General features: G+C 42.5%; 2 protein-coding genes across 2 annotated transcripts; both read left to right on the top strand.

Annotated features, from left to right (window-relative positions):
- The first annotated feature begins 51199 nt into the window (after positions 1 to 51199).
- On the top strand, positions 51200 to 97261 carry LOC119649971. Its single transcript, XM_038052407.1, has 7 exons — positions 51200 to 51803; positions 77190 to 77346; positions 85189 to 85354; positions 95391 to 95524; positions 95587 to 96114; positions 96597 to 96772; positions 96827 to 97261. Exons 1-7 carry the CDS (start codon positions 51631 to 51633, stop codon positions 97050 to 97052), a joined length of 1560 nt encoding a protein of 519 aa, XP_037908335.1. The 5' UTR covers positions 51200 to 51630; the 3' UTR covers positions 97053 to 97261.
- LOC119649972 (probable small nuclear ribonucleoprotein E) lies at positions 85527 to 86115 on the top strand. Its single transcript, XM_038052409.1, has one exon. The coding sequence runs from the start codon at positions 85653 to 85655 to the stop codon at positions 85938 to 85940; it is 288 nt and encodes a 95-aa protein (XP_037908337.1). The 5' UTR covers positions 85527 to 85652; the 3' UTR covers positions 85941 to 86115.
- Positions 97262 to 144179: the final 46918 nt, after the last annotated feature.

Raw genomic sequence — 144179 nt, 5'->3', positions numbered from 1 at the left:
CGTACGGCGAGGGCGGTCACTTGCGGGTCCGATGGGCCTGCCGCGTCTTTATTGTCAAAAGACATTTTTCTTACAGAGAAGTACGAGATTGAGATGTAAACGCGGTGAGTTTATACTGAAACGCGTTGAACTTTACACCGACACGGCAGGCCGCACCCACAAATGCACGCACGAAACGAGAAAAAAAAAAAAAAAAAAAAATGATGAGGGAAGCGGACGCTCTCCAGCGCAGACCGAAAACACCACCAATGAAAATGGTGAACTCGCGATGCTAAACACCTCTTCGCCGTCTCTTGCAGCGATTTCAATCTTTTATTACTATTTTTTTTTAAAACTTCTAATGTATTGAACAATAATAAATTACAATAATGCTTCGCTGCTGCGGCCTCTTTGGTGAAGACGGCGTTGATGTGAAGGCGGCGGCGGTGGTGGCGGCTTCTGCTGCAGCGATGGTGGCGGGGTCTTCGGTGTCTGCCTGATAGCGGTGATGCTGGTGTCGGTCAGCTGCGCTGATCTTGACGGCGAGGGCTGCAGTGACGGCGGCGGCTTCGACCTCTGCGGCGATGGTGGAGACGATTCCGGCGGCGGAAGTGGCTGCGGCAATGATGGTGGCTGGGGCTGCGTTGATGGCGTCTGTAGCGACAGCGGTGGCAGCTGCTGCGTCTGTGGCAGCACCGGTGACAGCTGCTGCGTCTGTGATGGCAGCGGTGGTGATTGCGGCGACTGTGGACGGCAGCGGTGGCGGCGACGGGGACAGCCGTTTGCTGCTGTTGTTGATCGTTGTGACAATGATGACTAGTCCGGTGCGTGAAAGGTGTTGTGCAGGAGGGCGTGCGTACGGGAAGTCGCGTGAAAATCTACTTCTGGAGAGGGTCCGACGTGTGTCGCGCAGTACACTGTGTAGAGAAGGTTTTCTCGCGTTTTTTCTTGCCTCTGCTCCGACTCGGGATGTGGAGATGCGACACGTTTTCGTGATGTTTACAACGGCACTCCACACTCAACTGTAGATGCGAACGCGTGAAAATCACTTGCCGTACGGTCTACTGATGTTTTTGATAGATTTCTCGGTGTTTGGAAGTTCTATTTCTGCCGTGTTGCTCGGACGAATTTTGTCGTCAATAGAGCTTCACCAATGGCGGCGATGTCGGATAATTTGTCGTTTTTTAAATAACGGGGTCACCAATTAAGTATTTAACATTACTTATATTTATTATAATATTTAAGTTAACATTTATTATTAAATTAGTTATACATGTTATTTGACCTAAACTTAGTCGGCGGACTCAACTTCCGTTTTCCTATTTTTAATTCAAAGGACTTCAGTATTTATTCATATATTCGAACTTAATTTTACAAATCAAAGACATTTACGAAAAACATAATTACTGCATTAGATTAATTTTTTTGTGTGTCTACTACGTTTTAGACAACAACTCATGGCACACTTTTTTGCGATCTTCCACTCCCGTGGCGTGCTACGCAAAGTGGATAGATCCGCGCCATCTATTCGCTCGCACTCGCAACATTCGAAATAAATTTCGAATGCTGCGAATCCTGCCGCGCCACAAGTCCTTGCTTCTCGTAATGCCATTTTACTCCTTTTTTCCACCACTCTTTCTGACTAGGTACTGTTTCCATAATATTTGCATTGAATTGTGCCCCACTATTTCAGCCTTAAATAATCATGTTATTCCTTTCAAACGCTTTAAGCACTTGTAATCCGCTTTTGAAACCATATCTCTTAACTGTTTAACACTCTTCTTCCTCTTCCTCTTCTTCATATGTAGGTGCACAAAACTCCCACCACGCTATCAAGCTGTAATTTGATGCCAGACACCTTTCTTCATGTTCACCAAGCGCCCAGAAATCCTCCACCCTCTTATGTCTACGCAAGTACTCATATTCAGATATTTTATGAAAATTGAAAAACGAAGTGCATTTACAAAAATACTGGGAAAATCGGAGTTGCAGTCGTGAAATGTAACTTGAATTTTGCGTGTTAGATGCTCTTTAAGACGTATTGATTCTGCGACATCATCATCATTCCCGTAATATGGAAGGACATTCACACGTATTACTTAGGAATTTTTGCCACACACAGGATGCGAATGAGTACATATATGTATATATGAGTGCATGAAATCTGGAACACTTTGCATCACGGAGAAGAAGTGAATAGGAATGCTCAGAAGGATGCTGATACAGGAAGCAGCTCCATTAGGATGATTAAACGAAAGTAACGCAAATATTGAAGCCGTCTCAGAGTACTGTGTGCACCAGAACCAAAGTGGAAATTCACTGGAAATTGAGAGACCCTTTGTGGAGATCACACAGGTACTAGGAAGTGCGTGACCATATGTGTGAATGTGGTAATATTTCAGGCCTATTTTGTCGTTTGGGGGGGGGGGGGGGGGGGGGGGGCGGGTGGAGCTGGTAATGAAAATCCTTATTAAGGGATTTTAGACTCTCAAATCCTAACTTTGAAATATCTAGTTAGAGTTTATAGACAGAGTATTCCTTCCTTTTCGTTATAGTTAGCTGAAAGCTATAAGGAACATTCGATTCTTATTCCAACATTATTACGCTAAACACACCGAAAATATGTTCTCAAAGATAACAAAAAATTGAAAACCGCAAACTCGGCGCTTCAGGTATCAAAGGTTTTGTTTGTTTCTTCATCATCCTCAACGGCGCAACAACCGGTATCCGGTCTAGGCCTGCCTTAATAAGCAACTCCAGACATCCCCGTTTTGCGCCGAGGTCCACCAATTCGATATCTCAAAAAGCTCTCTGGCGTCCTCACCTACGCCATCGCTCCATCTTAGGCAGGGTCTGCCTCGTCTTCTTTTCTACCACAGATATTGCCCTTATAGACTTTCCGGGTGGGATCATCCTCATCCATACGGATTAAGTGACCCGCCCACCGTAACCTATTGAGCCGGATTTTATCCTCAACCGGACGGTCATGGCATCGCTCATAGATTTCTCCGTTATGTTGGCTACCGAATCCTCTATCCTCATGTAGGGGGCCAAAAATTCTTCAGAGGATTCTTCTCTCGAACGCGGCCAAGAGTTCGCAATTCTTCTTGCTACGAACCCAAGTTTCCGAGTAGTACATGAGGACTGGCAAGATCATAGTCTTGTACAGTAAGAGCTTTGACCCTATGGTGAGACGTTTCGAGCGGAACAGTTTTTGTAAGCTGAAATAGGCTCTGTTGGCTGACAACAACTGCGCGCGGATTTCATCATCGTTGCTGTTATCGGTTGTGATTATCGACCCTAGAGAGGAGGAATTATCAACGATCTCAAAGTTGTATTCTCCTATCCTTATTCTTCCCGTTTGACCAGTGCGGTTTGATGTTGTTGGTTGGTTGGTTTTCGGTGCTGACGTTGCCTCCATATATTTTGTCTTGCCTTCATTTATGTGCAGCCCAAGATCTCGTGCCAATCGTTGCCTGCTCGATCTGGATGAAGGTAAGGTAGTTTGTACGTCTCGGGTGGTTCTTCCCATAATGTCGATATCGTCAGCATAGGCCACTAGTTGGGTGGACTTAAAGAGGATCATACCTCTTGCAGTTACCACAGCATCACGGATCACTTTCTCGAGGGCCAGGTTAAAGAGGAAAATATAATATGTAATGTACTATTATTCACTTTATTTAAACAGATATCGGTATGGAGAGCATTCTGACCATCCATGAAGCAAATTATCCTTTTAGGACCCCCTAACTCTTCCCTTCTGGTTATATTGACGTTATCAACTCCGATGCCTCAAAAACAGAACAGTGTCTTGAAGCCGGAGTCTACCTCTCGAATAAAGACTAGAAGTCGGCCTTTCCCCTGGGATAATATGAAATGGTCTTTCAAGCTGAAGTGTATGCGATCCTAAGGGTGGGAACCTGGGTGAAAGACGAGCGGGTGAAGGGCGAACGCATGGCGATCTGTAAGGATAATCAAGCTGCATTGAGTGCGTGAAGCAATTCCTCGATCACTTCAAAAATCGTTTAGAAATGTCGAAACCATTTAAACTCTGTTTCTAGATTCCATATGGTGGAGCTACTCTGGGTACCCGGTCATTGTAGTGTAGAGGGAAATGAAATCTCGGTCGCTTTAACAAAAGAAGATTCAATTTCTCCCTGGCCGGATCGGAATCAGTAATGGGAGGGTCAGGAGCATTGGTTAATGCTGCTATAAAAAAACGGGGAACAAGCTTCGCTTTATCCTGTCGAAAAGAAGGAAGACTTGCTGAAATATTGTGGGCATTCTGACTGAGTAGGAATTCTCAACAATGATACGTGTCCATCCTGGGGGAAGCAGCATTCATGGAACATTTTTTATGTGAGTGCCCCGGACACATCAGACATCAGATTTTCCAAATCCAATAACGGAAATCCTGGCATACATAAACGAGTCTAGGATATTCCGGTAGATGGGGGAACCGAGCAAAATGAGCCGCTAGGGTCTGAGTGCCTCTACCTGAAACACATACACATGCAAGGATAAACGAATGCCTTTTCCGGATTCATGAGATCTCTCACATGGAGGTCCTCAAAAACAGACTTTCGCGACTAAACCGTTTCAAGCAGTTCTAGAGTTGTGACAGGTGGTGAGCGAGCCGTGAATGGAAAGTATTTTGTGAGAGGTTAAACTCCGACCGTGTCCTGAAAGTATCTTAACTCCAATTTGGTTTTCTGTTATATCTATACTTGGGTTAGCATTGGGTGTCGTCTCCAAGTTCTGTGACATTCTCAAACAAGGAAATAGGTTTATTTAATAATTTTAATTTACCGTAAGTGAATTCAGGTTACCTAGCAAAATTTTGACATTTTTTCGGTGTGGCAATTACCACGACGAAAAAATTATATCAATATGTTAAAAAATCCGCATTTTCTCCTTGCGTATGACTTTGTTAATACTTAATTCCCTCCCCTAATTCACAACTAGAAAAGGAAAACGGGAAGGGTTACTTTATAATAACAAGCATGTAATTACTAGGGACGATTAAATCCTCTTAAAACACTTACGGCAATAAATCTCGAATATCTCCAAACACCAATGAGCACGACATGTATAATGTTGGAATTACAGGTAGACGAGGTGTGATCAAGTGAAGCAATTAAATAGATACCAGCAGTGCGGGAATATTGATTTCTTGTGCTAATTTAGTATTCGAGTAAATTCTAGTACAAGAACTAAATTTGGCTCAGGCGTGGATGAAGAAATGGGAGAAGTATTACGAGATAGACTTTTTATGGGGACCTCGAATGCTACGGAAGTGCCTCGTTTGGATACAATTTACCATGTTGAGCGTGGATAAAAGGGACCACAGAGTAGCTAGACATTTATACCTCACTTCATTCAGAAGTGCTGAACTTCCCTAACTTTTCGAAAGTATAAAAATAGCAAAAAGCATCTGATCTCCATCAAGTAAAAGTCCATCGGAAAGTTCCTCCCCCGTCTCATGTAAAATGTTGTCAAATTAAATTCAATTTTCGCATGAAATTTCCTCCGTTCATGTCGTCTATGCAGTAATTAGATAAAATTCTCTCAAACTGTTTGTTAGCAACGCTCCATCACTAAGTGTTTGTGCAGAACTGAGCAAAAAAACTGCCGAATTTCAGAGGAATGGTAAACTCATTATGAGAATGTAATTTATAAAAGGACAGTGACAAAAATTTCACGTCAGGAATGCTTCAAGTTTGATGTGCAGCTGATGATAACTGACAGTGAATGCTTCTCGCGAAATTAGATTAAATTGTTATGATATTATCGAATGGATGCTATCAAATTGCTATACGTCAAGATAAATTTCGGAGGTATTGCGATCAAAATGCTTGAGGGGAGGGAGCACTGAAGGGAAGTTTTGGTTGCAATTCGGTACTTGAGAATATGAGATCCACTCGTGTAGTTCGTATACGACAAATATAATTATCTTTAAGCGCCTCATTCTGGATTATTTGTTCAAAGACATGGCCAACTACTTACTATCTCTTCAGCCAGAGCTACGCGTTTGTCTATAAACAACCATGACATTATCCTGGAAGCGAAAACCCCCTATATCTATCTTCCAACCATACATTCCCCTGGATGCACCCATTCAATTGCTTTAAGTGTTCATTAGCTGAATAAAGATACAACGCTTCGTCCTACTCCCGAGGCTCTAACTGAGAGACAATTATGGGATGAAACCAAAGGACGTAAAAGTCAAACGGCAAATATGATATGTTGGGAAAGATCAAAGACGCCTGAAATGAACTTCTCAACCCTTCGCTTGCTATATTGCTGTAAACATGGTGGAATATGCCGGTATTCTGGGTATTCGCTGAAACGTATACGTCATACTGCACGCGGGAGACTAGCGCATCCCGATCCTACGTTCCTTACTGATTGGATATTGCTCACGCTCTAAGCCTTCTTTCCTGCATATCATACAGTGAAGTGTATTTCGCTCAGCACAGCGTAAAGGGTCGCCATTTTCGCTGTGTATAAGATCCGCTTTTCACTTGAAATGAAATTCTGTATATGATGACAAATTGTTGAAATAACATAGGTAAGAGCTTGGCTTTGTCAACGTGAAATATAACTGATTTTATGAATGGAAGGAAAAAACAGACACATGGAGACTAACTGATGAGCCTACTGAGTTCCATCTTTTCCTTCGTTTCCTTCCTTGTGTGCTTTTTAAATTCTCGATATAGCAGGGAAGTTCGCTTCACATGCATCAGCGTCGTTCTACTTTCAAAAAGGACATACGTAATTCTTTGTGCGGATATGTATGTATATAAGTGCATCCTTCGGCCTACGATAGACTGAAAAGAAGCGACTTGAATAAATGAATAGGATTTGTCTGGACTTGATAGCTTCCTTTCCTATCCACATATGTACCTCTCAAATCCATATGCAGTCATAGAAGGGAATAAAGACATACAACATCGCTACGTAAAGTGGATAAGGGATAATATGAAGGATTATACAATATATATTCATAATTGAAGTGGTTAATACTTGGACTTGAAGATATGAATAATAAGTTGGAATTCTCAACAAAAAGAATCTTGCAGTGGACAATTCAACTGGTAGTGTCTATACTTGTATGCATATTGCTCGACATTGAAGTGACTGGACAGTGTGGCTGGCCACTCTTAATAAATATTCTTGAATTCCGAAGGGATGCAAGTGTATATGTAGGGAGGACATAAATGAAACGACGGAGTTCAGCAAGAAATCCTCTTCTAGAAATTTGAGCCCATAGGAATCGAGAATTTTTTGTTTGATTTACCTTTTTTTTTGTTTTTCTCAGTGGCTTTAAAATAAATAGTAAATATTCTTATACTACAGTAAGGTGTCATCATCACCAACGGTGCAACAACTGGTATCCGGTCTAGGCCTGCCTTAATATGGAACGCCAGACATCCCGGTTTTGCGCCGAGGTCCACCAGCTCGATATCCCTAAAAGCTGTCTGGCGTCCTGACCTACGCCATTGCTCCACTTTAGGCAGGGTTTGTCTCGTCTTCTTTTTCTACCATAGATATTGCCCATATAGACTTTACGGGCTAGATCATCCTCATCCATATGGATTAAGTGACCCGCCCACCGTAACCTATTGAGCCGGAGATTATCCACAACCGGAAAGTCATGGTATCGCTCATAGATTTCATCGTTATCTAGGCTACGGAATCGTCCATCCTCATGCAGGGGGCCAAAAATTCTTCGGAGGATTCTTCTCTCGAACGCGGTCAAGAGTTCGCAATTTTTCTTAATAAAAAGCCAAGTTTCCGAGGAATACATGAGGACTGGCAAGATCATAGTCTTGTACAGTAAGAGCTTTGACCCTATGGTGAGACGTTTCGAGCGGAACAGTCTTTGTAAGCTGAAATAGGCTCTGTTGGCTGACAACAACCGTGCGCGGATTTCATCATCGTAGCTGTTATCGATTATGAATTTCGACCCTAGATAGGAGAAATCATCAACGTTCTCAAAGTTGTATTCTCCTATCTTTATTCTCCCCGTTTGACCAGTGCGGTTCAATGTTGTTGATTGGTTGGGTTTTGGTGCTGACGTTGCCACCATGTACTTTGTCTTGCCTTCATTGATATGTAGCCCAAGATCTCGCGCCGCCTGCTCGATCTGGATGAAGGCAGTTTGTACGTCTCGCGTGGTTCTTCCCATGATGTCGATATCGTCAGCATAGGCCATTAGTTGGGTGGACTTAAAGAGGATCGTACCTCTTGCATTTACCTCAGCATCACGGATCACTTTCTCGAGCGCCAGGTTAAAGACGACGCATGATAGGGCATCTCCTTGTCGTAGACCGTTATTGATTTCGAATGGTCTTGAGGGTGATCCTGCTGCTTTTATCGGGCCTCGCATATTTGTCGGTGTCAGCCTAGTCAGTCGTATAATTCTCTCATGGCCGTGTACATTTTTACCCCGGCTATGCTATCATAGGCGGCTTTAAAGTCGATGATTAGATGGTGCATCTGTCGTCCATATTCCAACAGTTTTTCCATCGCTTGCCATAAAGAGAAAATCTGATCTGTTACTGATTTGCCTTATCGATGGTACTCAACAACGTGATACCTCTATAATTACTGCACTGTGTGATATCACTCTTTTTATGTATGAGACAGATAATGCCTCATTGCCAATCGTCAGGCATTGATTCGCTGTCCCATACCTCGAGCATCAGTTCATGAACCACTTGATGTAACTGGTCACCTCCATATTTAACCAATTCGGCTGTAATTCCATTGGCTCCTGGCGACTTATGTTTTTTAAGCAGATGAATTGCACGGACTCCCCTCAGTAAACCAAAAATAAAATCAGGGAAAGAGATGAATAGAGTATTGTTGGAGTTACAATGCATACAATGCATACAATGTTGCTACAAACATGATGATCGGATTGAGTCACAAGCCTCGGCGAAGTGCGTCCACCTCAGTCGACGCGGGAGAAATGGGAAAGGGTTCTTGACGCATGGATGACATCACGAAGTAAGCAAGTTAGTCCGAACAAAACGAGCAGAACCAATCGTGTCTGCACGCTAAATGTTGGTACCCTGATTGGAAAGATGGAGGAACTCGCAAGAGTCCTTCGGAAAAAGCGCATAGATATCTGCGCTCTGCCATAAATCCAATGGTCTGGTGCCAACAGCTACACCATTGAACGCAAACGCGGTAAAAATAGCTATAAACTTCACTGGCATTGCCGTCTCAGAGGGTTTCCGTGATGCCATAAAAGAAGTCAAACGATTTGATGATCGGTTGATGAAACTCACCAATATATCAGCTGATCACACTATTCAATTTTCACCGCATACTCCCCACGGACAAGTCGACCTGATGCCGAGAAAGGTGCCTTCTGGCAACTTCTTGATGTCACGTGCCTGCTTACGACTATATTATCATTGCCTTAATGGTCATGTAGGTGAAAAGGCAGGCGGTAACAGGTGCCTTGGAGGAAAGGGGTTCGGAGCGCGCAATGAGGGTGGCGAGCGTATAATCGATTTTGCGGACACCCATGACCTTGTACTTATGAATACAGGGTTCATCAAACGATTGTCTCATCTTCCTACATTTTATAGTGGTAGCAGTAAAACGCAAATTGACTGTATTCTCATAAGACGCCAACATTTTACCACCGTCACTGATTGCAAAGTCGTTCCTTATGAGACCATCGCACCTCAACATCGGCCGTTGATTGCCGTCCTACAAATTAAGCCACCGATAAAACAGCGTGAGGAACGCACTGGCCGGCTGGGTATTAAATGGTGGCGATTTGATGAGAAGAAAGAAGAAACTATTGCCGACCATTACGAATGTGGAAGAATCATGGAACCAGATGAAAGACACGATCTACAAAGCGGCCTCTGCAACCCTCAGGGTCACCAAGCCAAGTAAGCGGTACATCAACCGAGATACTTGGCTTTGGAATCAGGATGTTGAAATGAAGGTCCGTGAAAAGAAACGCTTCTTCCACAAATTTTTCGACGATAAAACGCCTGCTAATTGGCAAATTTATAAGAATGCCAACCGGGAAGCAAAAAATCGCGGTGCTCCTCAGTTCGGTAGAGATTTAGGTAATTCTTGCATCCACTAGTATGAATGCTAAGCCATGCACTTGGTATAGACTGGTACCGTTGTTGCTTGTCTCAGCGGGGCTCTGATTGTGGTCACAAATTCAATCCGTGTCTGAAGAGGACCATAGGATTAAGTCTCCACGACAGGTACCTACGTTAAACACCAATGGGCTTACCTCCTAGCGCGACTGGTGCTCAGAGGTGGCGGTGAGGAAGACGGGGCGGCAACCCCTGTCGGCCAAACCAAAACCAAGTGGCCGAGGAGAACCTCCATAGTGGTGGCACCGGTAGACGCTGTATTCACTTTGGTTTACCGGCCGTGATGCAGTAGGCGAATGCTCCAAAGGCCTAATTAGGGCGATCAGACCCGAGTCTGCACGGGGACTCATCTGAAGTGGCAAATTGGTCACGAAACCTTACCAGGGGTATACTGGTACCATAGGAACCGGGATAGGCCCTGGACTCTCATACTTCGGGTGAACTCCCGTTGTATGTGAGTACGGCTCGGTTATTTGCGGTAGACCCCCTAGTGGGAGTTTCATGGGGGTTGTGGTTATGCTCAAGCGAGAAGAAACCTTCGGGCCTCGGCGTGGTGTTGCGTTTCAACACGGGTGCTGTACTCCTTAGTTCGGTAGGGATTTAGGTATGTCTTGCATCCACCAGTATGAATGCTAAGCCATGCACTTGGTATAAACTGATACCGTTGTTGCTTGTCTCAGCGGGGCTCTGACTGTGGTCACAAAATCAATTCGTGTCTTAAGAAAACCGTGGGATGAAGTCGCAAGACAGGTGCTTACGTAAAACCCTCAAGGACTTAACTGTCAGCGTAACTGAAGTTGAGGAGGCAATAAAACGAATGAAATCGGGGAAAGCCACAGGACCTGACGACATCGTATCTGAGCTCTGGAAAGCTAAAACCTGGGACCCAACTCTATGGCTCAGTGAATTCTTCAATCGAGTTATTCAGCAAGGAAAAACACCATCTGACTGGCAAGAAAGTACCACTGTTCCAATATGGAAAAAGAAAGGTAGCCCAGCAGAATGTTCAAATTATCGTCCGATCCGGTTACTTTCCCATACCATGAAGATTTTTGAACGCATTCTTGACAACCGTATTCGCGAAATCGTTGAAATAATCGTGAATCAAGCCAGATTTGTCAAGAACTGCGGAACTGCTGACGCAATACACGCTGTGCGGTTACTCATGGAGAAACACCGTGAGAAGCATCGCCCTCTTTATATTGCCTTTCTGGATCTAGAGAAAGCGTTTGACCGTGTACCACACGAACCCATCTCGTATGTTTTATGACAACACTTCGTGCCAGAAGAACTCGTGCGCTGGGTTCAATTGTTCTACCACGATCCGAGAAGTAAAGTTCGAAGTATGGCGGGTGTATCAAAACCGCTTCGTGTCTCTGTTGATGTTCATCAAGGAAGCGCCCTCTCACCACTCCTCTTTGTTTTTGTTATGGACAACGTTATTCGGGATATCATCGGATAGCAAAAATAATCTCGAGAAACTTGTCCAAAAATGGAATGATCGCCTCATGCAACACGGTCTCAGATTGAATCTAAACAAAACTGAATTTCTGACGACCGATCCCCATGAAACAGGCACAATCACTGTCAGCGGCAGTGATCTGCCCAGAACTGAGCGATTCAAATAACTCGGGTCAATACTATCAGCCAATGGAGAAGTGCGTTGCGAAATTGCTTCATGCACCAACGCAACCTGGATGAAGTGGCGTTCCACAACTGGTGTTCTTTGTGATCGACGTATCAATAAACGTCTCAAATCTAAAATTTACTGCAATATCGTTTGTCCTGTCGCGCTCTATGATTCTGAGTTTCAGCCGACTATAAAAGACAATGAACAGCGTCTTGCGGTAATGGAGACGAAGATGGAATAGTTGAACTAGTGGCGTGACGCGGTTTGATCACATCCGAAATGAAGATATGGTGCACCGATCGTGGTAAAATTGCGAGAGAGGCGTCTTCGATGGTATGGTCACACAATTCGTGCTAACGATAATTCTCTTGCCAAGATTGGTCTGAACATCGAAGTCGATGGTAAACGACCAAAAGGCAGGCCGAAACAACGGTGGCTTGATATGCTAGATGGGGATTTAAAAGCCTTGAGATTGCACCCAAATCAGGTTTTCGATAGAGCTAAATCTCGAAACCGATTACGACAAGCCGACCCCGCTTGTAAACGAAACAAAGGCTAAAGAAAAAGAAGAAGATTGAAACCCAGTCCCCAACGGAGCCGATGCAGGCCCCTTGTCTCAGTACTCCTGACCCCGGACTCCAATCAGTGTCACTTGCCCATGGGTAAGCATCTATCCTGGGACAGTGAACCCCCTCCCGCCAGACCACCTTCGAGCAAATCGCCTTCGGGCAAACCGCCTCGGGGCAAACCGCTTCTGACCAAACCGCCTTTGGACAAATCACAACCCACGAGTTACTCCAATGTTGAGGAGAAAGGAGCTTGCGGGGCACCTGCAGCTATGGGCAAACCAAAGCGGCAGCGGTCTTCGCAGGTTCTTAACTGTGCGACTCAGAAGGCAGAAGAGGGCTCAGCTTTACCTTCATTTGCAGCCAGGGCTCTCAAGGTCGATGGATAGGTCCTGTATGATGGCACCAATCCATCCAGTGTATACCATAAATTAATCAATGTTTGTGTACGTGGTGTTTCTATCGCGAAGTTGTAACATCGTTCTCGTCGCTAGTAGTGATTATTTTATGCAGCATATATCGATATTTCGAGAAAGACTTGTTCCCTTCTTCAGTGCACGGGGGTATATACTATAAAATGTTACCGCTAAACTTTGCCGACGAAAACGTGAACGAATGGCCTTAGCAGTACTATTTCTCCGTTAACGATATGTGTGGGGGGAGGGGGACGGCCGACGTCTCTGACCTGCCATCGTTTAAAAAGTGCTTCCTCTGGTTTCCAGAGAAGTGCATGATGATGCTGAGGTTTTGGAGCAACCCCAGCGCCTCTACCTGGATACTGCTAAGGAGTAAAATATTAGAGAGTCGTTAGGCTGGGAACTTTCCTTACTATTGGCATTCCCAAAGCGGTTATTAAGAAGATTCGGGAACAAATGGGCCGACGACTCTACTACGGGGTAGAAACCATTGAAGGGAACGTGCAAACCTCGGCATCTTTATCTGAAGCATAGATGAGGTGTACTAATTCTCATTATATATATAGTATCCTCTATGACGCAGAAGAGGTTTCCAGTGGAACATTCATCAGATCTATCCAATATTCCCAATATTCCAAAAGTAAATGCATAGGGGTAATAGCAGGATGTAGTGTCACCCCCACCATATATACTGTTGATGTTCAAACATCAATGCAAGAGGATCGACACTTTTAGAGTATTCGGTAAGAACCGATTTGCAGATCCTCAATTTAGGTAATGAACCCACTTTCTTCTTCGAGAGGTGAGACGTCATCGACATCATCGTAGCATTCCCTGATATCGACTATTGTCGGAGAGTGAAGGGTATCAAACGATATCGCACTCTTCTAGCACAAGTGCATTTATTTCGTAATGAACATAGATCCAATTCCACCTACTCCATTTAGGAATCCGCCAAAGACAGATTGTGCGAGGTATAAAATAGAACAACTAGCATGAGGGAAGCTTTTGAAAAAAGCTGTTCACTCAAGATGCCAAAGAAGGGTAAGACACCATGATGGATCTTGTATGTGGCAAAACAGCAGAGAACTATAAGGGTGCTTCTCAATCGTGCTCTGAAGTCGGATTCAGACACTGGCTGGAATCGGTACAAAGAGGCACAGAAAGCTCTAAAGGAGAACATAAGATCGGCTAAACAATCATCATAGAGACGCTTTTACGAAGAAACTAACTATCTTGAGGCAACCTGAAAGCGGAAGGGAATCCTTTTCAGAGAAGCTAGGTTATCGTTTACAGAGCCAAAATTACACTGAAAGCAATAATGAAATCGCAAAACATTTGCTTGAAGTGCACCTCCCAGGCAGGATCCAAAATCTCATCTTCGGGTCGACGCGCGCATACAGCCCTCAACTGATAGACTTTAATCTGATGTGCAAAGTTGTATCACCGGAACTCATTCCATAGGGATGTCCAAAAAAGAATACGCCTTAAGCGCATTCGTGGGCATCACAGGTGCCTTCCATTGTGCTTCATTCGCGGCAATTTGTGACGCGGCAAGACAGCATGGAATCAATCCGCTGTCAATCAGTTGGACTCTTCACATGGTGGAGCAGAAATATCCATAAAGTCTATTCAGGCAGGATGTTTTAGGCGCTGCCTACAGAGAGGGGTTCTCTCCTCTCTTATGGCTCCCGGTAATAGCTCTTGAAGGACAAAAAGGTCTTCAGGCAAGCGTTTGCGGACAAATCTAGTCGTAATAGTTATCGGCAAGTTTGCGAACACAGTATCCGGCCGCTCTGCTGTAATACACTGTTGGTACCCCCGCAATGGAGTCACGGTGAACGCTTGGAGGACTGGACTAGTTATGTTTACTTGGAACGTCAGGGGCAGCTATATACTACCCACCTGTGCAGAGGCGGATATTCAGCTAGTGCAAACAGTCAAGTGTTCAGGAGAACATCTAGACTCGAAGCGAACGTGAAAGCACCATATTCAGGAACAATATCAGAAATCCTACAAATTTCTCTGGTGCTGTAAGGCTACGATACAACAACGAATTCATTGGATATATACATCCATAGTAAAACCCATTTTAATGTATTGTCTGGTAACCAAGACTGAACTTTACTCACAGCAGGAAGCTGCTAACGTAGATTCAGAGCCTCAGTTTCCTAAGTATTACTGGAGCAATGAGTACTACGCCGATTGCAGCACTCGAAAGTATCCTAAATCCATCCCTCATATATTTGAAATGGAAAGCAGCCAAAGACGCATATAGACTCAACACCATTTGAGCCTGAAAAAGCGGAGAATCTGGACGCTCCTGCCTCTGGAGAATATTCTCAGATTCACAAAAAACTGTGACGCCGTAGACGGAGAGCCATTGACTAGACAATTTACGGGGATAGTGCTTTGGAAATTACCAGGTTAGGTTGATAGCAGAAACTCAATGAAAGTTGTGTTTATATATTTGATTTGCTTATTTAAATCCAATATCGATCCTGCTTCTCATTATGGTGCTCATAAAGTGTGAGAGCTGCGAGTAGACTGTCTCTTCTAACCCTCTAACAAGGCTTAGATGGAAATATTCACTGCAGGTTAAACTACCAACCTGGGAAGCTAGAGGCATCTGCCAAAACTGTTAAAAATTTCGTGTGGAGAGGGGTGAAATTTCCATACATATCCTAGGACATTGTACGTTTATGGATTGATGGATAATCGACTGTTACCTTCAGAAGGGCAGAATAGTTCTTTATGGTGCAGTGATGGTGATCTTTGTTCCCGCCTCTCCCTTAACTTCAAATAGGGTAGATCTGTGGCTTATTTACAACATCCCAATGCCTTCATATTACCTTGAAGTTCATTCTGAATTAATTCATTCTGCATTGCATGTTATCTACCAACAAATAGACAATACAGAGTACACTGAAGAATAGTGTTCCTTGCCAATGCAGTCTAGTCAAACGTATTAACTACATTTCTCTTTGGGAATGATTATTCAAATAACACTTCTGATTTTCCTTATTTATACGAGTTTCATCTCCATTTTCTGAACAAATGTGTGAATGAGAATATGATTACATTTATACTGAAATTAATTAAAACTTCAGCACTTTCCAGAATTTGATTAAATCCTCTATCGTTTCTTTCAGGAGCGTACTTCCCACGGCATAATGAGAGACAATTCCCTACCTTTCTATTGCCGGCAACATCTTCCCCCACTCCTTCCTATTCACACTCATTCAAATTTCAGACGTTCCCTAGCAAAGCAGAGGGTGGGGTATGTCTTTGTCGTATAATTTTCACTTCAGAGTTTAAATTAAGTTACGGATACTCGGCATATTTCGTCAGGATTCAAATCTGCGCTCCATTGCAGGAATAGAATAATTTATCTCTTCCAAATTGTACATTACTTCTTCTGCCTTGCCATGGGTACCGAAAATGTGAATTGAGTCTGAACTGGTTCTAATTCACAACAAATTCATATTAAACCAACCTCACTACCAACCACATTTCACGAAGGAGTGAATGTGGAACCGCGATCGATAAACTCTAGCCCATTCATCTCGATATGACATCCTGAAAACTAAAATAATGTTAAAGGGTAACGCAAATGTATTCCGAATGGTTGATATTACAGATATTTGCAAATGCGTAGACCCATCCCTCTTGGATTCGCATTTTCAACGATTTTATTTTTTGTGAAAGCATTTTCTAGTTTAAATGCAAATGTATTCCGGCATTAGAGGTTGGCGTCAAGTGACATGGAATGAAATGTAGTACGATACATGAGTGACATGTCCTTTGTAGCGTATGATACGGTCGACCCTCATCGGTCCATCTAATTGAAGGGTTTCATACGCCTCCTGCCTGTTAGCGTGAGGAGGGTGGGTAGTTGGACACATGCTTCCGACTAGTGGTGAACCTTCAGCAGTTGTGGTCCCATGTTTCCCTTGAATATGAAGCACATCTCGAATAAATCAACCCTATGCTCTGTCTTATGTATTTCGTGCCTGTTTGACATGCCGAATTTCTAATTTAGCCAAAATCGACAAAAATACTCTTTTCCAATTCTAAGTGGTTACTGGAAAGTTTCAATCGTATTTACTATTATTAAGGGGGCATGATATAAAAGAAGAACAAAGTACGAATCTCTTAAAGTCCTCTGAATCACCGAAGAAGCTATAGGCGGGTCGCCATTGACAGTAAAATAAAAGAAAATACATATATCCTCGGGGAAGACACACTACCCTTAAACCATCCGAAAGAATGCAACACTTATTTGATTCTGTTCAACTAACAATTGCACGCTGAGACTGCCAGCATCACAGCGGGAACATCCCTCTCTGAAAGATTAGGGTTCAAATCAAATATTCACGGAAGGATATTCGAATGACTGATGCTATTTCGATTCTAAATAAGAATTCGAAACGCATCTTGTTGCTTGTGGGGGGCAAATGATTTGATGTCCTGGATGCTCCTGGATAGTTGCTCGCTCAATCGATGCATTATTTATTTCTCGGGCGGTGCGATTCGTGTCGCGTTAGCTCAATTTGTGGAAAAATGGCAAGGACCTCCATGTCCTATCAAGTAATTGACGAAAGTGGATGCAAGTTCGGAACTAAATGAAACGTTCGAGCATATTTACTTTAAGGATTGTGACGCTGACGGTAAGTGGTGGCGATGGCATGAAATGGCTGTCGTCCAAATTTATTAGATTTCCATTGCCTTCTGCCTAATTAAAGCAATTGATTGACGATTGTGAAGGGATAGCAATTAGATTTCTGAAAATTTGGCAAGAGTGGATGCCGATATTCTATTACTTGGACATTGTTGTTAGGCAGTTTTTAAGGTTTTGTGTGAAACAAAACCTTATTAGAATCGATTCGATGTCTGTCTTTTTTTTTTTTTTTTTTGAGGAGGTGTAAATCTTCAAAAGACACTGGTCTGGACACACCAGCGTGTGGGATTTTTACCCACTAAAACCACCCCCGACTCCCTCCCTGCCCCGCGGAACCACCATAAAGTATTACATCACGGGGCGGAGTCAGCTCACTCTAGCTTAATCCCCTTTCTTCTATACGCGGCGCACGTGACCGCGTTTTTCTCCTTTCCTCTGCCTTTCGCAATTTATCTTGAATTGATGCGATCATGGAGTTGACCGCTTCCCAATTCTCTTGATGTGCTAGCATTTTCGGCATCAGATTTTCTGGTACCAGCACCTCTCCTAGAGTCTCCTCTAGGTTCCTCCTTTCTTCCACAAATCTCGGACAGTGGAAGAATACATGCTCTGGGTCCTCTGGGACTCCATCGCAATTTGGACAGTCGGGTGAGGTCTTCAATTTAAACCTGTGAAGGTATTGGAGATATCCTCCATGTCCCGTGAGAAACTGGGTGAGACTATAATTAACCTCACCGTGTCGTCTCTCCAACCACTCCTTGATGGCAGGAATGAGCCTGTGAGTCCACCGACCCTTTCCCGAGCGTTCCCACCGCTCTTGCCATCTATTTATGGATGTCTCCCTCTCAGCCTTCTTCGTCTGCAATAAGGGAGAGGTTGGCTTCGCATGGTATATATTCGCCATCTCATCTGCCAAGATGTCAATGGGCATCATTCCAGAGATGACGAATGCTGCATCATCTGAGACAGTCCTGAAGGCAAAGCATACCCTCAGAGCTGTCCTCCTGTAGACTGCATTCAGTTTGCTAGTGTTAATTGACATCCGCAACGCCTCGCTCCAAACTGGGGTCGCATAGAGCATGATTGAGGTCACCACCCTGGCTATAAGCAACCTAGAGGTATTCCGTGGCCCTCCCACGTTCGGCATCATCCTGGCCAGGGCCATACTGGCAGTAGATGATTTATCACAAACATACTGTACGTGTTGCTTATAGCTGAGCTTCCTGTCTATCACCACCCCCAAGTATTTGATGGCCGGCTTGGAAGTGATGATATGATTCCCGACTCTAACACAGGCGTAATTTCTCTTCCGGCGCTTCGTGATGAGGACCGCTTCCGTTTTTTCCTCCGCAAGCGTCAGACCAGAGCTCTCCAACCAGCATTTGACAGCACTGATTGCCTCGCTTGAGTATAACTCAGCATCTTCGAGATGCTTTGAGACAACAACCAGTGCAATGTCGTCAGCGTAACCCACCACTGTGGCTTCCTCCGGAAGGGGAAGATTAAGAACATCGTTGTACATGATGTTCCACAGTAGTAGGCCCAATACGGAGCCCTGCAGGACACCCGCGGAAACGACGTACTCCTGCGGTCCGTCATCAGTGTCGTACCAGAGCCTCCTTTCAGTTAAATAACTATCGACAATTGTGGCGAGGTAGGCGAGAATACCAACCTTCGCTAGGGATTTCCGGATTAGATTCCAATTGGCCGAATTGAATGCATTTTTCACGTCCAGGGTTACTACCACGCAATATTTGCTGGTACTACCCTTTCCGTGGATTGCATCTTCGGCCAAGCCAGTAACCAATTTGATGGCATCAATGGTTGATCTGGCTTTACGGAATCCATACTGCCGATCTGAAAGGCCGCCTTGGCTCTCAACTACTGGGAGTAATCTATTATAGATTACCCGCTCTAGCATTTTCCCCACCGTGTCCAAAAGACATATGGGTCGGTATGAGGATGGTTCACCTGGTGGTTTACCAGGCTTAGGCAGAAGCACCAACGGGGGAATGCGCACCTCCTAGGCATGGACGCGTCACATGCTTTGGCGATGCATTGAGCCAGATGGACAGCTCTTTCCGTAGAGGCGCCTGCTATATCAGGTTGATCCAACCACACCTCTAAGAAGCTCTGCTCATCCAAAGATTTTGCGGACCAGCCTGAAATCTTTTTCGGTTTCGGGCATGATAGCTCTTTGCCCTGAGGTTCGACACATGTCTCAAAGAAAACTGCCTGGTGATCGCTGTGGGTGTAGCGTTCGCTGACGCACCAGGACATACCACGCGCCAGCGAAGGGCTGACAAAGATCAGGTCTACAACCGAGCCTGATCTCCCTTTCTGGAAGGTGTTTACAGCACCTTCGTTAGCCAAAACTATGTCCATCTACGCAAAAGCTTCTAATAAACTGCGCCCCCTAGCATTTGATTCCCTACTACCCCACTCTAGGGCCCAAGCATTGAAATCACCAGCAATCACCTTTGGACTTCGTCCCTTCGCGTCGAGAACAAGATTATCAAGCATTTGCTCGAATTCAGACAGTGTCAAACTTGGCGGGGCGTAGCAGCTGTATACATATACACCACTTATTTTCGCCCACACGAAGCCACTGCCTGCCTGACTTGCAGTACATTGTATGGCCTGTCGACCGCAAGCCCATATCGCCGCTCCACCAGTCGAATCTTTGACCCATATGCCACCATGACGGTGTCTATACGGTTCGCTTATGATGGCGATTTCCATCTCAGATTCGAACGTGGCCTGCTCAAGTAAATCCTGAGCGACCCTGCAATGATTCAGGTTTATTTGAATAAACCTCATTTTCTCATTGCAGTGAGCGCCTTCCTAAATTCTGGACATTTACCACTCCCGGCAATATGCCGGTTATCCTGTCCCTCTTTTACTTCGCACAATAGGCACTTGGGGTCCCTATTGCACTCTCTGCAATATGGCCTTTCTCCCCACACCTTCTGCATCGATCGGATCGATCAATGCTGCTGGTGCATGCATTCGCGAAGTGTCCAAACATGAGGCATTTAAAGCACCTCTTCAGTGAGTGAAATTTGTTCCCTTAGACGGCAGACAACCCATCCAATCCGAACCCTTCCGGCAGCCAATAACATCTGCGCTGCCTCCGCTGGTACTCGTATTGTGGCTGTTTGAGTACCACCATAGGCTTTTCGTAAGCCCACAATAGACTCCACGGTGAGTTCATTCAACTTGAATTGCTCCTTCAGAGCAATACAAATTTCTTCTTTCGATGTTACTTCATCGAGATCCTTACATTGAAGGTAGATCTCATGTTTTTGGGCACGCACTGCGGCATTCTCCCCAAGTGAGTTTTTCACTTGAGTGCGAAAGTCATCAGTTTTGCCCACGCTGGATCTTTTCAGCTCGAACATGAGATCTCCTTTCTGGGTTCTTCGGATTCGGTTTACATTTCCGCTCAGATCTTTTAGGCCGGGATCCGCTTTGACCTTTTTGAGTATCTCCGCGTAGGACAGATTGCCCTTACTGGAGATAACAATTACATCTGGACGAGTTCGCACTTTTGCCTTTCGTTCCGCTTTTTTATTGGTAACTTTAGTCCATCCATCGTTTTCGCTGGTCTTAGGCTTCGCAACGCTGGTCGAGTTTCCTAGATTCGCTGTAGGGTTTCCTCCTTCTGACCTGTTGGTGTTGGTTTTCCGGATGTCCTGTCCGCCTTTTTTTCTCTTAGGCGCCTGCTGATTACTTAAAAGATCCCCCTCTTTTTCACGTACTCGCTTATTTCGCTGGGATTCGATGGTAGAACGGTTAGGCGTCACTTGGGTCGCTTGTGATACTTTTGGCACAGCGGGGTTCGGCGTGTTGTTATTATTCTTCTCCTCCATCTGTGATCTATTATAGAGGACTCTAATAGCCCTCACCATATTCTTTATGGCTTGGTGCACGTTGTGCTTGTCCTTGATAAACTCGGACAACTCAACTATTTTTGCCCCAAGCTGGGTGAAGGGTAATTCCTCCGGATCGGGACTCTGCTCCCTATAAGTCCCGGCAGGGTTACTCCTTTTACATGGTCCTTCACTTTTGGCCTGTACTTTATCCTTCATCGTCTTTGGCATTGGTGGAGATCTCAAAGTTGATGAGCTTCTTTTGAATGGATCTCTTCCTTGTTCCTGGAGCACCTCCTGCTGTCGAGCATCTTGAACATGTGCGGTGGGCGTTGTCACGGTTTTTGTTGTCCAAAAAGCTGCTTTTAGTTCATCTTTGTTTGGTCTTGTTATTGGTGTTCTCGGTAAAGTCGTACTTCGCTTGAATACTTCCTTCTCCAGATCCAAATCACTTGTAGCATTATATGCCAAGGTGGCCAAGTTGTCCACCACCGAGGCGCTGCGGTCGAGGGATATCGACGACCGGGAGCCCGCTTGCTCACTCCCAAAAGCCGCCGGTACTGGGGTTCCGAGCCCCTGCACCGTAAGTTTCCTCCTTCTCTCGTCTTCCATGGTGGTTTTATGTTCTGGGTATCCTTCCCATAGCCATTTTGGTCCGCGCACCAGAGATGAGCAAACACTAGCCCATGCACAGTCAAAAAAGAAAAGTGCATGAACACATATTTACACATCAATAGGTATGCCCCTATCCGCCAGCTGGGGTCGCGCCTGATGGGAGATCTGGCCACTCCTCACAGGATTCGATGTCTGTCTGTCCGTCTGTCTGTCTGTCTGTCTGTCTGTCTGTCACAGCCGATTTATTCGGAAACGGCTGAACCGATTGTCACGAAAATTAGTAGGAGTATGTGATCTGCCGTTCCCTTTACATACAGTAACTGACGCCATTTTGCGTTAAGTTTAAGGGGGGCTCCCCATACATGTAAAAGGAGGGTGCAAAATTTTTTTTCATAAAATGTGGCCATGTGGGGTATCAAATGAAAGGTCTCAATTAGTACTTTTTGAAACTGGTTCAATATTTGATATTGGATGAAACATAGGGGAGTGAGGGCTCAAAATATGACCCCCGAAAAGTGTAACAGGTCTCGTTCTCAGAACCTATCCAACCGAAAAATCTGAAAAAAATCTCAGCAGTGCATCCCTACGAAATCTAGGCCTCAAAATATATCTGGTTCCGATATCTGCATAAATAAAGTTAATAATAGTATATTTCCACATTTTAGAAATTTACCCAGCACCCCCCTTATGTTCATCCCAGAAGCACAAAATTTGGCATGCACATAATGCATAATAATGCACACTTTGGTCAAGTTTGAAGAAAATCCTACTATTATTAACAAAGTTATAGAGGGTAAAACTTTACAATTTTTTGTGAATTTCGTGCACTCTACAACCTGCACGACGTCATCATCACATATCAATTCGTCCATACCACAACGAAGTAAGTTCGTATAAATTGGGTGGAAAAGAATTATTTTGTTTTAGTTCTTTAATCATTTGTATATAAATATCAATTATTCCAACGAGACATGTGTGTACGTAGGTATATAGTATATGCGTGCTAATGAACTTTGCGGGTAGAGCCTAATTTAGAGAGATATAAGAAGTAAATCGGAAATATGGGTACAATCAATTTATATACGTGCCTATATGTGTACAGTATTCGAAAATAGGCAGTTTGTTTGTTTAGGGTGAGCGTAATATATACGGCTGTAATATGTACGTATGTCTCGTAGTTTTGTAGCTGTATAGGGGTAGAAAAATGTGCGTTGAAATTTCTTAGATAAGATGAACACAAAACCTTTATACCCGAAGCACGAGCTTCCGGTATTCCGACTTGTTTATACTTTCGTCGATTAAAGGCAAGTTTTCACTTGCTGAACTTGACCACGTAAAAGGTCCTTCATGTATGGGTAAATGATGAACTTATTAACATGACGAAAAGATCTTGATCTGGTTGAGATGGCCGCCGCAAATGGCCGGATGCAGCAAGTACCCTTAGAGCGACCCCTCGTTGTCACCTCTCTTTAATGGCATAGGCCATATGTTGAAGTCTCACGCGATAGCAATCGGTGGTCAGAAACCTACTTCTAACACTATCAATTCACTATCTATCGCCGTAAGGGCGAAAACTTAGGAGAAGTGGTTGCCCGTGAAGAACGTCAACGCACCCTTAACGAGTGGTAACTTTCTTGGCAAAATGAGCCAAGGGGCAAGTGGACTGCGCGGCTCATCGACAAATTAGACCCGTCGTTGAACAGGAAGCACGGTGAGATTGATTACTTCCTTACCCAACTTCTAAGTTTTGATGGAGGTTTTCAGTCTTACCTGCACAGGGTTGGGAAGGCGCGATCTCCTGATTGTGTGTTCTGCAATAGAGTGGCGGATGACGCTAAACACACCTTTTTCTCTTGCGAGAGGTGGGACGGCCTCCGCCAGCAGCTTTATGCAGACGCAGGGGAGCTCTCTCCAGACAACATTGTCAGAGAGATGCTGAAGAGCGCTGGCAGCTGGAATCATATTGCGCATTATGTTCGGGCTCTTCTTACTACGAAGAAGATTGAACTCGACCGGCAGAGGGATCGGACGGTAAGGGGTTCGCTGAACTAACAACTCCCTTCTTCCCCTCCCCTCCCGTTGGTGAAAGGAATTCCCCGACTTGATGGCTCCCAAAGCCGGGAGAGCGGGGGCTAGCCCGAAGTAATGTGTCAAACGGTTCCAGGCTAGTTCTCTGATGACAGGGAGGTGTTTAGTTGGTAGTCCGCCAGGGTGATGTGACGGGAGTCCAACACTCTGTGCGTAAACGCCTTCACCTACCCTACTCCCAAAAGAAAAACACTAATTCACGGAACAGTCGCTGATATTCCACGCTTGTTCCACTTTGCGGGGCATAAGAACTATAAGCATGAACACCGTTGATTTGAGCTCTTACAAGTCCATTACCAATTGTGGTGATTATTTCTTCGTATGGGGCCTGACGTTCAAATTTACAGATTCAAAAGATCGCACGGTTTATCTGGATAACCCTCATATACACTTTGCCTTTGGTTCCCTGTACTTTCTGCCGTGTATCCTTATCATCTAAAACAGCACCTTCGCATAATATGCATGCAGGGTGTCTCTCACAACTACGTCTTTTTCCCCACCCTGCTACATCAGTCAAATCTATCGTGCTTGCTCGTGCAAGATCCGGCAATATGATCTCACTCCAGATATCTAAAATAGGATATATTTTCTCCCAAATCAAACAAACAACTCGCCCGATCGAGACTTTGCCAGCTCCCAGCAACTTGTTTGCTCAAACAGCTTGCAAGCTGATGATTGTCATTTGAGTTCCATCCAATGGTTTCGGAAGGTTTTATTGCATCGACACTCTCGTCTGGAATTTGGAATTGCCGCGCCAATTCTCTCCATTTGTTTTCTTCCGTTGTACTAAAATGTTATTTCGTAGGTTAATTGCTTCACTTTAACCTCTTCACCAAAGGATCTAACAACTAACTTCTGGTAGTTGAGGGTTCTTTTGTCCTGTGTCTTTCAAAGCTCTTCGGGTAGGTCTCCCTTCCGCGTTCTTCTGATTGTTTTCACATTGTCTTCGCTTAGCGTCGGATCTTGCTTGAGAGAAAAGTCACCTTTGCAAATGACAACAATCGCATCTGGACGGAGATTACTTCGTTTCACCCTTTTCTTTGGTTTCACAGTTATCAATACAGTTGCTCCCATCTTCTGACATTTCATTTATGAACCCAATTTGAAATCCAAACATTGCCCTCTTCCGTTGCTGGCTCCTTGGAGTTTCTGCTTCTTTTATTGTTGGAAGCTTTACGCGAGTATCACCTATTCCTTCTCCGCTCCCCTTTCCGCCCTCTACAGCTTTCTTTTGGTAGCATTAGGTATTTGCGCAGCGAAGTGACCATAGGATTTTTAACAGTCATGAATTCGGCAAACATTCGGTTGTCGAAGCTAATTCGCTAAGGCGTTCTCGCATATGTTTTTAAGATTTCGGACAACTATCTTAATATAGCAGTGAACGTTGTGCTTCGGTCCAATGAATCCTCCGTAGAGCATATTGAGGGTACTACCCATCTCCTTCAGGCTTTCCACAGTGAGTACTCTTGCTGACACTGGATCAATTCTCTTGTCGTTGGCATACATCATATCTATGCCCGGTATAGCCTTTTGCACTTTCGACACCTGGTGGTCCGACAGCCACCAGGGAGTTACATGGAAAGCATAACATCTTACTACTTTGCCTAAAGATATCCAGGTTGGTTACCCCCTATCAGTACCTTCGTAAATAACCCCTCTGTTTTTTAATTTTAACGGTATTTCATTGCTTTCCTCCTTATATTTGTTCGGGTATTTGCTCCAAATTCAGGCACAGGCTTATGTTCATGGACCACAAGCATGTCAATCGCCGCGTGCCGCCTCAACTATGTAAACTGCGGTGCGGGATTGCAAAAAAGTGGCGTGTTGTATTCGAAAACCCACAGGAAACTTTATACCCAAGACACGCAGCTTCTGGTATCCTGACTTGTTTAGTTTATGTTTTCTTCTATTTCTTCCTTCGTTTTTCTTCTTCTTTTTAGAAATTATTTATTTTTATTTTTCTTGGTCCGTTTATTTAAATTAAATTATAGTTGAATTGAATTGCTGCCGAATTTTTTGATTTGAGGATTTCCTCTTCCCCTTCTCCTCGCTAACCCCGGAAAAATCATAATACGTAAGAAGCCGCCTCCAATATAATGGCCTGAGGTCATGTCAGGGCGGGAACTTTTAGGCGGCCTGGTCTGACTATGCTTCAGGTTAAAATTGCATAATTTGGCAAGTCCTCATGCGACCTCCTTGCGGTGGCCGCTGGAAATAGCCTTCAGATGGCCAAGGAGCGTGTAGGGCGGGGCTGGGAGTACACTCATCCAACTGGCAAGAATCTGCTTGCCTACCCCAATTATCAAAAAAGAAAAAAATAACGACGAGAGAAGAAGTAGTGGCGGTGCCTGGCGCTTCATCGGAGGAAGAGCTGCTGGCATCTAGCCAGGAGACAGTAACCGTCAAGAGTAGTACAATCGGTTCCAGCCATAGTCCCGCTATGATGAAACGAACCGCGGGGACCTCCCGGAGCGAGCCGGCTAACGGACAGCCGGGAATCCACTGCCATCAAGCTGGGTGTAGCGAATACCAGACATATAGCACTCCTAACTCAAAAGCCTCGACGTCGGGGGATCCCTCAAAAATAAAGGCCGATAAGAAACTGGCTAAAAAGCGAAAGTCCACTAGTGTCCTGTTCAAGAGCCAGTACCAGAAGCCTATGCATATTCCCAGCAAAATTGCTAAGAATAAGGCTGCTGCTGTCGACCAGCGGAATGAAAAAGACCTCGCTAAATACTAGGCAATTATTGAGGAATATAACAACAAACACCTGACAGACGAGCAGAAGGTGAATCCCACCACTCTAAAACGCAATCAATCTCAAGACGAGGTCGTACAAGAATACAACCGGAGCAAAGTGGGCAAGAGCTCAGATGCTAAGGAACCTCTGGACAAAGGTAAGCAGCAAAGGTCAGCCGATGAGCCACGAACTGCAAAACCCTTCAGCGGCGTGGCCAGTAGCCACTTACCTGCGGCGCTGATGGATGGCAATTCCGCAAGCGGCAAACTAGCGCCGGAGTGCGGACCAGTGTTGAGGCCAGGCGATCGGAGATGATCACTGAACAACTGCTGGACGCTAAAGGCGAACATACGAGATCCATCCCCTGCCTTGATTTCTCCCAGGTGGTTCGTGTGTTCCACATTATAACTTGCAAGGACCAATTCTCCACCAGCTTTCTCGATTCGTGCGTCGCTGACATCAGTGGCGTATAGCTCAAAGTCATCCTCCAAGACGAGGTACCCAGGATACCGGTCGCTCGCCACTGGTTGTCAAAAATCCGAATGAAAGGACAAGTTCGTCCAGCCTCTGCGCCTTCAAAACTGCAGGTTTTCGATGGACGACTGGGTAATTATCAAAGAGACAAACAGCCAACCTTTTCTGCTCCGTACAGGAGGAGAGAGTGCCTGGAGGCACTGGAAAAGGTGCGCCAACGAGCTGATAGAGGAGATGACGACCGACGGTCCGACGGGGACTGACCAACCCTCTACGAAAGCAGATCATGCCGAGGGTAATGCAGATAAATCTGCAACACTAGAAATCCGCCTCGACTAATCTTATTGTCGTTCATCTAGCGGGAAACATCGACATCGCACTAATACAGGAGCCTTCGGTCGGAGGCAACCGAATCAGCAAAAGGCTCCAAAGCAAATATTACAATTTATTCTACAGCACAGGAAACGCTGATCAGGACAGACCAGGACAGAGCATGTATCCTCGCGAAGAAGAGTTTGCACGCTTTCCTGTGTCCGGACCTGAGTTCCAGCAACGTAGTCATGGTCAAACAGGAGCAGTTAGAGGCAGAGAACGTATATATTTTCTCGGCTCATGTGGCAGAATAACTACAACATTTGACGAGCAACATAGCAACAAAGAAGGCAAACCTGTTGATGGGCTGCGACGCCAATGCAAGACATACTCTTTGGGGCAGCTCGGAAATCAACGAGAGAGGTGAGTCTTTGATTTTATTATTAATACAAATATGCTGGTGTGTAACAGGGACAGTACACCAACCTTCCATTTCCCCAGCTCGGAGCACTGTGGCGGTTAGGAGGAGGTCCTTGATATCACACTACTTACCGTGCTTAGATTTCATCACAGAGGTCTCCAAACCGTTCAGAGACCCCAGGAGGATCGACTAGAGGAAGTTCGGTAGAGTAAACAAAAATAAACTCTCCTGTGCGCAAATCGACAAGATTGAAACGATAGACGAACTGAAGTCAAAGGTATAAATACTGGCAGCCATATAAGGACTGCTTGAAGAAGTACAAAGCAGCCATCAGGACCGCCGAGAGGCAGTCTTGGTTCGATTATTGTCAGAACATCGAAAACACCAGCGAATCCGCAAGGCTCAGTAAGATTCTGTCCAAGGAACATAAAAACTTATTCTTACTTAAAAATCGAAAGGCTCCTGGATTGAATCTTCAGGTGAAACTTTGGAGCTACTGGTTCAGACGTACCTTTCCGCGAGCGAGCGAATTGTGAATCGCAGCCTTGTTTGGAGGGTTTGCAACCACCCCAGCCGTGCATTACTATCAAATCGGTAATTAGCGAAGATAAGATCGGCTGGGCTATAAGCAGCTTCTTCATATATAAATCTCCGGACCCAGATGGCATAATGGCAGTCATGCTACAGAAGAAGCAGGAAAGGGTTATGCCGTGGCTTAAAAATACTTACCATAGTAGTTTTCATACCGAAAGCGGGCAGGCACGGCCATAAGTCTATGAAGGAATTTTGACCAACCAGTCTCACCTCCTTCGTGTTGAATACCCTAGAGCGCATTTTAGGACGATTATGGAAGGAACGACTTCTGTAAGTCCAAGCCTGCCTAGCTCAAAAGCAAATCCACAGAAATCGCTTTCCACGAGGTAATTGGCACGGTTGAGCGGTCACTGCAGTATAAGCAGTACACCCTAGCTGCTTTCTTGGATATAGTGGGATCACTTCAGAACGTTAGTATCAAAGCCATCAAGGAAGTCTTAATCAGTATTGGATTGGAGGAATATGCTACGCATTGGATTATATCCATGCTAAGAACCAGTGAAATTCAGTCGGATTTAGGAGTCAACCACTTAACCTGAGCTGTGAATTGAGACACGCCCCAGAGTGGCGCCATCTCTCCAGTGCTCTACGAATATTACACAGCAGAGGGGTGCAAGTAGTGACGTATTCCCACGACTTAATGATATTAGTGTCAAGGATGTTTCCGTCCATTATGGGCGACATTATGGAAGGAGCGTTGAGAAAGGTGTGCCTGTGGGCTGCAAGATGTGGACTCCCCATAAACCCAACCAAAACGGAAGTGATGCTATTCACCACCAAGACAAGGGTACCTGAATTCTACCTACCGCAGCATGTATAGCCTTTTATGGCTGCAAGAGAACCTCTGCAAAGAAATGGGGTCTCCGGCCGAGAATGGTTTTCTGGATGTACCCAGTTAACTTATGGCTCTACGAATACTGGACAGCGAAGCTCTACGGCCGTAGTAACCGATGGTTGGGGCATGATCCGAGCCCTCCAATCAAGCGACCATTATGTCCTTATACTCAACGATGCCATCTTCCAGGCTGGTGGGGCAGTGCAGAGACGCAAGAGTCTGGTAGGCACGCTCAAGGTCACCATCCTCTGGGTTCTCGGTCATAGGAACACAGAGGGGAATGAGCGGGTTCCCGGACTAGCTAGGCGGGGCTACGCTCTTCGCAGTCCTTCGGCGGGCACAGTCTATGTATCACTGGCGACTGTCAAGGCGGAATCCATTCGCACTACTTAGCATACGCGAACACCAGATGGCGAAGGTTCACTACCTGTGCCAAGTCAAAGAGGATTTGGCTCGCTTATAACAAAATCCGATCACGAGAGCTCCTGCGCCAGACGCGTGCGAATAGAAATAAGATTACGGCAGTCTGCTTGGGGCACCGGCTCAAAGGGGACCATGCCGGCTCGGCATACCCTACAATTCGCATAGCCGATATCCTCTGGACTCTTTGCGATTGTCCAACTCTAGTTAGAGTCAGGCTACGGACACTGGGTAAACCATTCTTTGGAAACCACAGAGAGATTTCTAGCTGGAGGGCGGGAGAGCTGCTTTCCTTCGTGATTGCTATGGGTTGGCTTTGAAGATCCGAGCCTGCTGGACTCTGCCTCCCTGCTCTCATAGCAGCAGTCACGGTCTTAATATTTTTTGGCATCAAAACGACGCATCACAGCGCTAATTGGGCTCCTCGGAGCAGCTATTGATATCTATCTACCCCTTGGTCCTCTACGGCACTTAGGATAGTCTTTTGATCTGTTTATTTGCTCTGCCACTAAGTCATGGACCTTGGCCAGATGGTTCTAGATCTTCGTCTCTCAGTCTGACTGGTCATTGCCCTTTCTCTATCGGTAAGGCACTTTCGCTATATTGTCTGCAATCTGGAAAGGCAGCTATCTCCACACAATGATCCAGTGGAGACTTTTCTGTGCAAGTATCCTTTCTATGTTTCTATATGGAAGTAGCACATGCAAAGTAGCCTTCACTGTCTGTCTGCAAAATACCATAGGAGTAGGCTGTCCCCGCACATAAGGCGACAGGCGAATATGGCAATGGATAGATCACATATTAAGGACATGAATACAGTTCTGACGTCTCGGGAAATCCTGTGGGGAATTGAGGCGCATTTCAGTTGACCTTGTACGATGGGCATATGCGTGGTTGACGCGCTCTGCCTCACCAAGGGGTGACTAGTAGCTGTATATATGCATGCAAATAATTTCTTTTTAATTGAATTTCTACATCCTCCGCGCCCTATATTTCAGGTGAAACATTAAATAAAATTGCACGTTGTGGCTTTAAAATCGATTTTCCAATTTCAACGATGGCCACTTGAAGTTCGAATTTTCGTTGATTTTCTGAATCCCCATTTTCTGAGAATATCTAAAAGCACTGACTAAACTGTAATTCACAGCCAGGTGACGTCATGGTTAAATATTAAGCCTAACCACAAATTTTAATGAGTTTGATCATTAACAATCCAAATGGTGATGAACCTTTATCCTAGTCGTACATAATTGAATATCGAAATCTTCTCATTAGCAACAAGTGGATGAGGAACTTTACCTTTTGCGAGAACTCTCTAGTTGGTTTTAGCTAACGAAGTCATTATTGAGCTCACTCGTTTCAATAATACTCAACGTAATCTGACTACCGTCAAACAGCAATCTGCGTTAGTAGCTCCTAGATTCCAACTTTTGCTACTATTCCTCTTTTCCTCATTTAATTAATAAAGTTTTATAATAAGCTATCATCTCCTAATTTCTCGCAACCCTAAAGATCTCATAAGATATGATGATAGCTGATTAAGATATCAGCATCGTCTACAATCAACAAGTTTGTTTGATTTTCTTTTCAGTAACTAAGGGATAGAGCGAATCCAAACAAAACTCAGTTCGCAATGTAGATAGTTGCGAAATTATTCAATTGCAAACCGTTGACGCTGAAAGTAATCAATAATGCAATAAAGCTTCATATCCAACAAATTATGAATTATTCACTTGGATATCAATGCACGATTAAATGGAACGATTTAATTGCAAACAATCAATCATTCGGAATCCATGCAAGTATGAGGTTCGTTCAATCATATGGGGATGTAAGTATGTACAAGTAATAAAAACTCCGGATCATCCCCAACCAAATGTTATTAAAAATTAATTATATATGAAAGCCAACTGATATAAAAGGGCGATTTCCGCCTTTAGTTTCTCCAGGCAGCCATCGGTCTACATCGGAAGATTACAAAATATTGGTTTTCTTATAAATAAATTGTGGTTACATGCGTGCATATGTATTTTCCTATATTCTCACCCCATAATATAGACCCTTTAGATACTAACCAAGTAATAATTTTTCTCGTCACATTTCCAGTAAATTCTAGCCAGACGTCTCCCTTGAGAAGCACAAACGCCGAGAACTACTGAATAAATAATAGAATCGAAGTTTAAATAGAGCAGGTTTATATGAACATACGTTCAGGAGGGTGCGCTGACCATTTTTCCTTCGTTGCCATAAACCCAGCGTTATAAGGAAACCGAGTGAAAGTGGACAACGGCTACCTTGAGGCCTTTTAGAATATCCACTTTCGTGAGAGATAACTTATTGATTGGAAACCCCCTGCTGTCATCCCTGTAGGTGCATACACGCATCTAAATTATATGAAGTTGTAATATACAAACATATGGATAGTGAGGGAAGGATGCCGGGGGTGGTAAGGTTTATGTGTACTATTATTTTGTAGGTACCATATTTGTAACCTAGGAGAACCGGACAAAAAATGGATATTTTTGAACAGGATTTAGGAAAGAGGGAAACATTGAATTATTGTCGGTGCTCATATACCCAGATGAGGTCATAATTTGTTACGCAAAATCTGACCACTTTTATATAGAGAACATCCCTTTGGTCACAACATGGAAGCTTGTAATTGATGGAACTCCCAAACTCAGCGCTTGCTCCCATCAAAACTTGCCCTGATTACCACTCCAGGTATTTCTGTTGCTAGCATTATCCTGGCACGCTATTTATGCTTTCATACAAGTGCATCCTGAGCACGAAAATTTCCCGTCAAAACAACCCAATTGTAAATACTCAAGAGGCTTCACCAGAAGCCTACATATCAAGAATCAATTCATGTGTGATTGCGTGTAATTGATTCTCTCTGCTCGAAACATGTGAACAGAGAAAATGCACACAGAATTATTGAGAGGTGAGCCACTCATGAATTTTCCATTGACTACGGAACACGAATGGATTGTACAAAACACTTTTGAGCGGTTTCAGCAAAATATGGTGTGTTTTGGTCAAGTGCAGAAATGTCAGTGGTATTCAGGCGAGTGGGAGGGATTTGAATAATTTCAAAGTTGTCTGTTGAATGCATGGTTAGCGATTTTGAATTCAGTAGAAGAGTTCGGGTGTTGAATGAATCCTTTTATGAAAAGTTTGAACACTAACAGGATACTGTTAAGTTTGAGGCGGAACCGGTAATATAAGAACATTGCTTATAGGAAGCGATTTCACCGGAGGAAAAACAATGTCGACGGTAAGGTTACCAGGGACAACGAAAGATGTAGCGGATTTAGATAATGACTCAATTTTACGATTCCAAAAAAGAATTAAATGCCAATAAAATAAAGTCTAAAAACCCCAACTTGAGATTTTGGGCATCGGCGGGTAGATAGGTAGATATCAATGACCACCGACTTTTTAAGGTAGGGTGCATTCTTATGCTTTTTGACCAAAATCTTACTGAGTCTAGAAAAACCACTGACACAGAGATTTAAGATGTTCTGGCCCGTGGACCGCGACGGTAGTGTCTGGCAGGACCGTTTCTTGGCAGTCTTGATGGCCAACTTACACCCCTTTAAGCAGTCCTTCCATTCCTGTTAGAGTTTTTCCGGTTGCAAATTATGAAGACCTCACTAGTCAGCTTCCTGAAATTGGACACCAAAGTGACAATGTCCTTTACTGCATTTTTCGTGGCACAAGGCTCTCAAGTATCTTCTCCACAAGCAGGTCGGCATCTGTGCGCCTATCTATTGCATTATTGATATTATCATTGGAAGCACTAGAGAGTTTAGTCTAAATAACGACCAATCCTCCAGTCGATCCTCTTGAGCCTCTGAAATGGTAATAAAGGAAAGGTATCCAGCTTTGATATGAAAAAAATTTCTTTATTTAATAATCTGGAGCAATAGACACTCCGTCCGGATAGCTGAGTGGTTAGAGCGCAAGGCTGTCGTACGGAAGGTCGCGGTTCAAATCTCACTGGTGGCAGTGGAATTTGTATTGTGATTTGACGTCGGATACCAGTCGACTCAGCTGTGAATGAGTACCTGAGTCAAATCAGGGTAATAATCTCGGGCGAGCGCAATGCTGACCACATTGCCTCCTAGTGTACCGTTACGGTCTTGAATGAAGTGCTCTAACACACTTCAAGGCCCTGATCCAACATGGATTGTTGCGCCAACGATTATTATAATAGACACTCCCCGGTTTTCTACCCTAAAAATTCCATTACTAGTTAGGACTCCCGGTCGTCACAGTTCACTGAGCTGGGAAAATGGAAGATGGGCGTATTGTTCGTGAAATAGCTTTGTGTTGATAGTAAAGTCGATTTCCGAACTATTCCAAAGCGTGCGCCGCGCGTTGATATTGTAAGTTGACCTTCCTCTATCCCATGATAGAAGTCAGGTATTGTAATTCTTCCGGCAGTGTTGATCCTCTATTTTTTTAGCGGCATTTATTCTATTGGATCTTTATAAATGGAAACTAACAACAAGTTTTCAGATCTTAGAACTAAAGTTCAGATATATTACTCGCCAGTGCTGAAGGATACATTGTCCGCAAAGTCAAATTATTTGTTGTTATTTTGTTTGTTTTTATTTCCATTTTTCAATCAACTTTTACTAGGCTGTTCTAGAAGTTTCCTGGCTCAAGGGTTAGGATGGGAAGCTAACCTTCCTTTGTACTTCATACCTGTAATGAGATCCTGTCGCAATTTGAAGGTCCCTATGGATGTTTTTATTTTTCATATGCCAAGGTGCGCCAGTGATCATCCGTAGTATCCTGGACTGGGCTCTCTGTAAAAACCAGATTGCCATTATGACGCCTTTGAAGAACAGGCGTTTGTAGTCGACTCCCAAATTAGCGGCGTCTGATAGGAGATTAGGTAACTCCGCACAGGTTTGTCTGTCTGTCACACGCGCTTTTCTAGAAAATTGTATAGCTATTGACACCAAATTTGGTGGGAAGGTGGGAAATGTAAACTCTCATGTATACAGTGAGTCACATCATCCTTCGTCGAATTTAAGGGGGTAAATTTTTTTTCCACCAAATATAGTCATGTGTGGTATCAAATTAAAGGTCTCAATTAGCGCTTTCCGAAGCAGGTCTTAGTTTTGACATTTGTAAGAAAGGTGAGAAATCCGGAGGATCGAAATTGGAAATTGATAATTTTTTTCACGGACCCATTCTTAGAAACTACTACTAGGCCAAAGTTGTCGTTTCTGTGCGAAATCAAAACTTTGAATATCAGTATCACGCGGAAGTGGATATTGTCACATAATATGTGCATAATATTTCGTGCTAATTCTAATGGGACAAATGTCCATCCAAATGTGTTTATAAAAAAATACACAAAACCTTTCACGCCTGAAGCGTCCAGCTTCCGGTTTTCCAACTTGTTTTTATTATATTATCAAAGTAGCCTTTGAAATCTCAATCGGAATATTGGCAATATTACTTTTCCTACGAATAGTGATAAGGACTTCCACCTTCTTTTCCACCGTTAGTTCAAGTTTGGCTATGAATATATCTATACCCCTGCCTTGCAGTTCTTTATGCAACTTTCACCATTCATCTGCAAAAACTGATCACGGTTCCTTACATCCTCGACGGATCGCTCAATGTGAGTGCTTATTACTTGCAATAATAGACAAAAGAACAAGGAGATTCAGAACTTAGATGAGGAAACACTCTCTCTGCAATCAGAAGGCTGATATTCCCACCACCTTATTTAACGCTATTGCCAAAGAAATTCAAGCGATCAGCCAACTAGGAAATACCGAAGAGTTGAAGGCAAACTTTATTGAAAAGAAAAATGAAAATTCTGAGGGAGCCCAATTTGACGCTGATAAGAATAAAATGGTCTTCACTAAACCCACATTGGGCGCCTTTTGAGGTTTTGTGTACCTTACCTTATTAAACCTGATTGAAACCGGTTTGATTTCCGCATGGTGTCTGTTAACAGCAGCAAATAAGATTAATCTGGTCTTGTCATAACATCCAGGTAATAAAGGGGAAGTTACCTTTACCGTAATTTCATGTGAACGTTTTCCTATCATTGTCAAAACCTGCAATTCATAATTCCTTCAAATATCACGCAACTTTGCTCTATGATGAAACAAATCGGATATAACATTTCATCCATTCTAGTCTCGATGGATGTGTAATAATAATTGTAAACGAAAGGTTCCTACCCTAAATGTGGTTGTCACTGAATTCCTGGTCTATGAGTTGGAAATATCTAGCATCTAATATCCAAACTCTATGAAATGTTTCCGCATATTTCAAATGCAACTACGTAACGTACAGTTCATTGCATTCACTAATTTAATTAAAATTGCAATGTGGATAATTTAATTTCCTTCTGTCGAAAACATAATTTCCTCCCATCCATCTTAAAATCGACTCCCTAAGTTGCACTTGCAGATACGGATATTTGGTTGCATATGTATTCTTATGAATTGTAGTTATAAAGATACTGAATGTGATATAAAATTATGTGTTTAAAGATACTTCTTTTCCGACCGTGAAGGTGTCCTAGACAGCTTTAAGATTCGAATTATGTTTTACAGGAATTCTAAGAAAAATTGTATTCCAACATTATACTCATAACACAGACATCCATGAGTTTGAAAAGAAGGCCTTAGAATTCTTTCAAGTGAGCACTCCAGTGAGCTTTTAACATGATTGTCGTGAAAGTCGAGAGGTTCCGCTACTTTGCCACATTTTCAGATAGCAACTCGTAGGAATTGTGTGGTGGATTCGACGTTTTAGTTGCTTTAAATTTTCAGCTCCCTCTTGCATGGTATATAGTAGGCTAGTTCTTTTCCACTGAATGATAAATTGCTCAACGGGTTATGGTGAGAATCCAGAGGTTTGAGGGGTTGGAAAATTGCTCCACTTATGAAACACAACTTTCATGGCTTGTGTTTTTAAAAAACTTTGTTTTGATTCAAACAACTTTGATGAAAATTGGGTAAGAAAAGAAAAAAACTTTTCGGAATATATTGTGAAGAATAGTTCATCAAAAGAATAAAAATTTCTCAATTCTACAAACAATTTCAAAGTTTTCTAAACAAGCTTCCGGATTTTAGAAACCAACTTCAGAACTGGTTAATTCGAATTCACATTTATGCATTCAGAAGTCAAAATTTTTCAAATTCAGAATTTTTCGATGTATAATTATGAAGTGTTATACCAACTTCCTTTATCACTATGGAATTGATGGAGCTGAAGTTGAAGCTCGTGAATTTCCTTTCATTGTTTCTAGTAAACGACCATGGCATTCGGTTTGAAAAAAAAATGATCTAACTCTACCCTGCTGTTCCAGACTTTGCACTTATCCACTACAATGAAACTCTACTCTTGGGAATGGATATTCTCCGCAGTTAGCTTTTCTTTCGTGTAGAACGGAATTTATAATGTTGAAGTTTAATTCATGAAAGAACCTTCACCCTGTATATTAATCACCTCCATAATCGAGTCTCTATTATCGTGACAAACTCAACCATATACATGAAACACAGGCAAATAACCTGGATCGGAGCTCGGACGAATCTCCGCGAAGCGGCTCCACACTACAGAGCCTCTAAACTACCCCATCCCCAGCTGATACTGGGTTTCAGCGATAAAATCTGACTCCTGACCTGCCAATTTTAGGTGCGCAGATCAAATTTCATTCGCTATACACCTTTCCTCTACGACACCTCAGCCCCGGCGACAAAAGGCGGCAGCCTGTATACGGAGACGTTCTTTAGCCTGGCGTCGACGCCAAGCATAAAGAAGTGCTCCCCCTGTTCAATACTTCATAAGGGCCCTCATATGGTGGTTGCAAGGACTTCCGGGAAGAATCCACCAGAACCAAAACGTATGTGCAGATATCCAGGTCTTCGGGGATGTTAGCCTTCATCGCAGAATGACGGAATGGTGGAAGTGATTTCAATTTGACCGCGGTGTCCCGGATGGGCTGCACGTAGGCCAAGTAAAAGGAAAGGCAGGACTAGCGACCATGAACAACCATCGTATGTCATTATAACGGCCTTCAGAGTCCTATGCCAGCGTTTCAGCATTCCATTAAATTGTGGGTGGTACGCTGTCGTCCGATGGCGTTTGAAACCTAAGTGTTTGCCTAACTCCTAGAAGAGGGTACGGTCGAACTGTCTTCCCTGGCCGATAATGACTTCGGCTGGAACTCCAAAACGAGGGATGCATTCCCGATAAAAGGCCTCAGCGGTGATTGTGCGGAAATGTCCGCCAGAGGTATTGCTTGAAGCCATCGCGTGAATCTATTGATGATTGTGAGACAGTACTTGGAGCCATGCGAATCTCGCAAGGGGCCAATACTGTCGATGTGGATCGTGTGAAAACGGTTTGTAGTCCGTGTGAATGAGTCTACTTCTTTCTGTACGTGCTTGGTGACTTTACACTTCTGACCCGCAATGCACTCTTTGGCCCAAGAGTTAACATACTTGTTCATTGAGGGCCAGATATATTTGTTTATGACCAGCCGATTTATTGTCCGAATGCCTGGATGCGCAAGGTCCTGTACTGTATGAAATGCTTCCTTGCGAAAAGCGGCCAGAATATATCGCCTAGGTCCTTTTTCAGAGGTCTCGTAGAATATTTCGGAGGTTGAGCCGAAGAAGGGATACTCCCTGAATTTGTATTTGCAGTTGTCCCTGAGGTTGCGAAGTACTGCGTCATCCTTCTTTCCCTCGTGGGTTGCCGAAAAATCAACCGCGGCAGGAATTTTAACCATTGAAACGCGTGACAAAGCGTCTGCCACTACATTGTCTTTGCCGGACACGTGTTGGATATGTGAAGTAAACTGGCTTATGAAGTTTAGATATCGGAGTTGGCGAGTTGACGTTTCGTCTGGCTTCGGCTTAAAAGCGAAGGTAAGAAGCTTGTGGCCCGTGAACACTGTGCACTGCGCGGGAGTATCGAACGTATTTTATTGCCATGTACATAGCTAATAACTCACGATCGTAGGTGCTATAGTTCGGTTAAGCTGTATTCAATTTCTTCGAAGAGAAGCTCAACTGCTGCCAGATATGATTTACCTTTTAGTTAAGGGCAGCACATATGGCAATATCTGAGGCATCGACGAAAACAACTAGGGTTGCATCTGATTGTAGGAATGCCAGAAGTGTAGTGCCCGCCAGTTGTAGTTTGGCTAGTTCAAATGCCTAGACCCATGACGCATGAGCCTGTAGTATTGGGTCCAGGCAAGTAGGCATTAAGGATCGCTTAATGTTCTGCAGATTTGGCCAAGAAATGACGGTAGAAGTTTAACATGCCCAAAAACGTTCGCAGATCCTTGACCGTTTTAGGTTGTGGAAAGCCTATGATAGCCTGAACCTTGTCTGGATTGGATTCCTTCAGGGGAAATCAGGTGGCCTAAAAACTTTATTTGTTGTTGAAGGAATTTGCACTTTTCAACGTTAAACACAAGACCAGCCTCAAGGAAGCGTTGAAAAATACATTCGAGATGTTCCAAATGCTCAGACTCTGAAGAAGAGACGACCAAAACATCATCCACATTCACGAAACAAAAGTTAAGATTTCGTAGGACAGAACAGATGAAAAAAGTTTGCGCCGTATTGCACAGACCAAAAGTCTAAGTCCAAGGTCGTGAAAACACGGCAGTTAGCGAGGTTGTGTGCAAAGTCGTAGGTGAGTGGGATAGCGGTCTGAAATGGTCTAAACATTCAGACGTCTGTAATCGCCACATGGTCTCCACTCGCTGTTGGACTTTGGCACTATGTGTAGTGGAGAAGGCCAAAGACTATTTAATGATCTGCAAATACGCTGCTTTAAAAGTCTGTCGAACTCTTTCTTAGCAACAACGAGCTAATGTAATGTAATGGACGCACCTTCGAGAATATATGGGAGCCAGTAGTGCGAATATGTTGCTGCATGTCGTGCTTAGCTGGCTGCGAAAGACTATTTTCGGTAATTATGTTGCCGTATTTTTTAAAAAGCGCGCGAATGCAAGGGTCAGCTACTTCTTCAAAAATTATTGAAAGGCTGACAGTAGGGCAGGTGGCAAGTTTTCCTGATGACGTGAACTAAGTTACGGTATCTATAAGAAACCTATTCTGCAGATTCACTAGTAATACATAGCGGCTACTGGGACTACTGATATCGGCTACAACAAAACAGCATGAGAATGTTCGTCGAAGTCCTAGACTTATGTCTACCTGCTTGTAGCCGGAAGTGTGCATGGTTGTGGAATTTTCCACTGGTAGTTTAAGTTGTTGCGGAATCAGTTTGTGAAAATTGAGACATCTACGCCTGTGTTCACCAGGTAATGGCGCCTGCTTAAAGGATTAAAGGAAAACTTGACTATAGACTATTTATTCTATCTGGCCGGCCTCGCGACTGTTAACTCGCCGTCAGCAGGCAGACGAGCCACTGAGTTTCCAGCCGTGATGCGTTTCGCTAACTTTCGCTACGATGTTCAAAGGGACCAACCAGTGAATGATACACAAGCACTATATTGGAGTAGTTGGAGTTCAGAATGCACCCTATTAGTCCTGAAAACCGACCTCCTGTTCGGAATTAGTGGCAAAACATTTATATTATCATGCCTACTTGACATAAGGCATGTTTTTGACTTTATATGAGAATAGCGACTCGCTTATAATCTGAACAAGGCCCTTCAGGTCCATTCGTACCTCTGCAAGTTAATCTTTAGTTCGAAGTAAAAACTCTGCAGCAACAGTTGTCTCTTTACACTAGTCCAGCTGGAAACACACAATACTCATCCATCCCACAATGTATTTCCCATCTATTACCGCAGATATCCTGGAACCTGATCCCTCTCTAACCCAGTCAAGACTCTTCAATATGCCGAGGACTTCATCATTTACACTACTGCGAAGGACATTCTATGCGGCGAGGCCCGTCTAAATTCATACATAATTGAGCTCTACCGAAACTTCACCCAACGGAAACTAGCCCTCAACCTGCAAAAATGCCAAGCAATCGTCTTCAAATGGAAAATGAATATGACACTGAATATTCTGGTGTCAGAAACCTGTCCTTAAAATACATACATACAGCCCCTGCTTGGCGTTACTATAAACTCAATACTCTTCATTATTCCTCAAACCAACTTCAATTCTGTGCAACATCCCTCACATCAATTAGGCTCTAAACCGTGAGGTGCCCTCAGATCCCTATACCCCATACTCCGCTCTAATGAGCCCACTCCATTTTTCTATTATAAGCAGATGATCCAACAACTAATAAATTTCAGATTCATTTTCTCGGCTGATACCTCTCTTTATAAAGAGCCTGTGTTTCAAGAAAAAGCAGAGAATTCACCACTGCACCGACATATTCAAGTATATACCCAACCAGATCCTCTACGAAACTTCCAAAATACCTCGCACCACTGCCATACGCAGCGGAATTTTTAAAAAAGTGTCCGTTCCACCATAGCCCCTCAGTTGCTGAACGTTTCGAGATTAAGGACCAGTTCCCGAAAACCCTTCTGTCATACAAATACGATAATGTGGAGTTGTCCTCCTAAGAGGCTAACACCATTTATAACTAGCTTCCTCATCTCCCTTACCCCACAGCAAGACATACTTGAAAAATATTTCTTAGAAGTTGATCTAAGTACTTAATGTCTGCTTTTCTAAGAGAATCTAATTTGACCGACCCATCCTTTTTAAGGACTCTGCACAGCCTGGAAGTCTCACTTTCCCTTTCTGAGCAACTTTAGCAACTATAATTGCTCACAGAATGTTCTAAAGGAGTCTCGCGACGAGCGTTTAACGAACCCCTCATATTCACGCTGTAAGCTCTGGAAGTTTAACGAGCCTTCACTCTTATTGCATTTGAAGTTGTCTTCTTGATTTCCTAAGTGTTTGTATTTTTAGGTCCCACGATGAACCCCTTTTAACGGTTTAGCCTCGGAAAGTAGGGCAAACCTCTTCAAAGCACTCTAAAATGGAGCTGCAATTTGTTGGTCATTGAACTTTATCCAATCCGTGTTCCTAGGATTCCGTCCTTGTATTATAGACTGTTCGCCTGCAATAATAATAATAATCGTTGACACAACAATTCAATTGGATCAAGGCCTCGAAGTGTGTTAGATCACTTCAATCAAGACCGTATGGGTACACTACAAGATTACAGTACTCTGTAGAAGGCAATATGGTCAGCATTGCGGTCGCCTGGGATTATTACCCCGATTTGACTCAGATACTCATTCACAGCTGAGTCAACTGGTATCCCACACCAAATCACGATACAAATCCCACTGCCACCAGTGAGATTTGAACGGTGACCTTCTGTGCTCTACGCATTCAGCTATCCGTACACGCCTGCAATAGTCAAACTAAACTCTAACGGAGATCTGAGAGTGAGAGTTTATCTGGCACCCACCAGTCTCTAAATAACTCAAGCAACTTCATTGTGCAGATTGTTAGGTCAATTACATCACTTCCTTTTGGCACCATGAACTTAAGAGTGCACCCTACATTCACAGTCATCAGACCAGCTGAAGTGACAACATCAAATAGCTTCTCTTCTCTAGGATTGCAGTTGCTACTGCCCCGATAAATATGCTGAATGTTCGCATCACAACCTGTTAAGATTTCAAAGCCACTTGATATAAATAGTCAACTAATGTATGAGAAGTCTCAAGTGTGTTCCGCCTTCTGTCCATAGCTCCGCCGGTATCCCTCCAATATTAGAGGCTCCTCTGATCGTATAAGGTTGCTTCAAACCTATTTATTGAGAGTGATTGTGAATGAACTTCACTATTTTCGCAGGTCTCTAGAATGGTTTTTCCGGCGATGGGGAACTTAGTAGCTCTTTGAAGTATTGAAGCCATCTCGTCTGAGTTACTAATAAGTTATTTGATATAATTAAGACCCGCTTTTGCTAGTATTTTTATCATTACTTACTTACTTATAGCATCGGTACATTTCTCCCCAAACCAGCTTTTTCCTGATCTATTCACAAATTCTGCAGTCTGCGCTATTATCTTCACTCTGTTTTTCATATGCTCTCAACATTGTTGCACTCTTATGTTTGTTTCCCCCAAGGGGACATTTTCGAAGTGTTGCTCCTTGGTGGGGAATAACTCGTCAACGACTCCAAAGTGCCATCGATCGGGAATCGCTGAAATGCTTTCCAGCTTCCTCAGGGCTTCATGAGATGCCTGAACTCCTCCTCTCCTGTTCTGTACTAAGTGCCCTTGGTGCGAACCACTGGTCGACCCTCTTGGGAGAGCGGGTTACACTGCACGGAGTAGTCAGCAATGTAGTTGTCAATTCTCCCCTAAATATTTGACCTATTCTTGCTACTTTCAAGTGTTGGTACTCAGAGGTAGCGGTGAGGAAGATGGAAAGCAACCCAGTCGGTCAAATCAAAATCAAGTGGCTAAGGAGAACCTCCATAGTGGTGGCAGCGGAAGATGCTGTATTACTTTGGTTTGCTGGCCGTGATGCAGTAGGCGAATACTCCAAAGGCCTAGTTAGGGCGATCATACCCGAGTCTGCATGCAGATCTGCAGAAACTGCTGGTGCAGCTGTAAATAAACCCGCGGGATGACCATCAAGCCCAGCAGTTTTGGTTTGTTTGAGTGTATTGATTGGCGAAATGATTCCTCTTTTGCTTGGAGAAGCGTCCGTATCTAAATATTACGACGACTGGCCATTCCATCCATAAGAGGCGCAACTTCACCAGCTGTGATGCAGATAAGAACCGTGGTGAAGTATTTATTTCGCCGCTTGAACTGCCCTGAATGGTTAACTCCTCCTCCACGGAGAAAGACTGTTGAAATATCACAGGACTGTTGAAACATTTGCTACCACATGCAAGTTTTTTCTTACTGTGGTATACATTTCTGAAAACATTGCGTCTTCTGCTTCACTGATCATCCTAATAACAAATTCGCTTTTGTCACGACGCGAAACGCTGAAATTCTCGAGATTTCGCTCGATGTCGGAGTTCGAGTGCATCACACTCGCCATCGCTCACAGCGGTCAATGGAGTCTTCAACCCCTTCTGCTCGTCGATCCGTTTCCACAATTTCGCAGTCAGCCAGATCTTATGACGCTCCATCGGGACGTGGCGGATGACATGTGTAACTTCGGGAGAGAGCATTTTTTATGACGGCCGAATGCTCATCGATATTCGCAGGCAGGCGGAAGCAACACGCAAGCTAAATAAAGCGACCATAACATGATGATTCCTTTTCGAGGCCGATTTCATCCCTTCTCTTATTACACACAGCCACGAGACAACTTGTAGCGCTGATAGCAAAGTTATCAGTCTTATTCCTCAAACGGTGTCGGTAAATTCAAACCCAATTGATCTTTTGGCAGGCTTTGTATTCGAATAGTGCACTTCCAATGACGAAGCGGTGGAAGCAGCATAGGTGCACGGGCCTCCCACCTTAATCGTTAAGGTCGCCAAGGCCATGTTTCCTCATCATGAGTCCGAGAAAGATTTTGTCGAAGCCACCTTGACAAATCACCTATCACAATGTCACTTTTAGGAAGGCTCCCCTGAACTCCCCTGAGTTTGTCGTATAAAACGTCCTTCTCCACCATATCGGAAGTCTCTATTGGTGCATAACATTGAACAGTTGTGATGTTCCTTAATCTGGAACGGAATCTTGTGGTTTGAAGTGTGTCAGAAACCGACTCAAAGGTTGAGAGAGCGCGCCCTGCGACAGCCGCAGAAGCAGCCCGACCCTGGATTCTAGTCTGATGCCAGTTGGTTTCTAGAGTACTGTAGCTCACTGTCATCAGTGTGGCAAGAGGAAGAGAGTACTTTTCAGATTCCCACCATCTTACCTCGCTCAGGCCCAGAATGCCCAGCTGGTATCTCTGGAACTCCCGCTCAAGTTGGAAACACCAAGCATTTTGAGAACCCTCGCTCCCATTATCGAAGAGCATGGGCACATTACAGAAACCAGTCCTAATCCGTTTTTGATAGCTAAAGACCGTAATCCTGAGGTCAGTCCGTATTCAGGGCACTGTAGATATTTCGATAGCAGTAAAGTTTCGAATTTACCAACCCAGAAATCTCTATCCCTTTTAGTCGCCTTTTAGGATAAGCTGAGAAGAATTTGAAACGCAATTCACACAGCTAAGTAGAGAGGTAGAAAAATAAAGAAGTGAAATGCTATATGGCAGAGGCACGAATTTGTTTTCTATTTTGTCATACGTCAAAATTTGAAGATCAAGTTCAATAACTCGCTGTGACCACTTAAGAAGGATGGAGCCGCTAAGTTTCACGCAACCGAGTCAGGCTATCTAACCTTTCGGTAATTGGCAGGCTTTTTGAAGGAAGCTATAGCTTCTTTTAACGTTTTGAGTTTTGAGTGGACCGTGTCCCACTTTTATCTGGTTAGATTCCTATACACCGATTCACTTCCTAGTCCTTCAAAAATTCGGATTTGTAGATAGTTCCGGATTATGAAAATGGAGCCCCACTAAATTGGAAAACTGTACGATAATTATAGCTAACCTGCAGAGATAAGGATAAATTTTTCATGCTGCCACCATTTCCTGTTTGTAATTATAAAAGCAAATTAAGCAGTGTGCACAGGAACGGCATTTGTTGGATGCATGGTGCATGCTTCTCGGTGTGATCTGAAAACATATCAATGCAATTCAGTTTTTAATCTGATTACATTCGCCCTAAAAACAAAATAAATGCAAATACTCGTACACATCAAGCCTTTATTGGCTAGAAAATGAGTACATCTGCTCCCGAGATTGTTTTCCAATAAAACAAATTATAAAATTCCAGCAGAAAAAGAAAACAGCCTCCTCCAAAATAATGATGAACATTAGGGGCTTGTTGATACACATCCATCGTGAAGGTAAATATTTTCAGCCCACAGCTTCTTTGACGGACCTCCCTGCATCTTGTTCAAAAGCCGTGTCCTGTGGCGTCTCGAAGTGCTAAAAAACTTGAACATCTCATCCAGCCGACACTTTTATGAAAACATTTTGAAATATTTTCAATTTCCAACTAATTAAAACTCAGTAATGCTTCAAATTATCAGTGATTACTGCAATAAATCATTTAAGTATTATTTACAATTGAATTAGCGGAAAAGAAAAGTTAGATTAGACTTCAAAGGCAGAGGAGGGAATGTCTGGAAAATGTTTAATTTTAAACAAAATCTATTCGCTGAAAGTCAGCATTGAGTTTCCTGGCTAAATGCAATTTCATAGTCCCAAATATGTTACCTGTGGGATGAAAAAGTAAGCAAGATAATATTCGGATGAAAGATACTGTTCAAAGAGTTTTTATTTATTTGGAAAAGAAAATTTTGATTTATTATGAGATAAGGGAAGAAGATGTTTTGGGAAATTTCCATAATGAAGTTTACTTACAATCCATTAAAATTTCCGGACCGAAGAATTTCATTAGGCGGATTTAAGATATCCTAGATGTGCGATCTCCACACACTGCCTGCATACCATCGTTGCTGAATCTCGACAATGGTCTACAGATCTTTTCAGATTTTACCTAGAACCCTACACTCCTCTCGTACTGTTCTGTACCAAGTGTTTTTTGGTCGGCCCACTCTGGGGTAGTGGATTTTCTTGTATTGTGCAGCCAATATTGTAGTTATCACCCTTCAAATCAACACATCTACCGGTATGTACGCGAGACACAGTTCCACGTTCGAGTTTGTCTTCAGTCGGAGCACATCGATGACAACCTTGCATTACCATATTTTTGATAAAACAACAAGGACAACAGGAGGATCTAGCGCAATGCAACCTTGACCCCAATTTGTACTTTAAATTTTGCAAACAATTTACCTTGACCCTTTTAGTTTCTCCAGAATGGTCCCTTCCGAACATGGAACATTCTAAACAGACTCCTGATGATGCCGTCGAAAGCTTTTTGAAGTCGAGCTTATGAGACTCTTTATCCGGGTCGGCAATTTCCGCCGATGTCAAGACGTCATAGTTATCCGGGGCAGAGAAGTCTCGCAGGGTTCCGTAATCAGGTAGTTTACTAAATTTAGAAGTGCCCTCCAGCACAGCTCTACCTGTTCAAAGGCCTTGTAAGAATCTCTTGAGGTTAACCACCGTAACGTTTCCCGTATAGGGAAAGCACCGCCGAAAATAAGCATCAATTGCTTTCAATACGATGCATTGGGTGTAACTTGCCCAGAAATCTTGCGTAACTCGCCACCCATCCACCGATAGTGCCAGTTAGGTCGGGGGTGCTTCCTTCGCAGTTTAGGCTCCAAAACATCAACGTGAGTTCGGTGTTAGAACCCTCGTTTTTGTCACCATTTTCGGGATCCATTTCTCTTTAGAGTTACCTCATCTGAGCACCCTGGCAGTGAAGTCACCACCTAACAGCATCCGCCCCTCCGTGCCCGAAACAGCGTAGTTTACAACATCAGCTTAGCGGCGAAAGTCCGGCACCCTCCCATTGGATGTTAGATAAACGATTCCCCTCGATAAGCGGAGATGTCATGGAGCTAGAAGCTCGTTTCAATACTGTTCGCTGATTAGTACTAGATGAACTTTTACTTCCACAATGAACTGCGCTAGTAACTTTTGAGCGGTTGCACATTGGTACGCGACGCAAATCATGTTAGACGCAACTCCGTTCTTTCCAGTTCCCCTGTGCAACGCTTTCATCAGACACGCCTTAATCCCTGCAAAGAACACAACTCTCATTTGCATTGCAGGTCTTCGCTTTGTTAGCTATCTGGCTACTCTACGATGCACTGCCTTCCTTTCCCCGGCACGTTGTACAGGTGTACCCATAGTACAAGCATTTGTAGCATTTTATAGGAGCTATCCGCATTCGCATTCTACATACGAAACACTCAAATCAGATTACGGTTACGAAGGACTTTCCTCGCCTATTGCTTAGCAATTCCCAGTGCAGGGCCTCGAAAACTCTTTGAGAGGATAATTATCTAGCCATAGTTACCTCTGGACATTCACGCTTAATGGCCTTCTCTAAGTCGGCTTTTTTTATGAAACAGTCAAGATGGCACACAAGAGGGCACATCGGTTGTAGGCTAGAAACCAGAGCCTACTTTCATAGTTGACCGCCTCTTAGAACGTCCTCTTGTTAGTTATCTTCATGCCTAATTCAATGAGGACTCCACCGCACTTCGTTTTTTTGTATGGAAGACACTTCTGCCCTATTATTTTCTGGCTTAATATAAGAACTTTCGCAAATGTTTTGCCTTCCGTTGGTTTAATGAACAGAGCCGACCATCAAGTTCACCTTTGTTTCTTCACCTCTTTCTTTGATGATACACCATCGGTATCCGCCTTCATCATGTACAGACGGATTTCCAACGACGTGGTGTATTGTTCCATTTTATCCTGTACTTGGATGAAATCCCCAACAAACGCGGTTTCCCTTTTCCGCTTTTTCCCCAATTCGCTTGTTCTTAGCAGCAAGCGCGTGTTCCTGCCTCTAACTGTCTTCTGAGGCTGCGCATGTCTGCCTGCAGAAAAGGATAACGCCTTCTCCAATTCCATCAGCTCATTTTTCACGCCCTTACTGACGGAAGGAGAAACGGTACAGATCGCATTTGCTTTACAACTTGCGCAAATTTACTGATAAGGCCAGTCGACTACGTTCCCGCTCGGCTTATGTCCAAAGCCGGCAGCCCACTTTCATCGATTTTCTCTAGGCTTTTTTTCAGGCCAGGAGTACTGCAGGGTACTTGTGTTTCCTTCCCCAGAAGGGTAATGTATCCCGTCGGGTGATCCAGACTTTGCTGCCGCATTCCCTGAACGCTGCGCTTCGTACTGAAACCAATCGTAACCAACTCTTCCTCCTTTCCTACTAATTCATCTGTATTCTCCATGGAAATCTTACCAGCTCATTATGTGTGAGAGAGCAGCCGCAATAACCAGGAACTAGTATACTCTCAGGGCAAAGTCTCTACCCTAGTTCCTTGACGCCTGACTTAGACTTAACTCATCCCGTATTTCACGAACGGACCAGCGTTCACTCGGGACATCCTGGTCTTCTAATACGGGTTCAGTGCCAATAGCAGACCAGGATCCTTAGAGGGCTGGCTCCTGATACACCCCACAATTACCACCTTGGCGAAGCCCGGTGGTTTCCTGACTATCTAGGAAAACTATATGGTATCGTCAGCGACCAGTTAAAAATCACCGATGTCTCCTAATGGAGAGATATCGTGCTCATACAGCGTACCGCGAATGACGAAGCGATTGAAGTTTTAAAAATCGTTAACGTCATAGCGTTCAAAATCATATCTTCCCAGATATCTGAGCCCAAATTGGAATTGGAATCAATACGACTCCATTGAGCTGCTCATAGAAAGCCTCAAATTCCGCTGGATTGAAATTTCCGTTAGCGCGTAAGACTGTACTATTAAAATATTCCTTATTCTGGACCGGAACTTCCCAGTCAATATTCTCTCTCATGCCGGTTCCCAAGACATGAAGATGCGCCTTAGGTATACAGTAAATATTAATCCGATACCAGCTTCAGACTTACTTCTGATGGGTATGACAGAGGACAGTAACGTACGAAGGAAATTAACATTCTTCAGATATTCATCACGTTACCTTCTATAGTCAGAGTGAACTTCTTGTTCAAAAGGTAGTAGAATCATCTATGACAATGATGTATGCACTTAGCTGTGACCATATCTAAATTGGTCGACACAATTAGTCAATTCAATTCTGTGCACTGCCGCAATGAAATAACTGATAACTGAAGCGTTTCTCCTTATTATCCCGTCTTTGGTTGTTGACACCGGTGTTAACTTTTTCTAAAAAACACAAAACAGCACAAATCCCTCCTTCTGAACATAATATTCAACAGAAATCAAAGAGAGTTTTTCTACAATCATTCATTTCCCTATCCCTAGTAAAAACAATGGAGATTCTGCTCATCCTAGAAACTACCTGTTTACTACTCTATTTTTCCTCCAAAATCCCTGAGAACATTTCAATTACTGGCTGCCTCATTAGAAAATAACAGCTTGGCTTCATAAGACATCGGTCTACTGCGTCAAAAATTGTCGACTCCATTAACTCTGTTCTTAAGTGTCCTTACTCACAACGAAAAGTTCATGTTGCTTTTAGCAATTTTTTCAAAACGATTTCCCCATTTCTCCCTTCCCCCTTCACCTCCTGATTTGGTAATCAATTCTCTAGGGTATCCTTTGTCGTGGCACATTCTGTTTTCCTTCCCCTGGAGCTGCTCAGGACTCCATTTTGGCTCTTCTGTCATCATTTTTATCAATGAACACCTCTCCTTTTTCAGCTACCCGTTCTTTCTCTGTTTCAACGGCCCAACACTCTTTGTACTCGTTTCGTTCCCATTAAACTGGACTTCTCTGCATTCAAATTTAGAGACTCTGATGCGGCGATATTCTATATATAAATAACTTGATTGGCTGTCAATCGATCGAATCATCCTTAACACCTTTTACCTCTTTTAGTAGTCGAACTTGATCATATCTGAACTCATTCCAGGAGCTAAGAATCTTCATGAACATGTTACGCTTGAATTCTCTGTGGCTCAATAATACTAATCGTGTTTGTAGAATGTTTGTCTTCATTCTTGGATCCTCTGCAGACGTTACGTCTATCGAATATGTCATAACTCTCTTCAACTCCCTCGTTAAAAACGTCCTTCAATATTGCGTGATTTGACCTCCCTTCCACAGCTAGCTGTGAGATAATTCAGAGTTCGAATGACGAACATTCTCTTCTCATTCTTCTAAGAACTTTCTCTAATTGACAATACCGGTCTCCTTTACCCGCAATAATTCAGGACTTTCGCTTAAATTTGTGTTCTTTTCACAATTTGCAATTATCTGATGGACTACTCTGCATCTTCTGATGTTGTCTCCTGCAATTCCTCAAAATTACACGTAGCGACGACACATCCGGCGTTCTTTTCGCGGAGCTTGATCTCTCCTTTCACCCTCGACTTTGTATATGGATGCTACACCTATCCTACTAATTTCAATAAAATCTAATTGAAAAATCTCACTGCAACATTGCCCCTATCTTCCTCATGATAGCGTTTAAATTTTCCCAATACGGTAGCACTGATTTCTCAAACGATCTTCAGGTGAGCACCGAATCTGCAGAGCAGCACAATTACCTGTTGCAACCAAACAGTAAATATTCACCTTTAGCAAAACGGGCAAACTAGTTTTGAGAGCTCAGACTCCAACCTGCTGATAAATTCAGCCATTGGAATACAACAAAATCCGAACAAACTTCTTTCGAACTCTCAATGAACCCGCGGTATCTCAAAAGTTGTTGGTATGGACAACGCACAACGTATCTTAAGATGTCTCTCTTCTTAAGATCGGACTGTTACAGCTATTAAGCAACAGGTAAGAAAGGGTATTACCGACGGTGAGTAACTTTGCAGACACAACGTTCGGTCGAGATCTTGTTATTGTTCCAACTGTCAAGTGATTTTAGCTAGATTCAAAGGAAAAATAATCCTGAAAAGTATCTTAAATTGTTTAAGAAATTCTGTTTAGTGTTTTAAAGTAAATTTCGTCCCCGGAAAGGCATTAAGAAGTTTGAAAAATCGTTTGAAACTTCATCCCCGTGAAACCAAGCGCTTAAGAATTGTCAGTCGCTGGACCAATTTAACACATACTGACATCTCTGCGAGTGTATTTGTGGTTTGTTTATATCTTCTCATCTCGTTGAGCACAACCGGTGTTTGCTTGAATTCGGCACAAAAGCTGTTTTGTGAATTCTCTGTGATAATTAAAAATCTTCAATCTGAATATCAACAAGAATTTGATAAGGGCAAGAAGTGCTACCAAATTTTATGAACCTAAGATGGGAACACGTGTACCACCAACACCACTTTGTGATAAAGCAATGGCTGGTTTGCCGCAGCTTCTTGATGATCTTCTTCGGCTATCGGAAGATCAAGAGAGCGCCGATGTGGTCTTCCTGCTGGGACGTGAAGAAGAACGAGTTTATGCTCATCGGATTTTATTGATGGCAAGGTAATTATATTTTATGTTATTAGCAAATTTTATGAGTTAGTATAAGATTGCAAGGAATGCCGCGCAGGTTACAGGTATGCGCGGCTACCACAAAAAGTAAATGGGTTCTTAAAGCTTATCAAATTTGGAAGGGATTTTTCTAACTCAGGACCTAGTCGTCCAAGAAGAGAACTAACATCTTGAAAAGCAAACGAACTTTTCAACCTGAATATTACACGAGTGGCGGAAAATATGTTTCTAAATACCGTTGGGAAAACTTCTACCAACAAACCACTCTATAATCCTCCAGTTCCCTTGAAATGAATCAAAGCCCCATTTTATCATGGTTTAATCAAGCGTATGATGTTTAATTTCCTTTCCACTCTCGAAGCGCGTAGCAATCAGCAAACGTTTGCACTTGAAAGGGAAACAAATCATCCTTCCACCACCAAAGACCATTCGTTCAATATTATCCTTAAAATATTGCATGTAATAGCAAGCAACCTGTTGTTGTTACATTTCCGTGAAATCCACAAAAAAATCAGATAGAAAATCGAATGTTAAGGCATATTGGATGCAAATCTTCAACAAAAACACCATCAACGTCAACAAAACTTCAAGGGTGCCGAGAAAGGAAAACTCCTCAAAAATTCGCTTCTCAATTAAGCCACAAGTGCTCTCCAGACTGTTATCCTTCTTCTCGTCCTTTTATTCGTGTTCGTCTTCACTCAATTTTTTTTTTTTTTTTGGATTTCATTCCCTCAAGGAAATCATATTAAATCGACGGTACTCCCCTCGGTCGGTGGAAGTGGTATTGAAAATGAAATTCCCGAAAAAATGAGAAACGCCGTTTTGAGTGTGCATTCCTCCTCCCAACCACTCACACCAGAAGTAATCTAATAGAAACTGTATCTTTTATACGAAACATCGATAATGTGGGTCGGGAATATTGCGTTTTCTTTTCGACCGGACGGCGAAGAAGTTGGCTCGTCAATATTTGCACGGAACTGTCATCTTTCACTCTTATAAGTTCCGAAAAAATGGGGAGAAGTCAGTGTCCTTGAATGCGAGAGGCATTCATAGTGTATCTGCATGGAAAAACGATTCCAGCAGGACTTGAGCATGGAAGAATAGCTAACTTCGTTAGACGGTTGCATTAAAATCGAAATTCAGCTATTCTCCCCGAATGCGTGCAGTGGTCGTCCTGACAACGCATATGCCAATACTATCCAACAGGCATATATTCTTTAATCGGGATGGGGACTATTCAGCACTGTTCAAACTTTTAGATACTCGTACACATGAATAGAACTGGAGTTGTGATATTTGGTTTCTTATTTCAGTTGTTCGTTAAACATTTTCTCTAGATAGTTGAAGTTTGGTTATAAGGGATAAAAAGCTGGAGGAAGGGATCTGCTCGGTTCGAGGAAACCTTTTACGAATGTATGAATATGTATGAGACACATTTGTAGATATGGAATTTTCATTCAAAAAGAAAAATTTTGGTCTTAACGATACTCGCCCGCAGCGTATAGTGTCAAGAAGATTCACACCGATAATCCAGACACCTTAGAAACCTTACTAGGATCTACTACTCGTCTTTCATTGTTGGACTCTTTACCTTGGGAAAACAAGGAATAGAAATCAGACTCACACGACTTTTCACGCTAGTAAATGTGTTGGCTCCCACTTCACGGATCTGCCTTTGTGCTTTATCGTGAATGTGATACTCAACTAGCCCCTTCAGACAGCGAAAGTAACGTTAGTTTGCCTGAAGTCTTTTGGGTTTGAATAGTCACCCTCGTCAGGCTTTGGTATGAAGACTTTCCTAATCTTCTGCCATGAGGTAAGTAAATAGCCCAGACCAAGATGAATAAGAAACATATTTGCTACAGTCAGGCTAGATTCTCTAAACCCTCCTTAACATCGGTGGATAGTCACCATCCTTTCCAGCTGCATTCCAAGATAGTTTAACAGGTCTTGCTTTTTCACTGGTAGCCACAGCCTTTACAATGTTCTAGTTTCTGTTGCAGCAATTTTGTGTTGAAGGTTTAGCAGAAACAACTAATTCTATCCCATTTACTTGAATTACCTCTTCCTCAGGATTCTGTACCCCCAATAGAGTCTCCATTGACTCAACTCTTAAATATGTGAAAATATCATCCAGTTTTCTAAGAATCGAACTTGACCGGGCCTTTCTATTTAAGGACCCGGCATTTCCTTGAAGTGTCCCTTTTTCCTTCTAGTTTGTCACAGCATTTTCTAGAAGAGATTCATTTCGAACTTCTTATAAACCTTTTATATTCATGCTGGGAATCCTTGTAGTTTAAACCGCCTTCATTCTTATTAGGAGTTCTATTTCACTTTAGCGTCCTTAAGAAACAAATTATTGCGGCACCCCTGTGTTCGCTGTCATCAAACCATTTGAAGTGATTTCCCCAACAGATATATTGAGTATTAGCATTAGACTTTAGGAGTTCAAAGCCACTTAATTCTGTATACAATATCTGATCCCCGAGTTCTCGCGTTGACGAACGACACAAGGAGTTATAGCGCAGACCCACAGAAGCAACTATGACGTTTCCGCTCCCGCCATTAGCCTGGCCGCAGCTAAGTTATGGGCACAGACTTGACTCAGTATAATTGCTTCTAACAAATTTAATACCAAAACGCAAGCTCTCTTGTGGATCTTTCATCAAAGAACTTTTAAACCAATTTTCCTGAACCAATACATCCGATCCACCGATTTAGTCAGACCGAACCCATGGTCCTTGTACTGAAAAGATTATTGTCAGCTTTGCTGGCATCCTGCAAGAAGAAGCTTCCTTCCGCAATGACTTTTTCTGCCGTCGATTGGGAGCCTGCCCAGGTTGGCGGCGTCCAATCTGCAAGAGTTCATTTCCATTTATAGGTATCAGAACAGTTGCATCAACATCACTAGTTTCCCCTTCTTTACCGTTCTATTATCGGATTATCCACAACCAAACGGTTGTGGTATTGCTAATAGATTTCGTCGTTATGTAGGCTACGGAATCGTCCATCTCTCGAACGTGACCAAGAGTTCGCACTTTTTTTTTGCTAAGAGCCACATACAAAAGGATTGGCAAGATCGTAGTCTTATACTGGAAAAGCTTTGACCCTATGGTGAGACGTTTCGAGCGAAACAGTTTTTGTAAACTGAAATAAGCTCTGTTGGGAGCTAACAACCCTGCGCGGATTTCATCGTCATAGCTGTTATCGCTTGTGACTTTCGACACTAGATAGGATACTTCTTCAACGGTCTTAAATTTGTAGTTTGACCAGTGCGATTCGATGTTATTCGTTCATTCAGTTTTGGCTTTGACGCTGACGTTGCCACCATGTACCTCGTCTTGCCTTCATTAATGTGCACCCCGAGATCTCGCGCCTCCTGATCGATCTGGATGAAGGTAGGCTGCACGTCTCAGGTTGTTCTTCCCATAATGTCAATATCGTCACCGTAGACCAGTAGTTAGGCGGACTTGGAAAGGATGGTGCCTCTCGCATTTACATCTGCATAGCAGATCACTTTCTCCAGGGCCAGGATAAAGAGGACGCATGATAAGCATCCCCTTGTCTTAAACCGTCGTTGATGTTGAACGGTCTCGAGAGTAATCCTACTGCTTTTATGTGGCCTCGCAAATTGGTCAGGGTCAGCCTAGTCAGTGTTATCAATTTCGTGGGGATATGGCTATGCGGTCACAGACGGCGTTAAATTCGATAAAGGATGGTGCGACTGGTGGCTATATTCTAAAAGTTTTTGCATCGCTTGCCGCAGAGAAAAAATCTGCTGATTTGACTGGAGTGAAGCCTCTTTGGTATGGGCCAATGATGTTCTGGGCGTTTGGGGGCATCCGACCTAACAAGATAGCGGAGAATATCTTATAGATGGTACTCAGTAACGTGATACCTCTATAATTGCTGCAAGGTGTGATATCCCCCTTTTTTTCTATGGGACAGATAATGCCCCGTTACCAGTCGTTAGGGATTGATTCACCGTTCAACACTTTGAGCATAATTTGATGAGCCGCCTCGTGTAATTGGTCGCCTCCATATTTACTCAATTCAACTGTAATTCATCGGCTCCTGGCAACTTATGGTTTTTAAGCCGATGGATTGCACGGACTGTTTCTTCTATGCTTAGTGGTAGAAGCATTTGTCCATCGTCTCCAGTTGAGGCGACCTCAAATTCACCGTTGTTGAGCAAATCATCAAAATGCTCAACCCATGGTTCCAATATACACATTCTGTCGAAAATAGGATTTCTGTCTTTGTCTCATTTTGAAGGCTTCATTCTGCTGACTTATTAGTGAAACTTGCGCGCCTGGTGCGGTTGCTCCCTATACTTCTCGAATTCACAGACGTGTTGGTTCTCCCAGGTTTCTTTTTATCGTCTGTGAAGTCGCTTCTCCACTCAACGGGGTTCATGATTAGTCACTGCGCGCGCCCGCGTTCTTTAAGAATGCCACGTTAATCGGTATGCGGCATTCTTCCACTCCATTGCTAGCTTACATTCATCGTCGAACTAGCCGGGCCAAGTAGGTTTGTGGCCGTATCATTGATAATGTTCTTCTGGTAATTGTGATGCTTCATCTCCAGGACATCTGTTAACTGCGGTTATTGCGGCATACATTTCCCTCTCATAGGTGTTACGGAAGGCTGTGTTGTGAATGACATCAGTATCCACTCCCACCTGATTTTCAGATCCAAATCTATATTGGTCCCCCTATATATGCTGCCATTCATCAAGGCTGAAAGGTAGCGGTGGCGGGGCGTTCGGTCAGCAGAAGCTACTTCTGTGGCTTCATAATTTTGGTTTTCCGTGTAGAGTTGTCAGCCCCAGTGATTCATTGGTCTCTGAAAGTACTAATCGATATCTTTCGTTTGATTCTCTCGGTAATTATATTAGGTAAAAAAAATTGAAACAATCTCCTTTTGTGTCCATGTGACAACAGACAGAGGGATGGACAGACCGACAAAGAACCGAATAAGGTTTTATTTAAAACAAAACTTTAAAAAAAATCATGCCAGCTAATTAGCCACCTCAGTCGACGTGGCATTGAGGACTTTGTCCTGTCGAGAAATGACGAAGGGCTTTTGACGTAAGAAAGGCATCAGGATGTAGGTAAATTAATTCTAGCCACACAAATCCATGTAATCATGCTTAAAATTGGTGCTCTCACTGGTAAAACGAAGGAAATTGCGAAAGTTTTTATAGAAAGTTTTCATTAGCACACAACAAACAATTCAAGGGTGCGGAAATCATCACAAACTCAACTTATTTGGCAGCCCATACACAACGTCGCCATCTCTTCTTAGTGCTTCCAAAGAAATCGCTTAATTTGATGACCAATTAATAAAACTCATTAACATATCAGATGACCGGACAATTCACTTCTTCTCCCCATACGCGGCATAGCCAGGTAGACGCTTATGACAATTATTTGACACAACGATCTGTATGGTCCTCCCGACGATTATATCGTCATTGTGGAGGGCATGCAGAAGCCGGTGCTATGGGGTAATGGCTTTGTCAAACGCAGTAGGGGTGGCAAGCGTATTATCAAACGAATAATATCGGACAAAACAGCAAGACCTGATGACGAGGCAGCTGATCTCTAGATAGCGAAGAGCTAAGAGCAAACCGTCTCGCTCATTGAGATCTCCAATAGAGGTATAAAGGAGGGATGGGTGATCAACAAAAAACCGTTGAAATATAGAACAGAAGGCAGTCCAAGTGAAAACCTAAGTTGCCGTAGACTATGCCTAGTAAACAACTGCGGTTATGCAAAGGATAAACACCGCGAGAAGCATCGCCCTCTCTAAATTTCATCCCTGGACTTAAAGTTAGTTTAACCATGCACCGCACCAAGTCATCTGGTATGCATTGGAATAGCATCTAGGTCCATAGCGAGTTCAATTCCTCCACCGAAATCTGAAGAGTAAAGTTCAAAGTCCGGCAGGTATATTAAAACCACTCCGTATGTCTGCCGATGTTTATCAAAGAAAGAGCCTCCCACCACTCCTTTTTGTTCTTCCTGCCTATCACTAACACTGTCACCCAAGATGGCCAACGTCCAGCGCTCTACATACTGCTCCATGCTCACAAAGAAGTTGATCTCGAGCAACTTGTCCTAAAGTGGAATGATCGTCACATGCAAAACGGTCTGTAACCGAATGTCAATAAAACAGAATTGTCATCGATCGACCTTTTTGAAGCAGACACTGCCACTGTCAGCAGCAACCACCAGCCAAGAACTGAGTAATTTAAATATCTCAGATAAATGCCATCACCCAATGGTGAACTAGGCCATGAAATTGCTCCACGCTTCAACCAAAACTTTATGATCGACGTATCGACGTCTCAACTCTAAAATTTACTCCAGCGTCAATTATCCTGTTGCCCCCTATGGTTGTAATTGCTGGCCGACCACCAAAGAAAGTGAATTATGCTTCGCGACAATGAAAATGAATATATTGCGTGGGATCAGTGGTGCAATACCCTATGATAACGTCCAAAATGAGGACACCCTTGATCAACATGGGGTTGGACTCCTCGTGGAAAAATTGGAAGAGGCGCATATTCAATTATATGGTCATGACTCGAAGGCAAACCGAAACAATCATAACTTGATACGTTAGTTAGTGATTTAAGAGCCTCTCAACACTACCTGGACTAAGCTTATGACTGAAAAAGGTGGCGAATCTAATCTTGTTGAGTCGACCTCGGTTACCGAACGAGACAAAGGCTACAGAAGAAAAAAAGATGTAATTTTTAATTTCAAGTTCACTGCACGCTTCCTGAATAATAATCGCCATGTCGTTTTCTCGAATGCTGCCATTTTCAGTTCGTACTAATTGACCTTATAACCTTCGTACTAATTGATCTTATAAAGTCCTTCAATGTTTGAGATCTGATCTGCCCTTGGGCTGCACAGCTCAATTTCGGAGACAGGTTATGATATTTTGAATATAGTATCTCAAGTGATAGGACCAACTCGAATATTACATGGAGAAACTGACACTTTTCTGTGGTATTTTGCCCTCCATTTCCATTACGTGAATAACGAACCCACTTGCCAAAGAAGTCCAAAGTTTGTTTCAATGTGAAGGACTTAACAACTTCTCATCAAAGGAAGAATTCTTGAGTAGATGCTCAAGTTAGCAAAAATCTCACGGTAAAAGAAGTTATTTTACGGCTGCTGTCTTGGACTTTTTCAGCCAAGAAATGAAAAAAACCTTTATCCATTTGGCATGTACAAAAATGTGCAATGTGTCTTCGTAAGTTCACTTGAAGTGACAATAAAAAAGTGAACCACAGAAAACAGAGGAACTGAAGTTCTGTAAGTTATGAGCGTTTTGAAAATATTGCACTTAGAGGTTATTCTAAGGAAGGCCCTGATGAATTTTCTACAGACACTCCACTTCGAAAGGATTTATATATTATACAATCCAACAGAAATCGTCTCTATTAGCAAACGAAACAGTTTGAGAGCATCCGCTCCCGGTTCCCCCATTTCAACATAGAACAATGTGGAATTCAAGCATATAGACGTCAACTTAATTCATGCCTCCGCATTTGTTTAGTCCAGCTTTGGGTACTAGGGGGAGAAAACAATTGCTCCGACTGGTAACGCATATACACAATCTAGGGGCAATAAGAGCAGCATAAACATTAAGTGCTAGATACTACAACAATAGAACAACAATTGACAATCACACAGGACGAAGGACATTATGTCCCAAGCCTCCATAACAGTAATAGCTCCCTATCGAATAGAATAAAATTGGACCCACAAGATGAATAAAGGAGGACTTCATTCAATTACTGTCACGCTTATTACATGAAATGTACAAATATATTACCGTCTTTTAGGTGCTGCGACGTACATGCGTCACGGAAGTTTACTTTCACAAAACGAGCGAAACAAAATAATATTCCCATTGTTAAGGTACTTTGTCTGTTCTGGACTGTGATCCCAGGATAAGTTTACGAATTTTTCTCAGAATTTCTCGCTCAAAGATTGAGTAGCGGCAGTTTGCTGAAATTAAGGGTGCAGTACGAATAATAACAACGATAGGAAAGAAAATAGCTTTTAGAAATATATTCCAAAACTCCCCCTCCCCCTCCCGGTGTCCCAAATTATGCCTTTTCCAAGGACTATCATTTTTCAACCCCGACTATCAGACTAATTAAAATGAGAAAAAAGCAGATCATAATTTTATTATTATACATTGCCGTTGAAAGCGAATACCTAATCATAAGACCCCCCCTTAAAATACTAAATTCTAGGCAAATATACCATTACAAGCTCCATTCCCCAAAACACCCTACCATTCCTCCCCTTTCGCCTGAAGCGAGCATATTACAATATGTAATTTCGTCAGGTTGATGATGTCAGATATGATATATTCCAGCTATACAGAAAAGTGTAATGGCAATGGGAAAAAGGACGAAAAGGACCCCGCAAATGATAGCGTAAAAAAAGGAGGAAATTCCGCACACAACACCATGGAAATTCACTAGGGAAAATCACCTTGCAATGAGATCCATTTTGGTTTTCCTACTTCGGTGTTAAGTGTTAGATGTACTCGTTCATCATCCACTCACCGACGAATATGAAAAAAAATATTCCAGTTGAAACGTTATGAACATTTCGTGTCTATAGGAAAATTTATGCTAATTATCCTTGAATGGAGTTGAAATACGAGAAAAGAAAAGGAAAATGCGAGTTAGATTGTGTTTTTTTTCTTGCTGGTGTGCTACACGATGATATCTCTGGAAAATTTAGCGAGCAGCTAAGGGGGTTGAAGCGCTTTTTTGTGATATCTCTCCGGTCAAAGTGTAGAAATTCAAGTGAGAATAAAATTATGGAGAGGCGGGAATGGATAATAGGATTTTATTTTGAAACAATGAGAGAAATTGAAGAACAATGGACGAATCCTGCGAGCATCAATGGGCTCTGTAATTTATGCATTTTCATGGAAACCAGCCTTTGAAAATAAAAAAGGCTGTAAAGTTTAGACGCAAACGAAAAGCAAGTTCTATCTTTGTTGTCATTTTGGGGATGGGAGGCGGAAATCCGTATTCCGTTTTTCATTAGCTTTTTTTCACTTCCAATATAAGTTGGCTACTCACCCCTTTACTAATTTTAAGGCATGGTAATACAATAGTGGGTCAGTTTCTCCTGGTGCCACTGCTGATCCCCAAAATATCTCCAGTTCAGAAACAAAAGAGAATGAGCGCTGGATTGGGTAAAAACCTTATCTCTTTATCCGTATTATCCTCCCACCACTTTCAGTAGCACGTTCGGTTCATCTCGACTTTTTTCGGTCATAAATGGTTCGAGTGAAGTGAAATCTAGTATGTCAGACCATCGTTGTTTCGATTGTTGTTTGGATAATTTTCCATCGGTTTGGTTTTAAAAATCAATCTTAGCTAGCAAGTTATCATCAGGGAAAACGCCATTGAGCTCGAACCTAGAAAAAGGGGCAAGAGAAAAGATGGCGAGATTGGAGTCGCGCAACTCACCCTTATCAAGGCAGAAACGTAAATCATCTCACCAGAGAGAATGGGTCTCACCCGAAAGAGAATTGGCAATTGAAAAGCTATTCAAAGAGTGCGGGACGGTCCTACGGGAAATGAAGGCTGCTACCAGCTTCCAACGAAACTTTTCAATGGCTGTCAAAAGTGGCGTAATTGAGCCGGAGGAACATCTCGACTTTACTACACACCAGTAGAAGATCGCTGGAGAGAAGCTGAGAAAAAGATAAATTGTTGGTTGCGCGGAACATGGCACCCTAAATCCGCCAGAGAGGGGCAGACGACTGATAAAACGAAACAAGACGACAGCTTAGATCTGTCGCCAAAGACATAGCAGGAAAAATTCCGCGAGATGGTAACCAAATGAACCAAACAGCGTTGAAAAAACGGAAAAATACAATAACAACAACATAAGTTGAATATAGGCGGCGGCGATTCCACTGTAGCAAAGTTATGGTCAACCATATCGATATAATCAGGACCAAGAAAAAAAGGGACAATCCACGATTAGACGCCCTATTCATCAAAACAAAAGAAGGGAGACTTTTTGCAGAAGTTCTTCGAGAAAAATTCTCCGGTCAACTCGAACTAGTGGTATACTTTCAAAATTTGGATCGAAGACCAACCAAAAAAATAAGTTCTACGCGAAACAGTCCAGAGCTTTTTTAGCACAAAAGCGTCAATTCCCAGCCTACAGCGGATGTGCTCTCTCGATCTGGGCTGTCCCACGAACAAAAAAGAGGTCTGCAAAACGATAAAACGAGATTACCCAGATGTGAGGCTACATCCTCCAATTCCTCCTCCAGTCACAAAATGGCCATTTTCACCGTCCCTTATAAGACAGCGAGCCAATTTCTTCAAGGTGGGAAAATAAACCGAAGCACAAAACGAAGAATGCTGTATCATCTGCAAACATGTCAATCTCCAGACAAAAGGCGTAGCTCATGTCTTTCATCATCTGGGCTGTTCCAGGTCTTCAAGAGTTGCAGAAAGTGAAAAGTCAAGCACTATAATCCATATCCCGCAACGAACATGCATCAAGTGCAACTACATATAATCCGATAGGGAAATAGTGCAACAAAGAAGATCTGATTTGATGCTCCTCTGTGAGCAATACCGAGATAGAAGTCTACCATGGTATGTATCACTCCTTTGTGGAGTACAGATCATCTCAAGTTTCAACGAAACTGTGCTTCAGTTTCATTATCATCGCACTTAAGGCTCTGTAAATGATAAGCCTACAGCAGCGGAACAGCACGAATATGAACACAGACATCCGACGGGACCGGGATTCGAACCCGAGATTAACGAAATCGAGAGGCTGTCGCTCAACAATCACGACAATAACACTCGCCTGTCTGGCACTGTTGCCATCTGGTCAACTTGCGAATGCGCGGCCATAGCGAAGGGGATCGTTCGTTTGGAGTGCTGCGCAGAAATGACTTTCTTTAGCGTTCATTCACATCATACGAACCTGTGTAAACTTTTCAGAATAGGCTCGACACCTTGAGGCAGGGGATTCCAAACAAGATTTGAAGGAGATTTTAACGCCACAACTCTCGAATGCTTCAACCAGATTTTCGTGGCACAGTATTTTTTTAAATGACCGCCAGAATCGGACTTATTATCCTAAATATCGGTAGCCCTCTGACATTCCCTGACGTTATCATTGCTGGAGAATCGATAGTGTCAGTGAGGAAGAGTTTGCGACCAATGATCCTTCTGACCTTCCTCTGAAATAACAAACGGTTCCTCCCAATTATTTAACGTCCAGCAAATACCTACCAGGTAGAACGCCAGGAAAATCAACATTGGCAAATTTGCCGAATCTCTCTCAAGAGAGATAAATGAGCTACAAGGTTTGGGCGCTGATAGAAAAACTGCGACTGAATCATTAGTGGACTCAATAATGAGGCCTACCATCGCAGGTTGCAATGCATCGGCGGGTGATGCTGTAAATGGACCGTGCATCCCAACATAGATATTCAATTGAAAGCACGGTGAGGTTGACTGGTCTAACCCAGCACCCAGTGGATACGAATTCCATCTCAGACGGGGCTTTCCTCGTCTTCTCTGTCTACCATAGATGTTGTCCTTACAGACTTTTCGGGCTTGGTCATCCTCGTCCATACGAATTAAGTGACCGGATTTTATCCACAACCTGACGGTCTTGAGCTAATGTGTCAAAATATTTAATTCGAGTTAGTGTCTTAGACGCAACCAAGGAGTGTTTTAATCAGTAGTCTGCGATATCATCATACAAGTAGATTAGTTTGTGAGGGTTTAGATGGGTCGTGCCGCATTCTACACGTCCAGAACAAAAAAAAATGCGAAGTAACAACTTTCTTGCTGGACAATGACGAAGACGTGCAATATAACCGCGGACAAAAGCGCTGAACCTTCCGTATGACAGCCTTGTGCTCTAAGCACTCAGCTATCCGGACACAGATCTGTGGATATACACGGCCATAATTCCTCCAGCCTATACTTATGGTTCTATTCTACAAAACAAAGAATACAATAATGGATGGACGAAACTTATAGTTCTCCAGAATATACCAAAGTATTCTCAGCGGTTGTAGTGTAATTTGACACCCAAAGAATATATTATTGATGAAATAATACAGAAACGAACTGAAGCTGGTGAATTAATGCAGGAAGCTTAAATAGGTGAATTACATCAATCAATTTCCAACAGAAATCATCCATATCACAGGAGAAAACATTGTTGCAGCAAACACTTTCTCTAGAAAAGAGGGTGTAGTCATGCCAATTCCGTTTACAAACAAGACGACGAAATCTAAGTAATTTTTAGGTCAGATTCAGCTATTCGTCTAAGCGAATCCATTTTGGATGGAAGAATAACAATCTTCTGCGGTACACTGTGTAGTAAACTCCACCACTGCTTACCGGCGCCGTTGAGGAGACTTGTTTCTGTCATTTGTCATAGAGACCACTAATTAAGGCAAATCCAAAATATATATAACATATACAGAAGAATGATATTGCCAAACGCAAGAAATAAGAGAACGGTATAACCGCCAAAATAATAGCCGAATCATAATAGGTTTTGGGTTCGAAACCCAACAGCTATGATATCTCTCTCTTACTCAGTAAATTCAGGAAAACAGCTTAACGCCATACCCCCCTCCCTGTTCTCTTTAGCCAACGACAAATTCTTCCTGTCTGATACTACTTCTTGGAAACAGCCACCATGTGTCCCAGCAATGGGAGCTGAGGAAAAGTGTTTCCAGCAGATTAACAAGTTCAGGGAGGGTCTAGGACTGTCACTGGTTCTATCGGTTTGTGAGATCTTTTTAATGCCTATGAAAATGTTCTTCCCTGAAGACATAGTTCCAGATACTTAAGTTTTCGTAAACAAATTCAGGGACGAATGAAACAAACCCGTTCAACTGTAGCTACCACCGACAAAAGAATTCATTAACAAGATCTGAATCCGCAACCACATCACCAAAGTAGTGAGAATAAAAAACCCTGAGAGCAACCATACTAAGAGCCCTTCAAACTACAGTATTAACACAAGCCTCGAAACATGTTTTCACTCCGTCGATTAACAGTGAAAACTAATGACAATGCCGAACGCGCAGACTAGCTTATTTGGAAGTACCTCCAGATGAATATCCTGGTCAATCTACGTGACTATCTTTGAGAATATCGAGGGTAGCAAATCATACTTCGACAGTGGCTTAGAGTCGGGTGGCCCGAGTCTCTCGTAGAGCGCCGAAGCGATGAAAGCAGCCGAAATCTCACTTAGCCAATAATGTTCACACGAACACCTCAACCAAGAATATCATTACTATCGAAATTGTTCCCTATTTTCCGTGTCATTAGAAAACCAGCCGCTAACCGCATTGCAAAAGCAAAAGAAGATGTGATCAGTGCCACAGTCAAAAGACCGTACCTTACTGACCTTGTGCAGGTAAAAATGAAAACCCTCATTCCCGCCTAGCAGGTAACCTTTCAGCCCAGTGGCAACCTTAAGTTTCCGCGCAGTGCATCTGCCACTCATTGCATGTATGTTGTCATTCCTCACGAGCAAACCATCTCTCTTGAGTTCTCTCTTTTGGGCTTTCAGATGATTTTGCGTGCCTTAGTGAGGAAAACAAAGGAGGTTCTTCGCACGACCACCATCATAACTGGCTCTGAGACAGTACGGTAGGCAGACACCACTGGAGAAACTATGGACCTTCCTACTTAACATACGCAAGGCGCAGAAGAGTGTAGAACAGGCTGCATTATGCTCAGAAGACGGCAACTACTGCTAGAGACATTAACTGATTTAAGGCTGAAACTCTTGCTACAATCTTGTCCACCAATATTTTGATTTGCCCCAAAAAATTCCTCTTCGATTCTAGGAACAATCCAAAGGGTTTTGACTCTATAAGCGTTTCGTTGTTTGTCACTGAGCGCAGTCTTTAAATTCTCTTTATAGTTAAGATGACTACTTCGATTTTTATCCGGCGGAGGGCAGAAACCATGAACTTACCCAATATCGCAAGAAGTAGATTGCTTATCTTACGAAATCGAGGGTATATTTAATGTCAATCATTGCGAGGAGAATTGCCTATTATAATCGATGAATGTGTACCTCAATTCCACAAACCAAATTCATGACCTCTATGATGGCATTCACTAGGATCTCCCTGGTCTAAACACGTCATGGATCTAAGTCCACAAAAGTGCATGTCGCTTCGGTATGGCTGCCTTCTATGAAGTCATTATCAGGTTTCTAACTGAACTACAGTACCAGCTGCAGCCCCTTCACTCCCGAAATAACTTCCAGCAAAACTCTACCCAAGAAGACTGTATAGTAGCTTGCAATGCCACATGCCCGCAGCCATGTGATCGCAACCGCATGAGTGCACACCAATGCACTGCATCACATACACGGCACTAACAACAGATCTTATGGGTGAAATTTTTTTCGCGCATTTACCGTCGACAGTCGAACATGCGCAATGATTTTTCTCCCTCAAAAATTTCGAACAATGAACAATGAATCTCCTGTATACAGTCTGCTTGACTCTACCTGTCTGAAAAGCTTCGATGAATCTTCCAATGTTCATATTCGCAACTTTCATGAGTAGGAACTGCGCAGAGTTGGTATTTGCCGAGACGTGGCGTTGAATTATATTATATATATATCTTGATGCTTTAAGTGAAGTATTTCAGAACCCGTCACCCCTCTACCGATGACACCAGTGATTGAGATCCAAAGGTTACCTCTAGAATGCTTCCTTCGCAACCTTATCAGCGGAATATTGGCATAGATCCAATGTATGAAACTATAAGCATCGTTCTCACCCAGAATCCTTGTCTCTCTCCGCACCTAAGACGGTGTCCTTTAGATCATGAAGCCTGAAAGCCCGGCATCATCTCATTCGGTGTTAGATAGACGCTACAAAACGTTATTCCTAAACACTGAATTCTAAGCTTGGGCCTGAACCGGGCACCAACCCCAACTCAGATGCCAGCAGTATCTGATGAGTCGAGATGCGACGAAATTGGTCCTTCTTCCAGTTCTATTCGCCGATTAGCACCAGATCAGCCTCTATCCCTTCAACGAACGATGCTAGTAACTCATGAGCGATTGCACTCTGGTGCATGTTGGTTTGTAAGAGGCAGATTACGTTAGCCGCAATCTTGCCCTTTCTTGCTCCGCTTTGAGGATACTTTCAACAGTCATGCTAACATCCCTGCAGAAACTGAACTCCCATTTTCATGACAAGTTTCTCTTTTTCTTGCCAGGTTCTCGACATGTCGGAGATGTGTACCCGTAGTCTAAACACCTGAAACATTTTATGGGGGCTGCACGTGCTCGTATCCTAGATACCATATTACAATTTTAATTTTCACGCTGGTGAGCATTTCGATCGAAAACTTTCACCACAGCGAGTTTTTAAGCTTCGGTTATGGGTTTCTTCCGAGCTTGGTGGCCTGTTTTACGTTGACCTTTTTTATAAGGCATTACCTAGTTCGCTGGGGTGTGACCATCGCGTAGCTGATCCCTAAACTTACGGACAGATCGGCGTTCGTTCAGGTCAATGTGGTCTACTAATACTTAGTCAATGTCCACTACTCGGCTAGGGTCTCGAAAGAACTGACTCCTGAACCAAGACTACCACCTTGCAGAGTTTGGGAGATTAAGTTAGAAGTTCAAAACACGCGAGTAATCGATTTTGTAATCAAAGTAGTTTGATGATAAACTGAGCAATGCCAGCCAACTTCGCTTTCTTCTTGTTTGTTTCCTGGACGTCCTTACGAAGCAAATGTCTAATAACCAAAAGTTTACAACGCAAATCTTCCCGCCTCAAGTAATCACACTAATATAAAGATATTTTGTATTATATGTACTAAACGTAGAGGTTCTGTAACGCCCAATGGGCAACATGAATTTAGAGAAAGCCTTCCACCCAGAATTTAATTCTAATAAAATGTAAGGATATCATATTTACCCATTTTGATCAAATATCTGCAGTTCAGACAGGATCTCCTGAAAGTTGTTATTCTCAAATGCATTAAAATGTCCTCAAGCTCTAAGGAGCTGCTCCTCGTAATACTTAGCTGTCGAAAACATCGTCTGTCGCAAGACCAATTTAGTTTTCGTCCTTTTAATCGAGACGAAAACCACTCGAAATTGCTAGCAAGAGTCCATTTTGCCACCAACTTGAACAATAATCATCATCTCCAATAATGCCACCGTCACCATTCTGGACGCACAATAGATAGCAGATAGCTGATCCCCCGGAAAAAAGAAAACATTAGGAAAATGTCCCCATATCAAAACATTCCTGAAAAGGACCTGTCCGTTTATTAAGGAAGGATTCCTAAGCACACAGAGAATCATGAGTGGAGGAGTGCTGTCATAAACATTCGTCACTCGCTCGATGGCCAGGACAATATAATAACGACATGATGAAGACAAGTGTTTATGAAGTTGGCGCGGTTAGTCCTTCGTTTTATTACCAGTAAACTTTCCGTTATTTGTCGTCCTTCCTCCACGTCGTATCGGCAACAGCGAATTGGACTTGTACATTTTCTCAGACCGGGGAATCCATTAAAGTGAAATAAGAGTTCATCGAAATACGAAAATTCGATTTGGTACCACTCAGCCTTCTTGCCAACAACGGGCCCGAGACAGCAATAGGAAATCCATGAGCAAATAGAAAAATATCAGACAGAGGCAGGCTTTGTTGAAAATCATTTTTGCGATTTGAGGGTGGCACCAGGCGACAAAGCGAAGGCGAGAACAGGCAAGCAACCGGGTGTGCGGCCGAGCGGGCATTGGACCCAAAAGGCAGCAGCATCCTTCTTCGGTTCCATTAAAGTGAACAAACATAATACTTCAGGATAGATGTCGATTTGGTTGAGTCTATTGACACTGGAGCGTCGTCCTTGATATCAGCCCTCGCCGTGTATATCCTGCGATTTCGCATCACCTCGACAATATCACAGGGACCGGGTGCTTTAATGGATCCTCTACACAGCGTTCACCGTTTCACTTTGCCTGAGTTAAATGCTTTTGATAGAAGCGAAAAACCAGTCCCTCTCCGCTCCCCGAGTTGACTGATAACCCTCTTCGTCCTGCGTTGTCATCACCGGGGTCGTTTTCGAAGAAACTCAATAATGGAAGCGACAAGTGTAAAGTATAGCAGTCAGCGGTGAATGGATGAAAGTTTCCGATTCAACACCCAAAACTCTTCCAGAAAAGTGTGGCGAAGGATTAATCCGTTCGACAATAACGGAAATTTTGCACGGATTGTAATTGCTTGAGGATGTTTGGATTGGACAATGAATGGATGAATGGAAGGATGACTGGATGAATGAATGAAAAGAACGGATTTGAATTTCAATCATGGCAAAAACAGAAACTCAAGTTGTTGTTTTTGGACTTTTCAAATGAAATTGGTACGGATACCTGGTCTAGTGAAAAGGGGAAATTGGAACGGAAGTTGTGTGGACGATTTTCATCTCCTGAAATAGCATTTTCAAAAGGATTAGAAGGAGTGAATCAAATATTGTGAAGAAGATTCACGGCTGCTTCTGGTTATTATGGTTTAAGGATAAGACGAAGGCATTGCTTACAAAAGTATTTTCACAGAGGTGATTACATTTCCTGGTTGGCCTTTTCCCTTTTCCACAATATGTATTTCCATCTTTGATAAATGTGGGTATTACTGTGCATTTTTTTTCAAAGTTAATTCGGGGGGAGAAGGAACATAGATTGAAAAACTCGATAGATAATTACCATATATTAACATTTATCCATGGTCCAGATCTGCTTTATTTTGCCGTGTTTGCACCAGAGTTTAAAAATTGTTAGGGCCGAGTAGAATATGTTCTTTGCAAACCGGATTCGCCGTTTGACTTTACTTCTTGGTATAGTCAAGTGTCCTCATTATCAAGAGCGCAATAACCAACTGACTCAGGCCTACCTTAGTAAGGAACTAGAATCATCCCGGTTTTACGTCGAGGGGCCCCGATTCGATGTCCCCAGCAGCTCTCTAGTGAGTTCATCCTCTTGTGACAGGTAACAAATTCTTCAGGGGATTTTTCTCTCGACCACGTTTTGAAGTTCGCAATTTTTCTTACAAAGTACCCAAGATTAATTGGGGGCTCCCAAGATCATTGTCTTGTACAGTAAGAACTTTTTATCATCATCAACGGCGCAACAACCGGTATCCAGTATAGGCCTGCCTTAAGGAACTCCAGACATCCCAGTTTTGCATCGAGGTCCATCAATTCAATATCCCTAAAAGCTGTCTGGCGTCCTAACCTACGCCATCGCTCCATCTCAGGCAGGGTCTGCCTCGTCTTCTTTTTCTACCACAGATATAGCCCTTATAGACTTTCCGGGTGGGATCACACTCATCTACACGGATTAAATGACTCGCCCACCATTACCCATTGAGCCGGATTTTATTCACAACCAGACGGTCATGGTATCGCTCATAGATTTCGTCGTTATGTAGGCTACGGAATCGTCCATCTTCATCTAGAGGGCGAAAAATTCTTCGGAGGATTCTTCTCTCGAACGCTGCCAAGATTTCGTAATTTTTCTTGTTAAGAACCCAAGTCTCCAAGGAATACATGAGGATTGGCAAGATTGTCTTGTACAGTAAAAGCTTTGACCCTATGGTGAGACGTTTCGAGCGGAACAGTTTTTGTAAGCTGAAATACGCTCTGCTGGCTGCCAACAACCGTCCGCGGATTTCATCATCGTAGCTGTTATTTATTGGCCCTCAAGACTGAGAGGTAGCGGCGTCCAATTAACGCTTGGTCAATTTGGTTAAAAGTGATCTCGTCTGGAGAGACCCTGATTTATTTATAGATTTCTTTTTGCACAAACCAGATACTTGCAACAACCAGCTCGGGTGACACTGCTATTTGGATGTTTTTATCTATTTTCTACAAAGCTACACTTTTTTAATCGACTGATACTAGACTGTTGAAATAAGGTCCTTGTCAAAGGATTAGGATGGGAAGCCAGAATTTCCTCATACTGCGCTGTCAGGAATGAAATCTCCTCTCTTATTGTCGTAATGCTGAGGTCTCTGTGGACGTTTATGCTTTAAAGATACGAAGGTGCACCTGTGAGTTGCGCGGACTGACATCAACTATCGAAAACGGACTATTATTGGTTTCTGGAATGTGTGCATGCTCCTTAACAACGGCAGCGAGGGTACTGAGAATGCTCGCTCTCTCAAACTCTAGCTGAAATTCCAACGATATAAGCTAGATCTAAGCGAAGTGAGATGGTGGGATTCCAGAGAGTACTCCTTTCCTTTTTGCTTCCCTAATGGAAATGTGCTTTTGCAATCTACAGAGCCGAGTAGTAGGGGACGAGACTCCGTTCTCGGGTTGTTTCTGACAGCTACCGGTCTAGTTGCACCAACAGAAACTTCCGATGTAGTGGAGAAGGATGCTTTCTACGAGAAATTACACGCTGCTCACGGGAGGCTTCCTAAAGTTGACATTGTGATCAGGACAGCACCTTGCTCGGACATGTGGTGGGGAAGCACTTGGTGACGGTAATGATACCGACGAGAAATCTGTGGATCTCTGCTGTTTCCTGAGCCTAGTCATTGGTGACATATTGTTTGCGCACGAAGCCTACCGTAAAGCTAAAACTCAACTGACTGACAGTAAACGAGCAATCAGATCGACCACTTCGCGACCAGTAGTGGATTTAGGAGTTGTCTACGCATCCCAAGTTCAACAACGATGGCTCGTCTGATCCGGCTGTTGCTCGAAAGTGGAAGACTTATCTTGCTGATCGGATGACAAATGTACTGTTTAACCCGCCTGGGAATATCGATTGGCATTGGGCTGCCATCAAAAATGCTCTTTTTTCGGGTGCTACACAAGTCGTCGCCCACGTCTCGAAGGGGCATCGTTGGATCTGGCTGACTACGGAAGGGGTTGAAATCCCTATTGACCGCTGCGACTAATGGTGGGCGTGATGCGCTGGAACTCCGATACCAAGCGATCCTAAGAAATTCGATGCCGTGGTCGCCGTTGCAGGAAGGAAATTGCTATTGTGCTGGTCAGGGAAGCGGAAAACGCCGCGGAACGCAATGATTTCAGAAGGGTATGCCGTGCTCTTCCAACCAGAAGAGAAATCATTTGGGTCATCAATGCAATCAAACGCAGTTAAGCTGCTGACCTTGACCCTATCCAGTTATGTGTTATAAAATTGCTTCACTCATTAAGGCAACTTGGATGGGGTGGCATTCTAGAACTGATGTATCAACTATTTTCTTCTATTTCTTTAGCCTTTGTCACGTCCACAAGCGGATTCCGCTCGTCGTAATCGGTTGCGCCATTTTGTTCTATCAAAAACCTGATCTGGATGCAGACACGAAGTTTTTAAGCTACCATCCAGCATATCAAGCCATGGTTGTTTCGGCCGGCCTTTTGGTCACTTACCATCGACTTCGTTTTTCAGGTCAATCTTCGCAAGCGATTTCTCGTTAGCGCGAATTACGTGACTATACCATCGAAGACGCCTCTTTGGAAATTTTTCCACCACCGGTGTGACCCCATATCGACGGCGGATATTTTCATTTCGGATGTGAGCAAGGCATTTCACGCCATTAGTCCAACCCAACACCTTCGTCTCTATTACCGCAAGACGCCGTTCATTGTCTTTTATATTCAGCCAACACGTAGGACGAACGAAATTGCGGTAAATTTTATATTTGAGACGTTCGTTGACTCATCGATCACAAAGAATACCAGTTTTTGGAATGCCACTTCATCCAGGTTGCGCTAGTGCATGAAGCAATTTCATAACACAGTCCTCCATTGGCTGATAGTATTAACCGAAGATATTTAAATCGCTCAGTTTTGGGCAGATCACTCCCACTGACAGTGATAATGCCTGCTTCATGGCGATCATTCCATTTTTGCTATTAGACACTAGGGAAACATCATCTGCATGAAGCAGTGTATGAGGCGTGGAGCAAGGAGTGGTGGAAGGGCTCCTTGATGAACGCCAATAGAGACACGAAGCGATTTTGATACAACTGCCACACTTCGAACTTAACTTTTCGGATCGTGGTAGAGCAATTGAACTCAGCGCACGAGTTTTTCTGGCACTAAGTGCTGTCGTAGAGCGCACCAGAAGAGTTCGCTTTCTCCAGATCCAGAAATGCAATGTAAAGGGGCGATATTTCTCATGGTGTTTCTCCATGAGTAACCGCGTAGTGCACATTGCGTCAGTAGTCCTGCATTTCTTGACAAAGCCGGCTTGATTCACAGTTATTTGAAAGATTTTGGGAATACAGTTGTCAAAAATGTGTCTACGAATCTTCTTTGCATGGGACAGCAACCGGATCGGATTTTAATTTGAACATTTTGCTGGATTATCTTTCTTTTTCGCTATTACAACTGTGGGGCTTTCTTGCCCATCAGATGGTATTTTACCTTCCTGAATAATTCGATTCAAGAATTCATTGAGCCGCAGTCTTAGGCCCAGCTCTTCACTTTCCAGAGCTCAGATGCGATGCCGTCAAGTCCTGTTGCTTTCCCAAATTTCATTCGTTTTATTGCTTTTTCGACGTCAATGGCGCTGAAGGGTGGATTTACTCCAAATATCGCATCTATCCGTGGTGGTTCATCGGTCAGTAAGCAAAGCACCGTCCTTGTCTTTAACGCAACAGAAATGCTCGAGATCCTGTATCCGTACCCGGCTTCTGTCAAGTCAATACAGATCTTTCTAGAGTGTCCAGTTTATCGGAAAGATTTTTGTAATGGACCGCTCGAGTGGCAGTGCTTCTTTGCTTTCCGGCTGGTATTCTTTTAAACTTGCCAATTGGAAAGCATTTTATCTTCTCTCAGATCTAAAATTGACCACAGTATCGTCCTCTTCTGAGTGGTGGTGTAAAAGACAATGAAAGACGTCTCGCGGTAATGAACTCAACTCAACTTGATCAGATTCCAAATGAGGATACCCGCGATCGATATGGATATCGTGGAAAGTTGCGAGAGAGGCGTCTTCGATGGTGTGGCGATGCGCTCTCCGACCATTCTCGTATATATATATACGTATATATGTATACATACTACTTTTCAACTGTCCTGGCCGCCTGTTGTAATCGAAGAGGAGACTGGTAATATTAGCCGGTAAAATGCTGCAAAAAGTCAGAACTGAAAAGATGCTTCCGGTAAGCGGTACCAGGCCCGGGTTCAACCCTCCTTTTGCTGCAATCTGAATGGTCGTGTAGCACCTAGACACCACAGAGTAAACCTCACTCGGACTACAAGTATGTACCGCGCGAATTAGGGCTTAAATTATTGTAATACTTATTGTATTTGCGACACATGCTCTCATATCCTGCAGGCCGCTAATATTGACCTGGAAACTTCAGTATAGAGTGAGCAACATCTCCATAGAGGAGACGTCGACTTTCCTTGAGAAACTCGGTGCATCATTATGAGCATGATGGTGGTTCTCAATGCCATGGTAGAATCTGATAATACTTCACTCAGATATGTGATGAAGAAACAAGGTCTTGGGGACTACAATCACAATGATGGGAGATTTATAAATTTTTACAAGTTCCAAGTTTCGAAGGTGTCTTCTGGATATGGGAAACATGGGCCTCGAAGGAGGCCATCAATTGATGGCCGCTCACGTTCGCCCACGTGTTGGGCCCGCATTTCAGGATTAACACGGCCCGTTTTCGGAACCGAACTGTCGTTCAGCAGTGGTAATACTATGAGGGCTGTTTAAAAATAAAAATCTTGTGCAGAAAACAACGTTTTATATAAACTTCTAAACGTCGTTTTTCAAAATAACTTCACATAGTTACTATGCACTTTCGCCATCATTCCTGCCACTTTTGAAATATAAATTTTAAGCCTTTTTCTGCTAGCTCCATACATTGCACATCCACAGTTTTTACCACTTCCTTGATGTTCCTTTCCGGCCATTTGATTTGTAACAGACTGCCAAGACTCTCTGACTTTGAGGGACTTTATGTTGATGCTGTAATTCATGGGAATCGAAGAAGATTATCATCATTACTTTACCGGTATTGCGACCATCACCCTTCAAAACTCCCGGAGGCGAGTATTAAACACGTATTACAAAAACAACTGCACACGTGCAATCTCTACAGAGATCGTCTTAAAACTGTAGTTATATATGGCTAAAATATTACTGACCATGATGTGTTACCACCTCATCCAACCCAATTTCCCTCCCTGTGATCATTGCCATTAATTTCTGAAGATACGAGGGCTATTTTGTTGACTAGAGGGAAAGCATTTGGAATAGCTCGCCGGAAAATATTGCGGAGCATTGGCGAACTTGGAGGCTTATTAGTGATGCGAGTGGGAGCAAACGCGATGCACTCGTGCTCCGATATCTCGGGAAATGCATCGTAGAGTATGCCTTGTCTAAAGCGGTTTATTTTTGCACTGGTTAGGGAGACGGCAGCTGCTACAACGATTTCGGTACCATACACCGAATTCAATGATCCGATCAGGACGTTAGGAGATGAGGAGTTCCCAATGTTCTGATGGGATCATTGAATTGATGTCTTAAGAGTTAGAAAGATCACTTCACCACGTCCAACTGTATATCTGGTGAAGTTATACTCCTTGTAAAATGGCTAGTGACCACAATATGTTGAAAGCGCACATGTGGAGTAAAGCCGTTAGGCTTCACGGTCTACAAGCGGAACCGTTCTTTAAAGCTCCGGTAGTTTCTCTAGGCTTGTTATTTACATTCATCTGTAAATCTTGGGAACTCGAGATTTTCTCCAATGAGCGGAAGAAACGAATGTCCGTTAACATCAAGCCACCCGTTTTGTGTGCCACAATTGAAGAAGCTTTATCGGCAGAGGTCAGGTTGGGTTGTAATGAATTGATCCATCCAACATCCCGCAGACGACTGCGGAGGATTGTGCGAAATTCAGATTCCCGCTCCACCTGTCCTTTACTAACTTGACAAAAGCTTTCGACAGCATTTATGGGGAGTGTATCTGAGAAGTTCTACGCAGAGGGAGCTGTTACGTAAAATTTCATTCAATTTCGGAGGAATTAGACGTTAAAAGTGGAGTCTGGCAGAGCTGAATTCTATCGCCGGCCCTATCCCTTCTTCAAATTAGCTATTTTTGAAGTGAGTGTGGTATGGAGTGAAATTGAAACAAATGTCGTACTTCCAGAATCAATTACTCCCTTCCTCAGCGTTTTGCGAACAAAACCAACGATACTTCACTTTAACATTGACCTCCCAAAAATCCTCTGAAGTGATAACATATGGTATGAACTGCGATATAGTCGAGAGTGAGCGGTTCTTTTCATGAATAGCCTTATCCTCGCACGTTACTAAATCTGCCACAGAATACAATTGCAGCTGCGGCTGTTCGAGCCCCCAATTCGCCCATGGTGCCTGCAAATTCTGCTTCCTTGTAAAGCCAGCAAATAATTAAGGTAAATGATTAAGATGTAGTGTTGGTTGTGGCGTTCAGCCGTTTCTCTGTAATCAGAGCTTATATTTTCATGTGGCACCCAGTTGATTCTATGAAGATATGAAATATTTCTGCCCTCGTGTTTTCATAGTGGGTTCGCGTTGAACTCCCTCTCCTTAAGCGCTTTAGGAACTTTAGCTATGGTTCCTCTCCGGTAATGAGGAAGGTTATATCATTTTTTAAGTCTACTGGGATAAAGTGCAGATACTTATGTAGTACTTGTAGTAAATACATAGTCAAATATCTCCTCTCTTAGTATCTCATTTTTTTCTAGATCAACTTCTCGGCTCTTGTGACTGTTGCCTTATTACCAGTTAAGCTTCACATAGTCCCCTGTTTGATGGACAATAGATTTTCTATTCCTTTCTCAATAAAAGGAGAATGAAAGATCATTTTGTAGTACAAGAGGCTACAATCAATTATATGTAGCGAGTGAATTTAGGGTAGCGTGGGATTCATTTTTGGGAGGCCCCAATAATTTTCAATATATACCCATGTAATTTTCACCCCAGGCCCCGTTTTTCTGCATAATTTTCACCCCGGATTCGCTCTCTACGACTGTGAACTAATCAATGAATGAGTGAAGACAGCCTTTAGAAAAATATTGAGAAACGCAGCTCCAAAGTGATCACGAGGAGCGATATTATCCAATAAATTATATGTAATAGTGATGCTTTGGAGCTTATATATTTCTGCCAGATTGTAATTTCGTTAATACCGCGGTATCAACTTCAGACACAATAAATTATTCAAGCTTTTGCAAAGAATCCCTTAAATTAAATACCTAAAACATGACCTTCCAAAAAAGTGACTCCTAATTTTCAACTTCTTATTTTTTTGCAGATGTAAAAGTTTCAAAACCGCCAAACGTGGAGAAATTTGCCGTATTCCTGGAAGTTCAGTGTCACCGGCGGCGCCAGGAGCACCGACCCCTATACGACTTCCACATGTTAATTCTGATGTTTTTCGACAGTTTCTAGTATATGTGTACACAGGGAAGGTAAGAAAATTTTCCGATAAGGTGATTTGGAACGTCGATGTAATTCAGTCCTGCAATTGTTATTTCGAACTTTAGTTCACATACTACCAAAAAATACTTTAAATCGATACAAAAAGTGGACACACCTGTATCTTGACTTCAGTTGGAACATCTGGAAGGCAAATGTCGGCCTAATGGCGAACTATTTCCAAATGAATCCGAATCTGAATCCGAAATTTGTTACAGCTTTTGCAACCTACAAGAAACATAAATAAATCCGCTCTTAACACCTCTCCAAGATTTACTAAGCTTATCCCGCTGGAACATTAGGTTCTTGTAGTCCGGCAGGCTAACTCTGAAAACGAGTACGAGATGAGGGTGTTCGTGATATCGTCAGAGAAGATAATGTCAATGATAATTCAACTGAGTGGATTTGGCAATGCTAACGCACTGACTGTTCCTCCAAGCAGAAGAGAAATCAGTTCGACATGATTGCGTTCAATCGGAGTAAAACCCCTGAGCTTGCTGGTCTCCCCGCACAGTTATTTATATCTGCACCTGCAGATCTGCTGCTTCCATTTGTACAGAAATCTTGGCAATCTGGTACCTTTCCCAGGGAATGAAAAAAGAGGATGATCGTCAAGATCGTCAAAGAAGGAAACCCGTTCTGAGTCTGACACTTGGAGAGGTATCTTTCTGCTCCCTACCGTCACAAAGATAATAGCTAAAATAATCCTGGAAGGCATCAAAGAAAATCTTGAAAGCTTGATCAACAGAGAGCAGGATAGTTTCCGCTCCGAATTCTTCTGCCTTGACCATATCAACACCCTACGGATCATTGTGCAATAGTGCGCGGAGTTGAGATCTTCATGCACCTGCTCTTCATTGATTTCAACAAGTCTTTCAAGGGCGTAAACAGGAGGCACCTGGCATGCTCTACGCTGGAGAGGCGTTCCGGAGGAACTAATAGCTCTTATCAGAGTGACATATAATGGTGCAAAATGTCACGTACTGCAGCAAGGTAAAATCTCAGATGATTTTTAAGTCCAAAGCGAAGTCAGTATGGTTGCAACCTGTCACCGATATCGGTGACGATCTTCATGTTCAGAGGAAGTGGAAGAATTTAATGAACGATGACATCTTTCCTCAAACACCTTGGCTACGCCTATGACATCTGTTTACTCTCTTGCCGGGCCATGGACCTTGGCCAAATGGCTCTGGATTTGGAAATAGAGGCAAGTAGAGTTATTCTGAAGATAACGGGTCATTGCATTCTCCCTATTTGCATTAATGGGCGGAGGATCGACGGCACCGATTAATTTGTATATCTATCTATATCTATATAACGTACAGATTGTTTTGTGCTGAATTAGGTGTTGATAGCTCCCTGACGACTAAAGCAACGAAAAGCAGTGTGTCATCACCACTTTTGTCGAGCATTTTAATCGACTTCCTACTATGTGGACTATAAAACCCGTCAATACTTTAAGCATAACTTTTCAGTAAATGCAAATAAAACCACGATGCTTTTATTCTCAAAAAGGAGAAATCTGAATGGGCCTTTTTTCCAGAGATGAGAAAAATGACCCTTGATTATTTTGGAGACTTCAGGGTTGGCAAATAATAGATACATGATTCGCCATTGATCGTTCTCTTGTTAAGCTCCTATCATTCTCCTTAGGCCCCTCTTCTCGCAAGTATTTACCAGTTTTCGAAACTTTATATTAGGGTCCATGCTTCAGCTCCGTAGCATAGCACAGGTCTTATCGTTTTATATACTCGAAGCTTTGCTTTGCTGCGTATGCAACCAGGTTTGAATTCTACTTTTGCAAGCTGAATTCCTCGTTTTATTTCATCAATTTTGGAGGTACCAGCCTATCTTTTTCTTTTAAACAGACATTGCCCTCATACGCATCTATCAGACTATTATTGACTCTGACCTGCGCTGTATTGTAGAGTATTGTCGTTCTGGTAAGGCTTACCACTTTTGCTGTAATTTCCAAGTCAAACATTGCTCTGTAGAGTGCTGTCATATGCCTGCTTAAAGTCCACGATTATTTGATAGACATCCCCAACATTTTTCTAACACCTGTTTGACCGTAAATAGCTGATCAATGGTCGATTTTCCAGTCCGAAAACTTCCTTGGTATTCACCAATCATCTTATCGGCGTACAGCCTAATTCTTCTCTCTAGAATTTTTTTGAAAATTTTATAGAACGTAGAAAGTAGTGGCCAATACCTCGGTAATTGAAATTAACATGTCAACTTGTTACCTTTTTGTAGAGATCGCATTTTTTTCCACTCTTGCGGCTCCAAATGGAGGAAACCAAATTATGGGTAGCTTTTATGGTCCCTGGACCGCATGATTTGATGAGTTCACTTTTTTTATATCTGGTCGCTGACTCTATTGCTTCCAATTTTGGCGGTTCAATATGCTCGATCATAATTATTGTAAGTTCTGGGGGATTGAGTTATGGGGTTGGAGTTGAGGAGTTGTTTGAAATAAGACGCCCATCTCCCACGTAATTGACTTTCGTCCCCGATGCTTGCTCCGTTTTTGTTTTTACAAAAGGTGGTTCGTTATGTAAAAGCACTGTCCATCTCCTTGGTTGGGTTTATGGTTTCATTAGTGATTTTGCCACGTTCACATGAAAGCCTTGCCTCTCTTTTTGCTACGAGATAGAAAGGTGGAAAAAAATTCCAGCAGCATCTTTAGGGCAATTGTGAATATGCTCTTCATTGGCATCCATAATGCAGAGTCAAGTAAGTCTTTGAAGAGGTGGTGACAGTTAACTTGTACTCTACTCTTGGCCACTAAGCTAATCATTTTTTGGTGAAAATGACCAAATATATATTTTATATTTACTATAATACTATATTATATTCATTATCATCGGTCGTCAAAGATTCAGTTTTATTAAGATTCAATCTGAGACCATGTTGCTTGTGGAGATCATTCTATTTTTAGACAAGTTGCTGGAGGTCATTTTTGCTATGAGTCGTCAAAAAAACATCATCTGCTTAAAGCAGTGTATAGGGGGCAGGGCTTTGGATGTCCTGTGTGACAGTGTCCATAACAAGAGCAAAGAGGAGTGGTGAGATGGCGCTTCCTTGATGAGCACCGACAGGGACATAAAGCGGTATTGATACACCACACACTTCGCACTTTACTTTTCGGATCGGATCGTGGTAAAACAATTTAACCCATCGCCCGAGTTCTTCTGGCATTAGGTGTTGTCGTAGAATATACCAGATGAGTTCGTGTGTCCCACAGTCAAACGCTGTCTCCAGGTCCAGAAATACAATATAAAGAGGACAATGTTTCTCACGGTGTTTCTCCATGAATAACCGCGGAGCGTGTGTCGCGTCAATAGTTCCTGGTTGAAAAATGCGTTCAAAAATCTTCATGGTATGGGACACCAATCAGATCGGACGGTAATTTGAACATTTTGCTGGTCTAACTTTTTTTTCCTAACTTTGGAACTATGTTACTTTCTTGCCAGTCAGATGGTTTTTTACCTTCCTGAAAAACGCGACTGAAGAATTCACTGAGCTACAGTGCTGGATCTCAGCTCTTCGCTTTCCGGTTGACATTCTTATAAATTTACCAATTGGCCAGCGTTTTATGGTCGAGAAACTTGTGGTTGAGGCGTTTCTTTTCACGGACCTTCATTTGAACATCTTCATTCCAAAGCCAGCGGTTGGGGTTATGTCTTTTACTTGGTCTTCCACAATCGTAATGGTTGGTAATCGCGTAAGCGAGATCATTTCTTCCTTCTTTTCACGAATTCGCGCGGCAGACCAGAGCATTCTTCACGCTGTTTTATTGGTGGCTTAATTCACAAGATAGCAATAAACGCCGATGTTGAGGTGTGATGGTTTCTTACGGACCGGCTTTACAATTAGTAAATGTCGGCGCCTTATGAGAATATAGTCGATTTGAATTTTACTGTTCCCACTATAAAATGTATTAAGATGGGACCAGCAAATTATGTAAATAATATTTCGTAATCGTCCGTGCCGAGCTCTGGACCATGACTTACGTCAGTCTGAATCGACTGTATAAGGTCAGGACCTTGTTCAATTGTTGGTGGATTGGCCGATGCCAGCTTGATGAAAACTGGCCGTGTAATGTTGCTAATAGATTGAAGTGCAACTAATCGCTTTCAGACCAATTCTTCAATTCGAAAAATAATATGAGCGTCCATCGCTTCTGAATCCTATCTGGAAGGTCGAATTCCAGTGGCTTGAAAAAAAAACCGAAAGAGGGACGCACAACAATGATCTCGTTGGTGCGACATTAGTAATTATTAAGGGGACGTGGCGAACATAAGTTTCAGTAACGTTCACGTCCCTACAGAAGAGGCTGCAGAGTCGGAGAAGGATACCTTCTACGAGGCAGAAGAACGAATCATCAAAGCCTGTCCCAAGTATGATACCAAAATTATACATGGGGATTTTAACAATCAAGCAATATTGAGGCAATACGTTGGCTCCCATAGCTTACATGAGGATACCAATGATAACGGACTGCGGATTATTTAGCTAGTGGTATAGCACGAAATGGTTGTTGGAAGTACCTGGTTTATGCGAAAAGTGGTCCACAAACAAACGTGGGCCTCTCCAGACGGAACCACTTTCAACCAAATTGACCACGTGTTGATTGAACGCCGCCACCTCTTAGCCTTGATGAATGTAAGACCATATAGGGGGGCTAATATAGACTCGGACCACTATATCGTTGGCATAGTGCTCCTAGCTCGAATTACGACATCATTTACAATCTCCTCTCAGGTGAGAGTGAATACTGAAGCCATTCACAACACAGCCCTCCCTAACACCAATAAGAGGGAAATGGATGCCGCAATAACCGCAGCTAACAGATGCCGTGGAGATGAAGCATCAACAAATGATGTTCATAACCACCTGAAGAACGTTATCATTGATACGGCTATAAACATACTTGGCCCCAGCTGCAAGAAAAGTCGGAACGGACGGTTTGACGATGAATGTAAGCTAGCAAAGGAACGGAAGAATGTTGCATATCGAGTAATGTTGCATTCTCAAAGAAAACGGGCACGCGCAAAGACAGAGACAAACTCCGTCGAGCGGAGAAACGACATCACAGACGGAAAAGAAAGCTTGGGAGAACCAACAAGTCTATGAACTAGAAAAGTACAGGGGTCAACCACACCAGGCGTGGAAGTTTTACCAACTCAGCAGGACGAAGCCATATACACCTCTATCTTCATCCTGCCGAGACAAAGAGGGAAATCTGATTTCCGATAGAATGGGCAAGTTGTAACGATGGTTTGAATATTTTGATGAACTGCTCAACAACCAAAATATCAGCGAGTTGAAGGTCCCGCCAACTGAAGACGACGGACAAATACTGCCACCACCAAGTATAGGCGAAACAGTCCATGCAATTCATCGGCTAAAAAATCATAAGTCGCCTGGAGCCGATGGACTTACAGCTGAATTGGTTAAATATGGAGGTGACCAATTACACCAAGTGGTTCATTAACTTTTGCTCAAGGTGTGGGAAAGCGAATCATATACATAAAAGGGGGGATATCACGCTGTGCATTAATTATAGAGGTATCATGTTGCTAAGTATCGTCTATAAGATATTCTCCGCTATCTTGCTAGGCCCAGAGCATCATTGGCCCATACCAAAGAGGCTTCACTCCACACAAATCAACAGATCAGATTTTCTCTCTGCGACAAGCGATGGAAAAACTGTTGAAATATGTACATCAGTTGAACCATCTTTTCATCGACTTTAGGGCCGCCCATGATAGCATAGCCAGGAATTCGGTATCCCGAGGAAGTTGATAAAACTGACTAGGCTGACACTGACCAATGTGCGAGACCAGATAAAGGCAACAGAATCACTCTTGAGACTAAATCTAAGACAAGGAGATACCTTATCATGCGTCCTCTTTAACCAGCCCCTAGAGAAAGTGATTCGTGATGCAGTTGTCAATGGAAGAGTACCATCCTCTTCAAGTCCACCCAACTACTGGCCTACGCGAATGATTTTCACATTATGGGAACAACAACCTGAGATGTACAGTCTACTTTCATTCAGATCGAACAGGCGGCACGAGGTATCAGGATGCACATTAATTAAGGTAAGACGAAGTATATGGTGGCAACATCAGCGCCAAAAACCAAAGAACGAACAACATCGAATCGCATTAGCCAAACGAAAACAATAAAAATAGGATACCAAAATCTTGAGACCGTTGAAAATGTATCCTATCTAGGATCCAAAAAAGCTCAACGCTCTTACTGCACAAAACAATGATCTTGCCAGTCGTGATGTATTCCCCGAAGACCTAGGTTCTTAGCAAGGAAAATTGCGAACTCTTGGCCGCGTTCAAGAGAAGAATCCTCCGAAGAATTTGTTGCGGATAAAATCCAGGTCAATAGGCTGTGATGGGCGGGTCACTTAATCAGTATGGATGAGGATGATCCAGCCCGAAAGTCTATAAGAGGAGCTTTTAGAGATATCGAATTGATGGACCTCGGCCCAAAACCGGGATGTTTGAAGTTCCTTACAAAAGCAGACCTAGACCGGATACCGATTGTTGCGCCTTGGATGATGATGATGATGATGAAAATAAATTAATGTCAAATGAGCAGGAAAAAAGAAAGGAAAGAACCGAAATAATGTTTGTTGACGGTTTTTTTTCCCAATATTGTCATTCAACCCGTAGAATTCATAGCAGAGCGCCATCTCAGCTCTCAAATTTAGTTTGCAATCCGTGCCCGGAAATATCGTCGCATTTAGTGCATTATGAAAAGTATCTAATATTCATCGTCGAGAGGATCCGATCTTACTCGTTTTGAATCAGAGACCAAAGTTATAATACATCGTTCAGGACACCAAATGTCTTAAAACGAGCACCAGAAACGACAAGCTCTTAATGTGTAATAAAAAAGGAAAGGGTAAGAGACCCTTCTTCACAAAGTGGGATGAGAATGAAGCTTACAAGAAGAAAATGTGTGTAGCCCAAATCTTAAAGTCAATCAAGTGCACGTGAGCCCTAACCAATCGAAGTAGCACACCAAATCAAAGCCAGGAGCCGGAAATCTCCCACAAATTCAATTAATAGAAACCTAACAAATTTGTAAAGAACTGGAAGGGCCCGGATAGTTACTTTGACCACCCACCATAGTCTAGCTCATTAGAAACAGTAGCTTAAAACATGTTGGAATTTCACTGGGAAGTCCTTGTCCGTTTGGCCTAACTGTGAAATGCAGTAATATTAATCATAATGTAAGTCACATCAACCAACTGTTGGCTTAACAATTCTAAATTTTTTTACCAGAATATCTACGAACCTGATGACTTGAAACGCACAGAATTCTGATAGACGCTAGTTTATTCAGTAATCACATGGTTCATTTTATACATAAGGTTCATTGCACTATATTAGGTTAGTTTAAATTAAATATGAAATAATTATTCAAAGAAAATAAACTGTAACGATAAATCTCCGCATGTTGGGCACAGTATTTGTAAATGCTGCCAGCAACATAATATTATTTCATGAGCCAATTACTGAAAGAATATTGATTAGATAACGAACTGAATCTAATAGCAACCATTATTAACAAAGTTACAGTAGGTCAAAGGTTTTTATTTCATACAAAAGAACATAAAAGCGTTGGCAGCTAAGGCTCCACAACTTCCAGTTTCCCACTTGATTCTTTTATGTATAGAAATATTTCTTGTTAAAATCCAGCTCGTGTTCCTTTAAATCGTATCTAGATTGTCATTTTAATTTCCAGCAATTTCGTTATCTGCTATCCTCCTTTCTTAACTTTTTAGTTTTCATATCTTTCCACAGATAATGCTTCAAGACTCAAGAGTTTTCGAGATGATGACGCTTGCACAGGACATGGGAGTCGAAGAGCTGCGCGCCGCCTGTGAGGACCACGTGATATCCACTCTGTCGCCAGTCAATGCATGCACCTTCCTAACCGCTGTAATGGAAATTCAAGAGAAAGCTTCGGGTAAGTTCAGATTTAGGCTCGATTCTAGATAAGTGTAGCTTTTGGTTGGTGTCTTGGATGTATCTCATGCATCTTAGGTTGATGATTGTTCACTCTTCGTCTTAATATCTAAAAATTAAGATAGATGGAGCCGCGGTAAGGATGTAATTGACATTCTATCTAAACTGCGACAATCTTCACACCAAATTAAACGTTTCGCCCGCGTCAGGTATCTGAAGTTTCCTAGCCGGTGGCACTATCTCTGGTTATTGTTCGGTTTCCATTTATTTTGCGTTAGTTAATACAAATCTCCAACAAAATGTCGTTCAAAGCGAACACGAAGGTCCAAAAGGTGATGGTCCAGCCCATCAACTTGATTTTCCGATATTTGCAAAATCGCTCCCGCGTCCAAGTGTGGTTGTATGAAAACATTTCTCTGCGGATCGAAGGACACATCGTTGGATTCGATGAATACATGAACCTCGTCCTGGACGATGCGGAGGAGCTACATATGAAGACGAAGAACAGGAGGAGTCTCGGCCGGATAATGCTGAAAGGCGACAACATCACGCTCATTCAGAATGTAAACCCACCGTCGAAGGATTGAGGTTAGCTGTGGGAAGTATCTGAGTTGCTGGGATCCTGATGAAGTGCCGGATGCTGCGCCAATTGTTTGGGTGGATTCCTTCCGCTGCAAGGAAGGATATTGTTTAATGCACTACTTACCTACCTTTGTAAATTATTCAAAACTGAGTAGAATAATAAGAATTTTTCATAAAAGATGTCTAGTGTTTCCGTGGGACACTGTTTGGGAAGGCCGACTCTAGTTTATGTTCGTATCTAACTGGGGAAAGTAGTTCGATATTAGGAAGGAGTTGTTAGAAGTGTAGATCACAAGGGAATAGGCTAGATTCTGTCCGTAGACAACATGAATCATTGGCACTTCTCGGGACTTCCTGATAGTTCACCGATCATACTTGTGTATACCGAGGGATATAAGCTATGGCTCTAGTGAAAACACGATTTATTGTCAATCCTCTTACATAAGGTCATCCCAAATCGATATATGTAGTTATCGTGCTCTAAAGGCGATGGTATAAGCGATCTCTCAATAAGGCAGGAACAACGAGAAGCAGCTAAGATATTGGAAAGATGACAGTGCATTGGTTTATACGGATACTTGTCGAATAAGTCTGTGCAACTTCGCTTCCTTCTCCAAAGTAATCAATCAAAATATTTTCATCATCGTCATCAACGGCGCGGGTATCTGATCTAGGCCTGCCTTAATAAGGAACTCCAGACATCCCGGTTTTGCGCCGAGGTCCATCATTTCGACATCCCTAAAAGCTGTCTGGCTTCCTGGCCTACGCCATCGCTCCATCTTAGGCAGGGTCTGCCTCGTCTTCTTTTTCTACCATAGATATTGCCCTTATAGACTTTCCGGGTGGGATCATCTTCATCCATACGGATTAAGTGACCCGCCCACCGTAACCTATTGAGCCGGATTTTATCCACAACCGGACGGTCATGGTATCGCTCATAGATTTCGTCATTGTGTAGGCTACGGAATCGTCCATCCTCATGTAGGGGACCAAAAATTCTTCGGAGGATTCTTCTCTCGAACGTGGCCAAGAGTTTGCAATTTTTCTTGCTAAGAACTCAAGTTCCCGAGGAATACATGAGGACTGGCAAGATCATTGTCTTACTTACTTACTGTCTAGTACAGTAAGAGCTTTGACCCTATGGTGAGACGTTTTGAGCGGAAGAGTTTTTGTAAGCTGAAATAGGTTCTGTTGGCTGACAACAACCGTGCGCGGATTTCATCATCGCAGCTGTTATCGGTTGTGATTTTCGACCCTAGATAGGAGAAATTATCAACGATCTCAAAGTTGTATTCTCCTTTCTTTATTCTTCCCGTTTGACCAGTGCGGTTTGATGTTGTTGGTTGGTTGGTTTTCGGTGCTGACGTTGCCACGATATAGATGGTCTTGCCTTCATTGATGTGCAGCCCAAGATCTGGCGCCAATTGCCGCCTGCTCGATCTGAATGAAGGCAGTTTGTGAGTCTCGGGTGGTTCTTCCCATGATGTTGATATCGTCAGAATAGGCCAGTAGTTGGGTGGACTTAAAGAGGATCGTACCTCTTGCATTTACCTCAGCATCACGGATCACTTTCTCAAGGGTCAAGTTAAAGAGGACGCACAATAGGGCATCCCCTTGTCGTAGACCGTTGTTGATGTCGAATGGTCTTCAAAGTGATCCTGCTGCTTTTATCTGGCCTCGCACATTAGTCAGGGTCAGCCCAGTCAGTCTTATTAATTTCGTCGGGATACCGAATTCTGTCAGGGTCGTGTACATTTTTACCCTGGCTATGCTATCATAGGCGGCTTTAAAATCGATGAATAGATGGTGCAACTGTTGTCCATATTCCAATAGTTTTTCCATGGCTTCCCGCAGAGAGAAAATCTGATCTGTTGCTGATTTGCTTGGAGTGGAGGCACTTTGGTATGGGCCAATGATGTTCTGGGCGTATGGGGCTATCCGGCTTAGCAAGATAGAGGAGAATATCTTATAGACCTCTATAATTGCTGCACTATGTAATATCTCCCTTTTTATGTATGAGGCAGATAATGCCTATTTTACAGTCCCCAGGCATTGATTCGTTGTCCCACACCTTGAGTACAAGCTGATGAACCACTTGGTGTAACTGGTCGCCTCCATATTTAACCAATTCGGCTTAAATTCCATTAGCCTTTGGCGACTTATGATTTTTTAGCTGATGAATTGCACGGTGATGGCAGTATTTGTCCGTCGTCTTCAGTTGGCGGGACCTCCAACTCGCCAAATATGATTTTAATATCATATCTGGGATAGGCTTCGAGGGTTTGTTCCACTGCCTCGCAGAAGGTATCCTACTCCGACTCTGCAGTCTCCTCTGTAGGGGCATGAACGTTAATGAGGCTTATATTTTTAAACTCGCCTCGCAAGCGCAGAGTGCATAGCCGTTCGCTTATGTTTTCAAAGCCGATAACAGCAGGTTTCATTTTTTGGCTGACTAAGGAACCTACTCCGAGCACATAGTTTACTGGATGGCCACTATAATAAATGGTGTAGTGGCTCTTCTCCAGGAAACCGGTCCCTGTCCAACGCATCTCCTGTAACCCTGTTACATCAGCCCTATATTGGGATAGGGTATCGGCTAGCTGCTCGGCAGCTTCATCTCTGTACAGGGAGGGCACGTTCCATGAGAAAATGCCCAAATCGTTAATCCGTTGTCGTTGCCGGGTTCGTCGTTGTAAGATCCATCCTGTCCGAGGCTCCTTTCGTGACTTCGTAACATCGGTTTTCCGTGTAGGGTTGTCAGCCCTACCCAATCCCCAACCTGGAGGACCAGTTGGTACAATTTGTTCCGTTTCTAAGTGCGGGAGACTCGCCTTCATGCGTATCCCAATCGATGTATGAAGTGTCGCCATCCAATCGCTGACCCTTTGAAAGTTCGACAGGAAAGGTCGAACTGATAGACTCATATTAAAAGCAAATTATCTTGAATCTATTATCCTAGGTAAAATTGGTTTTGGAATTTTGTTATCAATTACCTTTGCGGCATTCACGATGTACAAACTTTTTCAAACGCAAAATTTTCCTGTAAACAGATGCCTTTAGATGAAGTTGGGGCACCTTGATACAATTTTTACTTAGACCCAATAAAAGACGGTCTATTGACAGCAATAGGTCGTTGTTTAAGAATTGTAATCTGATCAATATGGGGAGGTAGGTAGGTATCAGTGGCCGCTCCGAGAAGCCCAATTAGCGCTTTGGTGCGCCGTTTTGATGCCACAAACTCCTAAGACCGTGACTGTTGTTATGGTTGCAGAGAAGCAGAGTCCAGCCGGCTCGGATCTTCAATATACATTCAACTAACTTTTCAAAGTTAAATTAACCGCTAGATTTAATCACAAAAATATTAGAGCCTATTTACTAAATAGTGAAAATTGTATCATCACCCTTTTATCATCAATAGTTTTTATGAAGTAAATGAGCTTACATTAAAATGTTAGAAGGTGACAAATTTATCTTAAAATTGAATAGAGAAGCTGCTCTACTAGAACCTTTCTTGACTATAGATTCTGGTAACTTCAGCGCAATATCAGAAATATTAACCGAAGCTTCATCTTTTATCTCAGGGAATACAAAAGTTCCAGTCGGTTTAAGCACTCAAAAAGAGACTAGAAAGTCGTTCTGGCTGTCGGGGTATTTTGACACTATTTTTTTCAACAAAATGCTTATAAGGTTGCTTCTTTCCTACGTTAAATACCTTTGTTATAACATAGTCACCATCATGAAGATTATTTGCTGCAGGTTAGGCAGCATTAACAATACCATCATATGATTCCATGGTAGATCCTTCAGAATCTAATAATTAATAATAATAATAATAATAATCGTTGGCGCAACAATCCATATTGGATCAGGGCCTTGAAGTGTGTTAGAGCACGTCATTCAAGACCGTAACGGTACACTAGGAGGCAATGTGGTCAGCATTGCGCTCGCCCGAGATTATTACCCTGATTTCACTCAAGTACTCATTCACAGCTGAGTCGACTGGTATCCGACGTCAAATCACGATACAAATCCCACTGCCACCAGTGAGATTTGAACCGCGACCTTCCGTACGACAGCCTTGTGCTCTAGCCCCTTAGCTATCCGGACACAATCTAATAATTCCTGTAATAAAATATTAGCAGAAGAGTTTGATTCCATAGATATTGCCCTTCTCCTTTTATTTGGTTTCTTGGTGGGATTAACAGTTATGCTTACCAAATTTTGTGCAGTTTTTGTATGTTTTGCGTGTTTTCGTTGTTCTTTTTTGTTCGGCTTGCTTCATCCTTAGTTCTTTGCAGTTTTTCCGGAGTATCCCGGTAAATTCGCGATTTACCTTTTCCTTTTCTAGTTGGATTGTTTCGGTAAATTTTTGGTGGTGTTACATATTGCTGGCTCTCTATCGTTAATTCGGGATCAATAGGATTCGCATTCATTTGTAGGATCATTTTGTGATTGATGGTTGCTATAAAAAAAATCTTCTTCAGAAAATGCCAATCTATTAAATGTATCGAATGAATGTATCATAACGAAACGATTAAAATTTCAGAATCACATCGGTCATGATACGCCCAGGATAGTGTCTGATGAGTAGCTTTTGCTATGGATGAAAGCGCAAGTGGTTCTTCTCGCTTTTGCAAATTTGAAGTGAATTCTTTGAGTTTAAAAGAAGCCATCCCAATCGTATGCGCCAAATATCCACGTACATATTGTTACGGTGCAGAAACCGGTATCCGGTCTGGGCCTGACTAAGTAAGGAACTCCAGCGTCCCGGTTTTGCGGTGGAGACTACAAGCTTAATATCCTTAAAAGCTGTCTGGTGTCCTGGCCTACGCCATCGTTTCATCTCAGGCAGGGTTTGACTTCCCGGGCTGGATCATCCTCTTTCATACGAGTTAAGTGACCCGTCCACCGAAACCCGTTGAGCCGGATTTTATCCACAACCAGACGGTCGTAATTTTCATCGTTACAGACTTTGCAGAATCGGCCATTGCCATGTAGGAGACCAAAAATTGTTCGGAGGATTCTTCTCTCGAACGCCATCAAGAGCTCGCAATTTTTCTTGCTACGAACCCAAGTCTCCGAGGAATACATGAGGATTGGCAAGATCATAGTCTTGTACAGTAAGAGCTTTCACCCTATGGTGAGACGTTTCAAGCGGAACAGTTTTTGTAAGCTGAAATAGGCTTCGTTGGCTGCCAACAACTATGTGCGGGTTTCGTCGTCATGGCTGTTATGGGTTGTGATTTTTAGCCCTAGCTAAGAGAAATTATCAACCGTCCCAAAGTTGCAGTCTCCTATCTTTATTGTTTTCGTTTTACCAGCGCGATTCGACGTTGCCTCCAAGTACTTCATCTGGCCTCCATTAATGTGCAGTCCAAGATCTCGCGCCACTTGTTCGATCTGGATTAAGGCAGTATAGGAATAGGCCAGTAGTTAAGTGGACTTGAGGCTTTACCTCAGCATCACGGACCACTTTTTCCGGAAGGATGGGCGGTAGGGCATTCCCTTTTTTTTCCCAGTTTTTTTGCACCGATTGCTACACAGAAAAAATATCACGACTAGTATGGATCAATGCTGCTCTGGGCTTATAGGGCTAGCCAGCTTAGCAAGATAGCGGAGAATATATATAGATGATATTGTAAAATACTGTAAACTTACCCACATTATCATTGCCTACTACGTAACATTTTCTCTAAAATACTGTAAATTCATATGTACAGGTCTACTAAGTATAGGTAAAATTTGTATAAAATAGGAACTATGAATTGAAAATATATAGTTCGTTAGAACTATCAAACATAATCACAACGTGTTTTATTCTGTGGAGTCCAGGCAATTGCTGCTCCCAAAATTCACACTACGTGGTTAAATTATTGTGGAGTTCAGGCAATTGCTGCTCCCAAAGCCGGTTAGTCTGGAGTTTGGCATTTAGCTGCTCCGACTATCCATAAAATCATTGCATTTAAAAGAAAAGTAAGTTAAAGAGGAATTATCACGTTCTTTGAGATTACGGCATTATCGGTATGCAGCATTTTTCGGTTTCGTTTCTAGCTTACATTCATCGTCGAACCTGTTGTTCCGACTTTTTTTGCGACTGAAGCCAAGTATTTTTGCGACCGTACTAATGACAACGTTTTCGGGTAGTTGTGAAGATTATTTATCGATGCTTCATCTAGGCCTTTATTCTATGCTTAAAGCTACTTAAAGAAGAGACGTTAAAAGGACCAAGCTGTTGTGCGTTATAGCTTCGACAAAGCCTAGGAATCGGGGAATGGAAGTAGACTTCGAAGTCTGGGAAGGGAACGTTGAAAATGTCTGCGTTACGTGTATTATAAGATGCAGGATGACCGGTGATGTCGTTAGTCCATCAGACCCGAGGAAAGCTTAAAAAATGTGCATAAATCAGAAAGCGGAGGCGGGAAGGGTAGTCCACATGAGGCAAGTTGTTCTGAAAGAAGAGATGAATTTACGTTGTACATTTTCAAGGGCAAGACGATCGCAGTTACGGGAAGGTGAACAAATCACGAAGCAGGTTGGATGGAGTCAAAATCAGAGGAGGAGCCAAGTATAAAGCCTGAGAATTTTGCTGCTCGGTTGGTGACTTCGAGGCAATGGATGTCGAACCGGAGCTTATTGTCGAAAGTGACTCTGAAGCCTTCAGTGAAATTTAAATATAATAAGAGCCGTTAATTAAGTAGTAAAAAGAAGTGGATGACATTTAGCTTTAAACAATTAATAGAGCACCAACGAACCGTAGTATCTAGGCTAGATTGACGGGAATTACAGTCCATAGGCAACGGTATAGTGGAAATTAACTTAAGATCGTCGGCATAGAGCAAACAAGGACAAGAAATTGGGAGGGAGAGCCGTTGATAACAAATAAAAATAATAAAGGAACCAGAATGAATTCCTGCGGGACGACAGAGGAAGGGGAGAAGGAGAGGGATGTGCAGCCACCAAAAGAGAAGCGGCAGGATCGGTTAGAAACGAGAGGTTGAATAAAAGAGGAGAGGAGACAAATGAGATGGTAATTCTCGACAAGCGTACGATCGTCACTTTTGTGAATGGGGATGAAGAGAGCCTCTTTCCAAAAGCCCGGAAACTGACTCTCTTCGTGGCTTTTGTTGAAAAAAAGGGATAGGGGAAGGGAGATGGACTGACCAGTTTTAAGCAAAAAGATGTTTGGACCACCATCGTAGCCAGGGCCGATATTAGCATCAAGTTTGCCAATGAAATATTCGACAAGGGTAGGGGTAAAGAGGGGAATGGTAGTCGATGCGGGGCAGGCTACATTCACTAGCGGGAGGGAAGAGGTGGAAGAAGAGAGAACGTAATTGAAAGTGGTCCTGTCTGGAGTAGTCAATGTTTGTTTGTGGAGGACTTTCCGCGAAAACCATGTACTTCCAAAAATCATATAATGGGCGAGGTGCGAATATTGAAATAGTTAAATCATGCAAAGCGGGAGGGGGGGGGGGGTGCCGTATAGCTGAGTGGTTAGAGCACCATGCTTTCGTACGGAAGGTCACGCTTCAAATCTCGCCGATGGCAGTGGGATTTGTATTGTGATTTGACGTCGGATACCAGTCGAATCAGCTGTGAATGAGTACCTGAGTCATATCAGAGTAACAATCTCGACCGAGTGCAATGCTGACTACATTGCCTCCTACAGTGTTACTGTAGTGTACCGTTACGGTCTTGAATGAAGTGCTCTAACACACTTAACCCCTGATCCAATATGGATTGCTGGGCCAATGATGATTATTATAGGGAGCTCTAACGCTGACAGCTCCCTTTTTAGCTGCTCTGCTTTCAAGGCCTCGAATTTAACCATTCTGGCTTACGTAATTCCCACGCTGTCACCAATGATGAGAAAGGCATGCGGAACTTTACTAGAAGACTACTTTGCGCCTTTGACAAGATCTCCTTATTAGTATCAAAGTCATCTGTTAACAATTATCCTGACTAAATATTCGCCCTACTGTTATACAGTTTGGGTGTCCTGGCTAATTTTCATTATTACGATTTACATTGACGTCACACATAACTTTCCCAAAGTGATTTACGTCACAATATTTACATATCTCACGAATTAGATGTGGTGAAAACCTAGTTACAGCTGAAAGATTAACCTAATTAGGATTCCTAAACTAACCCCATCACCTTTGGAAGGTTTTTCTTTTGAGTTTCCTAGATAGTCGGCAAACCCGGGTAAAACTTCAGTAGTAGTTCTCCTCTCCTTGTACCAGCCCTGCTGGAATTCTACAAGAATCCATCCTTTCTGTAACTATTTCTTCACCCTTCACAGTAGACATTCCCAACGCCAAGAATCTATCTATCACTCTTGGATCCATTTTCTTGACGGATATTTCCCCTAGACATATGGAAAAGCTTCGTTTTAAGGAACGAAAAATTCCCCGTCATTATACTAGCATATATAAATAAGACGTTGTACCAGAAGCTGGGCGCTTCGGGTATAAAGGTTGTGTGTTTATTCTATGTGAGAAACTCTCTATCTATTTGTGCATAAGAATAATAATATAAAGTAATCCTTCATATTTTGTCAAACTCCAAGATACACATATAGTTTGTACATACATATCAATGAAATAAATATTGAGTTCATCCTAAATAAGGAAACATTGCCTATCACATATGTATATATATATATTTGCACTTCTAAATTGATTTAATACTTCTTCACGCCGTTTTACTCCCTGGTATTGGTTACTACCCTCAGGCTTTATTAGCACATATACATGCATACATATTTTTACATTGAGTAATTGACACTGATATTCGAAAAACTAAAAAAATGCCAAGAAAGGAAAACTAAAATGTTCCCATGGACCCCCTCGTTCATATGAGTTCACTTTATACGATTATGACGTAATACACGTCTTAGAGTGTAATAAATTTACGTTGACCTCAATTCGTTCTCACCAAATTTTGTGACAACCAGTTCAGTCATTTCCGAAGAAATCTGGTGTACCAGACAGACGGACAGACAGTCATTGAATCGATTATAATAAGGTTTTGTTCTACACAGAACCCTAAAAAGACGATGGTACGAGGCACATATCCAACCAGATCCTTTACGATTTCTCCCAGACGCTGGGCATCGATGCCGTCATGGCCAAATACGCGATGAAATTCCTAGAAAAATGTCAATCACACGAATGTCTGCGGATTGAAATCGACGAGGAATACTTCCTCCATAAGAACTAATTCCCGCAGCTCCTTATTCCTTATAACAGTGATAACCGTCTGCTTGACAGAGAAGGCCACTCCCACTGTCAATATGTCCCTCCACCCAAGCGAAACTATGTCCATTATTTATTAATAAAAATGTGGTTTGAAAAATTTAGACAGAATTCGATAATATCTACCTACCCCAGCTTTCCATTTTTTTGTTGAACTGTTTGAACTTTAGAATTTAATTTTATTTCCTTTTTCAGGTGCTAAATGTGCTGCCTCATTTATGGAACGATGCATAATCTTCATCGGTGAAAATGCCTCTGAGTGTGTGAAAACAAATTCATTTCTAAATCTAACTAAGGAAGGTTTAATCAAACTAATATCTTCAGATTATGTAAGTTCTCATATTCCTTTAGTTCTTTAACATGACTTCTAGCTCGTTGTATATCTCAACAGTTCTGCTTGGAAGAGGAGGATGTTTGGCGTTGTGTTCTAGCTTGGGCTAAACATCAAGCTGGTGTCACCCAACCAACAGCCCATTGGACTGAAGAAGAACGAGCACGAGTATGCCAACATTTATCTGGAGTAATGGGGCACGTCCGTCTTCTCCTTATTGACAGTCAAGTATTTGCTGAAGAAGTCGAACCAACTGGTGCTGTGCCAATGGAGCTTTCTCTGGAACGGTATCGATATGCAGCTCTACATTCAAACAAAATGATTCCAAGTCCACCGACTGTACCATTGCCCGGGGGACCTTTATCAGAAAACGACAAGAGACTGCAGCCGAGATTGATGTCCAATATGTTCCCTGGATCGGTTATTTTGAAAAATGATAAGCTTCATTTACAAGGGATATTGAATGGATGGTATGGAGTACCGAAACAGACCTGGAGGCTGGTATTCCGAGCGTCGACTCATGGATTTAATGCCACAGCATTTCACAGACATTGTGATGGGATTGCTCCTTGCTTTGTTATCGGAATTGTAAGTTTGTGCATTTTTAATTTACACTAAACGTTCACATAGAAAATTAGTGAATTTGATATTCAGAAACAGGGAGAAATGCAAAAATTAAGAAGGAAAAAGAAACAAAGACTAATTAAAAAAAATATACAAAATATTTCCAATATTACCAAACAGTATTCTTAATTAAACTGGAAGAATTTGGATAATTTCAATTAATTGATTATGTGAAAATATTGCATAAGTATCTATTTCGGCCACAGCCAGAACATTCTTTCAAAATCGCTTTTATTGTCTATGCACTTACACTCTTCTTGAACTTGGATCAAATTATTACCCAGATGTTAAAATTGAAATTGATGGAACATTTACAGATAAATTATATAAAAATTTACTTAACGTAGTTCATTTAAATCTCTTTGAATTTTTGAAACGAGTTTCTCGCTTGAATCTTTTGTTTTAGTCAGTTGGCAGTTCAGATCAATATTATGTTGTTCTTCCAGGGAACTCGTGGAGAAATAAGCGGAGGCTTTTCAGATGTTGCATGGGCTAAGACAAATCGTAAAGGAGGCTACATCCCCTCCGATCGTGCATTTCTCTTTGCACTTAATTCAAATACCGAACCACCATGCAAATTCGACATAGTCAAAAAACCGTATGCAATCTGTTATCATCCAGAGTAAGTTTCTTCTACAAAAGCAAGTTCGGTCTGTATTTTTTGTTCTTCTTGTAGATGTGGTCCTATATTCGGAGCTGGTGCTGATCTTCTAATATCAAATGGATGCAACTCCAATACGGACTCGTATTCCAACTTGCCGCACTCTTATGATGGACCTAATGCTGGGTACATGAGTTTATTTGGGGATTACAACTTTATGATTGTAGACTATGAAGTTTATACGTTAGCATCGCCAACTAACTCAAATAACACAAAAATGAAGTATGAGCGCTATCAATAACAGTTATTGGCTGACTTCATCCTTCGTCAAGTTATTACTCATATTGTTCTTAAAGTTAGAATGTAGTGATTGCATGTCTTCGAACAGTATTCAATTTTATGTCATTAATTTACTCTTGCCAATATTGTCATCTTGTTTTAATAATACGTTTCTAGGTTTTTAGCATAATTGTTAAGTAAAATATAAAAAGATACACAGCTACGATAATATCTGCAGAATTTTCTTATAGTTTGATTAGGCGTGAAAGTAAAGATCCCTGCAGGGGACTTTTCTACTTTTTGTCAACTAGACGGCTAGCACTGTTTGTAGTATCAATTAAGTGGTTTCAGTTGGGCTACTACCTTTCTAGGTATTTCAGCACTTCTTTTACCAATATTGAATCCATGCGCGTTAAAATAATAATAATAGTACCAAGTGCGAATTGACACACTTGATGTACTTAGATGACATCAACCTGGACTGACGACCATCTTAGAAGTCTGCGAATAATAGACATGTTCAGCCGTGATATTCGGATGGAGTTTGGATTAGACAAGTGTCGAATCTAAACCATCCGCAAAGGTCATCACGAGCCGCAAGCCGGACATAGCATTGGTGACCTCCACATCGAAGCTATGACCGAGACAGACTTCTACAATTACCTAGGAATTCTGCAAGGAACCCATGCTCGAGTTGGTGATCTGAACGATGCTCTACTGTCCGAATTCCTGCGACGTGTAAATTTGTGCTGAAATTGCATCTCTCGGGGAAGGATAAAATAATCGGAGGTAGGGGCGTGGTTGACGTGGCGGCACAGCATCATCGCCAAGTCGATTCGCTGCGCGCTTATTTTTACAGCGAAGAGCAAGCGAGTCCCTTGCATGAGGCTGTCTGTAAGCCAGACTGTGAACTGCCTCCACTTAACTTGAAGAATCGATCTTTCAATCCTCTGAGTGGTGTGAAGTCGAAGGCAATGCACGGTAAGCACGTGAATTGTCTTTGGCAGCCATTTATCGATTTGCATTTGTCGAGCAGATGGCTGTGTGCTGGGGAGTTCTTTGCTGAGACGGAGGGGTTCATGTGTGCCATTCAGGACGGCGTGGTCGCCACCCGAGCTTATAAAAAGCTCATCATGAAAGAACGGGTGGAGAACGACCGGTGCAGAATGTGTGTTCTGCTTACAGCATGTATTGGGAAGCCTGACGTACTGTCAGTTGACAAGACGGGTCGCTCCGCGTATATTATTGATGTTGCTATCCCCCATAATAGCAACATTGAACGGAAATACGTCGAGAAGAAGGTGAACTATGAGCCATTGGCTTGGGAAATGAAAGAAATTTGGCGTCTCGAGCGGGTGGTTGTAGTTCCCATAATATTGTCAGCTACAGGTATTGTACCTAAGTCCCTCACGACTTCCCTTGATGTCCTGGGACTTTTGCACATATACATCATTTGAAAGGTATAATCGTCCTCTATACAAGTGATCACGAATTAAGCTCCTTTTCTCGAAATTCTCAATATTAAGGGAGATAACCATGCAGAAGTACACCATTTTGCATACGTGCTTGATGTTGCGGGGAGTACTCGACGGATTCTCCCACTGACCTATCACCGGCCACCATCACCGGCGCCCCTTTAGTTTTTAAATATGTAGGATCGTCCGAGCCTAAATGCTTGGCACTTAGTGCTAGTATTAGGTAGAATCCGGCAGCTGCCGAGATTGTGATAACTCAGAGTATTAAGGGAAAGTTATTGAGTACCCTGTACTTTATGTAACTATCATAACTAGAATATATCGATCAGTCCTATAACTTACAGACATCTTTGGATAATTCCCATTGATAAGTTTTCCTACTTTGCAAAATTTTCAGATATTATCTCTAAATATCTCCAAAGGTTCCATTCTTCTTCCTAAAATCTGTAGATAATGTTCACAGATACCCTCACTTTTCAGGGTTATAGTAATGCCCGAAGTGATTTATGAATATTGTCTTTACGATCCTAAGGCTTTTCTCGGTTACGGATCAAACAATGCTGCTAACGCTGGCTTATCTATTCCCAAAAGTACATTTACATTTTCATACCTGGTAAGCTCGCCTAGTACAGCTTTATCTCCCATTCTCTGGGACACAGAAAGCAGGTATTGGGGCTCTTTTCCTAGTTAATTCATCTGTCGTCCATTGACTTCTAACCCATTACGCCTTGGAACCCAAAGTAGGTAAACGCTTTTGTACCAGCCAAGAATAATGAGTTTATCAAGTTACTCCTACCTCAGTCTAGAATTTATTTGTTTGGAATTGAGTTCCTTAGTACCCGCCTTAGAATCGCAATGCTTTCTCTTCTATATCTCTGAATATACTGGAATGCTTATGCATTGGTTCAAAGTGCTTTCCCAAATCACCATCCTGACGAGTGGGTTGCTCTAGTCACAAGCAACACAAAACAGCAGATGAGGAGTGTAAGACTCTCGAGCTGATCGCTTTTCATCGAACCAGGAGCAATGGCTCATTGCGATGTTTGGTGCGTTCAGTGGATTTTGGCCGTCATATAAGAAGGGGAGGAAGTCGCGGAATTTGGCGGCCTACCCACTAACTAAATAGCCAGTAGGTCCTCGCCAGTGATTAATTTTTCATGTAATAATAATTCCGGATAAAAAACGCTGATCAAAAGAACAACAGCAGCGAAGTGGCGAAGAGCTCCAAAACAAGTCGAAGTATTACTAGGAGACGTAGAGGTAGTCTAAATGAGCAAGGATTTAGTGCTGATCAAGTGCAAGGACTTGGACGAAATGACCAGAATCAGAACAGGACTGCAACGAAAAACCCAAATATGCATTCTGCAGGCATACAAAATACAACGACAGAGACAGGGCGTTTTTGAAAGGAATGTTGATATATCATAACTATCGGGAGTTGAGTTATAGAAGATGAAAAATGTTAGAGGAAGTCACACTATGGCTGGAAGAACAGTGTAAGCGGTAACAACTCCAAAATAATAGCCGGTTGCTTTAACGCATGGATAGAAGAGTGAGATACCAGAGAAATCAATATAGGAGGGCGGATATTACTGGAAACATTTCCATGTCCGAATGTAGTACTTACGAACATTCAACATTTACAATCGGTAGAAGACCTCATGGTTAGTGCAGGTTATCATCTTTTAAACCTCATATAAGAACAATATATAGCCAGCAAATAGAATTACGATAAGCTGGGCAATTAAAATATGTCACGCATCAATGTTCAAGGAAATACTTCTGGAGGAAACATCCTTGGCAAGAAGCAGTAATTCAAAATGTTTCACAGGACAAATTCCAGTCAGCATGCGATGCCCATGTGGATGGAATTCAGAAATTGAAGAACGCCGAAAAAGTTGCCTCAGAGCTTGAAGCTTAGTGTAAAACAACTCGCCTGAATTGTAGAACTTACAAGTGGAATTCAAAAAACGTGGGGAAAAAACGCAACTGGCTTTCATGAAGAGGAAAAGCGAAGATTTCAATAGGTTTTGTACCGAAGGTAACCCTGATCCCTGATAGTTTGACACGTCCAGGTCGATGATGTCATCGCTAAACGGAAAACGTTCCCCAACAATTGATTGCGTAAGTTGTTACAGAAGATAGTGAACATTCCTCACCCGGTATGTAGGTATCTTTGCCTAAGCTTTTATGGCATCCCTAAGAGTTCCTAAGCAAAGAACACTACAAAAGATGACCCCCCTTTCGAAGTCAAGTGAACCATTGGACTACCCATCCTTATATAGATCAATATGTCCAGTCAATTGCAAAGTCAGACTATTTGAACGAATAATATACAATAGACTGCTTTCTATTGATAGTCCACACACTCAATAAGGTGTTGGCATTGTCATCTCTGGGGGTTTCCACGATGCCATTAAAGATGTCGAGCGTTTTGATGGCCGGTTTTCATAACTTACGCACCACAGGTAGGCCGACCTGATGCTGAGGAAGATGCCTTCTGGCAACTTCTGTAACGCGCCTGCTGATGGCTATTTTGTCGGGTGAAAAGGCAGATGGCAACATGTGTCATAGAAGAAAAGGGTTTGGAGGAAACAATGCACTTGTGTACGCATGGTTCATGAAACGATTGTCTCATCTTCCTACATTTTATAGTGGGAACAGTAAAACGTCAATTATATCCTTATAGGATACTAACATTTTATCATCGTCGATGACTGCAAAGTGGGACCAAGGTAAAAACATGATCCACAAAGCGGCTTATGGAGTCCTCGGCGTCATCAAACCAGGCAAGCGGTTCTTCAACCGGTATACTTGGCTGGGAAATGAAGACGTGGAAATGAAGGTGCGTGAAAAGAAACGCCTCTAACAAAAGTAACTTGACGAAGAATACCAGTTGGGAAGCAGAAAAAGCAATAGTGGCGACTCGACCGGTCCATTGCAAAGATCTTTACGATGGACTGGATACTCTTCTGTTGCTTAACCACTTTGCATGTCTATCGACGGGTCGGAAAGCATAGATGGCGCAAATATTTAGTGCAGGTTTCAACCGGAAAATTTGTTCATTCTCCACTTCGACAAGGTTTGCCGACATATAAAGGTATTCTACAGGACCTGACGACATTGCACCTAAGCTCTGGAAAGCGGGACAAAACACTGTGGCTCAGAGAGTTCATAAATCGGATTATTCAGGAAGGTAGAACACCATCTGACTCGCAAGAAAGCAAGACCGTTTCAATATCGAAAAATAAAGGTAGTCCAGCAGAATGTTCAAATTGCCGTCCAATCCGGTTGCTGTGCCATACCATGAAGGATTTTTGAACGCATTCTTGATAATTGTATTTACAACATCGTTCTGATTACTGACGCAAAACACCGTACGCGGTTACTAATGAAGAATCACCGTAAGAAGCATTGTCTTCTTAACATTATATTTCTGAATCTAGAAGAGGTGTTTGGCCGTGTACTTCACAAACTCATCTGGTCTGCTCTATGACAACGCCGAGTTCGGAGTGTGGAGGGCATATTAAAACCGCTTAGTGTCACCGTTAGTGTTTATCAAGGAAGTGCCCTGTTACCACTCCTCTTTGTTGTTGATATAGACACGGTTACCAGGGACATTCAGTGTCTAGCGCCCTACCCGTTACTCTATGCAGATGATGTTCTCGTAGCGTTTAGCAGCAGTGCTGACCTAGAGCAAATTGTTCAAAAGTGGAATGAGCACCTCATCCAACATGGTCTCAGAATGAATCTAAATCAAACCCAATCTTTAATGACCGATCCGATGTGTTGGACTAGTGGCGTAACACGCCATGATCACATCCTATAAGGGATCGGTATGGGATTGCACCGATAGTAGAAAAATTACAAGAGAGGCGTCTTTGGCTGTATGGTCAGGCAATTCGTGATAATAAAAATTCACTTACCAAGTTTGGTCCGAACATCGAGGTTGATGGTAAGCTTCTACTATGAGGAATCCACCTGTATATAGTTGCTGATTTAAGCAGTAGGTTACCGCTATATTCTCCCGCACTGTTGTTTGGCGGTGTTTTAAATTTCTTATCGAAATGAAAACTTCATTGTCATGCTATCACTCGGGATACCGCTTGACAAATATCAATTTAGGCATTTCTCGGTCTTGCTAATTTTCCGCAAATGTTTTAAGATTACCTTATTTCCGAATCTAAATCGATTTACCCGGATTACAATTCCACAGGTAATTGTCATTACTATTGCAGTGTATAATCAACGTATTATTTTCGCGGTGCATCTCTAGTTCCTTCCTGCTATGGACACGCCAATGACTCTTGTAGCTTTGACCTGCGCCTTCCAGACAGCAATTACCAAGAATTGAATCAAGGGGAAACTCATCCCTTCTGTTGATATTTCCAGCTTTGGCTGCCCTCCACTGGGAAGCAGCACGAGGCCATGATTGTTTCATAAATTCACCTACCGGTTTCCAGACAGCCAGTCGGGAGCTTTATATGTTAGTTTGGATTTAACAATGTTTCAGGCTCTTATTATCTTTTATCCACAAAAGCTGTCACAAAATACTTGCATACTTTTTCCTTGCAGACCTCGGTGTAGTGGGGGCAGATCCTTTGTCTGCTGCGCCGAGGTGCAATCGCTTTTGCATAGCGGGGTTTACCTAAGTTATTTTAGTTCTAGCAATTGGTTTCGTTATGATGGGGCTCTTCTCCAGTATCAGAATATTATCCTAGACTTCTGACATGTCACTTACTTTGGGCCTCAGGAGATTCAGGTTGAGAGCACCCTCTCCTCCATAATAGGCAGTTAATTTGCTTTTTGTCCCGATACTACCGTTCCGTCTTTGATCATTTTCATGATTCCTTCAGGGATCTCGGTAAATTTTTAATCTTTCAGTCTGGGAATTTAGGGGTTAACGTTCGAATGGATACGTATTTCCATTATTTGTCATAATGCGGTATAGTGGCGGGGTGTGACTTTGCTTGAGGCTTAACTTTCTTTGATTCCTAGTGTACTCTAGTGGAAGCAATTTCTGAGAATGTGCCCATTTTACTTGAGCTGGTTTACATGTGAGAGCGATATGGTACAACTATTTTCCTTTTAATCGTTTTGCTGCGAACGAAAACAATGTAAAGTGCACTTGATTAAGAACTAAAAGATAATGCATGCTATCGATATCGATTTATTTTCTCATGTGCACCACTTCTCTCGGTTGTAAGCTTGATCTATCTCGACAAGTTCCTCAATCATCTATCATATCAAACATCGTTATTTCGGTCGGCCAATTGGCTCGATTTAAGGGGTTACATCTGTTTGGATTTTCTTCTCTATTTTTTATTGACTGAAAATAAATGAAAATATCCTTAGATTCATAATCATGTATGAAAACATTTTAAAACTAGTTTCTCTGTATTAACGCCTAAGAAAAAAACTGCATATAAGTCGCTAAGCACTCCATTTTCCGGTATAGCATTACAGAGTTAATTTGAGAAGCATTTCGTTTTCCGTCTCTTAATGACCAGGCCAGGAGATGCCAAGGAAAAGAATAGGTTCCAAGTTTGAATTGCAGTTCATTCCTTTATTTTTCTCCCAAAAGAGACTTTTTGTTATTTCGCCTGATCGTCAATGATTTTGGTTGTGACGGGCATCCATGTACCAGTGCCATACGATGACGTCTAAGCTTTCTTGATGGAACCTGACTCACTTTCCCGAAGGGGAAAGCAAGTGCTTGTCGGAAGCCGTTGTGTTGCGGTTATACTTAGGTGCTGCTCAAATTTGCAGCTTTTTCTCTTTCTCTTATCCTTTCAAACTGTTTTCTTTTCTAACTCTACCAATAAGCTTCTCATGGCCGAGCTAAGCTTCGGGGAAAATCACAAACTCCCAATATGTTCTTTCGCCACGTCTGTTTTGCAATTATAGATAAAGGAGTGATTACCACAGGCACCCATTTCCGGTCATTGTCTTCCTACAGCGTCTAATGATGTGCCCCTTTCTTGGGCGAACCCGCCAAACGATCCTTTGTACGAACTTGAGCGCAAACCCAAAAAGTAGAGGCTGTGGAGCGAAGGAAGTGGTACAGGATCTCATCTCAATTGGATATTGGATACTGACTCGAAACTTCCTAAATCTTGTAAAATATTTTGTCTCCCGAGGCCATGATTGATACTGGGACTGAGTCAAGTCGAAATCATTCAGGATAAAAGTTATAAATAAAAAATGTGTATCATCTTGGCAAGCAAATCGAACAAATTGATTATATGGTGGCTGACCGAGAAGGAAGAGAAAGTGTTACTCCTCCTCCACCGGGCGTGAAAATTACCTGGGAATGAGTTCTGTTCAATTGTAAGAAGAGGGGGCTATACTCATCTTGGGTTTGGATTGTTTTTTATGATTGCATTTGGTGGATACTATGAAAAGTGGTATTTGCCAAATATAAACATACGCTAGCTATGTGAGCATTTTGCGGCAGTATGTGAGAAGTACATAGTGTGATAAACTATTTAGCCCATATTCCTTCTTCAGCCAGACAGAGGATATTGCCTGTGTTTGGCTATAGCTTTGGGTGCTTCTGTAATTTGTCCGATCCCTTAACAGAGCCCCCTGAAGCTGTTTATTGTTGCTTCCCTGATCACGTCATCAACGCAAGTCGCCGGTTGATGAGTTTTTGGACCCCCCATTCTAGCTAGATTTATATTTCACCAGTATATATTCTTCGATGACGTAATTGTTTTAGCCGCACAGCTGGCTTCATATTTCCCAATATCTCATGAGATTTTCCATCATTGTTCCTTACTCTATTGCGTCCCTGATGTCACCACCTCCCCCAAGTATGAGCCATATTCTCACTTATGTGCCTTGTATAGGAGTCCCAATCTTTTCTCCTGGGATTCCTTACTATTTCGGAGTTGCCCTCAGTGTTGAGTCTGGTTACTCCACATTTCCCAATTCTTGGCCAGCTCGTTCACCAGAGAGTGCCATAGAGTTGTGCAATATGTCATAAATGTTGGCGTGTTAATTTTGTATTTCTAGCCTCGTATCAAGGATAAATTAAAGAAGACACTCGCCTTTTTGGTTGGTAGTGTTGATGCTTCTTCAGATCCCATGGGTGCTCGGAGGGGCAGCAATCTTGTCGTTTAAATTAAAACCAAGTGGCAAAGGAGAACCTGTGGTGGCATCGAGAAACGCCGCATTCACATTGACTTGTTGAGAATTCCTGGGGTATGTGTTCCTGGCCCGATTATATGCGGTTGGCGGGTTTCGGAGAGGAGACCTTTGGGCCTCAAGTTTGGAATTGTGCTTACAACTCGATTGTGTACTTCTTAGTTGGGTTGAGATGAGAATGAGCACTGAGCCATGCATTTAATATAGACTGGTTTCGTTGTTGCTTGTCCCAGTGGGGCTCTGATTGTGATTATAAAATCAATCCGGGTCTTAAGAAAATTATGGGATTGGGCCTAAACGGCGGGTACTCATGTTGAATCGCTAGGACATAACTCAGATCTCATGGTAGGAGTTGGTATCGCAGCCGGAAAGAAGTGATAGCGCCTTCCTCTCGTAGATCTTCGTCAGTGTAACGACTAATCCCTGCACAATCCTGGTGTCACCTCTTGGAAAGTATTCCGCTGCCAAGATCAGTCTGTGTGCGGAACCGGGTGTACTTTGTTTGTTGTTTCTTTTCATCTTTTTTAAATCGCTTGTTTATTTACTTATGGGAGCTAGGAATTCCACCGTCCCATAGCCCCCGCACCACGGTGAGATCTAACTTACTCAATGAGGTGGTATCAGTGTGGTTCCGTTCAAATACAGGAGTATATTTCGACTGTAAACTATTCAAAGGGCACGGTTCGTATGGCACCCTGGATGGTGGGAGGTGTGTTGTAATTCTTCAGCCTAGATGGGCAGTGTATTGTTAACAGTAGGGTCACCTCATACAGGGGGTGGTAATCGTCACCCGTTAACGCTCTAGATGAAAGGCTTTTCTCCTGGAGAGGCACACATTAACCTCAGAGCGAAATATTCCGCATTAGTCTATACTTGAAGTCCACTGCTTGGACCCCTACATTCTTTAAGGTTACTTCACTAAAAGCGAAATTCCCATTTTCCTACCAGCAAGTTAAAATTTTATTTTCTTTTCTTTTCTAGCTCCCTTGCTAAACAAAATCTGTATTCAATTATGAGTAAAGTTGGTGTGGTATTCTTCTAAATTGGCAGGTGGGAAAGCTTATTCATAACGTTTCTAGGAGATAAGGTTGAAGCCATTTAAACTTTGCATTCAAAAGAGCGCACCATGTGTCGGACTCTAGGAGTAATCGAATTATAGTTTAGCGTTGGGACATATGACGCTTGGGGGAAAGTACAAAATTAGTCACTCATAGGACACCATTTTGGAACACAAATGAACCTATTTCCAAATAAAATATTTCGTTCAACTGATGCGAAGACACCGTGTCTCTTTTTCTTCTTTCCTTTGTACAGGTATCGCTGTAACTGTCCGGGAATGTTTTTCTTCTTACTTCTAGATCACAAACTTAAACAAACGCACTGGCAAATATCCTTGTAAAGCAGTTAAAATTTCCATAGTAGCACAACGTCCCCTTAATTTAATAAAAACTTTCACTGTTTCTTTCAATTTTCCTTAAAAACTTGTAATAATTTCAGTAAGGAAGTAACAATGTCTTTTTTAAATACTTATCGCGTCAGAACTGTGGTTTCAATAACACAACGGGAAGAATAAAGATAGGAGACTACAACTTTGCGATCGTTCATCGAAATCACAACCGATAACAGGTAAGACGATGAAATCCGTGCACAGTTTTTGGCAACCAACAAAGCCTATTTCAGCTAACAAAAACTATTTTTTTGAGAATTGTGGGGTCCTAAGTCCGCATAAACTTAATGCTGGACCGGACCAAATGGGGAGTGATTTACTCCCTCTTTTTTTGGTCACTCAACATCTTCGAGCCGTTTCGGTCACGCTGCTCCCAGGGCAGAGGTGAGGCAGCGTCTGACGATTTGCCTCTGCCCTGGTAAGAAACCGTAAAGCCGTCATCGCCTGACATTTTTAACAAAAACTGTTCCGCTAGAAACGTCCCACCATAGGGCCAAAGGTCCGGGTAGCTAGGTAGTTAGAGCATAAAGCTGTCGTACGGAAGGTCACGGTCAGTGGAATTTGTATCGTGATTTGACGTCGGATACCAGTCAACTCAGCTATGAATGAGTCAAATCAAGGTAATGATCTCGGGTGCAATGCTGACCACATTGCCTCTTACAGGGTATTATAATCCTGTAGTGTACCGTTACGGTCCTGAATGAAGTGCTCTAACACACTTCAAGGCCCTGATCCAATATGGATTATTGCGCCAGCAATTATTATAGGGTCAAAGCTCTTACTGTACGAGACAATGATCTTGCCAGTCCTCATGTATTCCTCGGACACTTGGGATCTTAGCAAGAAAAATTGCGAACTATTGGCCGCGTTCGAGAGAAGAATCCTCCGAAGAATTTTTGGCACCCAACATGAGGATGGACGATTCCGTAGCCTACAAAACGAGGAAATCTATGAGTGATACCATGACCGTCAGATTATGGATAAAATCCGGCTTAATCCGTATGGATGAGGATGATCCGCTCTGAAAAGTCTATAAGGGCAATATCTATAGAAAATATATCTATCTATCTATAGAAAAAGAAGACGAGGCAGCCACTGCCTGAGATGGAGCAATGGCGTAGGTCAGGATGCAAAACAGCTTTTAGAGATATTGAATTGGTGGACCTCGGCGCAAAATCTGGATGTCTGGCGTTCCTTATTAGGGCAGGGTTTGACCGGATGCCGGTTGCTGCGCCGTTGAAGATGATGAATAACAAAAATTTAATCCACGCCAAATATACAAAATTTTTCGAATTTAATTATAATAACAACGAAATATGATTTTGTAACACGGAATAACGAGAAGCGCAATTTTTCATGTGTTTTTATCCATGTATCAAATTATATTCTGACAATGGCCTCTTATAAAATAAATTTTCAGGAGATCAACCGGTCCCATGAATAGCCGTTTGATGACCCGTGCTGCCGAGATACAGCAATGCACTTCTGGCGTGGCAGAGTTTAACTACAATACGTACATAAATATTTCTATATTGCCTATGTCTTCCCGCTTAGACAAAATGCATTTAATTGTGCACGAATATGAAAATACACATAGCATTGCAGTGCTATGACCAACGATCATTATTGTTTTAAAGTGTCCAATCGTTTAATTGTTATATAATATTTAGTGTCGCAGAAGGTTTTAATGCTAAATGGTTTTGGATGAAGATGTTGAAGAAAAGCTAATATGATCATTTGTAATGAAAAGGCGTCAGTTTTAATATTGTGGGATTGGGAAGGGATGCAGGAAATGGGGAATCGGATTAAAGAAATGATTAAACTGCTTTGTAGTGAAAAATGGGAAATGTTGCAAACAATCAAATGAACTCCCCCAAAAGATGAATTCTGCGTTATATACGCCACTATCCCTTCATATGATTCAAATTTCAATTCTGGGAATCTGAGCGAGTCTTCCCTTTTATTTTCTCACTATCTTAACAGGACTGCTCGTGGTAATAACAACTACTTAAAATGTATGACTATAAAAGCCAAATTGGAATTCATAAGCCTAAGAGAAAGAGGGACGAATTGCAAGGCTTCCCAAAGACATATTACTGAAGAAGCTAGAGAGAGATAAATTCCAACTCTAGACAAACAAAACCTGTTCTAGTAATTAACAAAATTAACGAGATCGACTGAAAAAATCCTTGTCAAACCCATAGTCAACTTTATGTATTTATTCGATCATTAATACTATTCGATTTATGAAATGAAAAATTCCATCGTAAAATCTATAAAGACGATAAAGCGATCTGAATCCGCCAATCTAAAACTTAGAGGACAACTGATTTCATTAGAATTCCTATAATTTTGATATAAAGACGCCGCCTGGCATTCAGGTGGAACTTATAGAACAGCAACAACACATTTAATACCGATTTAAAGTCATTAATTTTATTGACGAATCGTAAAAATAATTTCATATAAAATTAATCTAGTTTCTAGGTTGTGCGAGCTTAAGTTGTCGAAATGATCTAATTTTATGCAAATGAGTTGTCTGCACGATTATGGGTGTGATCTTCTTGGATCGGCATTATTTTGTCTCTGTATCTGTAACATTTGGGATGATATTTCCGAAAATATCTTTTCCAAGCCCAAAAACCTCCCAAGTTGGAATGCCTCTGTCCATATGCATGCGCTATAAAATTCGTTAAATATTTGAATAATCGTATTAAATCCGATAAATAATCTGCATCACATCGAGTTCATTCCGTATCTAGCAAATATATCTAAAATTCGAAATAAAACTTTTATTAACTCGGCTTTATAGTTAGGAGAGCGAATTGTTCATTAAAATTCAATTAAAGCAATACTTTACGCTTATCAAGCGATTTTCATAGGAAGTAAAACTACTTAACACGCCTATGTTAAATCTGCACTAAAAATTGCAAAAGGAAACTAAAAATTTATTGTACGATCTGGAAGTTCGTTCCTCAAGACTGCATACTTTCCCGTGGTAATTGAGCAAAGTACGGATGGATGGTAGGCTCATAGCGCGCGGGTATTTTTCACAAAGACCTCACCTCATATCCAATATGGTCTTGAGAATTTTATATTAACTTCCGCCCATTTGTACCTGTTGTAATAAAAGCCCATAGAAGACAACATCATGAATGGGATAGGATATATGTTAACCAATAATTTATTGCCATTAGGGTATTCCTTATAGCCGTGGTCCATTGGGATGTAGCGGCAAAGTGCAGTCCGAAGGAAAATCGTATCTGCACACTATGTCAAGTACACCTCTAATCTCCTTCAGATGAGGAGAGGGTCCGATCTTCGCCCCCCTCGCTGGAGATGGTACAGTAAAAGCATCTTTACGTTTTGTCTGAAGGAAAAATTTTACGATGATGTGAAATTATAAGTAATGCCCTCTTAGTTCTGAGGAGCAGGTTTTCCATTTTAACTTATTTCCACACACATAAGTGACTTTATATCTGCGGGTATCGGGCCGCGAAAACTCTACTAAAGGCAGAAGTTCCTAAAGATACTAAGCGGAATTAGCTAACATAAACAACCGAGGTCACATATCATTTTATGACATCGACCTTATTGTTCCTATATGGTATTATGGCTAATGGCACGGCACACAATTAAAAATTAAGGGCGGTCAATTCATGATGTAATGGAGAACCGCAGAAAATGGCTCTTTTTATAATTTATGTGCCAATGCAGGAAGACTTTCTAGTTGGATGCACCTTTAATCTGGAATCAAGACGTGTTCGCACTGAATGACCTCTGTATTTTGGAATTTTTCTTCATTTAATTAATTTCGCAGGTTACGTATGTCAAACTCCGGTTGCCACCTACTTGTCAAAGTTTATCGCATCTCCAAAGGTGCCCATATTCCACTATGTGATTAAATTGTAAATTCGTATTTCAGGAATCGATTTGCTATGAAGATATGAGGGGTTCATTCAACTATTGTAAATTAGAAGCACTTGCTTCTTATTTGTCTTCTGGGTGGCTCGTGGGATCTAGACTTTTATCTTCCTTGTGTTATTCTTCTTGGGTTGATATGGAGTTTTATTTTGAAAACCGGGATACACTTTAACAATATCATTAATAATAATAATAATCGTTGGCCCAACAATTCATATTAGATTACGGCCTTGAAGTGTGTTAGAGCACTTCGTTCAAGACCGAAACGGTACACTACAGTATACTGTAGGAGGCAATGTGGTCAGCATTGTGCTCGCCCGAGGTTAATATCCTGATTTGACTCTTATTCACAGCTGAGTCGTCTGGTATCCGACATCAAATCACGATACAAATCCCACGGCCACCAGTGAGATTTGAACCGCGACCTTTCGTACGATAGCCTTGTGCTGTGAAATTGTTTTATACTGGGACAAATTCAGGCCTGAAGAAAGGGGAGGTGACTGGGGCCAGGAGTTTTCTTGAGAGCTTGCAGTAGAGACTTAAAACAAATTTTGTCTACATATTTCTACAATAGTATATCGTAAGGATTCAATGCCAAAAGGGATAGGTTGGTTCGTGCATTACAGAAGTTGTGAGGATTAAAGGCTCACTTCCATGGAGTACGACATTAAAACTTTTGAACTGATGTGTAAATTACCGGTTAAATCGGTGCATTTATTCCGTGAGAGTCTGGTGAACAAACTATGCGGGGTTGCAATAGGCCGCTTTGTGTTAGATACCATATGTTAGGTGGTGAGTAAATGCATAGCTGCTACGCTCCTCACAGTCTTCTTTTGAGGGGGTTCGAGAACGTGCTCCGCCGATATGCTCTCCGACGCCCATGACTACTGTTGGAGAACAAAAAACTCAAAGAAGAAGCCTAGTTCATTGTTAAGTTTTGCGCAGTTGTAGCGACATTGGCAACATTTTCTTTGCTTTATCCAGGGACAATCGGACGGGGAATGAATTTAATAATAAGCTATGTTTCTTCGTTTTCTCCGGCCTAACACTGGGGTAGAAGAATCGGTTTTTGCGGAAAAGAAGGGAGATCTTTTTTGGCTGCTAAGGAGTAAGGCAACTGGAGTAAGATCGGATTCAAGTAGAATGGTTTTTCGAAGAAAGTCTTTCCAACATGCATCTCCAAATTACCCCAAAAAAGATACCACAGGCTCCGTTTGTTCTAAATTCGGTGAAAGCACGTGAACAACGTGAAAGATACGCTAACGCTCCAAATTCAGTGAAAAAAGTAGCTGAGTTTCCACCAGGCTGCAGTGTATGTGAGCTCCGTCAGCTGGAAGCACCGCAATTTCAGTAAACGGAAAACTTACGTACGCGCAACAAATACAAGAAGTCATCAAGCTCCTTTCCCACAGTTGCAGCATCGAATGATCATCGAAGGGAGTGGAGTAAAATTCGTGCAATGAGAACAAATGGTAATATATGACGAATTTGAATTGAGCGAAATCGAGGACTGGATTTTAAGGACTGACTGTGGAGGTTGCTTCTTCGCCTTGGACGAGTCTCCATCTCAAATCGTTTACGATCAGATGCAAAAGAGTCAATGATGAATGTTTCGGAGTGTGGAAATTAAGATTGACCGCTAAAGCAAGGATGGTAAAGCTGCAGATTCCGTTATCGTATTTAGAAAGTGTTTCGCTCCTTTTTGAAGGCAAAAGCGTTTACTTAACTTGTCTCCGTCCATCCCCCCCCCTTTGTGAATTGGATTGTGCCCGTTAGAGCAACTGTCGAATTTACGTGAAACTGGTTGATTCCGAATTCTTTCTTCATCGTTTCTTCGAGTGCGGTCTGCGGGAAGTGGCTGTATGTGCCTGATTATCATGGGGAACTCTGAGTTTGCAATCGTGAGTTTTCTTATTTTAGAATAATTTTATCATTTATTCTGAATTTTATTGTTCATTTTAAGTTAATTTTTTTTTATTTTATATTTACTTATATTGAGTCTATTATTTTATTATTTTTTAGTTATTTCTTTAAGAATTATTTTGGTTCCTCGCTGCTTTGTTTTTTTTTTATTGTAATTAATTTTTATCAAGGTATAATTTTAGTCATGACTATTTCAATTCTTATTTCCTGAATGAATGAATCATAATTAACTTTCTTTGATTTGAAAATTCCTTTCCTTTCGCCTCCTCTTTAGTTCCTGCAGAGCTCTAACAATTAAGGATATACTCCAAAATAATAGTCGGAGGGTTTTAAGGAAGGGAGGGACTGCGCCTCACTGAAGATCTGAGGCAGAAGAAACAAGAATTGCGGCTGTGATTGGTCGTGGATCTTTCCCTTCAATCACGACACCCAGGTCCGCAGATTTACGCGTCCACGCGCGCGGTCGAGCCGTCGTTTTCTCTGTACATTTTTAGGTTTTAGCTCCGTTAGGCTTGCGCGAATCGCTATGTTTATGTGGTTATTTTCAAGATCCGGTGTGAACCCTGCCACTGGTATAGACACGTGAATGGCTCATGAGGGATCGAAGCGTTCCAAGGACCTTCCAGTTCCTACATCCCTGAGCCCCGCAGAACAGAGGCGTGTAAGCATGTGTCGTCAGAGCACTTGGATGGAGCTTGAGTATTTCTGGGCAGACCTCCATGGTCAGTTTAGCCAATTCTCTTAAAGGTTTGGGAGAGCTTAATTTTCTTAAAAGTTTGGGCGAGCTCTTCCTTCTAGGTCGTCCCCTGCCATTCAGGATGATTTTTGACCATCCCAACCCTAAGAGATCGTTAGACAGTTGGGCATGGTTTTGACCAACGTAAATACGTAGTGGCGGAGGCGTTGCTCAGTTGAGGTTCTAACATTCGGATTGTCCCTACAGCAACCACCAGCTAACTTGATTTCAACCAGACAGAAAGCCTGCAGATGGCCACTGAAAATGATGATCTAGCACACATTCTAGAGTTTTGGTCAAATCATGCACTCAAAACAGAGGCAGGTTTCTTTCTTTCTGCGCCTGTGACCTAGCTTTGAGCACCTTCTATTCCATTTTATCAGATCTTCTTCCTTGTTACGTCCCCTACACTTATAAGTCCGTGAATTCTGACTATGTCTGGTTCATCATTGAAGTCCACAAAAAAATTCGGCGAAAACACACTGCGAGGAAGAAGTTCCTTACCCCAGGATCCAATGCTGAATTTGTTATTTTCAGAACTCTACGCTCCTTGGTTAAATCCTTAATATTTAAGTCCAGAAAGGAATATCTGCCCAGTGAAAAAGAATCACTAGAGCATGTAAATCTTAAACATTTCTGATCCACACTCGCAACTACCACAGTCCCGCCAAGCTATCTCTTCCGTCCATTAAATTCTCTGACTCCTCTGCTAAGTCCCCCAACAATTTTGTGATTCACTGTGTCGGTTTTTTCTCAGTCTATGTGTCCTTCTCCTCCCTCCTCTTGGAATGGATGTAGCCTGCCCCGCCTCTCCTATCATTCCGCTCCTTACCCCATCCTTCTCGCGTGCTTCAATGACAAGTTTGGCACCAATGTCGGCTTTGGTTACGGCAGTCTTTGTTTAAAACTAGTCAGTCCAACTCCTTTCCCCACCGCATTATTTTCAACAAAAGCTTCGAAGAGAACCATTTTCCTGGCCTGTGGAAAAAGGCTCCCATCATCTCCAGTCATAAAAGCGGCGATCACACTCTTGCTGAGAATTACCCTCCCATTTCACTTTCCTCCGCTTGTTCCAAAATCTTGGAAAGGTATGTCAGCGACTGGTTGTCTGCCCGCTTTGGTGCGCTTTCGCGTGGGCCCATTACCTCCAACCTGCTCGACTTCACTAACTTTGTTGTCAAATGTCTGAATTCAACGCAGTTAGTGGACACTATCTACAATGACTTTGCTAAAGGCTTCCATACGGTGAGCCCCAAGATACTTCTGTCCAAACTTTCGGTTCTAAACGTCTCCATTCCACTTGTTACATAGCATGTCTCTTTTATTTCCAACCTATCTTTTGATGGCTGCACATGCTGTTCCTTCTTCCCTTCCTCTGGCGTCCCACAGGAATATAATCTGGGCCCCTTATTATTTTTGTTTTTTTATCAATGACCTTCAACTTATCTGAATTTATGTACAATTTTTAAACTTTCTTGGGGTCTGATGGACTGTTCCGCGTTTAACGACGTCACTTGCCATCCTGTGTCTTTAATACTAGCAACGCGGACATTTTCAGCGTGCCCTTCGTGGAGCTCGAAATCTATTTCCCTTCTCCGGTTCCTAGACATTGTCGGAGTTATAATGCACAATAGCTTCCTCTCTTAAACTTATCATCTTTTAATAGTTTTAAGCATAGGTTGCGGTTCTTGCTTTCTCCCCCTCCTGAGGACAATAAGTAATTGAAGCTTTCTCTGTTTATTATTCGCTAATAATAAATAAATAAAGACCAAAATGCCACTCAGTGTTAAGATGGTGCATATTCCCTTTTCAGGAAAAAGACCTAACTTCTAGGAGAATCACGAACTACTTAACATTCGTTCGGGTAGCCATCGAGCCCAACAATTGTCCAGATAATAAAAGCCTAAAAAATTTCAAATTAGTTATTTAGCGAAGTAGAGCGACGAGCTTGTGACAGTAAGACATGGGAAAGCAAAGCTTCGGTTCACAAGAAAATTTTAATATGGCTTTCAAGTTCGCCGGACACGTTTGCCTTGAGGTGATTCATTGCTGTGTTGTTTTATATATTTTTCGAATATCATTAAGCTCGAACTCCGATAGCGAGCGAAATCCCGGGAGCAGCGCACTCAACGCGAGTAAAGACACTGGGACTGGCGGTCTCCCCGTAGAGTTATTCATCGTCGCACCTGCAGTTGCTGCAGACCTGCTACTTCCACTCGTACGGAAATCTTCGAACTTTTAAGACTCCAAAGAAGGTCACCTGTTTTGACTGTGACAGTTGGAGGGGTATCTGCGTGCTCCTTGCCGTCACAAAGATAATAACTAAAATAATCCTTGAACGCATCAAAGAACATCCCGAAAGCTTGATCGACAGAGAAAAGGCTGGTTTCCGCTCCGGATCCTCCAATTTCGACACTAGAACATTGCAGGGTGGGAGGCATCCAATGGGTTTGGGTTTAAGAGTACACTGAAAGTATTCACTGCTTGTCGTAAAAGGTGATTAAAAAGGATTGAAATTTGTGAGCCATCTACATGCGAATTTTGAATCCTTCTCGTTACTGAAATTGCGACTTTGTCTTGGATAGAGACTAACTACGACCTTTGGTTATTTAAAATGGTTTATAATTGGCTGCTTGAATACATGCTTTCTTTCCGCGACGGTTCGAAGGGTTCCCGGAATGGTCACCTTCCAAAACCTGAAACAGAATTCTAGAAATATCGGCTGGACATTTAGGGCCTAATCAAGGTGGGATGTTAGGACTGTGGAGATAAGTCTTCTCCCTCTTACGGCACTACGTTTTCTCGATCTGTGAGCAGGTTCTCGACTATGGCAATCCGGTCCAAGTTAAGAACCGGTAACGAAGATCGAATCAAACCGACCACTTTACGATCAGCAGTAAATTTGGGGGTAGTGTGTGGACTGTGAGTAACTTGCTTTTTCTTTTTGCTAGTAATATTTAGTAAACTTGCAACTACCGATATTTCGGGAACTGCTTGTTCCCTTAATCAGTGCTACATGATCCGTATTTGCGGTCTTAATTATTTCAAATAATCAAATTGATGTTGCTCCGTGCCAATGTTCTGTCTGTACCCGAACGAAGAATTTTTCGGCAAATGGGGACAATTCATTCTTCAAGAATGAGCGACGGGGAGTCGCCCTAGTGCTAGTTGAAATGAACCAGTATAAAAAGACCAAAAGCTTTCCAATGTCAATGCGCATTTATGGACACCATATAAGGAGAGACATTTTCATTTATTAAACAAATCATGGGTGTAGTTCTGGTTATAACTGGTGCAACACTGGACATTAGATTTGAAACGATCAAAATTATTATAATAAAATTAATGTTGGACGGAGGCGCACGACCATGTGTACCGAGTAGAGAAGCAAAGTTTTAATCTGTAAGGGGCTGTAGAATAGTTTTTTCGTCTCTGGACTTTATGCTTGCTAATACAAAGACCTTCAGGAAAGACAGAATAGGCTTAGTGGTAGGTTATACTCTTTTAACCAGTGCGCTGATTAGAGACTCGACCTGCCGAGTTGGCGAAAACACACCACTTCAAACAATATTGTTTAGAGTAATGAAGGGTAGTAGAGTAGTGTTTCCGGGACATATAAGGTCATATGTGTAGAGAGAAGAGACATCTACGCAACTTTCCGGAGAAAGTTGCCCAAGTCAACCCATGAGAGTAAATGATACTTTTTTAAAGAACTTTGTGAAGAGATCGACATCTACCCGTACGGAAACATCTATAAAGTGGTAATAGCTAAACTGACAATAAGACGGGGCCCGCAGGCTAACTGCTAAGTTTTGTTGCGTGAAGATAATTCTGCTTCCACAGAAAGGTAATTGTACTATCGTGATCGTAAAAATAGTGTTCCCATAGAATATTCTAGCAGTGACAGAAGACGAGCTCACCATTGCCTTTATAAAATTATAATAGAAGCCAACATATATGCCAGACTGAATGAAATACCTAGCGTCGTTATGAAGGTGGTAATGGAGGCGAATTGGTTCGTTTTCACTTTTAATACTCGCTTAGAACAGGGCATCTTTCGAGCCGGCGGAAAAAACCGCTGAAGATTCTGGTTCCAAAGAGTGATAAACCACCTGGTGAGCCACCCCCATACTACGATATTCGTTCACTAGAGAGTATAGAAAACTTGCTTCTCCACATATGTAATAAGCACGAGGACACTCTATGACACTGACATAGGCCCAGTTAAATATTTGCTAACTGATGGAGTGCCTCAAGGATTGGTGCTGAGCCCATTACTCTGAAATGTGACGTACTATCAAGTGCTACGGATCACACGCATTGGTAGGAAGTAGTCCAAAAATATCCTGAGGATGTTGTTTGCTCATCTCACATGACCGATCAGTGGTCGGAATAACATTGGCTAGAGTTCTTAAAATACCAGAATTTCGTATTCGTAAATAGGGTGTTTCCAATTTCAAGTTGAACATAAAATATCTCTGCATCATGCTGGATAATCGGTTAGCTTTCCCGAAACGCCTGACTTACGCAAGCGAAAAAGCGGGAAAGTTGCAACTGGCATTATACCTATAACCTATAACAGAATTCAAGTCATCGATCCTACTGCCAGCGAATGTATGTATGTTTATTTATTCGGCTATTCGCTGCATCATTTTGAATGAAAGACCTTAAAGTTAGGGGTTAAACAGGAAACTATTAGCAATATCGTCTGCTCGCGTTAAGAATTCAGAACAATGACAGATTGAACAGCATTCGTGGTGACGGAGAAAAGATACGAAGATTGTACAGCTGGAATAAGGTGACCACAATACCAAGGTGTAATGAGGGAGTAGACAACACGCACAATCAGGGTGGGGCAAAATCCTAGAGGAACCTACATAAGGGAGTGGAGACAAAGGCTAATCCCAAATATCCAGCTTTGTATTATGTGCAGCCTTAGAAAGAATTGATACACTTGATGTAGTTTCTGACCGATCGAGCACTAGGCTGTCGTAGGGAAGCTCACGGTACAAATCTCGCTTGTGCAAGTGGGATTTTTATCGTGACTGGATGCGGGATACTAGTTGACTCAGAGTACCTGAGTCAAATCAGAGTAATAATCACGAGCGAGAGCAATTTTGACCACATTGCCTCCACTCTCTCTCTCCATCTCTGTACCCTAGTCTTCCAGTCTACTGTTACAGTCTTGAATGAAGTATTCAAGTGTTACCTCAAGGACCAGATCCAATTGGATTGTCGCGTTAACGCTTATTATTATGGTGGATATTACCGGTATTTGCATCACTTCGGACATGACTGTTCACCAATTCGTCTAAAATGCCTTAGTGAATATGAAAGCACGTAGCGTTTACTATTCGCGTGCCCAAAAAGGGAGCAACTTGAATCAATTCTTGAGGAGACTTTAAGGAGTAGAAGTAATCATTCCGCACATGCTTGTGATGTTGGCACCAAACTCAAACTAAACCTGCGAGTTGATTGAAGCGAACTGCTGATTTTGTGGTGGCTGTTGTTGCTGCTGTTGATTATGATGTTGTTGAGCTTGAGGCTGATATTGTTGTACCTCGATGGGATTTTGAATGCTTCCGCCGTTGCTGCGTTGTCGATGTTGAAAGGTGGTCGCGCTCGTTGAATTGATGGTGGCTGCGGCAGTGATGCTAACGTTTAGCGCTGCGGTGCTGGCGTCTGGGGCTGCGGTGCTGATGTTTGGTTAACTTTGGCTGAACCAGTGCGTGCCCTGGCTCTGCTGGTAATCACATTTGGAGTTTGCGACGGAATAGCCAGTGGAACGATAATCGCGGAGGAGGCAATGTTCACGTTTTGTGCGATGATCTGCCCGCTTGATTGGTTCACGCTAACGATTGGCGTTATAGACTGCGGAGCGGGGCTGGACACGCTGGCTCCTTGCTGCGATGTTCGCTCCGGGGTCACCAATTTAACTTTCTTTACAGTTAATTCCTATGAGAATTATTAAGCCAAACATTGTGAACATGAATCATTTTAATAGAATTTCTTTAAGTGAACTTTGATCATTTGCATGCGCGTAATATTTAGACTTTTGTATTTTAACTTTAATATTTTGTGTCACCGTATGCTCGTTAGAGGCAGAGGAGAGTCTCGCTTCATGTGTTTCTTTTCTGCCCCTAACTCATGGCACACTTTTCTCGCCGGTCCTCCACTCCCGTGGCGAGCTCCGCAAAGTGGATAGATCCGCGCCATCTATTCGTTCGCATTCGCAACATTCGAAATAAATTTCGAATGCTGCGAATCCTGCCGCGCCACACTTGAATTTAAAGAAGCATGAAATGGTATCATAACCTCCATTCAGGCGGAGCTTTCAAGAATAGAGCTTCTATAAAGGAGGGAAGAACAATCTTCGCCGTTGGGGTAAGTTGGTATGGTTGTAACCCACCCCACGATATAATGTTTAGAGATAGTTTTCTGGGATTTGGGTTGTTTTTCATGCTGCTCGGCTCTGAAAGGAAGGGAAATAGATCTAATAAACTACTATTTTACAGCAAATTTTATAAACTAAAATACCAATATAATTTTTAAGTTATATCGGATAACCCACAATTAAAGTTTTTTCTTTTTGTTTATAGATGGAAGTAAAAATCTTAAAAAGGTGCTCCTGTGCCATGTTGCAACAGTGTGTGGGACTCCCACCCGCTAAAACCATGGTCACTTCTCCACCCATTGGCGAAAACACATCATCTGATATTGTCCTATAAGGGCTGCAGTCTTTTAGCGTGATTAACCGGTATGACGAACCCAGCAATCTTCGTTTTACCGCGCTGTCCAGTACTCCCGTCGAGACAGGAACCGCATATAGCAGGATGAATTTCACCCCAGCGATAAGCAGCGGGCGACTATACTTTAACCTTCCAATATTAGGTATCATTTTCACTAGCAATGAACTAGCTCCTTCAATCTCAACTTGAACCTGATCGATTTTGGAACAACTTCGTTATTACCAACCCGGATTTTGACAGTATTGTTTTTACTGTGACTGTTAATAAGGACCGCCTCCGTCTTTGCGTTGGTAAGGTTAATTTTAATCATTCATACATAAAGTTCCATTTCATCGGGGTACTTCGCAACGCTGTCGTCTGATCGTCTAATCGCCAGCAAATCCAATCAATGTTATCTCCTTTTCCTGAGGATCAAGCACTTCATACATTAACTTTCACACTATCTGTCAGACTTTAACTTTCCTCCGTCTCTTACCAAAAAAGTCTCTCCGTGAGGTAACTCCCGTTTATCTGAGCTAACCAATCAGGTGCCCCTAATCCTACCCCAAATGGTGAATTGTATTCTTGATAACTAGTGTCAACACCGTGCAGTAGTTACCAATGGCCAATGCCTCCCGAACGAAATTTAAGACCATTGCTATTACATCGACCGTAGAACGGGCTCTTTGAAACCCATACTGCCGTTCAGATAGACCAATACAGCAACCTGTTGTATATCACCCTCTCCCTCCTGTTGTATATCACCCTCTCCATCCTGTTGTATATCACCCTCTCCAGTAGAACCAACCTCTGCCTCTTTCCCTGGGCGGGAAACACTCCTTCCAACGTGCATGATTTATATGTGCTTATGAATCATATGGGCCTGATTATCCCCAATTCATACCCCGATCTTTTCTAGTTCCTTTTAGGTCACTCCACGGATCGAGAAGATGTCTTGTTAAAACGTTGGCTCGAGTTCACATTTCTCCTGTTGCGGAAAAAGTTTGGATTTATTTTCAATAAGAGTCGTAGGAACGTTACTTGGGATTCTTTCCTTGCCTTATAGCCTTGTAATTAGCGCCCCACGGATTCGTTTTTGCCAGTAGTAATTCCGCTTAGTTTCCCGTGTGGTCCCTACTTCAAAGATCGTGATATTCCTTCTCCATCTGCCGATGTTTAGGCTTCGTTCTTGTCCTTTGACAAACTCTTGGCGTTCGCAGACACGATGATCTTAATAGCGGACTTTCCTGGTTTCGCCAGTAGTTTGGTTTCTCTCTGTAGTTGTAGTTGTGAAACGTCGTTGAAGCATGTAGAGTCGTTTACTTCACTTGCCCACTGACATAGCTCACTTACCTTTCCGGCGCAATTCTCTTCTGGTGACCTCCTTCAAAAGTTGCCAAGAATGTCTTCTCCTTGAAAGCGGGGAAAACATTCATGGGCAAATGTCTGTTCTGTTGGTCATTCAACTGTCATCTTCTCCGGTGTATTGTTCACTCACTCACCAGACCATCCCTTTTGCCGACCAGCTGCTGAGATAAGTCAGATCGACGATTGAATTCAACCCACTGTCTCAGAAGGTTAGCACGCATTCATCGTTCGCTGGTACAATGTCCAGCACCGCGAAGGTTTTAAGTAGAATTTGATCTCTGGTATCACTTGGCTTCCCCCAGACCAAGACCCATCAGTTTAAATCATTGGAAATAATTTTAAGGCTGTGGTGTTTAGCGTACAACATCAAGCTGTGTAGCTTCTCATATTGCGATAATGTTGCACTAGGGGGCGTAACAGATTTAAATACGGAGACATGTCCATTATAAAGTAGGCTTTCTTCCGACCTTATTTATTAAATTTATCTTTATTGAGTTTTCAAAATGTTGAATGTGGCGCCCCTTCAAAAAGTCCTATTTAAGGTTCTAAACTTAATTAAGGGTGTTTCTCTGGTGAAATCAGTGCAAAATTCTCGTATTGTCATATTTCTGATAAAATCTTACGACAAAGTTCAATATTTGATCTGTTCCAAATGTATCCATAATCACAAAATGTTTTGAACTTTGTAACTTTTCCACTCCTCTTTTCTTTTCATTCTTTGAACTCAATTAAATATCATTCAATCTATGATAGAACCAAACCATCAAGCTTACTCCAGCTATTTTATCTTGAATCTGCTTATTTCTAACAAACAGCTAAACTTGTCAAACTTCGCATTTACTCCTCTACAATAATCTATCGACTTTTGTAATCAAACCTCACTAAAGCAAGGTTTTATCTTGAAAATTAACAATTAACATGTCGACCAGTCTTCAGCGCGGTCCAAGATCCAATGAGTTTTGTGCTCATTAAAAGACAAATGGAATTGTAGTTTGGGTAATTTACGAACATGTTAATGTTAATGCCAACTATCAGATCCATCTAAGCCGCACTATTATTTAGAATTAGGAATTTATTTAATTCGAATTCAATCTGCTTAGGTGTGAATATTCGGGCATCGATTATATTTATGAGTCTTATCTGAAATATTCAATCAAGAATGTGGTTTTCGTAGCTATTTTCGGCAGATTTACGTGATCTAGATATCGCTCGAGTATTAATTTCAAACGGCTGTTTCGTGGCGTTGACAAGATTTTTTTTCAATCGAAGAGGATCTGCATATTTTTAATTTATTAATTCAATATTGATTTCAATGCATCGGAGTCAGGTCTTAAAATATCCACGAATGCGGACTGGATGTGAACAGATTAGAATCTTTGATTTCTCGTTTTCTCCAGATTGGGCGCTTTGTAGGTGCTGCATTTGAAGGTGCATAAGGTATCCCGGCAAATTATTTCCATAACAATACATATCTAAGGAGTGTTGCTTGAAAACTGTGAGTGTCCAGTGCCACTGATCCTCTATTATTCATTTCCTATCGAACTCGGAATCAAATACTTTTCCAAAGATGTTACAAATTTTCTGTTGTCTTAAATTATGCTTTACTTTGTTATTTCGGATTTCTATAGAATTTCGAGTTCGTGAACTGAATCGATTGTAGCCTGTATCTTTCATGTTAACAATGAATTTTTTGTAATGATAAAATATTGGACATGTTTTAAATAGGATTTTCTATTGACTGAGTTATGTATGGCAGTTGGTGTGCCTTTCTCTGTCGCGAGGGGAAGAACCACGAGGAGGTTTGAAGAGGAGGAGCTGGTAACCTTTTGGGGATTATCATAAAATGAGCTTTTTTATATTCTCGTGAAGTATAATCGTAACAAGTCATCCGTTAATCGCTTGAAATATGATGTTTGATGGCCAGTCAGATGGCTTCTATGCAGCCAAGGAATAGTGGACCCATCTGAGAATTTGGTCTGTAGCTTTCCATAGCATGCGAGCTCGTAGAAAACACAAGTTATGATATCGATACATATTTATGAATAGGTTTTTTTTATATATATTTCTAATTGGTAAAGTTCAAGGTACTGGGTTGGGCTTGCTTATGAAACTGTGGAGATTGGCTTTTCAAAGTTTTTCACTATTATTTAGTGTTGTCCAGCTAGTTTGTGTTCAAAGGCAGCGACTGAGTAGCTACAAAGTATAGCAGTTGTGGACAATAATCACTGGCGCTAGTAGATATTTTAGATAGAGGAAGTTATGAACCTATTGCAGTCAATTGTAAGATTCAGCTAAATATAAGTCATACAATTGCCTAAACAGTGCACCAAATGTGTACATTCCTTTATATGGTTGCAGAGTAAGAGTGTCCAAAACATGAATATGGAAAACTTGGATTTGAACTCTTCAAGTGGTAAGAGGTCGCAGACTTCGAATTCACCGCGATCAAGAGCAATCAGATCGAGCGCGAGGCTCGGATTTTGGAGGCCTTACACAATGCATGTCCCCTACGGAGCAATCTATGGAAGGCATGGTTTTCAACTCAATGGAAAGCTTGCATTTACTAGCTAGAAAGGAAAGTACGGCACCGCAACTCCAACTTTGCGAGAAACTGGAAATCCGGTTATGGCCTGTCAGTCCACGGTACCAGTGCCTAATCTACCTGTAAGCGGAAGAAGGTTTGGCAGAAGAAAATTTTAGCCACTAAGGTGGAATTGAGAACCTTCTCCTTCGCCCTTGCCAAGAAGAACGGAAGAAAGAAAGACCTCAATGAGGCCGGTAGTTTCCCCGGCCGCAGCAGTTCCCTCCGAGGATCGAACAATTTTTGAGGGATAAATTACAATCTTCGGCGGGAGCCTGGGAAGAACCCAAGAAGGCTGCCTTAAAGTGCCTCCAGCAGGTGATCCTCGTTTTGAATTCCGGCGTTCGACGCAAGCTATTTAATATCGAGTTGTGCAGGAGAGAACACGTCGGATGTTGGATACCTGGTCCTTGAATGAAAACAGGGAGCATGATCCGCATGTTGGGTGAACAGAACCCGGGCATTGACTTCGGGCAATGGAGGGTAAAGTTTTTGAAAGCCAGCAGGCGCACATCTCCAAATGTGGAGGAACGAAGAACAATGATGACTGATACAAAACTGATCGAATTGCAGCATCTTCGGTGCACTTCTACACAACTGCGCGCGGAAGATAGTGCATACACTGGCGGGACCCCCCTACAGAGAACTCGCACTCGCGAAGGGCAGGGAAAACAGAAGAATGCTTTTCGTCAAGAGATGTTACATTTTATGCATGAAGATATAGATATTGCTTCACCTTCAAATGCAGTAAATGAGGCAATTGTAATCTCCCGCAGAGAACATCTAACGTATACGGAGATATTGAGGAAGGTGAAATCTGACCCCGACCTAAAAAACCTAGGTGGATATGTCATCAAAATCCGAAGGACCCAGAAGGAGGATATCATGTTTAAGCTGAGAAAATCCAGCGTGGGGAAAACTGACGGCTTTCGTAACCAAGTTATAAACTCACTTTGGGAGAATGTCGCGGTTCGTTCTCAAAAACAAGAGGTCTATATACAGTGCAAGGATCTCGATGAGGTAACATCCAGAGAGGAGATCTGCACTGCCTTGAAGCAAGAATTCAAGTTGGAGGAATTCAGCGGAGAATTTATCGTGAGCCTAAGAAAAGCTTGTGGCGGTACTCAAACGGCCACAATGCGACAGGCAGTGGAGTCAGCGCAGAAGTTGTTGGCCGTGGGGAAGGTTCGGATTGGATGGGTTGTTTGCCGATTAAGGGAACAGATCTCTTTAAAAAGGTGCTTCAAATACCTAATGTTTGGACGCTTCACGATCGATCGGTCCGATCGATGTTGAAGGTGTGGGGAAAAAGGACATATTGCCAAGGAGTGCAATAGAGACTCCAAAAGCATTTTGTCCGAAGAAAAGGGGGGAAGGGATAACCGGCATATTGCCGGAAGTGGTAAATGCCCACAATTTAGGAAGGCGTTAACTGCAGGGAAAAAATGAGGTTAATATAAATAAACCTCAATCATTGCAGGGTTGCATAAGATTTGCTTGCGCAGACCACTTACGAATCCGCAATGGAGATTGCTATCATTAGTGAACCGTACAGAAATCTTGACGGTGGTGTATGTGTCACAGATTCGACTGGTGGAACGGCGATATGGGTGTGCGGTCGTCAAGCCATACAATATAGCACGGGCCAGGCGGCTAGTGGCTTTGTATGGGCAAAAATAAGCAGTATTTTCGTATACAACTGCAACGCCGGTGATTTTAATGCGTGGGCTATCGAGTGGGGCAGCAAAGAGACTAACGCAAGGGAGCGGTCCTTATTAGAAGCGATGTAAGCACTTATCGGAAAGGGGGAACTGGTTAAATTGTAGATCTCACTTTTGTCAGCACGTGACATGTCCTGGCAAGTTAGCGAGGACTTCACGTACAGCGACCAGCAGGCAATCAGCTTTGAACTAAGGATGGAACCACAAGGCAGGAGACCCGCACCCCGGAAGCCGAATTCCAAAAGAACACTAACATGGTCTGCAAAAGCGTTGGATGAGCAAACATTCATGGATGTGTGGCTAGACTTGCCTAGCAAAGCAGGGACCTCCGCGGATAGAGCTCTCCATGTCACACAGAGCATCTCTAAAGCATGTGACGCGTCGATGCCTAGGAGGTGGTCATTCCCCACTAGAAGACCCAATTATTGGTGGCATAGTGAACTTGCCAACCTTCGATCGATTTGTCACACAGCCAGACGAACGGCTCAGAGGGTAATAGGTAGGATCGATTAAGGGCAACAGGAGCATGCCTACAGGGAAGCTTGTAAGAACTTCAAGCTCGCCATCTAGCGGAGTACAATGGAATGTTTCAAGGAGCTCTGTTTGGAAGCGGACATAAATATGTGGGGTAGCGCCTATAAAATCATGACAGGACGATTCAGAGGCCGATCATCTCTGCAGATCACGTGCCCTATGCTCTTGTTGAAAATAATCCAGGGGTTATTTCCCCAGCAAGAAGGCGGTACTGACACTTTCCAGTGCCCCCTGAATGTGACGCCGGCTCCACCAGTCACCAAGGATGAGCTGCTGGAGATCTGCAGCCAAATAGGCGACAGGAAAGCCCCAGGTCTTGACGGCATACCAAATAAGGCCTTCAAACTTGCCGTCAAATGTAGACCGGATATGTTCGCGGAGCTGTTCGAAACTTGCATGTCCGTGGGTGTCTTTCCTGCACCATGGAAGCGGTAGAAGCTGGTGCTGTTGCCTAAAGCTGCAAACCTCCAGGGAAACCATCCTACTATACACCCATATGTCTATATATTTATAATAGATCACTCCTAGTCGTCGAGAGCCAAGGGCGCCTTTCATATAGGCTTAGGTATGGGTTCCGTAAAGTCAGATCAACCATGGGTGCCATTAAAATGGTTACTGGCTTGGCCGAAAACGCAATTCATGGAAGGAGTTGTACCAGCCAATATTGTGTGGTGGTGACCCTGGATGTGAGGAATGCATTCAACTCGGCCAATTGGAACCTTATACGAAAGTCTCTGGCGACGAGTGGTGTTTTCACATACCTCGCCACTATTATCGATAGCTACTTGCAACAGCGGACACTTTGGTATAACACCGATGATGTTCCCAAGGAGTACGTTGTCTCCGCGGGTGTCCCACAGGGTTCTGTACTAGGCCCACTACTGTGGAACATCATGTACAATGATGCACTTAGCTTCTGGTTCCGAAGGAGGCCGCGGTGGTGGGTTGCGCTGATGATATAGCACTGGTTGTGGTCGCAGAGGATTTCGAGGATGCTGAGTTGTACCCAAGCGAAGCAATCAGTGTTGCTAAGGCTTGGGTAGAGAGTGCTGGACTGGCACTCGCGGATGAAAAGACGGAAGCGGTCCTCATCACTAAGCACCGCGTGCATTAGAATCTTGAAGTGATGATTCACTTCCAAGCCGGCCATCAAATACTTAAATCATAGTAAGATAGATATTTTTTCTAGATGATATTCTGAATAGTTACTACCGAGGGAATGAATGAAAATTGAAGTTTCATTTCGATAAAAAATTTAAAACACTATGAGGCAGTAAGGCAAACTGCGAGAGCGTGGGAGTGATCTGTGGGTTAAACGAGCAACGGATTACCTGATACACTGACAGGCTTTTTACAACGGAAGGATGGGTGCAGGGAATTGTTCCAAGGGGATTGTATTTCGAACTAATAGATAAGCATGTCAGTATATTTCAGCCGGAAATATACATGATAGGAGAGTAGGAGGGGAAGCGCCTACTTTAAACTTCAAAGAAACTGTATGGGGCAAATTGGTATTGAATACACTTGGCTCTTGCAATAATGTGTAGACACTTAAGATATTTTGAGCTACGCGCCATCTTGGTTTACAAGATGATGAGGCATCGGATGATATGTCCACGAACAAATTTCGAAGACGACTGGAATTCAGCTAGTGGCTGGGAGAAACAGGAAAATTGTGGACTCATTACTGGGTATCTCAGATCCTTCATTGACCCAAAATGAAAGAACTCTTGAGAATGCATAAGGAGACTTTAGCTATTGGTGTTCATTCAGTAGGCCTTTCGCGGGTTTTATGATGCATCGTGAGTACCGAAAGTCCTGGAGGTTTAACGTGAGTACCTGCCGTGATGGCTTAATTTCACGGTCCTCTTCGGACACGGATTGATTTTGGGACTACAATCAGAGCGCCGCCATGCAAGCACAGCGGTCCTGGTTTATACTAAGTGCAGGCTCAGCATTCATACCAGTGGATACGAGGCCTATCTAACACCTCTGTCGCAACTAAGGGGTACGGCACCCGAGTTGTACAGCGCACCTCCACACTTGAACTCCGAGGAGCTCTGCCCGCGATGTAGGCATAACCACAACTACCATGAAACTCCCACTAGGGGGCCAACCGCAAATAACCGGGCCGAGAGCACATCCTCCAGGATTTCTCTCAGGATGCTCTCAGAGGACCATCCCGGTTCCCATCGTACCAGATAACCTCCGGTGAGGCTTCGTGGTAGAGCCACTTCAGATGAGTTCCTTGCAGACTCGGGTCTGATCGCCCTCTTTGAACAACACAACACAACACAACGGACATCAGAAGACAACACTGACACCAAACACACAAAACTGGTGGCTGACCACCACGGCCACTAGGCCATTCGCCCATCAACTGCAAACTCCCGGAGCATCGTGAGTACCAATCCACGTTTTCAACCTGGGATATATACTACTCTTTTGACCATCTAATTTCAACCGCGGCTAAAACAAATAGTTTGTTTTGTAGCGTCCACGGCACAAAAGTATACAACAAATAAAATGTATCAAAACTACATTAGACATAAAATACGAACACTGTTCACACCAAAAAATAAATCTAATTATCGCCATATTTATTCATAGACTGGTTTCTCAAAAGCAATCATTTTATTTTTATCGAGCTTCTTCATACAACATATGCATACACTTTCTAATCTATTGTTTTACGGGAAATTGCTCGAGACATGTTCAAAGAATATTATACACCGGGTTCTTATTTTACAGTTTTCTCCAAACACATGCGTCAGCATCCATGAATAACAGACACTTACAATACACATGAAATTGAACTGTATAAAGGGAGAAATGTTAACATGAGGGCAGTTTTCCTACTACACCGAGATCGAGCACATCAATTCGTCGAGCGCGCCAAGTTCCTAATTTGATATCTCGCTATTATTCTCACACCGTGTAAAATCCCAATCCTGTTTTCATTTTTATAATAAAGTTAAACTCGGGTGCTTATAGTCCTAATATAAGTTCCATTGAGTAGTTCTTATAGCATAAAAGTGTAGAGTTTTACTTATTTACCGTACCACACCTCCCAAAGTTTCTTTTGCCATTACACGGTTGTCATGAACTCGAGTAAAGCTAATAAATCACTCCTACACGCCATCGCTGCATTTCAATCCCTTCTCTCCTCTCATTTTCCGATAATCTACCCTTCTTCCACTGTTTTGCATCATATAAAATGTATGGTCATCCACTCGTTGGCTATTTTGGAATTATGAATTCCATTGCCTAGAATATCCGGCAATAAACTTGCCATTCTTTCTCAATTTGTGACCTATCCACTGCTACTTCCGTCTTATCAGTGTGAACAAACTTAAATTTTCGTTATTTTTTCGGGCGACAGTACAGCTACTTCCATATACTACTACGGCAAGAACATTGACACAGGCTCACCTTGATATTGGTGTTGAGATTAAGAGATTTTTGACAAAACAACGCTATTTATGTTTCGAGCGATAAAAAGTTTGGTACCGTCGTCAGCAGGGGCAACGCCAAGAGCTGAAGATGGTTGCCTTTCTTCGGAATCTTAACGATTACCTTCCTCTTACACTATTTTGGAAAGATATCAAATTATAACTTCCACAGGGAGACCATCAAGGTGGCTGTTTGATCGTGAAGATGATGAGGATAATTTCGCTCATATTTGGAGGAGTCAGCTTGCCCCGCGGTATCCTCTTGGGACTTATTCGCCAACTTGATCCGCCGCAGAGATAAAGGCACTTTTCATTTCGTCACATAAACACTTTCAGCTGGGTTTTGCAGAGTTTGTATTATCTGGACCGCACGAAAGACTTTCCACTGCTAAAGTATTTTGCATGACAAATTGTGAAACTATGAAAAGGACACCAGCCGGCTTATATCTAAAGCAGACATCTACACCAGCCGTCAAATCCTTTTTTTGGCACTAACCTATGTTGATGCTCTGAGATGGCGGTGAAGAAGACGGCGCGGCAACCATGTCGGTCAAACCATAATATAGTGGCTGAGGAGAACCATGTTTCGTAGTGGTGCTCTAAAGGTCTATTAAGGCGAACAGACCCGAGTCTGTACGAAGATTTATTTGAAGTATCGTTTTCTCACGAAACCTTACCAGGAGTATACTGATACCATGGGAATCAGGATAGCCCTTGAATTCACATGTCTCAGGAGTAATCCTCTCTTATATGTGTTTAGCTTCGTTGTTGCGCTTGGCCCGCTAGTGGTAGTTTCATGGGGGTTGTGGTTACGTTCCAGCGAACAGACCCCTTCGGGCCTTAAACGTGGTGTTGCGTTCCAACACGGGTGCCGTACTCCACAAAACAAAAATAGTCCTTTAAAGTCATCAAATATAGTTACGCTGTTCCGCCCGATTTGTTCTATCGTAAAATCCTTTTGCCTATTTGAACCCTTTTCATTCTTCTTTCTATCTACTTAATAAGAAAAAAGTGCAACCACATTTGCATTATCGTTTCAATATCTCGACACCGAATAAATTACCTTTTTTCTTGCTCAGTTAACACTAAAGGTAACACGCTGAAAATAACAAAAGACTCGACTACCTACTTACCACAAATGGACGAATTAATATTTGTTAATGGCATGAGCGATTATCAAATTTAAATAAGAAAGTGATTAAAGACAATCATTTGGGATGCGGCGAAGCATTTGGAAAGAGAATCGCCACAACAAGCCAATCATAAAATTGCTCTTCGTTATAGTCCTATTCACGGAACAGACATTTAATAGTGGAAATAAAATTAAATGTCTTGCTAATCTCTACTTTGTTCTTTTCTGGTCCACGGAGTGGATTTGGCCGCTCATTAGTGCTTTATGTGGGGCATATATTGGATGTTTTGTGTCATATGAGACATATCACGATGGTTAATATGCTGTACTCGTGAATATTGTAGAGGAGATTCGGGAATGATAAGGAACTTTTATAGAAATAGTGTTTGGCTTCGAGAAAGGTATGGGTTACAGATACCATCAGGGTCACAACACTCTTAATGTTTGCTTACTTGGAATATGGAGGCATATGTGCAATTTAATCATTTTTTTCTTCAGAATTGCTGCGACGGTTGGGATGTGACCGTAACCCTTTGCTTCAATTTGAAGATTAATGATATGAAAGACAAGAGCAAACTGTTTTTCATAACTAATAGGAAATCCTTTCCGTTTTGTTTACATTTTATATCCCCGAGCCCAAACAATTTTGAAATTGTTCCACACAATGCAGTAAACTTAGTTCACAAATTACTTCTGCTTCAGCCGACTTAGATCTGAACTAGGAGGTTTTAGTCCTGAATATTATTTACAGTCATGTAATGTTTGTGGATATATATAAGGAAGCGAATAATATCATCATCATCAACGACACAACAACCGGTATCCGGTCTAGGCCTGCCTTAATAAGGAACTGCAGACATCCCGATTTTGCGCCGAGGTCCACCAATTTGATATCCCTAAAAGCTGTCTGGCGTCCCGACCTACGCCATTGCTCCATCTTAGGCAAGGTCTGTCTCGTCTTCTTTTTCTACCATATTTATTGCCTTTATAGATTTTCTGGGCTGAACTCCGCCATGCTATTAACATAGTATGCTGGTCCCAAGCCCAGGTAAAGAAGGAGGGTTAGAGGCAACGTACTCTGTACTATCCTCAGTAAATTAAAAATAAAGTGCCGAGATCAGGGAAAGAGATAAATAGAGTATAGTTGGAGTCATTCTACTATGCTAAATCCTACCTGATCTCTCTTGGTGACAAGCCTCGCGACAGGTCGACCAAGAAAATGCATACAATGTCGTTACAAACATGATGATCGGATTGAGTCACAAGCCTCGGAAAGCAGCGTGAGGAACGCACTGGCCCGCCGCGCATTAAATGGTGGCGATTTTTTGAGAAGAAAGAAGAAACGGTCTCACTCATACGATCTTAAATCTAAAATTTACCGCAATGTCATCCGTCCAGTCGCTCTCTATGGTTCTGAGTGTTGGCCGACTATAAAAGACAATGAACGGCGTCTTGCGGTAATGGAGACGAAGATGCTACGTTGGCGTGACACGTTTAGATCACATCCGAAATGAGGATATCCGGGATCGTTATGGGGTTGCACCGATCGTGGAAAAGTTGCGAGAGAGGCGTCTTCGATGGTATGGTCACGCAATTCGTGCCAACAAGAATTCGCTTGCCAAGGTTGGTCTGAACATAGAAGTCGATAGCAAACGACCACAAGGCAGACCTAAACAACGGTGGCTTGATACGCTAGATGGGGATTTAAAAGCCTCGAGATTGTACCCAGATCAGACATTCGATAGAGCCAAATGGCGAAGCCGATCACGACGATCCGACCCCGCTTGTGAACGGGACAAAGGCTGAAGAAAAAGATAGATTTTCCGGGCTGAATCATCGTCATCCAGACGGATTAAGTGAACCGCCCACCGTAACCTATCGAGCCGGATTTTATCCACAACCGGACGGTCATGATATCGTTCATAGATCTCGTCGTTATGTAGGTTACGGAGTCGTCCATCCCCATGTGGGGGGCTAGCAATTCTTCGGAGGATTCTTCTCTCGAACGCTACTAAGATTTCGCAATTCTGCTTGCTAAAAACCCTAGTTCCCGAGCAATACATAACGACTGGTAAGATCATTGTCTTGTACAGTAAAAGCTTTGACCCTATTGTGAGAAGTTTCGAGCGAAACAGTTTTTGTAACCTGAAATAGGCTCTGTTGGCTGCCAACAACCATACGCGGATTTCATCATCGTAGCTGTTATCGGTTGTGGTTTTCGACCCTAGATAGGAGAAATTATCAACGGTCTCAAAGTTTTAGTCTCCTATCTTTACTCTTCCTGTTTGATCAGTGCAGTTTGATGTTGTTGGTTGGTTGGTTTTCGGTGCTGACGTTACCACCATATACTTTGTCTTGCCTTCATTGATGTGCAGCCCAAGATCTCGCGTCGCTTGTTCGATCTGGATGGAGGCAGTTTGTACGTCTCGGGTTGTTCTTGTCATGATGTCGATTTCGTTAGCATAGGCTAGTAGTTGGGTGGACTTAAAGAGGATCGAACCTCTTGCATTTACCTAAGCATCACGGATCACTTTCTCGAGAGCTAGGTTATAGAGGACGCATGATAGGGCATTCCCGTGTCGTAGACCGTTGTTGATGTCGAATGAACTTGAGAATGATCTTGGTATTTTTATCTGGCCTCGCACATTGGTAGCGAATAATATCGGGAAACCATTTTCAGTCACCCCGCTAGTGAGTTACCACTGCTATAGACACTATGGACGAAACCGGTATTCGTCTACTCGGTGTTGATGTCCTTTGGATCAAGTGTTTGTTCAACTTTTGTTTTAATCTCGGTCAAGAATTTTTAGATGCCTACTGAATTCCATATTGCTTAAATTTTCTATTTAATTGAGATGTGAGAAACGAAATACCGGTAAGTTGTGGGGGGAGGGACTGTATTCTCTGTGACAAACTCCATCGAAAATAGATTGAAGCACATTAAATTGGAACCAGAGGATCTGTTAGTAAGTCTAGACGTGTAACCCTGTGTAATAGCTTCTTCAGTGGAATCTTTAGAACCAGCTAGATGGTGCTGGAATCCACTTTCTCTTCTTTGGCTAGAAGGAGAGATTTGCAAAAAAATAATTCCTTTGCCAAACCATAAAAGTATTTCCCATATGTCAATGGTTCGTTCTTTATTTAATGATGTGATTGAGAAGCTTTTTGTTTTGGACCATGAGTAGTTGTCATGAAAATATTGAATTTACATTTAAGAGGAAATAAGAATTTGGCTCCTAAGTGATGATCCAAATGGTTTGTCTTAAACGGACGAAACAGACAGACGGAGACGCCTACACGGATTCTTGCCTTACGTTATCTCTGCCCGCTTCTTACTGAGCAGGCTTAGTTTTCTTTCTAACTACTCATGTTGGTTGGGGGAACTCCAATGTTCGTTCGCTCCGGGTGGAGCATTTGTGAGAGCGCGATTATTTAGTTACTACTAGGTTGATTTCCGTGGCTGGGTGCAAATAGTACTGTTCTTGCTACCGCTGCTGTTATGTGCTGGAAGTGCCAGCTTCCCTAACATAATCCGCATCCTGTCAGTGCATCTAGTCTTTGTTTGTATATCGGATTCACCACAACTTTACAGATGTTGTTTCATGACAAGAATGCTCACTATGTGTTTTACTAAAGATTGACCCAGCTTGTTGCTTTATAGCTAGTTTACAACATAGCTTCTATTTTTAGATGTTAATCCGTTTACGGACCGCGAATATTTACAAATTTTACTCATTTGAACGACTACATTTCGAGCCGAAGGTTAACTTACTTTTAGCTTTACAATATTTATTTATTTTTTTTGATTAAGATCGTTCCTTTTGTAAAGCCGCATGCTGCTTTAGATCTTGCATTTTCTCCGATATTTATTGTAACAAATTCAAGATCAAAGAGCAGTGTTACCGATTCCTGGACATTTTTTGGCAACCAACGTTAGAGCACTAGTTTCGCTCTACTTCCCGACGATGACCTGGTCGGGAGTCTTTAGCTTTACGATTGTGGAGGGAACGGTTTTCGGTTTTCTTTGTTCCATTTGATTAGCTAAATAAAAAGTTCCCAACAATAAGCCTCTTTCTCTTTTCATGGAAGGGTTTCTCGCTGCAAAATGATTATAAAATATCTAAATGATATATTTGGACTTATACTGGATTTCCTTGTTGCATACGTTATTCTTTGCTGCTCGATGAAGAGTTCGAATAGCCCTGCCACGGGCGTGGCTCTCAAGAAATATTCCTTGATCAACACCTCGGAACTCGCTATTTATTGAATTATGAAGTTGTCCAGGTTCGTCGGACTACGTACCGACTCTTCAATATAAATAAAAAGATCGCCTATAAGACCAGAATCGTCTTTATCCAAAGATAAATCCCAAAAGGCTTCTGATACTTAGGGGAAATATATTGTGCCAAGGAACAATCAGCTGGCCCTAAAACTATCTATCCAATCTTCGTATTTTGCAATAAGATACTTTTCACTGTTTCTGTTTCGTCCGCAATCAGTTGAGGCTGAGCGTTCGATCCTAACAGAACACGAACATGCGAGCAGTCTGTCACGGGATCAGCCATCGATCTTCCATCTGGATAAAAGCTTCATTCAATGTGCGCTTGCGGACGTCAGCCCTCCGTCACCCCTTTCACTAAGGGGGTTATGTGTTTACTTCGGTCCCATCTTCCAGCTGGAGAGTGACGCAAACTTATTATTGCGTAGGTCTACCCCCAAGGGCAATGAATTCAGCAAGTATACAATATTGCGAAAGAACTTACAGGTAGTCGCTAATTTTTCGATGATCCTGGCACGGTCGGCTCCTCATTCACAATAATGAGCAGCTGGAAATGTGAAAGGAGCATATAACCCCGGTTCTCAACTGTATTACATCCTGTAAAGTTGCGTCTCCTGTGGATGAAATGACAAGCCACCGTTACATGATGACAGGACAAGTGAAATTGTCTCATCAATTATCAAACGAAGTAAAGTTGCTGGGCCTGAAGGTCTCTCGCAGAATTAATCATTACCGCGCCTGCAATTTCTGCGGATCTACTACTTCCGATTATATTGAAATGTTGGAAATCTGAGACCCACCCCAGAGAGTAGGAGGAGGGAATACATCAATGAATATCTCAAAGGATTGATCGCAAAGAACAGGTTGGTTTTTGCTGGCGGCTATAGTACAGTATAGTAGTGCTTTAGAACAATACAGTGCAACTGGCATAGAGAAGTGTCCCGGAGATACGATTAGCTAATAGTAGAGTGACATATAACGGCGCAAAATATTACAAAGTCCGCCAGGCTAGCATCCTGCCGCTAATATTATTTCCTTTGGTTATCGGTGATGTGGTTCATGCTATCATCTTTTCTCAAAATCGCAAAATCGTTGATGATATCTACATATCTCTTCCCTGTCATAGAAATAGAGTAGAGTTGGATGGAAGACGAACATCAGGAAAACCTAGCTCGTCATGGAACGTGCGCTCCCTGTACAGAGATGGAGTTGCCAAGCAGCTGCTGGCCGATACCCTGTTCCAATATAGGGCTGATGTAAGAGCGTTACAGGAGATGCGCTGGACAGGGAGTCGCTACACCATATATTACAGCGGCCATCCAGTAAACCATGTGCTTGGAGTAGGTTTCTTAGTCAGCTAAAAAATGAAACCTGCTGTTATCGGTTTTGAAAATATAAGCGAATGGCTATGCCCTCTGCGCTTGGGAGGCAAATTAAGAAATATAAGCTTCATTAACGTTCACGCCCCTACCGAGGAGACCGCAGAGTCGCAGAAGGACACCTTCTACGAGGTAGTCGAACGAACCATCGAAACCTGTCGCAGATATGATATCAAAATCATACTTGGTGATTCTAACAGTTAAGTAATGAGGGAGCCCGTATTCAGGCGATATGTTGTCTCCCACAGTTTACATCAAAATTAAAATCATAACGGACTGCGGATTATTCAATTAGCAGTGTGGCACGAAATGGTTTTTGGCAGTAACTGGTTTACACGGAAAGCGGTCCCCAAACATACGTGGGCCTCTCCAGACGGGACCACTTTCAACCAAATTGACCACGTCTTGATCGAACGCCGTCACCTCTCAGCCTTGATGAATGTCAGAACATATGGAGGGGCCAATATAGACTCGGATCACAGTTCTGTGAACTCGAAAAGTATAGGTAAAAGTATGTTTTACCACCAAGTCAGCAGGATGAATCCTTACACAGCTCGACCTTCATCCTGCCGAGACAAAGAGAAAAATCTGATTTCCGACAGAATGGGCATATTGAAGCGATGGCTTGACTACTTTGATGAACTACTGAACAATCAGAACTTCGGCGAGTTGGAGGTCCCGCCGGACATATACTGCTGCCACCAATTATAGAAGAAACAGTCCGTGCAATTCATCGGCTTAAAAATCACAAGTCGCCAGGAGACGATGGAATTATAGGCGAATCGGTTAAATATGGAGGCGACCAATTACACCATGTGGCTCTTCCACTTGTGTTCAATATGTGGGACAGCGAATCAAGAACTGACGACTAGCAAAGAGGCATTATCTGTCTCATACATAAAAAGGGAGATATCACACAGTGCAGCAATAATAGAGGTATCACGTTGCTGAGTACCATCTATAAGATATTCTCCTCCACCTTGCTAGGCCGGATAGCCACATACGCCCAGAACATCATTGGCCCATACCAAAGAGGCTTCACTCCAGCCAAATCAGCAACAGATCAGATTTTCTCTCTGCAGCAAGTGATATAAAAACTGTTGGAAGGTGGACGACAATTACACCATCTATTCATTGACTTTAAAGCCGGCTATGATAGCATAGCCAGGGTAAAACTGTACACGGTCATCATAGAATTCGGTATCCCGACGAAATTGATAAGAATGACTAGGCTGACTCTGACCAATGTGCGAGGCCAGATAAAAGCGGTAGAATCACTTTCAAGATTATCCGACATCAACAACGGTCTACGACAAGAGTATGCCCTATCATGCGTTCTCTTTAACTTGGCCCCCGAGAAAGTGATCCGTTATGCTGAGGTAAATACGAGGGGTAAGATCTTCTTTAAGTTCACCCAACTACTGTCCTATGCTGACGATATCGACATCATGGGAAGAACGACCCGAGACGTACAAACTGCCTTCATCCAGTTCGAGCAGGCGGCGCGAAATCTTGGGCTGCACATCAATGAAGGCAAGAAAAAATATATGGTCCCACCATATATAAGCACGTAAGCAACGAAAACCAACCAACCAACAATAAATATAGGAGACTACAACTTTGATAAATTGATAATTTCTCTTATCTAGGGCCGAAAATCACAACCGATAACAGCTACGATGATGAAATCTGCGTACGGTTGTTGGCAGCTTACAAAAACTGTTCCCCCCGAAACGTCTCACGTTTACTTTGCCAGTCCTCATGTATTCCTCGGAGGCTTGGGTTTTTAGCAAGAAAAATTGCGAACTCTTGGTCACGTTCGAGAGAAGAATCCTCCGAAGAATTTTTGGCCCTCTACATGAGGACGAACGATTCCGTAGCCTACATAACGACGAAATCCCCCGACGAAATCAGGTTGTGGATAAAATTCGGTTGAATAGGCTGCGGTGAGCGGGTCACTTAATCCGTGTGGATGAGGATGATCCCGGAAAGTCTATAAGGGCAATATCTATGGTAGAAAAAGAAGACGAGGCACACCCTGAGATGGAACGATAGCGTAGGTTAGGATGCCAAACAGCTTTTGGGGATATCGAATTGGTGGACCTCGGCGGAAAACCGGGATGTCTGAAGTTCCTTATTAAGGGAAGCCTAGCCCGGATACCGGTTGTTGCGCCGTTGATGATGATGATGATAAGGTGTTCTGTCTCCATCTTCTCTGATTTTACTTCAACGGAGAGTATATATTGTAGCAAACTACCATATGTGTCTAGAATTTAATCAGCTAAAAGTGAGTTCGTCGCCATCTTACTCTTTGTAGCTCGTCTTAATATCGACACCATTTCCGGAGAAGGATAGTTTAGTTCATAGTTCCAATAGTTCATTATCTGTAGTAATATTTTCCGGTAATGTACACATTAGAAGCATCCCATCTGACCGCGCCTATAAGTCGAGTTATTATAAGGCCTTTAACCTTAGTTAAACTTGATTAACTTGTAGCTTGATCAGCGAACTACCGATAAGTAAAATTTCAAGCTATAGCACCTGATATAGGATGGTTGCAGCTCCATTATTTATGTAGTAGAATTTAAATATATGCTTTCTGTTAACTTTTGTATGTTCTGTCAACCCTTGATTTTGCACCACTTTCCTGTAGCTAGTCCTGCTATAAAAGAATGCGATTAGAATGATACCGACTGGCTCCGCTACCTAGTATGCTACCATTCCATAAATGCTGAGAATATCTGCGCTGTGGGACTTATCTTACATTTGAATAAATTATGTTTATAGTTCGCGTTTTAATTGGTTCGGACAACAGCACAATAATTTAATTTTATTTTATGATTTACGTGGTCTTAACATTATGAATTTCGTCTTATGGGAGTTTGTTTACATGTAGTATCTATATGTCCTCATAAGTAGCTGTTTTTCTCATTCGGATATAGGTTGTCACTCCGGTTTGAGGATGCTTCTTTGCCTATGGTTTTTTTTACATGTGAAACCATAAGGTTGGTTGTTTTGCCTTAATTTCTCTCATCGTTCCCTTTTATCTTTAATACATGTCCACGAGGCAGAGAAAGAAACCTATTGAATTTATCGAATTTAAATTTATTTGTCCGGTCCAATTCTTACAATCATTTACATTTATAATAATTTTCCCAAGTTGATTCGGATTCACGCTGTGAGCTAATTGCATCGATTTGTTCTTATTAATGTGTGACTTTATAAAGAACAACTTTCGTGGATAATTTGTAATGGCCAGGAAGGGGCATTCCACTTGCGAGAAAACATATTATTCCACAGGCGAAATAACCCATGAATTGAATTATTAACAAGTTTTTAGAGTTTTGGTACACTCTTCTTAAATTTATGCAGAATGTTACGAAATATGTACATTAAGCATCTGACATAATCTTAACGGTTGGAGGGAGAAATTGTGTATATTGTATGTGGTGCTCTTCTTGTTCCGGTTTTCTCATTTGCATAAAAAAAATATATGAAAAAATAAGAACTTAAATTTCACCGCAGAGGTGAAATTGTTTGGTATTTACGGGTTGCATTTTTCTAAAAGCAGCTACACTGAAACAAAATACACAAAGAAGCCACTTATCGAATGATCCACGATTGAATTGGTATTCCCTTGGAAAAAATTTGCCGTAGCGTAGCTAGCGTTCAATTAGGGTCCGATCAGGAAAATTAAAAGTTAACGCAAATATCAATAAATAATTACAGAATACTAGATAAAGCATAACCCATATAAAATGGATGAGTTAGTAGTTACTGACCCTGAAAAATAACTGTTTTGATGCGCAGCGAATGTTGACAAATTTCTGATGGTTAGTTGGGCCGCTCGGCTATAGAGCTAGATGACTTGGAGTGTATGATTTTCACTCATAAGTGGTCAAGTAATGGACTGAAGGATAGACTGGCTTTCTGGGAGATAACCTCTCTTTCTGGGGTCGATATTCAGCAACTTAACCTCCCGTCCACTATGATCGTTAGTGGGTGGTGATAGCCACACCCTTAACGAGGTGAGACTTCTATTAACAAAACGTTAACGATCAAAATTGAGGAGTCGATAAACACTTCCCATCAATACTGGGTGTTATGTGAACCGCACTCATAGGATAGTTTGACAGTCGAGTTGAGAAGTGAAGCAGTCATGCCAAGCGCAATATTGATGCGAATGCGGCAACCAGCTTACGTCTTTGCTCAGAACGCTGGAACCAGCAAAAGTGCGTTTGAACTCAATGCATTATATATCAGGGTGTAGAGGCAAAATGCTATCTAAGCGACCTGAAGAAAGGTCCAGAACTGAAAGAGGCCCTTAGAAATGCTCAGGATAGACATAAGTCGTCAACAGTGTAACTAAAGGAAAGGGAAGTGGCGGAGATAAACCCATAAAAGGAGAAAGCTTTCCAGAAATGCAAATCAGATTCCAGAGTAGGCCAGGGAGAAGGTAGGAGCCAGGAAGCTTGCCGTTAGCTATACTAGTGCGGTGAAGGGCATCCGATTGGAGGACATGGAGAAATGGCTTAGGATCATTGTCCCTAAACTTCCAGGCTGCAAAGGAGCAGAAATTTCGACATGTACTGGCGGTGATGTAACTGGAGCATACACCTATGGTGGTCTACCTCCCAAAGCTGCAGCAATAGAGACGAACCTTCCGGGCTTTTTATTTGCTGCATACGCAGTTATGGAGGGTCCTTAGAAACAAGGTGGAAGGCAAAGGCAAACTCATTTGGATCGAGGTTTGTAACAATAAAACATTGTAACTGCTTCATCAACTGCGGATTTGGCCTCTTGCGAGAAGAAGGGAAAACTTCAAGTGAATTTTTAAGCCCCAAATCACAGAGCCCAACGCACAGGGCGGAAATGAAAATAAATCGAAATCGAAAAGCTCCCAATGAAACTGAAAGCAGAAAATCCGCAGTGGCTATTGGCTAAAAACGCGAAGAACACTCTTGAGTTTTGTTAGTTTCCTGTTTACTCCTTTTTGGAGTACAAATCATCCACACGGTCTATTCGTTCTTATTGTCCGTCCGTTGAGTTTTAACTCCTTTTACCTAAGTTACAATCAAACCAATATGGACTTACGGTATTCAAACTTGGGGCACTGAATACCACTAGAAACTTACTGTTGAAAAGGAAATTGGCTAAAGTAATAAATCGTGCAAATCCAATTTGTATCGTCCAAATGAACTGATCGATATCTATTGCAACCTCTAGCACGCAGGCGATCTAACAAAAAATGGTGAGTCCATTTAGAACTAGAGTATCACCACCATTGATAAACAGCAGCTGGTTTCTTGCTATACAGGCTGATCCCCTACAGTATAGGGAATGGGCGCCATAAAAAGCGTGCTTTGAACCAATGGGGAAGCACAATAGTATATTTCAGGTGGGAATGGATGTACTTCCTTCAACTCTCAAAGGAACTATAGGGGCAGATTGAAATTGTGATCTATAAATCAGGAGACTTAGGTTCCACCAGGTGAAGTCTAAACTGGTATGGGAGAGTCTTAAAACGCTTGGCTCAAATAATAAGGTCCAAGGGTAAGTTCCAAGTCATACTCGGTTAAAAGGCAGTGAGGCAGAAAATGAGCTGATCAGCAAAGGAATGGTAACACAGCGGTGTTACCATTCGGACGGCGGTGTTGATTCGGACAAAAAGCCTTTTATAGAATCTGGAAGGGGTTCATGGTTTGGGCATTTAGAATCGTTCGAGTTGGGGAACTATTCTCCATGTATTTGCCAGTAATAGGAGGATCCGGGGTGCCCATGAGGGGATTCGAGCCCAAGCACCTGCAGGATTGCCTAAACATTAAAAGAACCTTAACATCATCGCGGGATACATATGGGATATTACAAGTTAAATTACCACCTGGGGCAGCTAAGGACATCTGCGGACACTGTCAGCAGATTCTGTGGGGAGAGTGATGAAATCTTCACTAGAATGAAATACCTAGGGGTAGAAAATACCTGAAAATTCGTACGTTTCCTCGTATATAGGCTTGATCAATATACTGTAGATAATATGTAGACTATAATCATTAATCTGGTCCACGGACCCCTCGCAGGGCTTGCACCCAAACTTTTTTAAAAAAAGTCAAGCGACGACGGCCTTACGGTTTCTTCCCATTAAGTTGATGCGGACTTAGGACCCCCTTCATTCTCAAAACGAATATTTCAGCCCTGGCCAGCTTTGGTCAATAAGGCGGATTTGCGCTCAATATAATTCGTAGGCATGTCGTGTTTTACGAATTATATAAAGGAGCATTCAACATCTGCGAGCCGCTACGGTCACGCTGCTCCCAGGGCAGAGGTGAGGCAGCGTCTGACGATTTGCCTCTGCCCTGGTAAGAAACCGTAAAGCCGTCGTCGCTTGACTTTTTTTAAGGTAGAACCTACTGAGTGCACCGCGTGCCTTACTGATAGCGAGTTCAAGATGTGGCTTGAACTTAAGGAGTTCGTGAAGCTTAACTCCTAAGTACATTATGGTCTTGGAATTGCTCACTATAGTTTTAGTAGGTCCCCGGAATTGGGACGTTAGCCGTGAAGATATTGTAAAAAGTGGGTCCAGAAATGGATCCTTGCGGTACTCCCGATGTTACCGACCAGAGATCGGAGAATTCATTTCTCACGCGGACGTAGAAATACCTATCTTCGAAAAAGCTCAGTGCAATTCTAATTATCGGAATTGGGAACTCAGTAACTATTAGCTTATAGATTACTCTGTTTACCAATACGGAGTCAAAGCTCTTTCTAAGTCTAATGCACATGCTACGGTCGGTTTATTATTGACGTTAAGTCTTGCTACGACAGTGTCGTGTCGCTAAGTGCATGTTGTGTTTCGTGTTTGCTGCGGAACCCGAACTGGTGGTTGGGTATAATCTGTTTGAGATCGCAATATTGGACTAGCCCGGTTGTCCATGCTCTCTCAAAGAGTTTGCCTAGATTGGACAATAATGATACCGGTCTAAAGTTGTTAGGCTCACTAGAGTTGCCTTTTTACGTATCGCAATTATTTTAGCTACTTTCCAGGTGGTGGGAAAGTAGCCATTATTTATGCAGTTATTAAATACTGCCAGCAAAAATTTCATGGAGACTCGGGGAAGTTGCCTAATGACGTAATTAGGAATTTCGTCAAGTCCGGCTGACTTTTTACCGTTTAGGTTTGAGGTCAAGGCGGTGAGTTGTAATAAACTCAGGAAATGTTGCGCCTGGTATTCCTGCGTGTAGCAGTATTGATGGCGTCTGTAGCCAAAATGATTGCTTCGTCGATTTCTTTGTCCGACAGAATACGATCTGTAGCGAGTTTCTA

The sequence above is a fragment of the Hermetia illucens genome, chromosome 2 (assembly GCF_905115235.1).
Source record: "Hermetia illucens chromosome 2, iHerIll2.2.curated.20191125, whole genome shotgun sequence".
Lineage (NCBI taxonomy): Eukaryota > Metazoa > Arthropoda > Insecta > Diptera > Stratiomyidae > Hermetia > Hermetia illucens.
The sequence above is the reverse complement of the archived record's forward strand: the minus strand, read 5'-3'. Positions and strand labels throughout refer to the sequence as shown.

Coding starts and splice junctions, on each gene's coding strand:
- LOC119649972 (XM_038052409.1), top strand. CDS start 85,653: ATGTCGTTCAAAGCGAACACGAAGGTCCAAAAGGTGATGGTCCAGCCC.
- LOC119649971 (XM_038052407.1), top strand. CDS start 51,631: ATGGGAACACGTGTACCACCAACACCACTTTGTGATAAAGCAATGGCT. Junction 51,804..77,189: donor CGGATTTTATTGATGGCAAG/GTAATTATATTT, acceptor ATTTTTTTGCAG/ATGTAAAAGTTTCAAAACCG. Junction 96,115..96,596: donor CTTGCTTTGTTATCGGAATT/GTAAGTTTGTGC, acceptor TTGTTCTTCCAG/GGAACTCGTGGAGAAATAAG.